The sequence below is a fragment of the Peromyscus eremicus genome, chromosome 7, assembly GCF_949786415.1.
Source record: "Peromyscus eremicus chromosome 7, PerEre_H2_v1, whole genome shotgun sequence".
Lineage (NCBI taxonomy): Eukaryota > Metazoa > Chordata > Mammalia > Rodentia > Cricetidae > Peromyscus > Peromyscus eremicus.
The window spans coordinates 117048871-117192081 of NC_081422.1; the positions used below are offsets into that span (position 1 = coordinate 117048871).

Sequence of the window (143211 nt, forward strand, 5' to 3'; positions counted from 1 at the left end):
CGCCACCACCGCCCGGCTTGGCTCTGGGTTTTCATTATAAGACCGTTTAGCAATTTGTATTACAAGTGTGTGTGTGTGTGTGTGTGTGTGTGTGTGTGTGTGTGAGAGAGAGAGAGAGAGAGAGAGAGAGAGAGAGAGAGAGAGAGAATCTGTAAGAAAATTAAATAAAAATGTCCTTCTTAAAGGCTCAATCAAAGCTAAAAATGTTTGAAATTGGTGCTAACTTTCTAAGAAATCCAACCCAAACCACCTTCTTCTGGTACAGAGCCATGTATACAGCACAGGTTTCACTGTACCTGACAGCAAGCATGCCCTTCTACCACAGATTGACAGACAGACAGACACAAAGGCACTGTATGAAGTGGATCCTGCAGCCCAGAGCTCCTAGGGCTTGACTGCTGGTTACTTCCTGAGATGTGCTGATCATCTGTTCATAGACAGGCAGCTCCAGGGCTGAAAACAGCTGTGTGAAGGCCAGGCTCACAGGCTCTGCCCACTGTGACCCACTATTCAGGCTTGGCTGGACTCACAGGCAGAGTCCAGCTATCATGGCTGTGGTTTATGATTATTTGCTGGACGAGGGCAAATCCCTATCAGTCTACTACTTGGCCTAAAAACCTAGTCACAGTCTATACTTTCGGGACAGGAGTCAATGGCATAAAACACACAAATTCTCAAAAGTATTAATAAAAATGTTATATTTAAATAACAAAAACAAAACAAAACAAAAAAACAACCATATGCTACTGTTTACATCCCAGCAAGTACCCCTTTCTACTTCATCTGCTCTCCTAAGGCACGATCCAGTCCTGAAGTCATGAAATGCTTCAGACAGGTCTAATACCAAATCCTTAGAATCCCTTTTAAAGCACTGTGTGAAGATTTTGTTTCTAAAACATTACACCCACCCTAGTTCTCCACCCACAAGTGCATTCCTTAACAGCATGAAAGTGGATTTGTGGAAAGTAACACTTGGTAGCAAGACAATGAGCCAAGCTGGTAAAGCTAACTCAAATCCTTTTTTTTTTTTTTTTTTTTTTGGTTTTTTTTTTGAGACAGGGTTTCTCTGTGTAGCTTTGCGCCTTTCCTGGATCTTGCTCTGTAGACAGGCTGGCCTCAAACTCACAAAGATCCCCTGCCTCTGCCTCCCAAGTGCTGGGATTAAAGGCGTGTGCCACCACTGCCCGGCACTGACTCAAATCTTTTGCAATTCTTTTCCCTAGTTTTAAAGACAAGGATCATCTACATATACATGCAATAACAACAAAACAAATATCATGATTAAACCATTTAGGTCTCTACAAGTAGAAACTATATAGATAAATCTTTTTCGTCCACTTCTGCACATCAGCAAGCAGCAGGAACTCCTAAATGGGAGGTCTAGGCTGGTTCCGATGCTGGATGCTGTGGGAGGACAGGGCCTGGCTGCTGTTCCCTTTAAACTCATCCTAAACATGTAATTTCTGTTTAAACTAGTTTCTTTCAGAGTTAAGTGACTATCTATCCTCACAGTCACTTAAAATGTCATCTCAAACACTGTGGCATCTTTTCATAACTCTCTTGAAATGTACCTAGAGAATTAACAACAACCTCCATTGCTTAATGAAACTGTTTCAAGAATATGGTATTGAACTCTTTTAGGCCACTTTAGAATCAATCATCAATTTCTACAAAAGCATTTATTCACAAGCTAGTCTAGCAGCTTCAAGGGTAGGAATGGCCTAGGTCCTAGATGCTTTAGAAATGAATGGGAGTTGGGGGTGGGGGAGCTGGAGAGGTGGCTCAGTGGTTAAGGGTACTTATTGCTTTTTCAGAGAAGCTAGGTTAGATTCCCAGCATCCATATCAGGTACAAATGCATACATATGCATAAATAAAAATGAATAAATAAAATCTTAAAAAGACAAAAAAAGAATTAACTGGGCAAGCAGAAATTTCATTTATCTGAGCTATACTTAACCTAAATTTGTATAAGGATCCCAAATGATTGTGAAATGTATGCCCATTTTCTGATGAGACTCCAAAAGTCCAGTAATGAACAATGAATTGCTATGTTTGAAACATTTCATTAACATAACAGAATGAATCACTAAACTTTCCACAAAGGTAAGGGTGTGGCCACAGCCTAACAGAGCAAAGGTACCTTATCTGCTGCCTCATGGCCTGCCAGGGAAGGTGTTCAGGCAGGCAGACCTAGCTATCTTACCTTATGGGAACTCCACACAATCAGTGTTGTTTTTACCCTGCCTGCCACACTCAACCCTCAATTAACAGTTTCCTGTCTGGCCCCACAACTGGCCATTTTCTTCTTGTTTGTTTGTTTTGAGACAAGGCCTGAACTGACTATGTAGAACACGCTAGCCTTGAACTCATAAGATCCATCTGCCTCTTCCTCCGAGTGCTAAAATTAAAGGTGTGCCACATCATACTCTGCCTTTATTCTTAGCCAAATGTTTCTTTCCAATGAATTGATCATTACATTTCCAAATTTTAGAAATGTCCAACAGATCACAGAAAGATATTTCTTTAGGCCCAGGCCAGCCTGGGTCTCAATATCTACCTCACCCAAGAATAAAAAGCAAAGCAACAAAACCAAACCAAACCAATAAAGGATTCCTTCTTCCAGAAGCCATTTTATAAGTCCTTTTGACAGCCTCCTGGAGACCCACTGAGACTAGCTAGCCTCTTCTAAACTTGAGCCAGCCTGTTCAGTGCTCAGAAACAAAGCTCAAGGAGTTGTTGGGGTGTCTATGAAATGACCAGAGAGAGGGGTAACTCATTCTCTGAGACTGGCCAACAGTACCTGTTGCAATCTGCTAGACTGGCTGCTAGGGCAACTGCCCTGAAGTAACCCCTTGTAGGCAGTCTGTAATGCAGAAAGAAATTCTTCCTATTGGGAACAATAAATAAATCACCAATCTAGTTACATAAGAATATATACCAATGAGTAAGATAACCTCACAGTCTGAAAAGCCCTTCATAAACAAGTGTATCATCTACTTGATAAGGAACTGTCTTCTGCCGCTCAGGGTAGCTTTCAAAAGGCTAAACGTTTGCTACATTTGGGGGGTGGGAGGTGTTTACTGACTGGCAGGCACCAGTGCTGTCTCATCCTCAAACGAATACCATCCTGTAGGCACTAAGCCCCACTTTCCTCTTTCCCTGACTGATGAGGAAACTGAAACATGGAGAATCTGGCTAAGCTCACATCTCCAGGAAGCAGTAGAGACAGGATCCACCTCCAAAGCTGGCTTTCAACTGCTCACCACAACCATTGAATAAAACAAAAAAGGGGAGGGACATCAATATTGGCACCAAGGCCCTGGGTTACTTACAGTTTTGCCATCTTGCCCTCACATGGTATGAAGAGCAGGTGCTATTGGGTGGGCTAGCCCCCTGCATAAGTTTTAAAAGCTGCAGGCCTGAACAAAAGCATTCTAGACTGATGCAGGGCCCTGGAGGTACACCAACCCAACATCTAGAAGACTGATCCTGCTCTAACCGAGGAGGTGGGAAGGCCATGACACTTAAGCCAGAACTCAGTCTAAGACTAAATACCAACAATCTGCTGGAAACTACTTCCTAATGGGCCAGTGTCTGTACACAGCTTTTTCTGAGAAAGCCCACCCATGTTACTAAGCAAAGGTTCCCACCTGAGAGTGCTGAGGATGGCCCCTGGCCTCACACTGTGCCATGTGCAGACACACGGCTACTGTGACATCACCCAAAGGTCTGACTTTTGTTAAGTACTAAAAGCAGAAGCTTGCAAGGATTAGAAATAATAGTTTTTCAACTGCACTAGCCTTCAAGAGGGGAGAGTTTAGCTTTCAAGTCTTTGCTGTTCCCTCTTTATACCAGGCATAAGGAAGAGCTTCATGGGGGAACCTGAAACATCTAGGCTGGCTTCAAACTCCTGCAGTCCTCTTGCTACAGTCTAACCAGTGCTAGGATTACAAAAGAAGGGGGCAAAGATGAAACTAACTGCAAAGGTCCCTGCTGGGATTCGATCCTGAAATCTTGTCAATGCCAAATTCAACATTTTCTTTGCTGATTTCTTAGATTTTTTTGGTGGGGGAGGGGGGACCAAAAGCTTAACTCCCCTTCCCTATCCTTTACTAATATTCAAAAGAAACCCACTAGTGATTGTCTCTGTTAGATTTTCCCAAGCATTTTTAGTTTTTACAAGTGTAAACAGCATTATCAAACTACATCAAATAGGGGTTGGGGTTTAGCTCAGTTGCTAGAGTATTTGTTCAGCACCCAGAAAGTCCTGGGTTCAATCCCCAGCACCTACACCCCATGTGTAGCGGCAAATGCCTATAATCCCAGCATTTGAGAGGTACAGGCAGGGAAATCATTAGGTCAAGATCATCCTAGGTTACTTAGTGAGTTAAAGGACAGCCTGGGCTGCACATGACTGTCTCAAACAGCTTAACAAACAAGAACAGCATAAAAACCACCAAATATTACAAAATGATAAATGTAAGAAGTCTTTAAAAGCCCAAAGTTAGGCTGGGTGTAGCAGTGCATACTTTTAATCTCAGCACCCAGGAGGCAGAAGCAGGCAGATCTCTATTAGTTCGAGGCCATTCTGGTCCACAGAAAGTTCTAGGACAGCCAGGGCTACACAGACAGACCCTATCTCAAACAGACAAACAAACAAACAAGTGCTGTGGGATGGTCTTCCTGTACGCTGTGAATATGTGTCGCTACTATTGGTTAATAAAGAAGCTGTTTTGGCCTATGGTAAGGCAGGATAAGAGCCAGGTGGGAAATCCAAGAGAGACACAGGGAGAAGAGGGTGGAATCAGAGCAGACGCCAGCCCCACTGCCCAAGGATCAACATGACAGCAGACTGGTAAGGCCATGGCAACGTGGCAAAACATAGATTAATAGAAATGGATTAATTTAAGATGAAAGAGCTAGCTAGCAAGTAGAAGACCAAACAATTTGCAATTAATATAAGCCTCTGTGTGTTTATTTGGGACTGAACAGCTGTGGGACCCGGCAAGACAGGAAAACTTCTAGCTACAAACAAGCACTCCAAGTTAAACACCATTCTGAGCCATTTTCAATATTTATTTATTTTTACATTTTTAGGATAGAGTCTTACTATATAGCTTGGCCTGATCTGTAACTCACTATGAACATCAGGCTGGCCTTGAACTCAAGAGTCCTGTCTTCTCAGTGTTTACTTTTTAATTCTTCATTTATTTACTTGTGTGTATGTGTGTACACAAATCATGCATGATGCATGTAAAGTCCGAGGATTTGTAGGAGTCATTTCTTTCCTTCTACCACGTGGATTCTGGAGGTCAAACTCAAGTTGTTAGAGTTGGTGGCTGGCACTTCTACCCACTGAGCTATCTAGACAATATTTAAATCTTTGTACATCCAGGATATAGTATGAATTTTACAACCTAGCAAGAAATTAGTTTGGGAGTAAAGTGAGGCTAGAAGGTTACAGACACAAAGCAAGTCAGCAGCAAAGCCCAATCTACAGCATGAGAAGCCTAGTAGTCTTTTCACTACAGATTTGTATCTTCCTAACCAACCTGTCTTTCTGGATTCTTTGCTACTGACTTGGTCTGGAAATAGACTTTATATGCCAAGGTCAAGACTTACTACAGCAGGACTGTGACAAGGTGGATACTAGCCTTACTTTGTTAAGGTAAGAAATGGAACTCAACCAATGTCCTCAGGCAGCAAAGAAAATCTAGACTTCAACCAAGTGTTTGTGCATCCTGAAGGCTCCAGTTTGGAGGAGACTATAAAAATATGATTTCCTGGCTTTTCTGAAGTGCTGAGATGATGAAAGCAAGAATATTTGCCTCTAGCTTTCTCACCTGACCTGGCCAAGTGTCTCAGGAAATTTCCCAAGAGGAAAGCAAACGATTTTCAAAGGTGTAACTACAGGCAGCATGGTGTCAACTTCCTTTCCCTTCTAGATCAATACTGAAGTATTACCCTCAGTTTAGACCTCAGACTCTGAGCACAGCTCTTAAGTGCGTATTCTGCACTTGGAAATTGGGATGTGTGACTCATTTTCTCACATATGATCTCATGAGACTCAGACAGGCCAGCCTCTTAAAATGACACACGGCAGACCCTTTCTCTAATGGGAAATACGCATGGCTCATGTATTGTTATCAAGTTTTCTATTACTACAATCCTAAATCACAAGATCTAAGACAAGACATACAGACCCATGGTTAGATTATGAAAGGCTGTTTATATCTAGTACTCATGCAAGGCCAGGTGGGACAAATGCAAAGCATGCAAAGGAAACAGATCTTTAGGAAAAACAGTAGCTCACTTCGTGTTCTTCTGTGAGGCTAAAGGAAAAGACCTAAAATCTGGCCGTGGTTGGCCTACAACTGGGCATAAAATACCCCCTTGCTGAGTTTCTAAGAGTTCACAGCAGTGCTCCAGGCTCTTTTATAGCTTTAATGAACCAGGGGTGGGTGGGACTTATTTACTTCTGCTTTATATAATGTTACTGCTGTTAGCAGCAGCTCTTTCTCTTTTGTACTTGGTGCTTGACCTGCGCAATTAGCACCTTATTACAGCCCTAATTACTAACTGGCTCAATTAAGCATTTCATTTTACTGTCTGGTTCATGCACTAGCTCAAGGGCCTGAACACCTCAGCTACAATAAATCCTAAACTTCTTTTAAGCAAGTGCCTGATTTTTCATGTCTTTAGGTCCATGAGAATGTCAGGCATTCATAGGCGTTAGAACACTTCCTGAATGTTTGGCTCTCCAAGCATGTGCATTATACAGTCGACCCTTTCCTTCATTCCAGATCTATCAGACTCTGCTCTGGAAGGCTTTCTTCTTAGCTACTTGGAGTTTAGTTTTACTGTTTAATGCAACATTTTCATTTATCTGATGAGGCGGGCTAAAACAGGCACAAGACTTATCAACATCACATTCCATGTGGCTCTAGAAAGAGGAGTTAAGAGAAGTGAGTTCATGCTAGAACAACCATCCTTGCTTTTGAAATTAAACCCGTTGGCCTGGGGATACAACTCAATGATCGACAACATAGGCTTTATGCATTAGGTCCCCTGATGGATGACAGAGATTGTGAGGTGCTATAGAAGGTGACATTTCAGAGTGCAGGTTTGGGAGCTACAAAGCCTCCACTCAAATCCTGTCTCTGCTACTTATTAGTTATGTCATCAGTGACTTTGCTCAGACACGTATGTTTTCTGTGCCTGTTTTCCAAACTGTAAAACTGTCCTCATTAGGCTATTTTGAGAACTGAATTTTTGTAAAGTTTCTGACACACTAAAACCATCACACAGTGTCATAGAAAATTAATAGAGCATAGAGTTTTATAAAAGACACAGCAATAAAACAGCATGAAACAAAACAGAAAACAAAAAACCTAACAGAAATGGAAAAGCAAACTGGTATAACACAATATAATGTGCCATCCTTGGTTCTTTTATTTTTTTCTGGTTCTAATATGTTTGAATTGCTTCAATAAAAAACAACTACAAGTTGATGAGCTCTAAAGACGTCTAATGAACTTAATAAATATGATGAAAATGATCTTGTGGCACATAGGAGGAATAGCTGAAGATGCTACCAACATTCTAGCAGAGAATATAAACTCCTCTGTTTATGTTTCCTTAGGCTTTCTGAACCTAATATCAGATATCACTCATAAAATTAGTCACCAAATAAATAATGCTGACCCTTCTCCACAAAGAATCTGATGTTGGTTGTCGGGGAAGGTGTATATGTGTGGTACTGTGGAGGGAATCTAAGGCCTCTGTACATGATAGTGTCCTACCACTATTATATATTTTTAAAGACATGTTGAAAGATTCCCCCCCACCCCCACCCCGCCAGGAAAATGACTCCATGGTAGTCAAACTCAACCTTTCTTCCAGTGTCTTTTCTGACTTTTCAACTGGCTGTCATCTTTCCAATCTTCAGCCTGCCCCCCACCATATACTATTAAAATGGTTTATTTTCCCAATAATTTCTAGCACAAGGTACCCTAACTAATAGGAGTCCTTATTGTTTCACCAGTTCCTCACACAGAATCTAACTGTCCAACCAAACACAGAGATGGAGTGTAGGTGCTGTATTTAGTTTGGCACCTGTTCCTCCACAAAAGGAAGAAAACCTTTCCAGTTTCGCCTTTCTTTCCCAGTTACCCTAGAGGGCAAAGTACAACCTTGCGAGAAGTCTTCTCTCAGGAGCACCTGTAGTACTATGTATGGACCCAGGAAATTCATGTCCAGTCTATCAATGAGAAAAGACCATCCATTTAAGGGCTCAACAGTTAACAGTTCAGGACCTAGGAATATAGTCAGGCATTTCCTGTTACTTTTCTGACTCACCTGGCAATCCCACTATAGCCATTAATCCACTATTACATCTCTAAGCACCATGTTCTGTGGCTATGCTTACAGGAGACTTCCCTTCTGCCCTGGAAGATTCTATGGTCAAAAGTTCTGTTTATTTAGTTAGCTGTGAAGCCATATCGAAGAAATGCCTCTTTTGTTGCTATTGTTCTTCAAGACAGGGTCTCACTATGCAGCTCTGGGGTCATCGTGGGAGCTCTTTAAGAAAGAGAGATAGTATATGAGCCGAGTCCTGGAACTCACTATGTAGAGCAGGCTGGCCTAGAACTCACAGAGATCCGCCCCCTAAACACTGGGATTAAAGGCGTTTGTATGGCTCCCACCTTTTATTTCTTGATGATTAAGATGTGAAGGGTTACTTTCCTCAAAAATAGAACATCATCAGATAAGTGCCTTTTCAACCAATTCCTCCCATTTTCCCACATAGTTCCTTTAAAACTCGGCTCATATACTATCTCTCTTTCTTAAACAGCTCCCACGATGACCCCAGCTTCACCTTGGAGGCATCCTTTCTAGATATACAAGTCCCATTTCCTCCCAGGGTCGGTTCTTTTCCAGGCAGTTGTCCAACCACCTCCCTCAGCGATCCCCTCCATCAAGGCATTCCGAAGTGCCAAGACACTCTCCCTACTCTCTCTGGGGCAATACTCCAGCAACCACACGAGGCAAGGGTAACTCACAAAGTCTTGGGTCACTATTTGATGATGGGCAGTAAGGGAGAAAGGGATAAGGGAAGAGACAACAGAAAGATCGATCTCTGGAGTAGAGGGAGGAGTGAGCAAACTGAGAAGCCAGAGCCCCACTCCTAGCTTAGACCCTTCCCGACCAGAGTGACTTAACGAGGGATCCATAGTCTTTTCAGCCACCCTAGGGACCAACTAAGGGGGTTTAGGAGATGTTCCCTCATGAGCAGCACGACTTCCGCCTTCCTGAGGCATCTCACGTGCACGAGCTCAGCGACTTCGACTCCGGCCCCAGCGCGCAAGGGTGCGCACTTCTCACCGAGTCCCGGCTGGGGCCCCGCACCTCCCTCCTCCCGGGGCTTCCTCTCCAAACTGACCGTCAACCTGAAGGCAGCTCGCAGTCCCGCGCCGCCAGCTGCTGCCCCTATCCCGGGGCCCACCCTCCAGCGTCCGCGATGGCTCGGGCACCGGGCGCCGCGGCTTGCCGGACTCGGCCTCACACCGGGCGGCGCGCAGAAGCCCATGGAGCTCCAGGCGGTGGCGGCAGCCGCGGCGGCGGGAGCGGCCACCGCGCGGACTGATGACGCTCAGACACCGTGGGGAGGGGCGCAAACTGATGACGCGCAAGCGCGCGCGGTGAGCTGAACAGCATGGCGTCGGTGGTACTAAGCGAGGCTGAGAAGGTTTACATCGTTCATGGAGTGCAGGTAGCGGTGGCGGCTCCGGGTGCAAGCCTTAGCGCTGAGGGAGGAGGTGCGGGACGGCTGCGTAGCCGAGACCGACTCTCCGAGGCCTAGTGCGGCCTAAGGCGAGCGTGCATCCAGCATGCCTACAGGATGGAGGCATGGAGATTCCTAGCCCATCAGGGAGCAGTGGGCGTCTCCTAAGGCTATTGCTTAATGGAGGAATGTTCTTATGGCCTCCTAGCACTGAGGGGCCTTTGCCTGAGATCCTGTAACCAGAATCTGGGTCCGTGGATGGACGTCTGCAGACTTTGCACCGAGAGATATAGAGGCTATGCATCAGAGGGAGAAAGGCTTTCAAAATATAAACTAACAGCACCCTCATCCCCCGCCCAAAAAGGGGGAGGAAAGAAGGGAACCTCAGTAGTAGCACCTCAGTAGTAGAATGCTTGCCTAGCATGCACAAGGCCTTGGTGGCTAGCTCCTGTAATCCCAGCACTTGGGAAGTGGAGACAAGAGAAACAGGAGTTTAAGACCAGCCTGAGCTATACAGACCCAGTCTCAAGAAAAATCACACTCACATGTGTATTGCTTACAAATAGGGAAGAGTGGAGAGTGATTTGTTTTTCGTTTGCCGGTACTGAAGATTGACCCTTACCACTGAACCGCATTCCCAGCCCTTTTCTCTTTTGGGGGAGTGGGAGGGTGGGTGGGGGTCTTTGTATCCCAGGCTGGTGTGGGACTCATTGTATTCCCATCACCACCTGGCTGAGATTTGTTTTCAAAGCAGACTGGTAGACAGTGGTATAGTTGTTGATTTTTCTGTTTTAGCTTAGATTCCTGGGTAGCTATAATGAATACCATAATATAGACTCAGTTCTACTTTTGCACATTCAAGAGAAAGCGGTGAAGAGTGTTAACCTGGCAACCTTGTGTCTGATATCTTGCAAGCCTTCTCTCTGCAGTTGATCTTTGATGTAAGCAACCTGTTACCATTTGAACTCCATAATGCAAGTGAAGGCCATGGTCTTTAAAATCATATAACATACTGTTATCGTCTGTGCTCCTTATAGAGAAGAAATGCCAATATTTAGTCAATAGGTTGCATATTAAACCTGATTAATAAAATCCAAACCCACAACTCATTAGCTTTTCAGTTCAAGATTAGCAATAGTGGGGTATTATGCAGAATGGTGTTGTGAGGGAATGTTAAAGTGGTCAGCCCTGGTGTGAGAATCAGCCCTGGGGGGAATGTTGCTTCCCTTTCAGTATTTTTGTTTGTTTTTGTTTTGTCAGAAATGTGGCTTTGTCCTAAACCAATCATTCCACATCACTAATCTTCATGGTGACTGCATTAAGAGCTGTTGAAATTTAAATTCTTCAAATTGAGGAAATATTAAATGACCTGAAGAAAAAGTGGGATCATTGTAAGAATTGGAAAGCTTCCATACAGCTTCAAAGTACCTTCTCTCATAATAACCATAATGATCAGTGACTGTCTCTGGTGATTCATCTGCTTTTCTTTGCCAAACTATATTCTTTCTCAGTGGCAACTTGCTTCCCTTCCATCTTGGTGAAATCTGCACAGCCGCCCCCAACCCCTGTACCTTTAATTTTGCATGGCTTCTCCATCCCCTCTATCACATTATGTCCTAAGGACTCTTTGCTTTTTTGAGACAAGGTGTCACTATGTACCCTTGGCTGTCCTGAAACTCATAGAGATCTACCTGCCTCTGCCTCCTGAGTGCTGGGTACAAAGATGTGTGCTACTAGTTGAGCTAGCCTAACAGCTCTTAATTAGATCAGAGATCCAGTTCCACTGAGAGACTTGGTCTGGGCTGCTAGTGGTTTGTTACAGAAAAAGCTGGTCACCCTCTATGTGGCACTTACCTCTGACCCTGTTGAGGGTGGATAGTAACTCAGGTGGCCACTCGAGCTATAAGCTCAGTGGGCTTTTCCTGGTCTATCCTATTGAGTGTTAAAACTGTAACCTCATAGCCAAACTGTTAGGCTTTCAAAGAGGCTTTCCTCTTGGGGCTCTGTCAAAGCTATTACATTGCTTTGTTCTTGGCTGTTGGAGGAAGACATAGCTCAGCTGATATTTTCTGTATTTCTGTTCCTTTTCTATGGCTTTACCTTTTAGCTTAATTTATATCTGAGTCTGGTCTTTAGTGATAAGATTGAGAAGTCAGCTATCAGTTGCTCAGTCTGACCATTCAGAACTGAAACTAGTCCCCAGCACATTCCCTGTTTAACCCTTTGCCTTTTCCAGTTACAAACCCAATGCACAGAAAGCCTGTGCCCCTGTCTGTGACCTTATTGAGCTACGTCTTTTCAAAGGGATGCAGAGCTGCTCAGGAGGATTGGAAAGTGAAATAACAATTGCTCTCTAGTTTTACTTGCCGTTTCTTGGGCCTGATCCTACAAAGCTGGGCCAGATGAGGTTATTTTCTAGTAAGAAGACACTTAAGTCTCAGTTCTCCTCTAAGAAATACTGAGGTGCTAGACATGTCAAAGCAAGGTAGATGAAGGGGTCACCTTTGAGAGCTACTTCTAGTCTGAAATCCTGGTGAGTATGTTGAAGTAGTAACACCGATTGCCTTGTACCACATCCAAGTAGCAGAGATGTTATAATGACATGAATAATAGCTATGCAAGTCACCTGGAGCTAGCCCAGCATCGAGCTCTTGGTCTAAGGTGCTTCAGTTGATCTGTGCCATCATGATGCCCAGATACTGTTTCTTTCCCTGTTGACTTTCAAACTGGAGCCTTCAGTCTTGGGTGAGTGTCAATATATAGATTGATCCCTTTGCTCCTCAGACTGCAAATAAATAAATAAATAAAAAGTATAGTAAGGCTTCAAGTGCTGAGCCAAGCCAGGCAGGCCCAGGCACTTTGCTCAGCGTTTTATAAGGAAAACTAGATTTTTTTTTTTAATTGTCCTCAGTTCAGTGATGCATGGACTAGTTGGTTTCTTTCATTCTTTTGAGTGTTTTCTGTTTGCTTTCCCTTTGAGGGACTGGAATGTATATTTAATATGAAAGGAAAAAGTACAGGTTTTCATTCATCTTACTCATCTGCTCAGCCTTTCCTAGAAGGCTGGGGGTTATTAAAGGCTGGAAAGGCATGGTCTTTTCTGATACGCATGCAGCCCCATGTGGAAACAAGTCACAAGGATGGCATTTTAAAAGCAGCACTTGAAACCCTGTGACTGATTGCATGGCCTACTGTATTCAGAGTCAGCCCCATCTTGATCAGGGCCACGTCATAGAGCTAGCCATTTCATTTTTGGAAGGTTGTCTGTAGTGACTGTAATGTGAAGAGACCCTTTTGAAGTCACAGGCTGTAAACTAGTGAGTAAGAGCTCTGGCTTTGAGTTCAAATGCTGCTTCTGACTGGGGGGATTTAAGACACTAAGTTAGGAGATGTGCCGTAAAGAGTAGCTTATTGAGTTATCTCCCGAGGGCTCATTTTCCTAGACATTAAATTCTGCTGTTTTCCAAATACATGTCTTCTGATGCAAGAGGATTTTTTCCAGTGAAAGAGTGAGTTGGGTGTAGGTGGCTGCACGTGGACTTCCACATGATTTAGGTGTTTAATTCCTCTCAGAAGTTGCTAAGAGGGTTAATGCACTGAAGCAAATATGACAGATGGTCAGTGATAGTATCGCAGTGGGAGCATGCAGCGATGTTTTGTTTTTTTCTGTTTAACTTCTCAAAGTAAAGTGAGATACATAGGCAGCCTGACAGTTTAAAGATAAGTTTACACATTTAAGAGCAGTAGTCTCTTTGTTTTCCCCCCTCTCCTTTGGAGAACATCAACCCCTTTGAGAGCCTCATGAAGTTCATTATTTTATGTGTGGTTATATACACAAGTGAGTGCAGGTGCCAGCAGAAGCCAGAAGCATTGGATCCCTTGGAGCTGGAGTTACAGGTGGTTGTGAGCCACCTGACACGGGTGCTGGGAACCCTACTCAGGTCTAGAAAAGCGATATGTGCTCTTGATCACTGGGCCATCTCTCCAGCCCCTTGTTACTATTTTTATTATAAAAAAAAAAAAAAAAAGTGGGCTAGAGAGATGTCTCAGTGACTAAGATCACCTGTTTCTCTTGCAGAGCTCTATTCCCAGCACCCACATGACATTCCATACACATAGAGAACTACCCACATGGTAGTTCACAACCATTCAGTACTCCAATTCCAGGAGATCTGATGCCTTCTTCTGACCTCCTCTGGCACCAAGCACATACCTGGTGCACAGACAGACAGACATACAGGCAAAAGACTCACACATAAAATAAAATAAATGAATCTAGTTTTAAAAAATCCAAAAAATAAAAAATACAGATTAAAAATGCTTTCAAGGGTATTTATGAAAAATTAGGAAGATTTACTGTGTGCAATGTGTGCTTCAAGAAAGAAGTGTATTCGAGGCTAGCCTGGGCTACAAAGTGAGTTCCAGGAAAGGCGCAAAACTACACAGAGAAACTCTGTCTCGAAAAAAAAAACAAAAACAAAAAAAAACAAACCAAAAAAAAAAAACAAAAAAAAGAAAGAAAGAAAGAAAATAAAAAAGAAAGAAGTGTAAAATGAATATATAAAGCACTTGCTACAGAACTCAGGTTAGGCCCTAGCACTCACAGCTGCTTACAACCATATGGAACTCCACTCCGAGGGATCCAGTGCTGCCTTCTGACATCATGGGCACTAGGCTTGCATATGGCACACATACTTACAAGCAGGCAAAACACTCATACACATAAAGTAACAATAAATCTCTTTTTAAAAATAACATATAAAATGATGCCACCCTTCATGTATGAAAAGGTGATTATTACTCAAAAGTAGATCATTATTACAAGAAAGCCAAGTTGTTTCAATAGAGGGGTCCAAATTCCAGAATTACACAAGTGTGCTTTTTGTAATAATGCTCAATTTTAAAGAAAAGGGTTAAAATTTTTATCTGCTCATTTGAACAGATGAAATACAAGATAAACATATCTCAATAAGAGACCTATCATTGGCCAAGGGTGGATGGGAAAGAGATGAGAAGAGAGGCATGGAAAGAACGTAGTACAGCTAAAGGGAAGAGGATGTTACTCAGAGCTTATTTGACTGGTAGAATCATGGTGACATTCCATACACATGGAAAAGTAAATAAGTAATTAAGAGTAACCAGGATTCAGTGAACTCAAACTGAAATATAAACAGTTGCAAATGAGTTTGGGTTACAAATTAAAACTGACCACAGGGAGGGAAGGACAAGAAGAAAACTGAGAACATTGTATCTAACTGTACTCTACTGGAAAGTTTATTTCTATGGGGAGAATGGATAGCAGCTCTGAAACAATGTATATATTGAGAGAGACTACATGAAAACTGGGGGAGGGGGGCAGATAATGACAGCCAGGTTTCTTCCTACCTCCACCTTTAGACATTTGCCTTTAGACATTTGGTAGTGGGACTCAGAAAAAAGTTACAAATAAGAAAAATAAGGTCTGGGGCTGGAGATATGGCTCAATGGTTAAGAGCACTGACTGCCTTTCCAGAGGACCCAGGTTCATTTTCCAGCACCCACATGACAGCTCACAACTGTCTGTAACTCAAGATCTGACACCCTCACACAGACATACATGCAACCAAAACATGAATGTACATTAAAAAAAAAAAAAAAGGGAAGGAAGGAAGGAGGGAAGAGAAAGTCTGGAATGAACTGTGGACATTAGATGGGAAGTGAGCTATTGATTTGAACTTCTGGCTTCTTGATAGGTAGAGAGGGAACTAATGAAGATGTGTTAACGTGTGTGTGTGTGTGTGTGTGTGTGTGTGTGTGTGTGTAAGTGTGTGTAAAAATTTCCTCCAGTTCTGTTTGCTATGAAGGTTTAGGAACAGTGAACTTAGATCCTGGTTTTTGAATACTGTATGTCAGTAAGAGGAACCAGGGCTCTTTGGGGAAAGGGCAGGGAAAACTAACCAATGGCCAGAACATTTTGTGTTGTCAGAAATATGGAAGGGTTGAAAGAGCACAGAGCTCTATGCTCTTTCACCCCTTCTATAGATTAGATTAGATTCCAACATAAAATGAGTATCTTTGAGTTGTGTGGTTGTAAGTAAACAACAGGAAACACAAATAGGTGGGCAGAAGGGACAGGCAGCATATAGCCACTCTGGAAGCCATCTTATGCAGCAGGGATTAACGAACTGCTGCTATAAGGGACCAGGTAGGAGTTTGTAGGTTTCCTCTCGGCTGATATTGGAAAAGCATTCAGAGTGCCTAAGGGAATGAGCATGGCTGTGTTGTGACCTAATCACAGAAACACACTTGCATTAACTTGTTGACCCTATTTTAGAAGATTGAGTATTCAGGTTGTGCATAACTGGTCTTGTAAACTGAATTTGGGGTGAAAAGGGCTCCAGTTGAGAGAGGTAGTTCAGCGGTTAAGAACACTGATGTTCCGGAGGAACCAGGTTCAATTCCCGGGTTGTCCAGAGTCCATCATGCCCAGATAAAAAGACCGTGTGACCCTTTTCCTTCCCTTTAAGAGGGCATGTACAACATCAAGAAGCACCGCCTCCTTCCGGCCCTATAGCCCAAGGTCATGGGTGGAGCAAATACTACTACACAGTTGTAACTGAGCTCTAGCAAAGCATAGCCTTGCAGACTTGGAGACGAGTGGTTTTGTTGTTGTTGTTTTGTCCATTCTGCTTGTTTTTGTGCATGTATTCTGTGCATCCAGATATAGCAGGCCTTTGTAGTCAGACACAGCTGACATGAAACCATAGCTTTGTTAACATTAACGGTAGGGTAAGTCACTTGAATCTCTTCCTTATATTAATCTGGTAGTATTGTTAGTAGTAGTGAGGGCAGAATTTGGGGCGACCCTCTGAGAAAAATGGAGATTAACTGTATTTCTCTAGGGGAGGAAGGGAGTCTATGAGTTTGGGATCACAACCTGAAAGCTGTTGTTCCCTTAGGAAGACCTTCGGGTAGATGGCCGTGGCTGTGAGGACTACCGATGTGTTGAAGTAGAGACTGATGTAGTGTCTAACACCAGTGGGTCTGCCAGAGTCAAGCTGGTAAGTTCTATGGTCACAGTTCATACCCAGATAGAGAGGTAGGTGAGCTCTAAGGGTTGGTTACAGGCTCTGCTGGCTTTGGGAGGGTACACATTGGTCCTGGTGAGACTCCAGTCCCTAAGCTATACTGGGAGAATACATCTCTCCAGATTCAAAGTACCCGTCCATCGTCTTAGAATACCGTATCCAAGCTACAATGCCATACCTGTCTGGAAGAGGAGTGTGGTCATTCCTGAGCAAGGACTTTTGTATGTGTTTACAGGGTCATACAGACATCTTGGTGGGAGTGAAAGCAGAAATGGGGACACCGAAGCTGGAGAAACCAAATGAAGGCTACCTGGAGTTCTTTGTTGATTGGTCAGTACTGTGCAGGTTGTTTTAAAGGAAGGGGAGTCCTGGGGATGTCACTCAGTGGTAGAGCACTTGCATAGCATGTGGGAGGCACTGGGTTCAGTCTCTGCCTCCCACTGGAAGAAAAAGGATTGAAAGATGAAAATTCAGAACATGAACCATGTCATGTTTGTTTAGCCATTCATTTATCTAGGAGGTATTTACTCACTTGTAAAGTGCTGGACAGTAGGAGTACCTGACCTTGTTTTAATCACCTGGCTCTTGCTAAGCTTTTCTTTCTCTATGAAAAAGGCCATCAGCTTAGGAGCCCAGTGTATGGTCATTGTGAGGGTCAAGTGAAATTGTGGATGGTAAGATACTTTTAAAAAATACCAAGCAAGGGTAATGTGGATCATTTGTTCCACAATACCCTGTTTCTCTTCCTGCTCTTGCTCTGCAGACACATGTTTTGATTGGCAAGTGGGTCTAGAATCAGCCAAACAATGTGGCAAGCCGGGAAAATGGCCATAATACAGACAGCAAGCGTGCTGGGAAGAACCAGGGCTCTGTGTTATATGTGTCCAGGCGTAAGTGAGATTGTGTGATCTCAGTGTATACCTGAATCTCTTCATCTGAAAGGATCGGGGCTAACGTGGTGATGAGGAATAGTTAAAACAGAGCAGCTCCTAGACAGCAACTGACTCTCATGAGATTCAGAAACTTTCTTTTCCCCTTCTAGAATTGGGACTTTTTAATTTTTTATTTTATTTTGTGTGTATGGGTGTTTTGCCTACATGTGTATATCTGAGCACCAGATGCATGCCTGGTGTCTTTAGAGAACAGAAGAGAGCGTTAGATCCCCTGGAACTGAAGTTACAAACAGTTGTAGGTGTTGGGAATTGAACTTGGGTCCTCTGCAATAGCAGCAAGCTCTTAACCACTGAGCCAAATCTCTCCCTTAGGATTGAGACTATTTATTGTATGGCCTCATCTCAACTTCTGTCCCTGCCTTGCTTCTAGAAGCTAGTGTTGACAACAGCAGGCCTTCTTTGTCAGAACACAGTCCGACAAAGTCCTGTTAGAATTGGAGTCCTGTTAGAATTCTTGTTAGAGTGCTTGTGAGAAAACTTCAAGAAAACAAGACAAGAGTCTTGTGACCTCAGTTTCTTCAAAAACACAGAATTGTTCTTGGAATATGCTTTCATGCCTTCCAGGTGTAGCCAATAAAAGTGAGTGTAGATGAATGTCTAAATGGTCTTATAAAACAAAAAACATGGAGCCAGATATAGGGGTGAAAGCCTGGAGAGGTCAGGGAAATAGGGAAAGCCATAGCTAACCTCACCTCACCAGCTCTGCTGCTTCCAAATGCGAGTTACTTCCTGTCTACCCACGCCTTATTGCCTTGCTGTTCTGCCATCTGATTTGCTCTCTCTGTCCAGCTACATCACTTCCTCTTCCTGCCCACCTCTGTCTTCCACTTCCTGTCTGTCTGTACAGACCTCCATGGTTAACTAGTGTTGGAATTTAAGGCGTGTGCCACCACACCTGGTTCTGTTTCCAGTGTGGTCTTGAACACACAGAGATCCTGCCTGTCGAGTGATAGGATTAAAGGCATATGCTAACATTGCATGACTTCTGTATTGTGGCTGGTTTTTTACTCTGATCTCCAGGCTTTATTTGTTAAAGCACAAATAAAATATCACCACATTTCAGCACAAATAAAATATCACCACAAGTGTGTTTACTTCAGATTATTCATTACAACTGGCTGCTGCTGTTTGTGTGACTCTATGGAAAAACATGTTTTTGCCACATGCAGCTTATCCTTGTGATTATATACAACTTCAGTTCATGAGAACTTTACTGAAGTGACCTTTCTTAATCCTCAGGATATAAATTTTCTTATGCTCTGAATAAGTTTCTCCCAGTTTCTACCACCTCTAGAGCAGTACACATTATCAAGACCCCCTTCTGGCTTCTGCTAGGTCTAGGTGTGTGTGTATCCTGTAGCCCTAAGACTTCCTCCACATTTGGAGGCTTGTTAGAGGGACCTTAGGACTTAGCATATAGTACATGTGGCTGAAATTTGTCATAACTTTGTAGGTGCAGCAACTAATAGGACATTTCCCACTCAGAGATTCTTCATTCAGGATTTTTTTTTTTTTTTTTTTTTTTGGTTTTTCGAGACAGGGTTTCTCTGTGTAGCTTTTGCGCCTTTCCTGGAACTCACTTGGTAGTCCAGGCTGGCCTCGAACTCACAGAGATCCGCCTGGCTCTGCCTCCCGAGTGCTGGGATTAAAGGCGTGCGCCCGACTCATTCAGGATTTTTAGTAGGTGTAGTCACCTGGCACCTTCTGCTGAAGTCTAGGCACAGTGGTCACTGTGTCAGCCCTTTCCATACAGGTGGGCCCATGTTTGTATGGTAGTTAATTTTCCTGTCTTCATTTCCAAACCCAAAAGTTGGTCCTCACTGGACCCCTGTTAGAAAAAGGCAAATGAAGTGTATAGAGAGGAGGTACTTGCCCAGGGTCAAGTGGCCAGAAATGCAGCTCAGGTCTGTATGACTCTATATCTTGCTCTTTTTGCTCTTACAGCAGAGGCCAGTTTAAGAAGCATGTTGAGGGGGCTGGAGAGATAGCTCAGGGGTTAAGAGCACTAATTACTCCTCCAGAGTCCTGAGTTCAGTTCCCAGCAACCACATGGTGGCTCACAACTATCTCTAGTGGGATCTCATGCCCTCTTCTGACATAAAGGCGTACATGCAGACAGAGCACTCATACATAAAATGAATAAATAAATAAAAAGAATTTTTAAAAGAAGGATGTTGAGCTTGCTAGGGATAATGTTCGTCCCTCTTTCTGGTCAGTTTTCTTTCCAGCTCTTCCTCCCACTGGTTGTCTTGACTCATCGTGCAGGTTAGGTGTGAGCAGTGCTGCCTCTCCCTTCGCTGTGAAGGAAGCAGAATGTCTCCTGGCCTCGTCCGCAATTGCTCTCTTTTTCCTTTTCCTCCCTTGTGTTTTCTGCCTCACTCACTCATCCTGGGCAGACCCATTGTAAGAGGTGCTGTACTCAGATGCTGGGGTTCAGGGAAGGAAGGGTTTCTGGACTCTGCCTTGTGACTTTTTCCAGGAGATATAAAATTATCTGTTCCTCCTCACCTCCTGGGAGTCACAGCAGCAGCCTAGAGAATGGCTTGTTTCATGCTCATCCTAGTGAGTGTAGTGAATTTAAATAGGGCTTGCTTAGGGAGTGGAAGATGACTGTGGCTGGCTGCATTTTCCCCAAGTAACTAACCCTGTTCTTGTCAGGGTCCTTTTTTATCTTTATGTAAGTCTTTGGCAACACTGATACAAGCCTAGGTCCAGAGAGATGCTTAATGTAGAGGTGACCAAGGGTTTGCACAGCCTAGGTACAGAATGAAACTCAACTTTGGCACAGTTTTTGTGTGTGCACCATCCTTGCCCTTATCAGAGATTCTGCTGGTTTCAGGAAACACTGTCTAGCATGGAAAGTACAATGTTTTTCCCGAACTATGACATGCAAAAATACCATGGCTTGCTGCAAAGTGGAGTTCCTCTGGCCAGAATTCAGAGAACTAGTCTCACTGTGAGCTGTGTGTCTGGATATGAGGATGGGACTCCGGTTAGCCTGCTGTGCTTGCCCCTTCTTTATCCTAGGTGCCACAGCAGGAGGACTCCCATGTGAGAAGATTCTTTGAGCTACTCCCTTTCAAGATTTAGTTTATGAAGCAGCCTTAGTGGCCTGGCTGAGAACGGCTGCCCACTGGTCTATTTTCCTCCTTTTTCAGTCTCAGAGGACCTCACTAGGAGCTCCGGTTTCCAGGGGGTTCTGAAGCCTGTCAGGATGAATAGTCTCAAGGCAGTGAATCCTAGCTTCTTTACAGCTTAGCTAGTGTGGTTGGCCCTGGAGGCAGTCACAACCATACTCTTGGTTGTGCCTTATTTTCTTCTTTGTCAACCTTTTTCTCCTAATTCCTGTGATTAAGCCTATATTGAAATATCTTTAATAAAACTTCCAACTCTGCTTTACTATAAATAAAAGTAAAATAAAAAGAGAGCTGGGGATGTAGCTCAGTGATACAGTGCTTGCCTACAATCCACAGTGAGGAGCTGAGGTATGTGGGTCATAAGTAGTAGAACTCTTCCCTAGTTATGTGGGAGGTACTAGGTTTTTTCCCTAGTCACTCAAAAATAAATAAATACATAAATACATAAATAAAATCCTCAGAGGAGACAGAAGCAGAGAAGGGTCCACAACACAAGTAAATTTATCCCTTGTACCTCCTTTATCAGTGCTTCAGGGGCTCCATAAGAGTCACAAAACGCCAGTCCCTGCTGGCTGCCATCTGTTCTAGAACCTCATGTGAGACTTCAGGAAGCAATCCCTTTCTTGCTGCCTAGAAAACTGAAATGGCTCTTGGGTGCCTCTGGACGTGCCCAGCAGTATGTATACCACACACTGAAGAGCTCCCCTGGAGATCTGCAGGCTGTACCAGTTGCTCCCCAGTGGGAGGAAAGAATTGTTGGTGTTGGCATGGAGTCCCTCCTGCCACTCTGAGCCCAGCTTGATTTAGTTCCTTATCAGCAATTTCCAGGTTTTATTATTTTAGTTCCCAGTTGTACTGGTCTCTCAATGCTAATTGCATTTCTGCTAACTCATTCTCTTCAGGTTTGTCTTCTTAGAATGATAGATAATGCTCCTCACTGACTCAATTTGGCCTGCTTGGGAAGGTGAAACACCTTGACACCTTGATATGTCTCAGCCCGTTAGAAGGGAACCAGCTACCCTGACCCAACCCGACTCCAGCAATGCCAGGCTGCACTTACACTAATCTGCAAGCAAAATGGACCTCAAACCTTCTCATGGGTCTTTGCCTTGTTTGTAGTAACTGAGGAAAGTCCATTTTAAAAGACTATTTAAACTTTAAGAAAAGTTGGTTTCCATCCAAAGCCAGGACCAAAGAATTCAGTAGGCTGCGAGTTACTCTGAGCTGCCATTAGGGGGCAGCTCACTGAATCACTGCTCAGCTTCTGACTTTCATCAGCTTTTACTTGGGAAATCCAGGAGAATGTTTGTTATGTCTGAGTTTCAATATGCCAAGTATCTGTTAGTTCCCTGAGTTTTATTTTCAAATAAAAATAAACTTAACTGAGTGTATTTTTCCCTAGCACACAACTAGTCTTTGAAACCTGGTGGGTAGAAATGTGTATCTGTTCTTTGCCTGTCAGGAGAACACCATTCTTGACTGAAGGGCTGGGGATGGTGACAAAGCAGAGGGGTGGCTTAGAATGCCATCTGAGGTTGGCTGCACTTAGTCTCTGGGGCTGATGGCATAATTGGCAGAAACATTAGCGATTACAAAGCGAGGTTGAGAACGCTGCTGTTCTTGCCACCCAGTATGTACGGAAGGTTCTGCAGTCGCAGAAATGAGTGCATGCGCACACAGGAGTCCGCCAAGATCAGCCATTCTCTCCAGTAGCCTGTCCTATGCCCAGGCTGCATATATTTTCAGGCTATATTAGTTACAAGGGGAGCAACGGTGGGCTCAGAGTCTGGAGTCCCACTGCAGGTAGACATGGCTTTGATCTCACCCTACTCCAGTTAAGCAATAGATAATGCCAGGCAGCAGGAGCATGGTAGAGGGGATGAATCAGGAGAGTGGAGAGCTGGGAGGACCCATGTTCTTCCAGCTGGTGAGCTGTTTTTCTTGCTCTGGGAAGGGACTGGAACATGCTTTATGGAGGGTCTGAGTTGGTTTGGTAACTAATAGCATTTGGTTTTATGATCTACTTTGATGATACATGTAAGCAGAGGCCTGGAATTACCAGCCGTTTGTATGTGTGCTCGCGCTCTCGATCTCTCTCTCTCTCTCTCTCTCTCTCTCTCTCTCTCTCTCACACACACACACACACACACACACACACACACACTCAATTTAATAGAGGTTTTCATTAGATCTGCTTTCTTTGATCATATCTACGGTCTAATAATAGGTCCCATGACTAGAACACTCATTCGTTATCAGAAGCAAAATTTAAGTCCAAGGGAAAGCTAATCTGAGATCATACTGCAAGCTGAGCTCCATTGACACATCAGGGAAGCTGCTGGTAAGGCCTAAAGTGCCAGCCTGAGTTAGACCCTTAGCTCTTTAGGCACTGTTCACTTGACCTCCAGCAAGTTATACAACCTGCCTGACTCCTCTCATTGTCTAAATTGTGTCAGAGGTTAAGGGTGTAGCTCAGTGGTAAAGAGCTTTCCTGGCATTTGTGAAGCTCCAGTTTTGTTTCCCAGTACCACAATAAAATAAAAAGATCGTTGGTACTGCCTAGAATTGTCATGAGAATAAAAAGGCCTGGTACATCTGAAGTGCCAAGAGTGGTACATAGCACACAGCAAGCATTTGTAAAATTGTGTTTGCTACCCTGTAAAATGAGGATTGCTTCTTCTGGGTCTTACAGCATCATCCTGTAGGTCACTTGTTTTAGTTTCTTTTATGTGGTGCATGCTTTATTTTTCCAGAGGTTTTTTGTTTTTTTGTTTTTTTTAAGACAAGGTCTTGCCAGGCAGTGGTGGTGCACACCTTTGATCTCACATTTGGGAGTCAGAGGCAGGCAGATCTCTGAGTTCAAGGCCAGCCTGGTCCATAGAGTGAGTTCCAGGACAGCCAGGACTACACAGAGAAACCCTGTCTCCAAAAACCAGAATAAAAGAAAAAGAAAAGACAAGGTCTTACTGTGTAGCCCTGATTGGTCTGGAACTCACTATGTCGACGAAGCTGACCATAAATTCTCAGAGATTCACCTGCCTCTGCCTTCTTAAGTGTTGGTATTAAAGGTGTGTACTACCACACTCTACTACCAAAAGAATTAAAATGTCTTTAGTCAGATCTGGGAAATGGCCAGTGTCTTCCCTTGTTGAATGTGTTGCTCACTATTGTGTGGGCCATTTGTTTGGGTGCATGCCGTTACCTGGCTAGTATCTTTGAGGCATTTGGTTTTCCTGGAGATGATCTGTGGCCTTTTCCTCTCTGCTCAGCTGTTGCAAAGGGTCCCTCCTGTGTTGGGAACTCCAGTGATGGACAGAACCTTCATCTCTCTGCTCTGTCTGTTCCTTCTTTGCTGGAATATAGGTATTTTGGCTCCCCCACCCCTGTCTTTTTATTTTATGTGTATGGATGTTCCGTGGAGGCCAGAAGAGGTTGTCAGATCCCCTGGACTGGAGTTACAAATCGTTGTAAGCAGCCATGTGTGTGCCAGGAAAAGAACCTTCTGTTGGTTTGTTGTTGTTCGTTTTCTGAGACAGGGTTTCTCTGTATAGTCTTGGCTGTCCTGAAATTCTCACTCTGTAGACTAGACTAGCCTTGAACTCAGAGATTTGTCTGCCTCTGCCTCCCAAGTGCCCGGCTAAACCTGGATCTTTTGAAGAGCAGCCAATGTTCTTAACCATTGAGTCATCTCTCCAGCCCCTCTCTGGCTTTTATATGCTGCCCAAAGCATGTGCTCTGTTTCTCACACTGAACGCGTAGCTCCTTTCTCCCTGGCCTCCACTGTATCGCCCACAACCGGGGACCATGCAGATGGTACTGGGCCATGGTTGCAGAAGCCTCTCATCTTCCTCTATGCGTGACTATGAGCTATGCTAAAAGAATGATGTGTTCAAAAATGAAAGGGTGTTTTAAATGGGTAAATTTTACCTTAAATTACCTTAGTCCCAAAGAAACAATGGGGCAGATGAGTGTAGACAGTTGAACTGGGGAAGCTGTGAACAGCTCCTAGGGCTTCAGGGCTGTAGACGATTAATGCTTTACCCTGGGACTGGGAAGTTGAAGATGTGACTCCTGCATTCAGTGAACATAAGAGTGGAGGACAAGCATCTCTGAGTGTGCATATAGAGACCTGTGTGATGTGTCCTGGGGGACTTCCCACATAGGACTTAATATTGGCTGCTTGGTGTTGAGTTAGAAACAGGCTGTATGGGGGCTGCTGTATGTATGAACACTGGCTGCTCTTCCAGAGGTCCTGAGTTCAATTCCCAGCAACCACACATAGTGGCTCACAACCATCTGTAATGAGATCTGGTGCCCTCTTCTGGCGTGCAGACATACATGCAGGCAGAACACTAAATTCATAATAAATAAATAGATCTTTAAAAAAAAAAAAGAAAGAAAGAAAGAAACAGGCTGTATGCTGCTGGCTGTGTAAAGGTTTGACAGTTGGTCTTGGCTGTTTCTCCCTAGCAGAGCTACTTTTCACTGCTGTAGCTGAGGCTGGTGGGGAGTTTTGGAAATCACCATATTGCTATGGTGGCAGTGAAATTTCTTCATGTTTTTAAATTTGGGTTCTGCTTGCTGATAGTATAAGGGAAGAGCCGGTAATTAGAGAATCAAAGTTATGCAATAAATGCTGTCCTGTGATGCACTCTTAGACTATATCACTAAGAAAGATTCCTTTCACCATTAAATAGATACGTGGGCCCAGCTGTGGGCGACCATGCTGGTGTTGCTTTCCCAGAGCCCCTCTCTCCTCTTGCTGATCTGATAGCTACTTTCCTGGGTTCTGCAGCTTCTTGACCCTCCAGGACTAAGAGAAGTATATCCACATATATTCCCACCACCACCCCCATCTAACTTTCCTAGTCTCCAGCTTTCCGTGCTGGCATGTACTAATACCTTCCAGCTTTTCCGGAGTCAGGATGCTTCTGTAGATGACATTGTAAAGTCTGAGCTGAAGCAGCTGGCCCCTTGCCTTTCCTACCACATAGATGAGTAATGTTTATTTACCTCACAGACTTAATAGGCTGGTTTGTGTCTGTGCAGAACTCTCAAAAAGTCCTGTAAAGCCTTTGAGTCATGTCAGAGTGGCACATGTGAACATTTGTTAATTCTTTGTTGAGGTAATTGGGCATAAGTATGGAGAGTCCAAAAAGGAATTTTTTTTTTTCTCTCCTGAAAAATACCAAATGACATCAAATACAAATAACAGGTCAACAGTTTTTTCATGCTGTCATTCATTTTCCTTCTCAGTACAGTGATAACCTAGTTTCTGATCTCTGTCCTACTATCATATATATCCCTAAGTCATTCCAGAAGGGTTTACCCTGCACTGAAAGCCAGGGCTGGTGTGGAGGGTGAGAGGCATACTTCACAGTCGTGAGGCTTCCTAGCTTTACAGGCCAGCCAGAGAAGAGTTTATTTTACTCTGAAGATAAGAGTTCATTATACCAGCTGAGGTTCACATTACCACCAATCTCTTCCTCCTTGGCTGAAGAAGGCCTCTGCTTAAAGGCCTGCTACACCCACTGACAGGGGCAGGGCACAGTACTGGGCTCGGTCATTGCACATACCCATAGGCCCCCGAGGCAGCTGACACCATCCTTTTCACATTTTAGTGACTTCACTTTTTTCCCTTTTGCCTTATGCAAGCTAGGACAGCTCTCTGCTTTTTGGCCCTTGGTGACATTCTTTATGCTGGCACTCCAGCATTCCACAGAGAACAAGTTCTTTGTGTTTGTAGAGACTCACACAGCTTTTCTGTTGCTGTCTTATGTAGTTCAGCCAATGCTACTCCAGAATTTGAAGGGCGAGGAGGTGATGACCTTGGCACAGAGATCGCTAACACCCTCTACCGGATATTTAACAACAAGAGCAGCATAGACCTGAGGTCCCTCTGCATCAGTCCTCGGGAGCACTGCTGGGTTCTCTGTGTGGATGTGCTGGTGAGTCATCTTGCATCGTTCCCATCTTACACCACCTTTGTTGAAGACCTGTTGGTTTCTTTCCTCCCTCTACTGTTCCTTTTCATGGGAAAGTGTTTTCTGCCTCCACCGTCAGATTTTTTGGGAAGAGATGGTCTCCTGTAATAATCTTGTATTTACAAGATGAATACAAAACATTAATAAGTGGTACATATAACACCATTCTATAACAAAATTGTGGTCATAGCACATAGCATAGCATAGTGAGTTGTACCTAAAATCACCCATAGGAGTTATCAGGGAATTAAAAACAAGGACCCTCTGGATGGTACCAGACAGATTATTAGAGTTTAGCAAGTTGGCAATTGGTGTGGGATGATAAGCTCTTTTCATGCCTTTTCAGGTAAGCCTTCCAAACCTTCTGTGAGTAGACACTAGAGACCTAAAGAAGAAAAGGAACTAGACTGTCATTTCTGATCAGTGGGAAAAAGAGCTCTACAGAAGTAAAGAACTCGACCAGTGTGAGGCAGGGCCTTCACTTGGCCACTCTAGGAGGAACAAGCCAGGCTCTGAGCCTCACCTGCAAAGGATGTTCTTCCAAGGGAGGCTGGCACATACAAGAGAATTTGAGTACTCCGTTCCTATGTTCTGATTAGGACATAGATGATCACCTTAAATAACTGCTACTGAGTATTTTTAGATTCCATATAAATATACTTAGATGAGTATGGGGCAGGAAATAATAACAACAAGGCTTCTTGGGAATTAGAAGCTGCTATGCTGTGTTGTCAGGAAGAACTGTGGGTTTACCTTCAGTGTAGCCTCTTAGAACTCACCCAGGGCTTAAGTATAAGAGCTGGCCCTTGAGAATGTGTTGTGGTAGAATATTAGTTAAAGATGTGTGTAGCTAGAGTTTTCCTGCCTGGCCCACCACAGTCAGGACAAATCTCTGTCACTCACCAGTCCCCCAGCCTCTCAGACCCAACCAAGTAAACACAGAGACTTATATTGCTTACAAACTGTATGGCCGTGGCAGGCTTCTTGCTAACTGTTCTTATATCTTAAATTAATCCATTTCTATAAATCTGTACCTTGCCATGTGGCTTATGGCTTACCGGCATCTTCAAATGCTGCTTGTCAGGGCAGTAGCTGGCAGTGTCTTCCTCCTCCTTCCTGTTCTCTCAATTCTCCTCTCTGTTAGTCCCGCCTATACTTCCTGCCTGGCCACTGGCCAATCAGTGTTTTATTTATTGACCAATCAGAGCACATACAGATCATCCCACAGCAGATGTGTTACAACGCCAGGCGGTGGTGGCGCACACCTTTAATCCCAGCACTCAGGAGGCAGAGCCAGGCGGATCTCTCTGAGTTCGAGGCTAGCCTGGATTACAGAGTGAGTTCCAGGTCAGGCACCAAAATTACACAGAGAAACCCTATATCGAAAAACAACAACAACTACAAAAAAGTGTGTTACAATTGTTTATCATGTGGAACATTTGTTTAATGATGCAGTGATGTGCTGCATTCTTTTGTGTTGCATTTGTTTAACTCTGTGAAGCTGTGTTACTGTGCTTGTCTAAAACACCTGATGATCTAATAAACAGCTGAACAGCCAATAGCGAGGCAGGAGAAAGGATAGGTGGGGCTGGCAAGCAGAGAGAATAAATAAATAGAAGAAGGAGCAAGAGAACAAGGAGAGGAGGACACTGGGGGACAGCCACACAGCCAGCCACAGAATAAGAGTGAAAGGAAGATACACAGAACCAAAAAAAAAAGGAAAAGCCCAGAGGCAAAAGGTAGATGAGAAAAATAGAAGAAAAGCTGGCAAAAAAAAACAAGCCAAGCTAAGGCCGGGCATTTATAAGTAATAATAAGACTCTGTGTGATTTATTTGGGAGCTGCGTGGAGGACCCTCAAAAGACCAAAGAGTAAAGCATAAAATATGTATGCTGAGTGTTTTGCTCAAAAACCTGAGAAAAGGATCCAATTTTTAATTCTAGAATTATTTTTCATTTGGGTCTTAAGTATGTGGCCAGCAATAGGCATTTCTGTATAGCTGGATGTTGTTAAGGGTCTTTCTCAGGAGGGATGATGAAGGTACAAATACATAAAATGTCATGTCCATCAAAACTAAAAAGAGAGATTCATGACTTCTTTTTTTAAAAATATTTATTTATGCCGGGCGGTGGTGGCGCACGCCTTTAATCCCAGCACTCGGGAGGCAGAGCCAGGCGGATCTCTGTGAGTTCGAGGCCAGCCTGGGCTACCAAGTGAGTTCCAGGAAAAGGCACAAAGCTACAGAGAGAAACCCTGTCTCGAAAAACCAAAAAAAAAAAAAAAAAAAATTTATTTATTATGTACACAGTGTTCTGTCTGCAACGTGTCCCTGCAGACCAGAAGAAGACACCAGATCTCATGACAGGTGGCTGTGAGCCACCATGTGGTTGCTGGGAATTGAACTCAGGACTTCGAGAAGAACAGTCAGTGCTCTTAACCGCTGAGCCATCTCTCCAGCCTTGATTCATGACTTCTCAACACATGACTTCTCCATCTTCTTGAGGAGTCTGGTTGTAGGCTTTTTTCCAGAACCTCAGACAGAGGCTTCTTGGGAGGGTAGATTTGCCACTTCCATGTGAGGTGTGCTCTGATCTCACCTGCAAGAGTCTACCAGAGGTAGACCTGGGATTTTATAATTAATATACAGTGTGTAGTGGTACAGGTCTGAGCACTGGGTGCGTGTCCTGTTAATCACATAGTAGAGGTTTCCCCAACTCCATGCATGCATGTCCTCTGTCAGTCATCCGACAGCAGAGGTAGAGTGAGGCTTGCAGTGCAGTTGGCAGCCATCTGAATTAGTCAGTCCGTGTCACCTCAGCGGGGCAGCAGCCACCTTGCATGTGTGCCTGCATAACTGCAACTATGGAATAGCAGTGGCATGTCACTCTCCTTATGGTTCGGCTAGCCAAGGAGGGCAGCCCACCTTCTTATCTTTATTTTAGCTAATTTATTTATTTATGGTTTTTGTAGTCCTTTTTTTTTTTTTTTTTTTTTTTTTTGAGACACAGTCTCACTATGTAGCTCTGGCTGCCCTGGAACTCACTATATAAACCAGACAGGCCTCAAACTCACAGAGATTCACCTGCCTCTGCTTCGTGGGTCCTGGGATTATAGATATGAACTACCACACCTGGTTTCATGTCTTTTTTGTTTTAAATGTACATTCAGCATGGCTTAGGAATCTGTTTCTTAGCTGGGTTAATGCTTAATGATAAGTAATGCTGACTTTTTGTTTCTCAGCTGCTGGAATGTGGTGGGAATTTGTTTGATGCTATTTCCATTGCTGTGAAGGCTGCTCTCTTCAATACGAGGTGAGTCTCCCTAGAGACCAGTCCTATGGGCCTGTGTAGGACTTACCATGGAACACCGACAAGGAAATTGTATGTCTAAAATGGTTCAGTGTTGACAGGGATGCTATCTAATGCTAAGCTCCAGGAAAAAGATTTTGTGAACTAAAACTAAGTAAGATATGTGTATTTTTGTGTTTATTTTTTTTTATTGTTTTTATTGGTAAACGTGTGTCATGTAAACAATATTAGGAAACCAGAGATACAAAAAAATTACACTTTAGCTTCAGGTTGTCTACCTATTACAGGATGGACTCTGAAAAATGCCTTTCACTTTCTCATGTTCCATTTCTACACATAGCACCTAGCACACAGTAGGTATTCACACGTTCCTTGATTGTGATTATGAATGTTCTAGGAAGGGAGCAACTTGGTTTTGGTTAAGAACAGTGGTTCCCCCACTGTGTTTCCTTTCATAGACAGGCTGTGAACACACACACAGGGAGCTAAAATTTGTGTTTCTTTGATTATATCTATGAAGAGAGTCTAGCAGCTGAGTAATTGTGTGGGTCAATATGTGTTCCTTTCCTGAGGTACCTTGGGGTAAAGTGGGGTTTAAAAACTTGTGATTGAGGCTGTTAGGGTAGCTGAGTTGGTAAAGAGCTTGAGAACCTTAGTTCAGTTTCCAGAACTCAGTTTAAAAAGCCAGGAGTGGTGGCACACACCTGTAATCCTAGTGCTAGGGAGGAAGAAATGGGAAGATCCGTGGTACTCCTGGCCAGCCTGTCTAGTGAGTCAACAAGCTTAAGGTTCCAGTGAGATACCCTGTCAGAAAGATAAGGTAGAGATCAAGGAAGATGCATGAGGTCTTCTGATCTCTACATGTGTGTAAACTTGTGCACACCACACACACAAGCCACTAGGTAAAGAAAATTTGAATAAGTGAGCAAATATGTTTATTCTGGAATATCCCTCATGTTTTTTTTAATGGTGAAAGTTGAGCAACCTGAGTCTCAAAACATTGGAGATTAAAATACACACAGCAGTATCTTCAGAGGCTTGTTAACAAGGAAATCTACTCACTAAGTGCAGCTTTCACATCCTGTTTAGATGGTTGTTTTACTTTGATTTTGACTATTGTGTTTGGTATGTCTGGAAGTAACTCAAATGCTCACTGTTTTTAGTTTATGGACAGTGTAACACATAGAGATTTTAGACTCTTTCTGTTGTGTCGACTACAGAACAAATACAAACATAGTTAAACTTACATAAGAGCTTGCAAGATGGAGTATTCATAAGCTTAGGAGCTATAGTGTCCTCCATCCAACCATGCCACTGGATTCTGTTAGACCTTCTAAGAGGGGTCCAGGCACTCCCGTGATGAATTTGCATGCTAGATCCCATCACACCAGCAGCCAGCACCCGGGCTTTGTCGAAATGAGAAAGGAAGTTGTCATCAGAAGTGGCTTAAGATGAGTCTCCTTGGCTAGCTGGTTCCCATGGGTGCCAGGGAGCTGGGGAGGCTGTTTTGCTGTGAGGGAGTCCTAGTCTTCACTCCCAAGCAGCAAGGAGCAGTGACCCCATGATGTCCTTGGATAGAGGATAGAAAGACCTTTGTGCATTGGAGTCCTCTAGAAGAGTTGATGCCACTCGGTTGTCTTTCTCAACCCTCTGCCCAGCTATGCTAGGGCCAAAACATTAAGAAGTTTCTCTCTCTCTCTCTCTCTCTCTCTCTCTCTCTCTCTCTCTCTCTCTCCCTCCCTCCCTCCCTCCCTCCCTCACCCTCCCTCCCTCCCTCCCTCCCTCCCCGCCACCCCGCAGCGTGTGTGTGTGTGTGTGTGTGTGTGTGTGTGTGTGTGTGTGTGTGTGTGTACGTATACACATGTACATGTACAGGCTCCTTTTTTGACATACCAATCCCATTTCAAACTGTTTACTGCCTAGTTCAAATAGGATATTACTTAGTACTCTGGGCTCCTGACATGGAAGCTCTAGCCTCAGTTTTTGACAGGTGATGAGGATGAGGATGAGGATGAAAACAAGATGGAATTAATGAAATTCCTGCTTATGAGAGAAGAATTTCAACTCCTGTTCTCAAAAAAACGCTATGTTTCCTCCTTCCAGTAGATGACAGTTTTAATTCTGCCTCTGTTTCCAGGATACCAAGGGTTCGTGTTCTGGAGGATGAAGAGGGGGCAAAGGACATTGAACTGTCTGATGATCCTTATGACTGCATCCGACTAAGTGTGGAGAATGTCCCCTGCATTGTCACCCTGTGCAAGGTGTGAGCTTGTTTCTTAGCATTTTTGCCATCTGTGGGGAGGTGGGTGTAGCAGGAATCTTAAAAGGTCTTATTAATAAAAACAAAACCTAGGGCTAAGTATTGGGGTGAATGCTGGAAGATCAAAGAAGCAGAACAAGCCACAGCCACCTCACCTCACCAATTCCTCAGCTGATCCTGTTTCCTCAGGCTGGAAGTCTCTCAGTCCTCATCCAGAATGAATCTCAGCTGAATTGTTGCTCAAAAGCCTGAAAGCTTAACCAGGCTCTAGTTCCTGGTCTTCATGCCTTGTATACCTTTCTGCTTTCACTTCCTGGGATTAAAGGCATGAGTCACCATGCCTGGCTGTTTCCAGTGTGGCTTTAAACTCACAGAGATCCAGATGGATCTCTGCCTCCCAAGTAATAGGATTAAAGGCGTGTATGCCACCATTTTCTGGCCTCTGTATCTACTGGCTGTTCTGTTCTCTGACCCCAGATAAGTTTATTAGGGTGCACAATATTTTGGGGAACACAGTATCACCACAAGTGGGTCTCCTCCAACCCTAACCTGTTGAGATTACTTCATAAGTTGGGAGGTTGTGGTTGTACAAACCATGTAGATGTAGCTTTAACCCAATTCTAATAATTCAGTTACATTAGAAACCATCATCTGAGCCTTCTGCTTCCTTAGCATTAGGGCTGTCCTCTCCCTTGACAGGCCCTGCACTTTATTGTACTGCTCATGTCCATTAACTCCTACCCCAGAGTCCAAGGTAACTGAACACTGGTAGATTCTCAAACAGTATTCCTCTGTGGACCCTGATGTCCACATATAGGAACTGAGGACGTGGGACCAGTCCTAGGTGTCACATGCCAGGTACGGTTTTCACAGAGCCCAGAGGTTTTCTGAGCCTGATGTCTAGCATAGCCTCTGGCCTGTGTTGGCTGGGATTGTGACTAATTCCACAAGAGACTCGTTATATAAAAATGAAACTGAGCTAGGTGTGGTGGCTCATGTCTCTAATTCCAGAACTCAGGAAGTGGGGGCAGGAGGACTACTGCACGCTTGAGACTAGCCTAGCCTATTTATCAAGTACCTGGTCAGCATGGCTGCACACAAGACCTTGTTTCAAAACAAAACAAAACAAAAACAAATTTCAGTCATTTAATTCCACTGAAAGAAAGTCCTTTGAGAACTGGGATTGTAAAGAAATATTCACAGGGTGTTGTGATTGAACAGAGCTCTGGAGAGTGGCTTCATTTTGCTTGTCCCTTAGCTTGGTTCTCTGGATTCACTGTTGGAGTGAACAAGATGTAATGTGGCCTCACGTACGCATTTCTGGCCTGTGTCCCCTGTTGGAAAGCCTAGTGGCCTCTGTCCTGATGAACTGTCTGCCCCCACACCCCTTGTTTCCATTTTTTTTGTCTTTCATTATCTTATTCACACAATGAACTATATTAACAATGTTGAACATTCCTTCCAGCATTTTCCAAATGAGCAGAACTTAAAATAAGATCTGGAATGAGCCATGCATATGCAGTCTTTGTAGGCTTTGTATGAGGGGAATCTGGGATCTCTGAAGTATTGCACACGTGTGTGTTAAGCAGCCCTGATCTTGCAGATTGGCTGCCGGCATGTGGTGGATGCCACACTTCAAGAGGAAGCCTGCTCCTTGGCCAGTCTGCTAGTGTCAGTGACCAGCAAGGGAGTTGTGACATGCATGAGGAAGGTGGGGAAGGGAAGCCTGGATCCTGAGAGCATCTTTGAGATGATGGAGGTAAGTCCATAGTGCTGGGGCAAGCCTGGCTACTAGAGCTTGCTGCTTTCCACCTCTTCATTATCCATGTGTCTTCTCCATTCACACTCAGGACCCCACCTTGGGGCTGGGAGAACAGTGGGTAGAGCTTTGGGCTGGGGGTCAGGCCCTGCTGGTGACTGTGTTTATCTCCTCTAATCCCCAGTGGCTGCATTTGGTCTGAGTATTGACTTCAACCATGTAAAGAGTCACATAACTCCCTCACAGGATGAGGAATTGAATTCCTGTCCCTTCTAAAAGGAGTGTAGATGAGAGCAGCACTAAAGAGTGACCCATCACAGGTTCTTCACAACCTGGAAGTGTTTCGGGGAAAGCTAGCAAGGGTCAGATGAGAAGCTCTGGGGATGGGTGAGAAGATAACTCAATGAGTACTGATTGTTTCATAAGATGAGGACCTGAGTTCAGATCCCCAGCGCCGACATAACTGGGCTGAGTGGTGCATGCCTGTAATCCTAATGCTGGGAGGCAGAGACAAGTAGATCCTAGGGGCTCACTGGCCAGCTATTCTAATTAGTAGGTGAGCTTCACCTTCAGTGAGAGACCCTGTCGCAGAAATTGAGGTGAAGAGTGATAAAGGAAGATACCTAATGTTGACCTGTGGCCTCCACAAACACATAAAAGGACATAATGGACAGTGTGTCTGGTCCCAGGTGTCAACCCGTCCCTTGGCCCACAAGGCTAAGTCTCTGAGGAGCAAAGCACTTCTCAGTTTTGTTATTAAAGCAAGCAAAACATGATGTGATGCTTACAGTTAGCTTAAGCAAATACAAGTACAAGGAGGGAATACACCTGACGTTATGTCTTACCATCTTTGGTCATGTGAAAGAGCCAAGAATATTCCTCCCAGGCCTTTGTCTTTCCCACAGAGATAGTGTGGACGTGCCAGGGCATTCCCTTTATACCCTTGCTTTCAAGTGCATTAACTTACATAGTTTATGCAGTTCTTTATATAAAGGCCACCTGTGGGGAAAACATTCTGTACTCTTCTCCATCCATAGTTCATAGCTTTCTTACACAGGCTTCCATATCCAGGTGTAGGCTGTGCGTTCCAGCTCAAGGCTGCAGGTGACTCCTGCAGAGTAGGAAGGATATGAAGGGCCGGGTGGGGGAGCTGGTGTGTCATCGCCTGATGTGTTGTCAGTGACCATCAGCTCTTGTTCTCTGCTCTTTTAAGCAGCTTGGGTTTGGGTTTCTCTACATGCTGTTAGAATGTAGTAGGAGGCCGGGCGGTGGTGGCGCACGCCTTTAATCCCAGCACTCGGGAGGCAGAGCCAGGCGGATCTCTGTGAGTTCGAGGCCAGCCTGGACTACCAAGTGAGCCCCAGGAAAGGCACAAAGCTACACAGAGAAACCCTGTCTCGAAAAACCAAAAAAAAAAAAAAAAAAAGAAAAAAAAAGAATGTAGTAGGAGACCCAAAAAGACCCCTTTAGACAAAAGGAGCTCATATCTTCCCTTAGAGAGGGCTCACCCCAGAGAACTTAATGGTAAATCTGGGTGTTTTAAACAATAGCAAAGATTTATTGTATACTATGTGCCAGGAACTGTTCTTAGTATTCTTCTCCATCTGTTAGCCTTCACAGTTCAGTCTTTGAGATGAAGAACCCGAGGCACATAAAGAATAACCAGATCTCTCTGGAGTGCTGTAGCCATGCCTCCAGGGCTTCAGTGACAGGGAGTGAGGTCTGCAAGCTTGGCTCAAGGAGCCACAGGGCTGTGGCTGTCCATTTCATAAATGGACACAGTGGTTCTGAACGCCCAGTGGTTAAGTGAGAACCTCTGAGTACTTCTGCAGACTGTGGCATCTGCTCTCCACCCCTGTTGTCCTTGCTCCCACCTTTCTCCCACCATGAATAATCAGACCACCTATTTCATAGAATTGGACATTTTCTAGTGTAGGGCGTGTGTGTGTGTGTGTGTGTGTGTGTGTGTGTATTGTGTGGGTGCATATGTGGAGAGGTGCTTGTTCATATAAGTGTGCATGCAGGTGGAGACTAGAGATTGACAGAGTGTCTCCCTCAATCATTCACCACCTTATGTATTGGGGCAGAATCTCTCACTTGAACCCAGCGCTCATCAATCCTAGCAGTATAGTCAGCCAGCTTGTTCTAGGGGTCCCTTGTCTCTGGCACCCTGTGAGCTGAGATCACAGGTGGGCTACCACATTTGCCCAACATTTACTGGGTGCTGGGAATCTGAACTCCAATCCACAATAATCTTTTCATGAGTAGTCGTACCTGGAGGCTCACCTCACATGACAGTCAGGGCCAGGATAAACACAAAGGTTGTGACTGGCGTGGGACTGTGGTACAGGCCTGGTGTCTTTCTCGACGACACTGAGATCCAGTACAGAGAAGCAAAGTCACAGCCACAAGCTATGGGAGCATTCAGAGCTTGCAGTGGAGATTTGGGGTTGGTATGTTGTGTTCTATTTATTTGTTTTTTGAGACAGGGTTTCTCTGTGTAGCCTTGGCTATCCTGGAACTTACTCTGTAGACCAGGCTGGCTTTGAACTCACAAAGATCCCTCTGTCTCTGCCTCCTGAGTGCTGGGATTAAAGGTATGTGCTACCACCACCCGGCTGCACTGTAGTCTTAAAATGATTCATGAGCCTGGAGACAAGATAACAAAGATTTTGTCTTGGGGGGCTTTGGAACATTTTGTACATGTACATTTAGTCTTTTTTTTTTTTTTTTTTTTCTTAAATGCCTGCCATGTGGCTGATAATTACTAGTGGGTAGTCTGACTTCCTCACATGTCATTCTTCTAATGTGCCCCTGTGGGTAACCAAAGACCCCATCCAGGGGCTGATTTTCGCACCTGAGCATTTGTGCCTGGAGGTCTGGTGCCAGGTGAGTGGCTTATTAAGATGGCCTGGGTAGTCTGCTCCTTCCTCAGCAGGAGAGTACTTTGTGGTCTCTCTATGCCTCATAAGACAGTATTCCGCAAGCCAGCTTTGGTTGGCAGTGTGACTGTTTGTTGTGGCAGCAGGAACATTGATTGTTGGGCAGCCTTTTCTGGTCCTCAGTGATTTACTTGTGTGTGTAGAGGATCTCCAAGTGTAACCATGATGCTGTTGGTGTTTATAGTTCATTTTGTATTAATTGGAAGTCCTTTGGTGAGCTAGGGTGTTGGAATGTGTGCCTAACTTCTAGGGAAAATGAAAAGCTGTAAAAATTTCAGTGATGCAGACAGATATGTGGGTGTTGGGCAGGCTGGCAAGCAGGTAGGGGCTTCTGATGAGTTTTTGCCTCACCAGCAGGTGCCCTCTGTTGTAGGTTGGTTGGTTGGTTGGTTGGTTGGTTGGTTTTTTAACTCTTTACTCTTTGGTCTTTGGGGGCCCACCACCCAGCTCCCAAATAAATACATGGAGTCTTCTTATTACCTATAAATGCCCAGCCTTAGCTTGGCTTGTTTCTAGCAATTTTTCTTAATTTATCCCATCTACCTTTTGCCTCTGGGCTTTTATCTTTCTCTAGTTTATATACTTTCCTTTACTTCTTATCTGTGGTTGGCTGGCCCCTGATGTCCTCTCTCTTTTTTCTTGCTCCCTGATCTTCTCTCTCATATGTTCTCTCTGCCTGCCAGCCTTGCCTATTTCTCTCTCCTGCCTGACTATTGGCCGTTCAGCTCTTTAGTAGACCAATCAGGTGCTTTAGACAGACAATACAACGTAGCTTTACAGAGTTAAACAAATGCAACATAAAAGAATACAACACATCTTTGTATCATTAAAAAAGTATTCCACAGCATAAACAAATGTATACATCTTCAACTAATATTCCACAACACTCTGTCCTGTCCCTGTCATCCTGCAGAGCAGCAAGCGAGTGGGCAAGGTGCTACACATGTCTTTGCAGAGCATTCTACACAAGGAAGAAAGCCTGGGGCCCAAGAGGCCAAAAGTCGGGTTCCTGGGATGATTTGTCATCACTGCTGTGGTGGACATTGGTTATTTCACTTCTCCATTGAGACTGGTTTGTATATATTTTTCTTAATTGTTAAAATGTTAAGTCAACATTTGTATGTGTGAAAATAAAGTCTTTTTTTCTGGTTTGGTTTGGTATTACTAGCATCTCCAGCTTTATACTGTTACTCCATCTAGTTTAGCATTCTGCTGCCGAGAATGCAGTTGAAAAGGGTCACCATCCTCCAGGGAGCTGCCTGCTTCTAAGGTACACGAGGATGACAGCAATCCATAAAATAAAGACCCTGTAGAAGCTAATATATGGTGCCATATACTTGTAATGCTGGTATTGGGGAGGATTTCAAGCTTGGCTATTTAACAAGACCCTGTTGTTTGAATCTTAGATGGTCTTTTAATAAAAAACCCATAGGTATAATCCCTTGAACAAGATTAGAAATATATGTACAGTATTTTCTAACAAAATCAATCTCAAATTTATATCAATATATAATTTGTATATAATATACAAAAATCCAATCCAATATAAAATATTTTAAATTAGTAGTTGCTTTTTAAAAGTAGATTCAATAATCTACCATTTTATCTTATCATATCCATATCTTTTTTTTTTCAGAGTAGATTCAATAATCTGCCTCTTATCTATATCCTCTTTTTTCTTTTTTTCTTTTTTTTCAAACAAGAACCCTGAATCTAATCTTGTTTAGCTTTTTTTCCTGACCATTATCAATTAACAGCTTGTAACCAACCATCCTAAACAATGACAATTATCTATAACCCATTGACAGGCCAAAAACCACCCACCCTACCTCTTGGGAATGTGGGTGTCTGTTCTTAAAATTACTTCCTGCTGTCTGGGGGCAAAGGCATGTTTAGGGGATCCTGAAAAGAAAATTTTGGGGTTAATTGTCAAGTCCTGGGAGAGGAAGCTGTATAGTTGTTATCCAGTGTCTGCATAATGGGAAAGTGCAGGGCTTGTCTCAAGTCCTTGCTCTAGTAGTGTGTGAGGCTGGGTCATCTCAGCTAGCCATCTTGAAATCGTCCTGAGCAGTTTGTAGTCCAAACTGTTTCCACGTTGGGCAACAGATGTTGTTCGAATCTTAGATGGTCTTTTAATAAAAAACCCAGAGCCAGATATCAGGGTGAAAAGGTGAAAGATCAGAGAAGCAGAACAGCCAGCCACTAGTTCTTACTTGTACGAAATCCTCAGCCTAAAGAGAGTGAGTTCCTGTTTCCCGAGTGCTAGGATTAAGGGTGTGTGCCACCACTGCCTGGCCTCTGTGTCTAATCTAGTGGCTGACTCTGTCCTCTGATCCTTAGGCAGATTTATTAGGGTACACATTATATCACCACAAACCCAGTCTCCAAAACAGATTCCATGCAGAAAATGATTTAAGGAAATGGCTTGTGGTAAGTATTTTGTGAATAATTTTTTTCTTCATAAAGCTTTCACAGTAAGAATCACAAGGCTAGGTATGGTGGCACACACTTTTAATTCCAACACCTGGGAGGCAGAGGTAGATAGATTTCTATGAGTTTGAGGCCGCCTAGTCTGCATAGTGAGTTCCAACCCCAGCCAAGGATACATGGTGAGACCCTGTCACAAAAAAAAAAAGCAAAGAAAGAAAAGAAAAGAAAAAGAAATCACAAAATAATTCATTTTCCCTGCAGGTCAGGAATAAGGAAGCCATGGTCACAGAGAAGGTCCAAGCCTCCTGCCTGTATGCCTGCCAGGTCCTACCAGCCAAGAAATCCAGGAGACCTTCCCCTTGGGTCAGGGGCTTAGTGGCCATTTGGGTTCTTAGCCAGCCTTTCTTACCATTCTTAGATTTTTCTTGTTTTTGTTTTGAGTCAGTCTTATGTAGCCCAGTGATGCCTTTGAATTTCCAATCTTCCTGCTTGGGATTGGGTTACAGGCATGTTCTAGCGTATCTGACTCCACTCATGTTTTGAAATTCCTTTGTGTTTTATAACCCCTCCCTGATGTTTCATAAGATGGCCATGTTTTATCAGCACTATAATGGCTGTTTAAGGAATGTTGTCATTTGACTTACAGGCCAGCTTTTATTCTCTGGGGATAGTAAGGAAGATATTCTACTCACAGTGCAGCATGATAGAATTAAGGCTTCATGGATAAAGGAGGGTTTTTTTTGTTTGTTTTTTTTTTTTTCCAAGAGAACCAAAGCTCCTAAATCAGTCTCATAGGGCCCTTGGGAGGTAGCTGATTCATGGAGAACATTTCAGCCAGTGGTATTTGCATTCTTTGTTGAGTCAGTCGAATGGTGTGAGGTGTTAGGAATTTATTACCTAATGGAAAGGACATAGTATGAGCTGCAGCCTCATGCGTTTGTAGGTGTAATTCTAAATGGTCTTATTAAGTAAGAAACACAGAGCCAAATAAAGAGTTAAAAGCCCAGAGATCGAGCAGTAGCCAAGAACTAAGACCACCTCTGTTAGTTATTTTGCGGTGCTCTTACCCTGCAAGGAAATGTCATGAAACACGACAGAATCCGCTAACAAAGAGTTTTATTAAGATGAAAGGGACAGACGGGTGCCCAGGCCTGTGGAAGAGACACATGTGTAGAGAAGAGGAAGAAGAGGAGAGAGAGAAAGCCGGGAATATGTCGCCGGCTTATAAAGGCTGGGCATGCACAGGGCGATGTAACTACTCCACGCATGTGCGCAGATCACATGGCTGTGTTGCGTGCTTACACAACCATGCAAAGTTACGGATCCTGGTCACTCGAGACGCCTTGACCTGGAAATGGCTATCTTGACCTGGAAATGGCTAGGCGGAAGTGTCCAGGTCCGCTAGGCACGTGCAAACACGCCCAACCGTGGGGGCATGTTGGGAACCCATCATCCCTGACTCTTCCTTTTAAAAAAAAAAATTGTGGTTGAGTGGGTATGGGGCGACGTTTCTCTCAAAGACTGCTTCCGGCTGAATAGTGGGCGGCGGTTGGCTCTTGGAAATGGGGAGGGTAGCTTGTGAAGTCCTGGGATGATGGTGGGGAGGTCCTGGAATGATGTTCTGCCATCCCCTTGTTCTGCAGCTGTCCATCTGTACTGTGGCTGGGAACCTTCTGTTTGACAAGATACTGTTGACATAGCAAAAGCTTAGAGAAAAAGAATTATTTTATTTTTGGTGTTGGCATTTATCTGAGGTAGATCTGGCCTGCCCAGATGGAGACATGTGACATTTATCTGAAGTAGATCTGGCCTTAGTACTCTGCTTAATTTTTATCTGAGACATGCCTTTTTAGAGGTAGTTTATTTAAGGCACCTATTTCCCTTATTGGGCTAGCATTTAGGAAACGCAGGTGATCAGTTGTTGAGTATTGAACAATGATAGATTGTTGTATTATATTTTTCCTTACCGCCTGGATATTTTTGATGGTCTTTTTTGCCTCTGGCTCTGTGTGGCCCCTTTTGGGAAAGGAAGGGGTGATACCTTATTCCTCTGGAATTGGTGACAAGGCAGTGAATCCTGATGTCCTCTGGAGCTTGAGAGTGAGAGGCCCTATTTGTTTCACTGTATATGAAGAGAGATTTTTCTGGGATGGAGGTGAGATAAAAGGTTTTAGATGAGACAGGTGGACCCAGTGAGGAAAGCCCTCGAGTTTAGCAGCTGTAGGAGTCACAAGAATTACCTTGAAGGGTCCCTGCCACTTAGGGGAAAGGGGTGAAGGGCGCTGGCCTGGTGGGTAGAGAAGAACCTGATCCCCAATGTGTATTGGAGGTGGACAGTTATTGTCACGCGGCTGAGGTAATGAACAGTCTGCATAGCTCCATAGAATAGACCTTAGTTGACATAAAAGGGGAGTTAACAGGCTATCTGGAACAGTTGGAGGGTTTGATAAAAGAGCTGGTGTTAGAACCGGCCTTCCATACATTAGTTCAAATGGAGAAATTGAAAGAGGCTTTTTAGGAAGAGCCCTGAGCCTGAGAAGAGCTAGAGGCAATAATCTTACCCAGTCAAGGTGAAGTTCCTGTGACATCTTAGTAAGAATAGTTTTTAAAGACTGGTTGGTACGCTCCACCTTTCCTGAGGATTGAGGACGGTATGGGATATGAAAATGTTAAGGAATGTTAAGAGCCTTAGCTAGTGTCTGAGAAATCTGAGAGTTGAACTCTGGGCCATTGTCAGACTGAAGAGAAGCAGGAACCCCAAACCGAGGAATAATTTCTCAGAGAAGGAAGTCTGCAACTGTCTGAGCCCGCTTATTAGAAACCGGGTATACCTCCATGAGAGGAGAGGCTGGCAAGGGAAAAGAACTGTTAGAGTCAGGAGAGTGAGTGGCTGGGAGGAGGAGAGGAGCTGCTGGCGTGTCTGGGATGAGGCCAATGTGTGGAGTGAAAGAAATGGACGCTCCTACCTTAGCTAGAAGATCCCTCCCCATTAAAGGTACAGGGCAGCTTGGCACCACTAAGAATGTGTGTGTGAGAGGGATGCCTCTAAAAATGCAATTGATTGGTGATGTCTGATGAGGTAGGTAAGACTGTCCCCCAGCCCCGACAATAGAGAGACGAGCAGGAGAGGTGGGCCCCCAAAACTCTCTCAGGACAGAGTAGGTAGCTCCGGTGTCCAAAAGGAACGAGATGGGGCACCCATTTACTTTTATTATTACCCTTGGTTCCCTGTGTGAGATGGGAGTGGCTGGGGCGGACACCGGGGAGCGTCAGTCCTCGCTGTAGGCCAAGCCTAGAAGTCAGCTGGAGGGTGGTCTTCGTCTGGCATTCCTATGTCGCTTGGGACATTAGGACAGTCAGCTGACCAGTGACCCTTTTGGCAACACTTTGGACAAGGCCTTGTCAGTGCCCTTCTTGGGGAGGTGGTACAAGCCCAGGCCCTATGGCCTTCTTTCCCGCACTTGAAGCAGGGACCAGACGGCTTTCGGGGAGCTGGTCGGATGGTGCTTGCCAGCATCTGGCAGTTCGTTTTCTGGGCTTTTTTTATCTCTCTCATGGTACACCTTAAATGCTATCGCCAGCACATCTGCCTGTGGGGTCAGAGGGCCTAATGTCGGGGAAGCTCTGTGAGACAAAGTGGGTCATTAGCAGCTGCCTGCCCTCAGGGCTCTCCAGGTCTAAGCTAGTGAACTGAAGTAGAGCCTTGGTGAGCCGCTCTAAAAAGTGAGATGGATTTTCGTCCTTATCCTGAATTATCATTTTTAGTTTTTCATAGTTTACTGGTTTTAGGGCAGCCTTACGGAGACCTGTCAGGAGACAGGTAATAAACCTATCTCTGGCTAGACAGCCACCCTGGGTGTTATAGTCCCAGTGTGGTTCTTGGTCAGGAACCGCCTCAGCTCCTGGGGGGTGTGAAAGGTTAGTCTGATGAGTTTCATCTGCATGAGTCCTAGCCTGTTCCCATACCCGCCTGCACTCCTCAGGAAATAAATTATTAGAAAGTATCATGTATATATCATGAAAGGTGAGACTATAAGATTGTTATATATTGAAACTGTTTAATAAAGGAAGCAGAATTAGGAGTATAAGAACCCAGCTTACTTTCTATCTGAGAGAGTTCTGCGAGAGCGAATAGAACATGAACCTTAATCAGAGGTTCGTTAGCAAGATCTAGAGTCAGAGATTCCGGAGTCAGAGAATCCTCCGGTTTAGGCATAGCTAGAAGCATATGAGCAGGAGAGAAGGAATCTAGAAGAGACGGTTTAGCATTGAGAAAAAAGAAAGCAACTCTTTCCATTTGCCTGCACGCTGACAGAAATTAGAACTCCCGTAAAATATCGGGATCTAAGGAGCTGCTCAGAGGCCATTTTTTGTTGTTTTTTAAAGCATATTTGGGCCATTTCTTAGTACAGAGATGGGTCAGCTTAGGAATCTTTATGTAAGGCATTAAGCTGAGAGGTTTTAAAGCTTCAAGAAGACAGCCTAATGGAGAGGAAGGACTAATAGAGTTGGAAGCCTTGTTTCCCATGTCTACAGCAGAGAAGCAGAAAAATAAAAAAATAAAAAAACAAACGTGATCCGGAGCCAAGGCCCCAGACATCCCCAAGGCCAAGGACAGATGCTGGGCACAGGCCGCTAATTGGCTCAGCCACAGAAGCGGGAGGCCCCGCCACGTGAGGCAAAGATTCCCCGGGAATCCAGACAGCAAACCAGATGAACGTGTCGCCCACACGTGGCCCCCAGGACGCACCCAATGGTGGTGGTCCCACTGCGAGAAATATCTCAGGCTGCAGATGTGGGAGATGGCTAGAAATTTAGGCCTGTGATAGGGGCCGACCGTAGCCAATAAAGACCGTGGCCGGGGGTTCCCTCCGTCTCAAGAATACTTGTGAGGCGCCGGATGCTCAACGGTCGTTCTCACAGATTCAGGAAACCGTTTACGCTGGCTGAAAAGTGGGGGGACTCACTAATCGGAGAAGCGGTGTTGGTTTTAGTGTGGCCAGGCAAAATGGAAAGCGGTCTGTCGCGTACGGAGGAGAGTCCCCGGTTTGTGTGTAGCAGTCCCCGGTTTACAGGTTTCCAGGTGCAGGGTGCCCAGAAGTGCCCGCTCGGTTCACAGCACCATATGTTAGTTATTTTGCTGCGCTCTTACCCTGCGAGGAAATGTCACGAAACACGACAGAATCCGCTAATAAGAGTTTTATTAAGATAAAAGGGACAGAGTGCCCAGGCCTGTGGAAGACATGTGTAGAGAAGAAGAGGAGAGAGAAAGCCGGGAATATGTCGCCGGCTTATAAAGGCTGGGCGTGCACAGGGCGATGTAACTACTCCACGCATGTTATAGACCACATGGCTGCGTTGCACACTTACACAACCATGCAAAGTCACGGATCCTGGTCACTCGAGATGCCTTGACCCGGAAATGGCTATCTTGACCTGGAACTGGCTAGGCAACACGCCCAACCGTGGGCGCGTGTTGTGAACCCATCAACCTCATCTTACCACTCACTGCCGTCCTTCCCCTGAGAGAGACCTTCTTCCTGTGTCCTGTCTCTTTATTGCCTTTCTGTTCTGCCTTCTCATTGGTTCTAAACCTAATGACATGACTTCCTCATCACTGCCTGTCTGTATGGACCTCCAGGTCTCTATTGTTCATACTGAGATTAAAAGTTCAGGTCACCGCTTGGCTGTGTCCTTGAATACACAGAGATTCTGCCTGCCATGTGATCAGATTAAGGGTGTGTGCCATCACTGCCGGACTTCTGCTAAATGGCTTGCTCTTAGCTCTGATCCCCAGGCAACTTTATTTATTAACATACAAATAAAATCACATTTCAGCACAAATAAAATATCACCATGCATTACCTTCAGATGCTCAGGCATGGGTACCTCCCCTCATGTGCTCTTGTTCATCCATGCAAAGAAGTAGCTGGGCTTGTGTATCCCAGGGAAGCTGCTTACCTGCTGGCAGCATAGTTGTCACATTTATAATGTGACCTATCATAGTTATGTGCTGGGCTGTTACCTTATATTTTCCCAATGCATGCTGCTACAGATGCCATGACATGGTGTTCCCAACAGGGCAGGAGGCAGGCTTCATCCTCTGCCCTATTCCTAGTGTGTACCTACAGGAAATGATTGACAGTGGTGATACAGACATGTGCTTCAAGTGTGAATAAGGTACACAAGCTTTTAGTTACAAGGATTGCTTTCATTAGATCACTTTGGGATATGTAAATGACAATTAGTGCTTTGTATTTGCCCGTGGTTAATAAAAGTGAACATTCAGGTTGGCACTTGTCATAGGTCACCCAGATTTCTATGCCACCTTGTTTACACACACCTCTCATCTACCTCTGGCTCCATAGGAAAGAAGCTGAAAGAGGAAAACCCAGGTCCGGTTTATAGATAAATCGGTTCTGCATATTGAGACAGCAGTGAGGGAGCCAGAGCCATAGAACACTTGGTGGTTTGTTTTGCATGAAGGGAGAAGGATATTTAGCTAGTAGAAACTTGTTTGGGTCACTAGACAACATTCTTAAAGAGAAGAATGATCAGAGAGAAGGAATGTGCTCTGGAAGCAAAGAGGGTGGCATGGCCTAAGATCCTGGAGAAGAGAGGCCTTCTGCAGGACGCAGTCTGTTACCAGCTGGGCTTTTCCTGAGGGCATTTGTAGACTCAGGATGTGCGATATGGATCAGGCCCCAGCATAATAGTTTTCAGTATGCAGGATCCCAAACACTGCTGGGTTCACACCTGCCAAAATCCAAGACAATGTGTGGGGAAGACTCTGAGTTTAGCTCAGGGAGCATCTGGAACATAATCAGGTGAGCGCAGGACTGAGCTCGGCATGCCTGTTTGATTTTCTGGAAATCACAATAAAGGAGAGCAGAGAAGACATCTGCTCCTCAGCACTGCCCTCATTCCCTTAACCTTGCAGGTTATCAGCTGTCCCTCACAGGTGCCTCCTGTGCTGCTGCCGGCCGCAGGAATATATCATAAGAACTCAGCTGGTTATGGCAAAGTCACTACCTGGAGGGATCAGGGAATTCCTCCAGAGGAAGCCAAATCCCAAAGAGCTTTTGGTGTTACTTGGCTTGTTATATATCAGCTCTATTCTGTTATAAAAATCATGTGTGCCTTCATTGTTTTCCCAATTGATTTTTCCGTAAGAAGGGCTAACAGTGTGGACTGATCACTCTCTGGACATACACATTCCAGGTATTTGGAGAACAGCCTCAGGAAAGGCTTTCTCTGGAATCAGATATCTCCCCTAGCCACTTTCAAGGACTACAGGAAACACCGCTCAGGTGGCCGCCCAACTTCCGAGGATAACAGTGATAACAGCCCACATGCAAGTCTCCTGACTTAAATTCCACAAGGGGACACCGCCTAGGTCAGGTGGACATTAAGTAATAGCTTTACACAATTTGGCTCGGACCCTCCCTTTTATATACCGGGACTTCCAGGGCACAGGACGGAGAAAGAAAAGAGAATGGAAGAACTAGATGGATAAGAACTTGAGAGGAACAAACTGAGATGGGGAAGAACTAGATTGAAGGGCTAGAAGAGAGTACTAGAGGAACGAGATGGAAGATGAGGAAGAACGAGATGAGAGAGAAGGAGACGGGAGAGGAGCTGATATGGGAAAGAACTAGATGGATGAGAACCTATAAGGGGCAGAACTAGATGAGGGAATTAAGATAGAACCTAGAGGGGACTGCAGATAGGTGTAGAGAGAAATCAGGCAAGAAAGGAGCTAGACATGAGAGCAGAATAGAAGCTGTGCAGAGAGAACTATCACAGAATAATAAAGTGTATGAACTAAGGAGTTTTGTGTACATAGATTCATTTCTTTTCATCAAAGATTAATTATCAGCTGGTTGTATATTCTTCCCGGACCCTGGGAGGGGACTATCAAGGGGCTGTACTCCCATAGTCCCCGATACTGTGTGTCACTTGTCACATGGACAGATGATGATTTTATGGAAGAGGAGTATGTGTCCAGAGGACACAGCTGTCAAGTGTCTCTCCAGAATTGGAACATGGGACTCCTGCTTCCCTTTCCATCAAGTATTATGAGCCCCAGGAAACCTGAGACCAGGCTGAGTAGCCTGTTGCTGTCCTCCCCAACACAGGCCGTGAGACACAGAGTAGAGCCTGTACTTAAACAGATGGCCAGGGTCAAAGGCTGTTTGTGTTTGGTTTCGACTAAGGGTGGGACCACCCTTGTTCTCATCTTGGAAGTCTAGTCTGAATGCTCTGGCCTCTGAAGTGGGGGATGGCAAGTCAGCCTCTGGCTAGGCCACACTGCTGCTGGCATAGGGCCAACAGGGCTGGGCTGAGGGAAACATCTGGGAGGGTTGGGTAAGGACCAGTTCCTTGCTGGGCCAGAGTTTTCATGTTTGGGCACATATGGGTGGGGTACCCAGACCTTATTTTGTCTAATTCTGACTTTAAAAAATTTTCAAAGGGAGGGGGGTCGGGGGCAAACAACATGAAAACAAAACCTAACCCTGTAAAGCTGTGGTACACCTTTACCCTCTTCATAGATTTCTGCCTCTAAGCTTGGTAAGATTATTCTCTGTGCAGAACATTTAGCACACATTTCCTTGGAGAAATATTAGTATGTCTATTCAGGCTGAAGCCAGCCCTGCCTGCTCTCCTGTGGCACGTGGTGGGGACTGAAGGTGATGGGGCTTCCTGTGGCCTCTCGGAACCCACTGCAGCTGGCTGGACTGGTGCTCCACACCTGGGTGGGGAGACGTGGAGTGAACAGGAGGATATGAATGCTCTACAGACCCAAGGTCAGCATGGGTAACAGATGAACCAGGGTTACGGTTATAACTAGTGCACTCAGGCTTTCTACCAAAGTCCAGGCTGTGCATAAGAGGCCCCATGTATAGGCTGTGCTCTGACAGCTGCACTACTAAAGGTTAAAAAAAAAAAAATCCAGGAAATGGGGCTCGGGTGGAGAGTGCTTGCCTAGTATGTACAAGGCCCTGGGTTTATGGTGATATGGTGGGTTGGACGGGGGGCAGGAAACTTAGGGGAATAATAGGAAGAAAAGAAAAGAAGGAACTCGGGGAAGGGACAGAGGTGATGATGTCTAGTTGCTAGCCTCTTGAATGACTGTTCCAGGGGCTAGTGCCAGGGCCCATTGAGTAATATTTTGGAGGCCAACCTCAAGCCTACAGGAGCATCATACACTGAGAGCAGGCCAGGTTACCTTTTCCAATGTGTGTGTTTCTTCTCTCCTTTCCTCCCCTTCCTCCTCTCCCCTCCCCTCCCCCTCCCCTCCTCTTCCTCCTTCTCTCCTTCCCTCCCCCCACCAAACTCAGAAATCCACCTGCCTCTTGAGTGCTGGGGTTAAAGGCATATACCACCACTGCCTGGCTCCGAACCTGTTCTTGAAGGAAGATTTGAGACACAGTGGTCCATTTCATTTGTGAAATCCACTGAAGCAATTAAAAAATGACAAAATGCTAAATAGGGCTATCTGTAGTGATATATTGTGTACCTAATAAAATTTGCCTGAAGATCAGAGAACAGAACAAGCCACTAGATTAAACATGGAAACCAGGCAGTGGTAGCATATACCTTTAATCCTAGCAGTCGCGAGGCAGAGATCCATCTGGATCTCTGTGAGTTCAAAGTCACCCTGGACTACATGAGATTGACTCAGTCTAGGAGAGAAACAGCCAGGCAATGGTGACACACACCTTTAATCCCAGTATTTGGGAATCATAACCTTTAATCCCAGCACTTGATATCTCATGCCTTTGTTTGGGAAGCACACACACCTCTGATCCCAGCACTAAGAAGGAAGTGATGGCTGAGTGGAGAAAGGCATGAGGAGACAGGAACTGAAGCTTTTTCAGGCTGAGGAGTCCTAAAGGTAAGACGTGACAATGACTTATCCCTTTGTTTCTCTGATGTTTAGCATTTTCTCCAATATCTGGCTCTGGGTTTTTTTATTATAAGACCTTTAGAAATTTGAGCAACAGCTATCTTAGGGTTTCTATTGTTGTGAAGAGATACCATGACCATGGCAACTTTTTTTTTTCTGTTTTGTTTTTCCAGACAGGGTTTCTCTGTATAACAGCCCTAGCTGTCATGGAATTCACTGTAGACCAGGCTGACCTCCAACTCACAGAGATCCACCTCTACCTCCCAAGTGCTGGGATTAAAGGCGTGTGCCACCACTGCTCAGCCCAAGGCAACTCTTATAAAGGAAAACATTTAATTGGGGCTGGCTTATAGTTCAGAGATTCAGTCCATTATCATCTTGGTGGGAAGCATGGTGGCATGCAGGCAGACATGCTGGAGAGGTAGCTGAGAGTTCTATATCTGGATCCAAAGGCAGCAGGAAGAGAGAGTGACACTGGGCCTGGCGTGAGCATCTGAAACCTCAAAGCCCACCCCCAGTGACACACTTCCTCCAGCAAGGCCACACCTAATAGTGCCACTCCCTATGAGCCTATGGGGGCCATTTTCATTCAAACCACCACAGGGGCTACATAAATAGTGATATATGTTTACATTTAAATGCCATTTTTGACACAAGTACACAGGACAGTGTGCTATTCACAACATGGATTTGGGGGATTTTTGTTGTTTGTAAATTTTTTTTGAGCTCTTCCCACTCTTCCAGAGAACCTGAGTTCAGTTCCCAGCACCTGTTCCCAGGCAGCTCACAACCACCTGTAACTCCAGCTCTAAGAGATCCAATGCCCTCTCCTGGCCTCCATGGGCACATATACAAACCCCCATACACATAATATATAATTTAAAATAAAAATGACATTTGTGTGTGTGTGTGTGTAAGTCAGAGGACAACCTAAGGGAGTTGGTCCTTACTGTGGGATAATGATTTTGTATACTGGTTTAATAAAACGCTGATTGGCCAGTAGTCATGCAGGAAGTATAGGTAGGATAAGCGGACAAGGAGAATTCTGGGAAGAGGAAAGCTGAGTGATGAGCCGCAAACCCGCCGTCCAGGGTGCAGCATGTAATGGCACACAGGTAAAAGCCATGGAACATGTGGCGACATACAGATTAACAGAAATGGGCTGAGTTTAAGTACTAAGCCTGAGCTAATGGCCGAGCAGTTTTAATTAATATAAGCCTCTGTGTGATTATTTTATAAATCACCTGTGGGACTGCGGGTGAGAGATGTGTCCCGACCACGGGCCAGGGGGGACACAAAATGCCTGACTACAAGTCCTCTCCTTCCACCTTTTGGGTTCTGGGAGTCATACTCAGGTCCTCAGGCTTAGAGGCAACTGCCTTTACCTGCTGAGTCTTGCTGTCCCCCAAAGATTGTAATTTTAAAACATTCTTTTGTTGAGACAGGGTCTCTGTAGTCTAGGCTGGCCTTAAACTGGTGGCAGTCTTCCTGTCTCAGCCTTCAGAGCATTGGGATTACAGGCATGAGTCACTATCCCTGGCTTTGAAACGTTCCACGGTTGCCACACTTGCCACTGGTAGGCACAGGTTTAAAGCTGGGTGATAAATTGTCTTCCCTCAAAACAGCTGGAGTGTCTCCAGCTGTTCAGATCTTTGTGTGGAGACACAGCAGGTCTAAGCCTGGGGAAGCCACTAGCCAAGACACCCTTCCCACTATCCTAGTTCTAGAGAAGGCATTTTAACAGCACAAGTGGAGTACCTTGTGCTTACATGGAGCTCTATGTAGTGTGTGCACACACACAACCCTTTTAAAGTCCTGCAGGCGAAATGACCAAGGATGTTGCCTGCTGCTTACTCTAACCCCCACAAGCTGACCATAAAGGTCACTTGCTAGGTCAAGTAGGAGAGTTACTCCTTAGGGCAGGTGAAGCCCATGCTTGGAACTAATGTTAGTCCCTGAGAGGTGTGTAGAGTGCTTGCCTGGTATGTACTCTCACTCTTGTGTTCTGATCCCAGCCTCCCCATGTGGCTTATCCATGGCCGCCAGTCTTTTCATATGACTTGCTATTTCCATCTGCGTTGTTAGCTTCTGTCAGGCCCCTCTCTGTCCCCACAGGTGCTCAGGATCCAGGATGTGCCTCTGTCACTAAGCTACAAGTCTTTTCTCCTTTGTCCCTGATCTCCACATGGACCACCGCCCCTATTCCACCTCTGGCCTGGCCAAGCCCCCTGTTGTCTTCCTCTTTACCTACTCTGGCTGTAAGTGCCCAGTGGTGCCCCACTGCAAACCCCAGGGCACAGCGTGAGTCTTTGCTGTGCATTCCCAGGACCTATTATGGCTATGAGGCACCATGGGCTCCCAATATGCACTGGCCCACTAAGGCTTTCCCATGGTTTGCATGCCTGGCACAACCTCCCCAGCAAACCTAAGGCAGGGTCTTAACAGTCAGGCCCATTTTAGGAAACAGGTCTTGGACTAACACATACTTAGGTACTCCCCCATGTCCTATGTTGGCTGTATGGAATCAGGCCAAGGTGAGGAGTTGGGAAATCAAAGGAGTTTTTGTTTGTTTGTTTTTTAAAAGAACTATTAACTTCCCCCTTCCTTTTTTTACCCACCCAGTTTTCCTGGAAGCAAGACTCCTTGTTAGGTTATGCAATCGCCAGTCCCCAGATTACCTCACTGAGGTTCCAGCTGTGAGTATGAACCCTCTCCCACTTAATAAAGTGAGGGGTGGTGCTCTTTCCATCAGTTAAGGGGCCCTGCATATGTTGTGCTTCCAGCTGGGTGCCTCACCCTTGACACCTCCACAAGTCATTGGCTGACCATCTACGTTCCTTCTCCTGGGCCTGGACAACATGCCCCTCCCCAGCCAGATGATCAAGGCTGGTTCAGAAAGCAGGGAAAAGCTGATGACATGGTACTGCATTTTTTTGTCCCCCCCTTTTTTTTTTCTTTTGAGACAGGAACTTGTGGCCTTTAGCTCCTGAACCTTCTGCCTCAGACTCTCAAGTGCTGTGATTACAGGTGTACACAATACCTGTTTATTCCATGCAAAGAATCAAACCCAGGGCATCCTGCATGATAGGCAAGCACTCTACCAACTGAACTACACCCCCAGCCCTGCATTTTATTTTTTTAAAAGGTCAGATTCACAGAAAATTTCAACTACTCTACAAAAGACTTTGTCCCCAGAAGCCATTTTTGAATAAGTGTTCCGCCTGGCCTGCCATGCTGTGGAAAAGTGAAAACACGCTCATACATTGTTGGAGCTGGGACAGGAACAGGAACATGGCTCTACCATGGGTGCCTTACATCCCATCAGTTGTCAACTGTGTCCTTCAGCTTCCAAGGGTCCAGTCAAGAATTATTTGTAGCACTGAATTGTGTATTCATCCCCTCCAGCCTGATGCTGACGTTAGTGTGATGGCTTTCCAGCTACAGAATCCCCAAACACTGCTGGGTTCACACCGTAGGCGGCTCCTTCAGGCTGGCTGTACCCCACTGATGGGTCCCCAGAATTCTTTAAGTATTCTTGCTTTCTGGCAGTATGACACATTTGGGTTCATTTCCTGTCCCTTGGGTGGAATGTTACAGTCTATACTTCCATGCCAAGAGGGCTCAGGCTTTGGAGGACTTGCAGCTCCAAGGCCTGTCCAGAACAGCTGGGAGGCAGATGTTCTGTTAACTACACATACAGATTTCTCTGAATGTGCTCATGTTCACAGGGGCTCACTGGTAACTCTGCAGGGTTGATTCCAACCTCCTCTTTCTTCATAAATCCCTTCTTGGCTCTAAGACTTCCTGGTTCCCTTCTCTGCTCTGGTCCCCTCTTTTGCTCTATCTCTCTTATGGCTCCAGGACAGATTTTTGAGGGGGAAAAATGTGAGGAAAGGAAGGTTTATCTTGCTTTTTTTTTATGAAAAGAGCAAAATCACAAAATAATCACAAGCATTCTGGACCATTAAGGCTCTTAGCCTGGTCACTGTCCCTTAGAGTAGCTTGTAGACACTTTACCCCACCAAGCCTCAGTTTCTCAACAAAATGGGAAAAGACAATTCTCTGGGCAGAGACTCAGTGAGCCAATGCCAGGCCCAACCTGGCTCCTGCCTGAAATAATCACTGGATGGATTGAGCAATGACAGCTATTGGCTGTCTATTAGTCCCTTGAAACGCTGACTTTCTGGGAGGCTAGCCAGGCTGCTGGGTGGTTGTCCACAGCAATGTAGCTATGACTCCCAAGCCTTTCGCCTTTGGCAGCTAGCTTCATTTTTTTTTTTTTTTTTTTTTTCTGTTTTGCATGTTCTCAGCCAAGTTTTCGGAGGGTTTTCAAGACAGAGGTCCTTGTGTCCACAGCCTTAAGCCGCGCAGCCCAGGCTGCAGTGACACTGCTTTCTGACCCAGGCATTGCAGCCAGAAGCAGCAGTATGGGGTTTGGGGGCACCTACCTGCTTTTCTGCCTCTTCTCCATCTTGTCCCAGGTCTCTACAGAGTCACCCACCCCAAAGACCAAGAAGGCTACAAATGTCAAGAAAGGTAAGCAGGGGCAGCTCCCTCGTTGTGTTACCTTGTGCTCCTTCCCTTCATGTCTACTTTGATGAGAGTCCTCCTGGGACCTTTGGTGAAAGACTCTGGTGGCTGCAGAGTCCTCACAGCAGGGATGGTTGTCAGAACTGCAACAGTCCCTGACTCTTAGAATGGAGAAGAACCTTATAGATTTTCTAAACGGCATCTGCTGCTCCCCCTCTGGCACCCATATGTTAAAGAAATTGAACCTCCATCTTGGAGAGGGTCAGTTTCCACCAGGTAGTACCAGCGTGCATTTCCTCAACTCTGATCCCAGGAGGAGTAGAATGTACTCAAAGACTTGCAGTCAGCATTTAATAATGTAAAATATATAAAGCCCCCCCTAGACAAACGCTTGGCACACAGAGGGGAAATGGGTGACAAGTGGACTCGTACTTCAATGGGGCATCAGCCTTATCACCTCATATTGAGCTCAAAGCATCTCTGCTCTCCTCTGAAATGCTGAGGGCGAGGTCATCCTGGGATGGGTGGAGATGAAACAGCTGAATGTTATGATAATGACTGAGGTTGTCATCCCTACAGGACAGGGAGGATGGTAGGAAGAGTCAGATGTGGAGACTCGGGGAGATGGTAGAGCCAAGCCAAAGGAAAGGGTGTGGAGAATCTACAGAACCTCTGTACCTAGATAGTGAAATACAAAAATCAGCCCTGGAGCATAAGGCTACAGCAAAGAACAGGCAGAACTCAGTTGGTAGGGTGCTTGCCTAGCATCTGCTAGGGACTGGGTTGATCCCTAGCATCACACAGGAACCAGAGCTGTGGTACATACTAACCCCAGCACTGGGAAGTGGAGGCAGGAGGGCTATAAATTCAAGGTTATCTTCAATTATTTAGCAAATTTGAGGCCCTGTCTCCAAAAAAAAAAAAAAAAACAAACAAAAAACAAAAAACAAACAAACAAACAAAAAAAAAACAAAAAAAAAACAAAAAAACTCCAGGGGTTAGAATTAACAGCTTCCTGTGTACTCTGTTGTGAGTGCTTGCCTAGAACGTGTGACATCCTGATTCCATCTTCAGCACTTCAAACAACAACAGCAAAGCTAAGCGTAGTGGCACAAGCCTTTAGTCTCAGCACTCTGGAGGTAGAGGCAGGTGGATCTCTGTGAGTTCTAGGCCAGACAGGGATACACAGGGAGACCCTGTCTCAAAAACGACAAACAAAACCAAAATTCCAAAGACTAAGTTTACAATGGGAACAAAATTCAAAACAGAACGGGTATTATATTGACATCACTTTGACAAAGGAATTTATCATGAGGCATATGTATATGGAGATGAGTTCTACTAACCTGAGCAATTAACATGTGTCGATAATTTAGAAAATTGGAATGGGCTGACTAAAAGTAAATAAATATCTGTTGAATGTGTATAGAACTATTCCAGAAAGAGCTACATATGTAACAGAGACTACTTCCGGAAAGAAAAACAGGGAGCAGTCTGGACTGGGAAGGAGAATTTTTGGATAGTTTTGATTTCTTTAATCAGATAAATATATAATGATTGTCTACAAATTGCTCATTTTAAAATAGGAGGACTGAATATCCTGCATGGTTCTGTCCATGATCATTACCAACATTGCCACCAAGGCATGTTGTATGCGGGATTTAGATCCAAAGGCAAACAGGATTTCTGAATATGGAAAATGATTGCCAGTTTCTCAAGTTTTCCTCAGTCTTATAAATCATGTCAGTTGTGGGAAAGGAGAGGATCAGAGCAGGGCGGCCTCAGTAATGGCCTCACTCAAGCTCTGGTCCTAGGTGGCTCCCACGGGAGCTTGAGCTAACACCCTGGTTCAGTTTCTGACTCACTTTATCTACATGGTGCCCTGTGCTGGTGATCCATATGATTGTGCACAGCTTCTGGGAATCCAGAGGTTGAGGCAGAGGTGCAGAGTGACCCTGCTTGCTGGCTCCAACCCTGTCTGCTTTGCTCTTGTTCCTCTGGGTGTTATTTTCTCTACACTTGATAAGTTACATCACTGGTTTTTGTACATGCAAGTCCATGTCTTCTTTTGTTTGTTAATTGGTTTGTTTGCTTTTGAGACAGGGTTTCTCTGTATAGTCCTAGCTGTCCTGGAACTCATTCTGTAGAGCAGGCTGGCCTTGACCAGGCTGGCCTCAAGATCTCTCTGCCTCTGGCCTCCTGAGTGCTGGAATTAAAGGCGTGCACCATCACCGCCTGCAAGTCTGTCTTGGCCACAATTCCTTGGCAAAGCTTCTAGTAGGTGGACAAAGGCTCTGAACTGATGAACCCAAGACTTCACATGAAATGGCCTGTGGAGGGAGGGACTCCCTACTCTTTGCCTCAAGTCAAGCAGAGCTTTCCAAGGAACCCCTGAGACTTCAGAAAGACAGAGGTCCACCCACAGCTCTCAGCGCTCTCTCTCTCTCTCTCTCTCTCTCTCTCTCTCTCTCTCTCTCTCTCTCTCTCTCACACACACACACACACACACACACACACACACACACACACACACACACACAATCTCTCACTTACACCTGCTGATGCACATGTCATTCACCCATACAAGCAGTCCCTATCAAGAGATGCCATGTACCATGGAGCAGATGGGAAGAGTGTGATTCTGTGGCTACTTGGATCAGGGCTTTGGGCTAGCTGCTCTACCATCCTAGGCAGGTCATTTAAATCTGACCTCAGTTTCCTTGTTTGTGAAATGGTGAATATCCAGGATGGCACTTGCCCATGGGATAGGCTGGTTATGAGCATGGCTGAGGTGGTGCACAGCAAGCCCCTACCTTCTGCAGTGGTTGCTCTGTGGGAAGTGGCTCCCCTGCTCTCCCTCAGCTGCAGTTAGGTGGGCCCACACCCTGTGTTATGTCATTTCTCCTGAGTTTCCTCATTTCAGAATGCTGTTGTCCTCTCACTGTATACATGAGAAGGTGGAGCTGTGTTGGTGAACATGTGTCTCTGTCACCCTCAACTCAGACTGGGGCTTGCTGTCTCTGCTTGGTCTCCGTTCTGGGGGAGTTGATCTCTGTGATTTTATGGCCCATAAATAGAGCTGATGAGGTGGCTGTTTCCCCAACTCCTGCTGATCCTGACCCCACCATGACAAATGCAGAATAGAGAAGCCTGGAGAGGAGCCAGGAATAGGCCAAAAGGGTCCACTGGAGGGTCAGTTCCTTAGGGAGGGAGCAGAGCTGGTAGAGACAGCAAGAGATCTAGGCTGGGAGAAGTAATTCCCTTTGCCTCCTCAGGGGAGTGGGGGGGTGGGGTGGGGGTGGCAGACAGGGAAGGGAGCATCTCCTGCCTCGGGTTTTCATTGCCCATGCCTCTCTGTCCTAGATGCGGTGAGCCCAAAGATGTTTGAGGAGCTCAAGAGCAGGCTGGACAGCCTGGCCCAGGAGGTGGCCCTGCTGAAGGAGCAGCAGGCCTTACAGACTGGTGAGTACAGTACGGCTGTGTGGAGGAACACATCCAAGAAGGGCCAGGCTGGCAATAGGCAGCAGTGAAGAAGAAGTCTCAGTTTCCAGCCAGTGCCAAGTTCTGTTTTCACATGCTTCCTGGGGGAAGCTACCTAACTCACATCTGTAGGACCCATCCTGTCAGGCACAGCTGGGTCTGGTCACAGCTAGAGGATGTGGAGGTGGAGTGCTTCCAAGGCCAAAGGTACTCCCAACAGGAACTACCACTGCTTAGTGGAAGTGAGAGCTTTGAATCAGGGCCAGGAATTGCAGTACAGTCTAGGCCAGCCACAGGGTAACTGTACTTAATAGTCTCACAGCCCTGGGGCACATCACCCTCCCTTCCCTGCCCACTCCCCCATGTCTCCCTCCTCCCCTGTGTTCGCCCCCCTGTGGCTTTATAGATTGTCTCTGAATCACAGTAACCAGGCCAGCATCTGTTAGTGCCGATGTGAAGATATGCCAGCTGATGGGAACTGGAGAGATGGCATGGCAATTGAGAATTTGATTCCCAGCAACGTTTGTAACTCCAGTCCCAAAGGATCGAACACTTGGTGTCCTCCATGGGCACTTCACTCATGTGCATTAACTCTCTCTCTCTGTCTCTCTGTCTCTGTCTCTGTCTCTCTCTGTCTCTCTCTGTCTCTCTCTCTCTCTCTCTCTCTCTCTCTCACACACACACACACACACACACACATACACACACACACACACACACTTTAAAAATATAAATAAGGCCAGGCATGGTGGCACACACCTTTAATCCCAGCACTTGGGAGTCAGAGGCAGACAGATCTCTGATTTCAAGGCCAGCCTGGTGTACAGAGTGAGTTCCAGGCCAGTCAGGATCATACAGTGAGACTCTATTTCAAAGACAAAACAAATAATATGATAAATTAAAAAAAAACCAAAATCTTGGAGCTGGAGAGATGGCTCAGTCATTAAGAGACCTAGCTGCTCTTCCAGAGAACCTGGGTTCAGTCCCCAGCACCTACAAGGTGACTCACAATCATCTATAATTCTAGCTCCAGGGGATCCAATGCCTTCTTCTGCCCTGAGGGCAACCCCACACAGACATGGCATACACTCACACAAACATACACATATACACATAAAAATCTTTTAAAAAAATACTTTTAAAAAAATAAAAGATGGGCTAACTGAGGCAGAGTAACACAGTTACCCTGCTGGGGGGCGGCAGAGGTGGACCAAGGCCTTCCAGTTCAGGCACTCTAAAGGCCAGGGGAGCCAGCCTTTGTTACTTGCTTGAGGTAGCCCAGTCTGGCTAAGCACAGAGCTTTGGGGCCAGGCCAGTTCTCCTTCAAGTTAGTTGTCCCTCTCCATCATGGTCTTCGTGCATGTCTCTCTTCCCACTCTCCCTGTGACCTTGCCTCACTCCATGGTATGGAGTGAGCATACCATGTGTGTGCTTGGCCCTGATCTAGGTATATGATGTACCTGAGCATGTGATGGCTGTGCTACAGAGTCTGTGGATAAACACTTCTGTGAGGACTAGTTGTCAAATCCCTCAGAGACATGGGGATGTTTCTCTTGAATATTCGCTGAGTGGAATGACTAAGTGCATGGGTAGGGGCCAATATGTACCTCTGACATGTGTGGCCCCAGACATACCCCATCTGCCTGATAGTTAAGTTAGGAATCAAGCTAAACACAAACTGCTACACCAAGCTACCACAAGCACCTTCCTCCTAACCTGGGAGGCCAGTGTTCCCCTGAGCACTCTAGTTCAGATGCCGTTTGGATAGCCTGTACAGTCTTTTCTGCTGCAAATGTTCCCGTAGTCTTAGCTCATTCTCCCAGCTCCACCCAACCAGCCAGGGACCTGACTGGGCAGAGGTCCCCTGTGTTAATCCCCTGTGGTGAAACTTGCTGGCCCTCAGGCAGGGGTGGTAGGTCCTAAGTACCTGGACTGTGGTCTCTATTTTAAGTAGGCAGATGCCTGGCACTGTGAGTTAGTGGCTTGATCCTAGGGAGGGGCCTGGTGGTTGAGCTCGGTTTAGGGGGCTCTAGCTAGTTGGGGAAGCTGCCTTTGAGATGTAGTGGGCTGAGGCTGCATGCCTGGGGACATGAGAAAGGAAGCAGACCCTCGAGAGGATAAGCTCAGAATAAGCCTGGTGCCAACCTCTGTGGCTCAGGGAACTATCCTGCCCTGGGCAGAGGCCAGGTGACTTTTGCATTCCCTTCATCTCTGGAGTCAGTGACCCTGGCTAAGGAACCCTTTGCAGCAGAGGGGTGGCCATTCCCGGAGCAGGGCACCAAGTCCTCTTGAACAGTAACCTGGGTTCTTCAGTGTCTGCCACAGCAGGATCCTGAAGTGGGCGGGAGCAAGCAGGTTTCAAGCGATGGATGGGATAGGATGGAGGCTGGGGGCTGTCTGGAAGAGGTCTATCTGTCCTGGGGCTCTGAAACTTAATGTGACAGGTATCTCTCCCTTCAGTGTGCCTGAAGGGCACCAAGGTCAACTTGAAGTGCTTCCTGGCCTTCACCCAGCCGAAGACCTTCCACGAGGCCAGCGAGGACTGCATCTCGCGTGGTGGCACGCTGGGCACGCCGCAGTCAGGACTAGAGAACGAGGCACTGTTCGAGTATGCGCGCCAGAGCGCAGGTAGCGAGGTGGAGATCTGGATGGGCCTCAACGACATGGCGGCGGAAGGCGCCTGGGTGGATATGACCGGCGGCCGCCTGGCCTACAAGAATTGGGAGACGGAGATCACCGCGCAGCCTGACGGCGGCAAAGCCGAGAACTGCGCTGCCCTGGCCGTAGCGGCCAACGGCAAGTGGTTCGACAAGCGATGCCGCGACCAGCTGCCCTACATCTGCCAGTTTGCCATCGTGTAGTCTGGCCCTGAGCGAAGGGGCGAGGCCCATAAAGAGGCGGGGCTGTTGGTGGGTGGGGCTTATGGGCTTCTAAGGGGCGGGTCATCGGTGGGCGGAGTCGAACTTCAGTGAGCCGGGAGTGTGTAGTGGTTCCAGCGGAGAAAAAAGCTGATGTGGGCCCTGAGAGGGGCGTGGAGACCTTTCTGTCTCGGGTTCCTCCTTGCCTGGTTTATGCAAATAAAGCTGGTTCAGAATCCCTGAAGTTGGATGGTCGCCAGGTCAGGGTGGGGAGAAGATTCCAGGAGTCTGGCTCCAAACCCAAGAAAGCCTTGGTCACATTTCCAAACTACTTTTTGCAGAGGCCACTTCCCTCTGTTAGAATACAATACACACTCCAATTCTGGCTGGTGTGTTTGGGGGTACTATCCTTTTTCTTGTTGGGATCCACCTGGGGATGCCCGAACATGCAGAGGCCTGCTGTGGGGTAAAGCATGAGTGGGTTGCCAAGGCTTCCCAGGTAGATTCCTATTTGCCTCAATCCTCATCCCAGGGGGTCCGGGAGCCAAATATGACAGTGGCCTGGCTAGTGTGTTCCTTTCCCTTCCTCTCCTTACAGCCAGTCAGCCAGCTGGGATTCCACATTGTTCCATGTCAGCACAGAGCATCTCTGAGCCCACCATATTGCAGGAACTTTAAATATACAGTCTGGTTTAGCTTTATCCACCCAGGACAATATGTGTTACTATGTCTTACAATAAGAAAGTGCCAACACAGAATCTCAGTGGCTCCGGCTGATGGAGATCTAGTGATTGCAAAACCAGGGCTCAACCCTGGACTGATTGATCCCCCAGGCCTGGACCTTCCTGCCACTATTACTTACTGGTCTCACATGCCTAGAACTCTCCAAAGATGAAACATAAGTAGCCTGGTGCCTCCCTTTCCCCAAATGGCTATTGACTAGCTTCTAGTGTGATATGGCCTATGGACCCCTGTGGACCCAGCTCTCACACGTTCTCCTAACCCCCTTAGCACAGCCATTAATTTCCCAGAGGGACTTTCCCAGCACTTCTGCTTCTGGATAGTCCCACAGTTCCTTGCCATCAGTTCCAACCTGATGACAGAGCGATTTGATTGACGGGGATGGGAGGTAGCTTGTAGTGTGCTCCACTACCAGGCTTCCTGTCACTGGCACACCATTGTGTGGAATGAGAGCCATAGCTGTTAGTGTGGGAACACTCAAGAGTGAGGCCTGTGCTCAGGATGGTCAGCCAGCAGGGCAACTGACACCAAGAGCTCTGATTCCTAAGTCCTGGTCAGATTTCCTTAATAGTATGCTGTTCCCGAGAAGCTGTGGGTCCTGGTAAAAAGGCAACCTGGGCAGGCAATAAACATTGCCTTCTTCCATCAGAAGATGGCAGTGTGGGAAAAAGAATGACTTCCTGTTCTTCATCTGCCTGGAATGTTCTTAAGTTTAGAGCGCCCACACACTGCAAACTGGGTCTACCTGTCCTCCTGGCCCTGTTTTTTGTTTTTTTTTTTTTTTTTTTTTTAGAAAAAAATCTCATTGTGTTGTCCCGATGGACTTTGGCTTTGAGCTTCAGAGTTCATTCACGAAATCCTCCTGCCTCAAAAGGCCAACTCTTCACCACATCCTGATTTTCCCATGCATAGTATGTTGCTCTAGGGTATGAAAAACTCTAGGATGGAAATCTGAGGGACACTTTGAGTTCATGAAAGACTCACTAAGATTCATTTTGCTAATTTAGGTTTTTATTATTATTATTATTATTATTATTATTATTATTATTATTTTAGTTTTTCAAGATGGGCTTCTCTGTCCTGGAACTCACTCTGTAGACCAGGCTGTCCTGGAACTAACAGAGCTCTGCCTGCCTCTGCTGTGGGATGGTCTGTTTGTCAAGTGTGTTGCTAATTAGTCAATAAATAAAACACTGATTGGCCATTGGCTAGGCAGGAAGTGTAGGCGGGACAAGGAGGAGAATAAAGCTGGGAAGTGGAAGGCTGAGTCAGAGAGACACTGCCAGCCGCCATGATGAGAAACGGCGTGTGAAGATGCCGGTAAGCCACGAGCCATGTGGCAAGGTATAGATTTATAGAGATGGATTAATTTAAGCTGTAAGAAAAGTTAGCAAGAAGCCTGCCACGGCCATACAGCTTGTAACCAATATAAGTCTCTGTGTTTACTTGGTTGGGTCTGAGAGGCTGTAGGACTGGCAGGTGAGAGAGATTTGTCCTGACTGTGGCCTGGGCAGGAAAACTTTAGCTACATGCCTCTGCCTCCTGGGTGCTATGTAAAGGCATGTGCCACCACTGCCCAGCTAATTTAGTACTTTTCAATCCTTTGCCTTCAGTATCCTTTGCAAAGAGGCTAAGTTTTCAGCTGATCACTATGCAAGATACTTTCCAATGATTAAAAAACACTTTTAACCTGTACCTTAGAAGTCCAAGCATGATCTCTCAACACTTTTGTTATGAATTATTGTGCAGTGGGGAGAGACCCCCAAGGTATCTCCAGCGTGCAGGGAAACATGCTGGGCAGATGCACGCCATATGGGCATGGTGGCGGCGGCCAATAATTCACAGCCCAGATGCTGCATCCATGTGGAGAGTTTATTATAATAGAGAAATGAAGAGAAAGATAGGAAAGAGAGAGACAGAGAAAGAGAGAAAAGAGAGAGAGAGAAGGTTCACACCTCATGGGGGAAGAAGCGGAAGAGAGAGAGGAAGGGGAGGAGTTTTTCCTTAGAATGAGGCTTGTACATCAGGACACAGGGAGGCACTAAGGAGTGGGATTTCAAGGGGCAGATCAGAATATTAACAACTATAACAAAACTCCTTCCAGTTCACCAGCTTACCCATCTGAACAGTTTCATTTTACAAGTCTATTTTTATTTTATTTTTAAAGTTGTGTCTGTACATGCAAATGAATGCCATGGAGATTAGAGGTACCAGATCTCTGTGGAGCAGAATTTACAGGTAATGCTGAGCCATGTGATATGGGTGCTGGGATTTGAACTACAAGAGCAATATGTGCTTTTAACTACTGAGCCATCTCTCCAACTCCCCATTTTACAACTCTAAAAGTAGACAATAGAAATAATGTTGGCACCAAGTTCTGCTCCATTCTAGCCATTAAAACAATAATACTCGTCTGAACCAGGAAGATGGCGTAACAAATAAAAGTGGTTTCCATATAAACTTGAGGATCTGAGTTTGATCCCTGTGTCCCATGGTGGAAGGAGAGAGCCAACTCCCCAGAGCTGTCCTCTGGCCTCCACACATATTATTTATGCCTGTAATCCCAGTCATTTGAGGCTGAGGCGGGAGGAATGCTGAGCATTCAAAGTCAGCCTAGGCTGAGATGTAGACCCTATCTCAAAAAAAAAACAAAACGAACAAAAACTGCTGGGCATGGTGGCACACGCCTTCAATCCCAGCACTTTCGAAGCAGAGGCAGGCAGATCTCTCTGAGTTCCAGGACAGCCAGGGCTACATAGAAAGACAAACAAATACAACAACAATAACAACAAGCCTCAAAAACCCTACCAAGGATCCCCTACCCCTTTATCTGATTGAGAATATCGTATTTGCTGGGGCTCAGTGATATAACGATTGCTTAGCATGCATAAGACTTGGGTTTAAGTTCCAGCAAAACACCTACACACACAAAATAAGTAAATGAAAAATTTCAAAAGGGGGGTGACAGCACTTGGTGTCGGTATGTGTTTGTGTGTTTGTGATTAGCAGTGCATAACTGTGTAAAAATACAATTCCATTCACTGTTTTTAGGGTTATTTCTGAGGCTTGATGTCAGATTATTCCTCACGGGCTTTTCATGAGGCAGTGGCTCACATAAGAACATGGTTTATCAATTAAGTTGGAAGTCCTGGCCCAACGCTCAGAACACCTCCCTCCTCCAGTAAAAAGCACTCTTGTTTTATGTTCTGTGAACACACAGCTGAGATAATACAATCTTAAAATGAAATTGCCACAGGGGAGGTTAAGCTAAGGTCTCACAGCTAGCTGAAGATGAACTCTGAGAGTTTCTGTCCCCTGTAGCAAGCAGCTGGTGCAAAGTACTTTTGCAAGCAGCCCACTAGCCTAGACCTGGGTCCTTCTATAGGACTGCTGGGATTAAAGGCATGTGCCACCACTGCCTGGACAACTATACTTTTAAAAAATATCTGCAGGTCATACTTTCTAGGTAGAACAATTTGGGGGTATTAGTACTCTAGAATGTTCTCTCAGTGTTTCTAGCCAGTATTTATGAGGAACATTTCTATTGACAGTTGACAAAACTCAGATTCTAAGTAAAGAAAGTTCAAATAACATTCCAAACTTGGCTGACAGGATGGCAGGACAGGTGTGGGCATGTCTCCCTTGGATGTCAATGTGTGCAAAGTATTTTGCTTGGCATCAGGCTCAAAGTACAGTCCTTTTGACAATTGTTTCTGAAAGGGTGGGAAGGTTTGTCATTTAAATAGGAAAGAGGTTGTGATTCTGCAGGCACCAAGACTTCTGGGTTTTCGATAAAACTGAATAGAAGTTGTCATTCTTTAGGCAGCCTGACTCCAACTGCTCTGTGTTAGGTCAGGGCTGTCTCTATGTGCGAGTTCATATTGCAGATGTCTACCCAGCAGATCTGTCCAGAATGTTCCTCACTTTTCCCACTGAGCACTCGAGACACCTGTACCACTGGCTTTCTTGCATGAGGTTTAGAAAATGCAGAGATGAAAGCCCAAAAGGTCAGAGCTAAGAGCTAAAAACCTTACCCTTCATTGCTGCTGCTGTCCTCTTCAGCAAAGAGAGCTACTTCCTGTCTGTTTGTCTTTTTTATAGACTTTCTATTCTGCCTTCTCATTGGTTGTAAACCCAACCACATGACCTCCTCATCACTGCCTGTCTGTACAGACCTCCAGGTCTTCTATGGTTGGTATTGAGATTAAAGGCGTATGTCTCCATGCTGGCTGTATCCTTGAACACACAGAGATCTGCCTCCCAAGAGCTGGGATTAAAGGCGTGCACCACCACCGCCCAGCTTCTGCTATGGCTTGCTATTAGCTCTGACCCCAGGCAACTTTATTTATTAACATGCAAATAAAATCACATTTCAGCACAAATAAAATTTCACCATAGGGAAGAGCTTCCTACCTGAGCACTGTTGCTGAGTGGACACTTAAGTGCGGGCCATCATGTGTGTGAAGGCTGTCACCAGTGTCCCTGATTCTGCCCACCCAAGCCATCAGCACTTGCTCCAGTTGGGACAACTTAGGGTGTTCAATGAAAGCTCTTAAGAATCTCTCTTATCAAGTCAGACATGGTGGTACACACCTTTAATCTCAGAAACTGGGAGGCAAAGGCAGATCTCTGGGGTGGAGGTCAGTCTACAAGAGTTCCATGACAGCCAGAGCTACACAGAGAAAACCTGTCTTGTAAGACCTCTTATCCAGGAGCAGTAACCCTGTAATCCCATCAGTTGGAACAGACATAGGAGGACTAAGTTAACATTTACCCTGGGTGACATAAAGATGCTTGTCTCAAAAAATAAAAAAATAAACAGTCCCCTCCCATGAATTTATCATTGCTCATGATGCAGGCTTTCTCCCTTCTTCTTCACAGCTGCTTCCCCCTTCAGAAATCTCCCTCACATCTGACCTCAGCTCAGCATCTGCCTCTGGCAGGTCCTGAACAGATTCAGTAATTAAGAACCTTGTACAGTGGGGGAGGGGGGGCTGGAGAGATGGCTCAACCGTTAAGAGCATTGGCTGTTCTTACAGAGGCCCTGGTTTCAATTCCCAGCACCTACATGGCAGCTCACAACTGTCTGTAACTCCAAGGTCTGACAGCATCACACAGACATACATGCAGGCAAAACACCAACGCAAATAATAAATAATCATTATTAGAAAGAAAGAAAGAAAGAAAGAGAGAGAGAGAGAGAGAGAGAGAGAGAGAGAGAGAGAGAGAGAGAGAGAGAAAGAAAGAAACTTGTACCAGGACCAGCAAAATCTGCAGCTTAAGATGTCTGCTGCAGAGCCTGGGATCTGAGTTCGATCCCTGGAACACACATAGTGGACAAAGAGAACTGACTCCCAAAGTGTGTCTTCTAACCTTCACATAGGTGCTGTGGCACACGCTTACTTAGCCTTACACCTTCACACAGATTAATAATAAATTAAAAAATTTAAATTGATAAAAAAACAAAAACTTGTACCACTGACTCAAGAAACATAAGTCCTTTTAGATTTTGATAGCACTTAACACCTGTGGCTGCCACCTCCAGGGCAGTGGCATGCCTTTGGGAAGTGATCGAGTACAGCAGGAACATCACTGTGGCCCTTCCTGCCAGTGACACAACAAGGGTCGCCTGGTCAGAGCAGTTATCTGAGCCCACCTCAGTCTCCTCGCCACTCCGCACTTCTGTAATCCTAGCACATGTGAAGTGGAGAAAGTGGAGGCAGGAGCAGAAGTTCAAGACCGTTCTTGACTACTATTAAATTCCAGGCCAGCCTCAGCTATGTGAGACCCTGTCTCAGAAAAAAAAAAAATCAGCTAAGAACCCTCATAACATTTTACAACTGTCCCTCCAACCCTAACCCTATTCAGTTCATTGCTCTGGGATCAAGGTTGTCTCAGTGTCGCTGATAGCAGGACATAGAGCTCAACGTGAATGGCTGGCTCTGCTGCCCAATTGTTTTCAGAGATCTCTAGCCAGGTGAAGCTGTGATCTTTACTGACAAAGAAGAAAAGAGTTTCAGGAGGAATTGGTATGAAGCAAAGCTGGGACTTATTAGGCCAAGCATGAGTTTGTTGAGTAAAAACATTGTGGGGTTTGTAAAGAAAATGCACATACAGATTTCAGCACAGAAGTTGCTGAAAAGCTGCCTAAGGAAAGAACAGCAACATACACCCAAGATAAGGGGCGGGAGTGGGCTTCTCCAGAGAGATGCAGTCTTGAGTTTTCGGATAGCAAGACTGTCAAAATGGAGCGGGTATTATTATTTATGTTTTAAAGTGGGGAAGAGGTGAGGAATTCTGGGAGTGGGATTTTCCCAGAGTAGGGTTTCCTCAACTTTTCTTTATTACATCGTTTTCTGGATGTATCCTGGCATCGGATACATGATGGGAGCAGGTGGTTCTGCCAGACTAATGCTGTGTAGATCATTATGAAGCAAAGAACAGTGGTTGTTGTGGTTTGAATAAGAATGGCTCCCATAGGCTCATATTTTGAATGTTTAGTCATCAGGGAATAGCACTACTTAGAAGGGTTAGGAGGTGTGGCCTTGTTGGGGTAGGTGTGACCCTGTTGGAGGAAATGTGTCACCGGGAGTGCTTTGTGATTTCAAGACCCCGAGCGAGCCAGGGGCAGTAGCTCTCCTCTTCCTGTTGCCTGTGGATCCAGATGTAGAACTTTCAGCTATCTCTCCAGCATCATGTCTGCCTGCATGATGGCAATGAACTAAACCTCTGAAACTATAAACAAGCCCCTATAAACTATAAACGCTTTCTTTTATCAGAGTTGCCATGGTCATAGTGTCTCTTCATAGCAATAGAACACTGACTAAGGCTCTGGTCTTCTGAGTTAGCTGCGTTGGTCCCAGCTGGTTTGGGATGGTCTTTCTGTAACGTGACTCTGACATTGCATTAGCCTGTTGAACTAGGGATATAGCTCAGCTGGTAGAGTGTTTGCCTGACATTTTTGAGGCTCTGGGTTCTGCCCCCAGCACTGCAAAAACAAAACAAACTATATGTCAGACTATATGAAGATTGCTTCTTGTTCCTTACCAGCCTTATTAACAGCTCAAGGAAAGTAGCTAGTGGAATGGAATCAGCCTTACCTTTGGGTCATTCTTGGCAAATGAATGAGCAACTGCCACTTCCTGTGCTCTGTTCCCCTCCTACCCACCCTGTGTCTGTATGCTTCCTCACAGCATGTTATGTCACAACTTCGCTGTCACAAGCATGTAGCTTGGGGGGTTGCACACCATGGGTATTCAATAAGAGTGACTGTAAAAAACTAGATTGAATCAGATGCCCAGAAGAAAAATGCCCCTTGCTTTAGTGCAATAAACACTAAATAATAATAATAATAATAATAATAATAATAATAATAATAATAATAAACAATAAAACTCTTCATGCAAGCCAAAGCAGATGTGATGCCATGTTCAGTTATTGCTCAGGCCTTGGCAAGTATCTGAAGGTAAAGTCCGTTCAAGAAATCTATGCTGGTAGCAATTGTAGCAAAAGTGCAATTTTTCATCTTAAAAATCAATGTCCTTGGCTTGGAGGATGTAAATGAAACTTTTTTCTTTAAACACACACACAAAAAAGGCTATATTATCTCAGAGGGACTTTGTTATCAATCCATATCTAGGCTATTTAAAGTAACCTAGTTGAACACTAGAAGTGATTGGACATTGGAGGCATATGACAATTTTATCTTCATTATTGGGAAGTTCTGTTTGGCCATGTTTGTCAAAGAGGCTGTAATTGCGAAGTATCACTGAGTTTACCTTTGGAGCAGATTCGAGGAGATGAGGAAGAATCCCCTCTACAGCGCACACTTCCCAGCTCTCCTCCTTCAGCAGGGCCTGAGAAACCGTCAGTAAAATGGACAGTTTGGTTGTGAAGTAAATATTTAACATGCCTTTTGATTTGAGATGTTTCCCTTTTTTTTTTTTTTTAAAGACAGGGTTACTCTGTGTAGTTTTGGTGCCTGTCCTGGATCTCCCTCTGTAGACCAGGCTGGCTTCGAACTCACAGAGATCTGCCTGCCTCTGCCTCCCGAGTCCTGGGACTAAAGGCGTGCACCACCACCGCCTGGCCGAGATGTTTCCTTTTTTTTAATCTACATAAAATTAAGGGCAATGTAGCTAATAGCAAAAGTTGTGTATTGTTTTCTTCTTTTCTTTCTTTTTAAACTTTATTTTAAATTATGTGCATCTGCCGGGCGGTGGTGGCGCACGCCTTTAATCCCAGCACTTGGGAGGCAGAGCCAGGCGGATCTCTGTGAGTTCGAGGCCAGCCTGGGCTACCAAGTGAGTGCCAGGAGAGGCGCAAAGCTACACAGAGAAACCCTGTCTCGAAAAACCAAAAAAAAAAAAAAAATTATGTATATCTGTGTCTGTCTTTGTATGGGTATGTACATGTGGGTGCAGATGCTTGTGGAGGCCAAGAGAGGGCGACAGATTCCCTGGAACCCCTGGCAGTCGTGAGCCGCCTGACCAGGTGCTCCCAAAACAAGCTCTGGTCTTGGCCAGAGCAGCAAGTGCTTTTAACCACCCTTTGTGTTTTAAAAGGGGATTGAATGTAGAAGTTGGTGTGTGCAAGGCAAGTGCTTTACTGCTGAGCTATGAGCCATGCTTTTCTTTGAATTTGTGAGCCTCCTGACTCAGTTTACACACAAGTAGCTGGGGTTACAGGCCTGTACCAATAGGCCTGGCTACTGTTGGTATGTTTGTTGTTGCTTGTTTGTTTGATTTTCTTTGTATGTTCTAGATTGGCCTATGTTCTATATAGCTTAATTGGTCTTGAACTTATCATGATTCTTTTGCCTCAGCCTCTCAAGTGCTGGGCTTACAGGTATGAACCACCAGACCTGGCATTTGGTGTTTTTAATTTTTCTGTCACCTATATATTCTCAGAGTGAAATGTCTCTTCTTCTTCTTCTTCTTCTTCTTCTTCTTCTTCTTCTTCTTCTTCTTCTTCTTCTTCTTCTCCTTCTTCTCCTTCTCCTCCTCCTCCTCCTTCTTTTTCTTCTTCTTCTTGCCAACTTTTGACTTGGATTATAGCATTCATTTATTTATTTCAAGGAACAGGGACTTCCTGTGTAACCCAAGCTTGTCTGATACTCTCTGTGTAGCCTATGCTGGAACTCACAATCCTCTTGAGTCAGCCTCAAGAAAGAGGGCTTTTCTACTGAGCTGAGGCTAGCCCCCCTGTCTTTCTCTCTCACTGTATTTTCTCCATCTAGGGCTCACTGTGATTCTTGGCTCTCAGTAATCTAGGCTTGTTCCCTAGGTAACTGGACGTCATGCAGGTTTATTTGATTATTATTCCTCAGAGAGATTTCCCCAACTTTTCTGTCATCTCAGCTTTTGCTTTACAGCACTTACATAATACAATGCATTACCCATCAATTTGTTTTTTGTTACTGCTTCTTCCAATTTTCAACTCTACCAGAAGCCTGAAGCAAGCTTACTGCTTTATCTCCAGGGCCTAGTTAGCATTCAGTAAATAATTCATTGCCTGACAGGATGAAGGGATGAATAACTGTAAACCTAAATGACAAATTTACTTCTTGACCAGGTGCTTATTATGACTTTGAGCGCCCCTCTTTGGGAAGCCAAGTTTGCTCAGGAACAAAGGTCTTGAATCAAAACCTTAGGATGGGAAATAAGACGGCGGCCATGAAGAGGCCGATGAAACCAGTGCAGGTGGTTAAATCCTGGAATGCTTCTCCCTAGAACAAGAGCTTCCTGTGATTTCTATGGGTTAGGGGAGAGAAATAATTTGCTCCTCATTCCTTGTGAGTTCGTTCTCTCTCTCTCTCTCTCTCTCTCTCTCTCTCTCTCTCTCTCTCTCTCTCTCTCTCTCTCTCTCTCTCTCAAATGGGGTCTTGGGCTGGAGAGGTGGCTCAGAGGTTAAGAGCACTGCTTGCTCTTCCAAAGGTCCTGAGTTCAATTCCCAGCAAACACATGGTGGCTCACAACCATCTGTAATGAGATCTGGTGCCCTCTTCTGGCCTGCAGAGATACGTGCAGACAGAACACTATACATAATAAATAAATAAGTCTTTAAAAAAATAAAATAAAATAAAATGGGGTCTTATATAACCTAGGCTGAACTTGAACTCCTGCCCTAACTTCCCAAATCCTGGCATTATTGGCATGTACAACCTCACCTGGCTTCCTCATGAGTTCTTAAATATCCACACAGCCACAACATTTACCCCCAGTAAGATCTGGTAGTTAAGACAAAATTAACCATCTTAACAACTTACCAATTGTTTTCAAATGAACATCTATTCAGGGCCCAAGCTGTCCTGGAACTCACTCTGGCCTCGAACTCACAGTGATCTGCCTGACTCTGTCTCTCGAGTGCTGGGATCAAAGGAATATGTTACCATACTGGCCACGAATTTATATTTCTTTGACAACTTTAAATTTTGCTTTAAACCCAGTAGTAACTTTATTTATAGTAAGTCATGTGAACAAAAGAAGGGGAACAGGTCAGTTCTCAGCTTCATGACCCTTGTTTCTCAGGCATCTGTTTTGCTTTAAAGCTTTAAGAGGCCTCCAGGAGCTCTGAGTTACTGGGCTGAGAGATGAAAAGCACTGCAATGTTTTCTAACTATACCTTGTAGTGATGTGTGGTGTAGAGGAAGCCCTCACCAGGGTTGATCCAGCAGATTGGTAACTCCTATCAGCCTCCTACTTTCTGGTTGTAAGGATTTGTCCTGTGACCACCCTTCCCTTTCTCCAGCATTCTAAATTCCTGAGAAAAGTCAAACCTAAATGATTAAGATGTTAACTGATAATTTTTTTAAATAACCAATGAAATCCAGTATCTCTGGTGATGTCCTGCTAACATCAAAATGTGTCTAGCTCTGAATCAGCAAACACAAATCAAGCAAATTGCTAAGAGGTTGAATGTGTAGAAAAGTATCCTAGGGAGTCAAGGTTAATTGGAATGTTCCATCCCTGACTTCCCTAAGATAACCTTTATGTGATGATATTCCTCCACTCCCAAGTTCTTCTTGTTTGTTTACTTTTGTTTTTTGTTTTTTTTTTTTTGAGACAAGATTTCTCTGTGTAGCCCTGGCTGTCCTGGAACTCACTCTGTAGTCCAGGCTGGCCTCAAACTCAAGAGATCCACTTGCCTCTGCCTCCTGAGTGCTGGGATTAAAGACGTGCGCTACCACCGCCTGGCTCACCCCCCCCAACCCCCCAACCCCCGAGTTCTTACAGTGTTGACTCTCGAATATAATGGATTTCTTGCCCATTAACATTTGTCTCAGGGATATTGACTTTCAAGTGGTAAGCAGATGGAATTGTTGTCCAACAATTTTGGACAACATTCTTTAGAATTTCTAATACTGTATGGAAAGAAAGAAATGGGAAGGTAAGAGAGGGAGAGGATAAATCTAGATGTTTTTACTTCCCTGAGCTGGCAGGTGGTTCTAAGAACTTATTCAATTCAGTGTATATTGAATTTTTATGTGCTCAGGGCTGAATGTAAGGTAAAGTGAGTGTTTTTGAATGTTCTTTGCAAACTAAAAGAAAAAGTATCAAACTCATCATACAATCATACAGTTGGTCTGGTTGAGAGCAGGAACCAAGTCATTCTCAACCCATTATTTTCCCGAAACACCAACTGCATGGCTGCCTGCATCCTGCATCCTGCAATGATTTGTAGGCTACATACCAGCAGGGTCTTCTGATGTTTCTGGGCTAATTCCCTTTGCCCTCTTCCACCTCAAGGACTGTCCTGCTCCATATTTCAATCAAGGCTGTTACTCCTCACACACCCCTCCTGTTCCCAACCATAGAGAGACTAGCCTGCAGGCTCAGTTTCATGGGAGCTTGCATTCATTGTACACACACACACACACACACACACACACACACACACACACACACACAATTGTAGGGTACACTCCTGGGACTTCTCAATTGCCTCTCATCAATACTTAGGTCCTGTAATCTAAATACAAGGCTGGGTTGGGATAACTAAACATACTCAGCTTAGTCTATCTTGTTGCTTTTAACAGAATGCCTGAGAATGGTTATTTTGTAAAGAAGGGTTTATTTGGCTTGTGGTTCTGAAGGCTGGGGAGCCCCAGGCCATGGCATTGGCATCTGCTCAGCTTCTGGGGTATATATACGTGTGTAAGTGCATATGCTCATGTATATATGTGTGGAGGCCAGAAGATAGTTCAGGTGGCTTTCCTCAGGTGTCCCCTACCTTTTGAGACAGGGTTCTTCACTGGCCTGGAACTTGTCAAGTAGGCTAGGCTGGCTTGCCAGTGAGCTACAGGGATCCACCTGTCTCCACCTTCCCAGTGCTTGGATTATAGACATATGCCACCATGCCCAGCTTAAAAATCTCTTCTGGGTAAGTGCTAACTCTTGGGGCTCAGTTGGCAAAATTCTTGCTGTGCATTAAGGATCGGAGTTTGGCTCCCTGGTACCTGAACAGGAGCTGGACACAGGGGCTGGAGAGATGGCTCAGTGGGTTAAAATGCTGCTGTTCTTGAAGAGAACCCCGGTTCATTTTCCAGCACCTGTAACAGCTGACAACCACCTGTAACTTCAGTTACAGGGGAGCTGACGCCTTCTTCTAACCTCCATGGACACCAGACATGCACATGGTGCACATACATACATTTAGACAAAACACTCATACACTTAACATAAAAATCTGAAGAAAAAGAAAAGAAAAAGCTAGGTAAGTGATATGTGGCTATAATCCCAGCACTGGGGAGACCAGAGCATCCCTGAGACTCACTGCCCGACTAGTTTAGCCAAATCAGGAGTTCCATGAAAGACCTTGCCTTAAAAAATAAACTGCAGCCGGGTGGTGGTGGCTCATGCCTTTAATCCCAGCACTCGGGAGGCAGAGCCAGGTGGATCTCTGTGAGTTCGAGGCCAGCCTGGTCTACAGAGCAAGATCCAAGACAGGCACCAAAACTACATGGAGAAACCCTGTCTCCAAAAATCAAAAACCAAAAACCAAAACCAAAAACCAAAAACCAAAAAAAAAAAAAAAAAAAAAAAAAAAAAAAAAAAAAAAAAAAACAACATCCCAAAAACAAAACTGCATTTCTGGCCTGACTCACTCACTGCCACAGACCTCAAAATGGATGGCAGAATATAAGACTTTTTCCTGCTGTGCAGCCCAGGCTAGCCTTAACTCACAATTCTCCCTTAATCTCCTAGTGTGGGATTACACGTGTGTACTACCACACCTGGCTAGGACTGATTATTTCAAACAACATATTTGCTTCCCACAGGGCATGGCGTCAGATGAGAGGGAGGAGGCTGCAGCAGAAAGCCTGATTTCCTGTGCAGTGAATCCTTGGTGAACAATGGAAAGAGAAACCACTTAGCCCATGTGGAGTTTGTCAAAAGAAATAGCTGTGAATAGGGAGCTCCATGGAAACAGCACAAACAGCAACAGCATTAAATAACCAGATATGCATTTACTTTGTATATTTTTATTTAAAAAAGTATAGGAAATGAGTAAGATGTTATTTAAAATGTCTCTACATTAAATAAATTATTTTCATGTATGCATTGCAGATCCACAGAGACTGGTCCTCCAACCCGTACTGAGGTTACAGCTGATGGACTTCGGCTTTTCCCCATGGAAGAGTAAACCCGTTTCTTTCATATGCAGCCACAGCCCAGCCAATGGGTGCAAAGGCTTCCTGGGCATCAGCAGAGCCAAGGTAGAAAGACACTGGGCTGACACACAGTAAGAACCAACACATGAGATTGATTGTCTCCCCAAGGGGCATTTGAAAGTCAGTGGAGAGGAAGCACACAGGGCCCCTGCTCAGCATAGTGATTCCAAGTGAGGGAAGGAACCACAGCTGTCCCTGGCCCTTCATGGAGGGTGGTCAGCACCTTGGGTAGCTGGGTAGGAGTTAGCTTTCAGAAAGGAAAGTGCAGGAGCAGCACCCTCCTTTCTGGAAAGAACTCAAGAGGTCTTGGAGTTCAAACCTTCCAGGAGATGCTGGTAGAGCTGTCTCAAAGGCTACGTGGGCAAGATGACAAGATGCTTTCCAAGGTCAACTCCCTGAACATTATGGAGCACATTCATTTCTTGAAGAAGGTTTACCAGAGATCCTGAACTACACTACCACGGCTTTCTCTCTAGATCATGGCAGGAGGGATTTTCCACTACCTCCTCCCTCTGTAAATTATGGGAGCTCCACTTTTTTCTTTTCATACAATTCAATGTCAGTTTACAGCCACAAGCACATAGCATCTAGCATCAAAGTAGAGGCAACAGGGAAATAGATAAATGGTTTTTTACCAGGCTGTCCTGGAACTCACTCTGCAGACCAGGCTGTCCTGGAACTCAGAGATCCATCTGCCTCTGCCTCCTGAGTGTTGGGATTAAAAGCTTGCACCACCACTGCTTGGCTTATTTATATATTTTTAAAGGATAAAATTATTCTCAAAATTTGTTTAAAAGTCAAAGTATTGCTGCAGCTGGGAGAGCCACACACCACAGAGGAAATTTCTCTTATTTCTAAGAGTAGGGGATGAGAGGATCTATGGTAAATTCTGCAGGGGGATAGCTGTATGCAGCAAAGGAGAACTGGGAAGTCTCTTACCAAGTAAGAGATACACACATGGACTCTTGTGGCTAGGTAGATCATCAATCATCCCCATAGGTGCACATTTATCTAGTGGTCTGCAGAAACTAAAACACAGCTGTCCAAACCAGTTAGCAAGAGATCAAACCACTACACTTGATCAAAGGAGCTTAATTTATGGTTTGTTTTTTTTTTTTTGGTTTTCAAGACAGGGTTTCTCCGTGTAGTTTTGGTGCCTGTCCTGGATCTCGCTCTGTAGACCAGGCTGCCCTTGAACTCACAGAGATCCGCCAGGCTGTGCCTCCCAAGTGCTGGGATTAAAGGCATGTGCCACCGCTGCCCGGCTGTTGGGATTCTGCTGTGATCCAGCTGCATGACCTCGGCTCAGGAGTTGGGCAGGGGGTCTTGTGTCTTGCATCACGCCGGTCAGTGCATGCGTGGTGTAGCTCCATAGGCCCACCTTTGCATGTTCATCGGGAACCCTTGAAGGCTGCACACAGACCCCATTCTCTCTGTGTTCTCCCCCCCTCTCCCACCATCTTTCTCTCTGGCCTCCACACATGCTCTTTCCCAGGCCTGGTTCTTCTCCCCCTCCCCGCTTTCCTCTAATAAATCATGGCCGTGGCTCGTGACCTTTTTGAGTGGTAAGTGCTGTTTATCATTCATTTCACCGGCCATTTATGTTTTTAAAAGAGGGTCTTATATAGACCAGAAGGGCCTCCAACTCACTACACACTTGATGATGACCTTGAAATTCTGGTCCTCCTGCCTCTACCTCCCTAGTGCTAGGATTACAGGTATGCACCATCATGCCTGGTTTTATGCTGTGCTGAGGATGGAACCCAGAGCTTTGTGCAAGTTAGGCCAGTACTCTACCAACTGAGCTATACCCCCAGCTCCACATTCAACTTTTTAAAACATAAAGGACCACCAAATAAATACTACTACTACTATTACTACTACTAATAAAAAAGCATATTGTCATTTTCATCCAGAGGACTCCAGTGAGAGAAGAGACCTCAAGCAGAGCTCCTGGGAATCCGCTAAGTCTCTGCTTATTATTGAGAATCCAGGGCTCGTTGTGGTACTGTCTGGGTGGACCATGTCTCTCTTCTGGCACCGTGGCCAGCCCCAACACAACCTGAGTTCAGGAAGACCTGAGCTGTTAGGATGACATCCCCATCAGAAGCCACGATTTGCTCATCACTGGAAGGAGTCCACCAGGAAATCAGGATTTGGGGCACTTTGCAAAACCTACTGTTCCTTCTAGTTGATTGCTCTCCCATCTGACTCCTGTTTAGGACAGTTTTTCATGTCTCAATGCCTGGTGTCAGGCATCTCAGCAAAGTCTTTGGAATGGGGCCAAATTATTCTTCCATCTCCACTGGTCCCTGGGTGTTGAGCAAGGGGATGTCTGTCTCCCTGACACCTACCTCCCCCTTGTTGGGGTGTGAAAAAGTGTAGGGTTCACTCTCAGATTCAGGAGGGCTACTAGGAGCTGGCTCATCTGCAGTGAACTTTGCAGTTGGGGTCCTGGAGAATATAGGGGGTGGGGAGGGGGGGCAGTCCCCCATAGGGCCCTGGAAGGGCCGGTAGGTGTCCACCTCCGGCTGGATGAAGGATCCACTGGAGTCCTGCAGCAAGTGCCCATATACCATGGTATCGTCGATGACTGCATACACATGAGAGTCATTGTCCTTTCGTCTTTTCTGGAACTTTTGAGTCTGGGGCACTTGGGTATTGACATTGCCGTTGTAGATACCCACAGCAGGGCCCTTGTTGACCTTCTTCCTGTTTGCAGAGAGTGACAACAACAGAATGAGAAAACTGTCAGATGAGTGACACATAGGACTCCTTGGGGTTCTAACCTTATCTCACCTGAGTCCTTGAAGCCTACTAGCATTTGAAACTGGAACTGTCCCAGGGACTACTCAGAAGCAGCCTTTGCCTCAGGTTTTCAAGGTGGAAATTGAAGGATCATAAATGGAAGAGGTGGTTTAAGTGAGTTTGTTTTGACTCTGATAGACTTCAGGGGAACCAACAATGGAGATACCTTGTAATTCCTTCCCTTCTTCTTCCCAGTAATAGGGATGCACAAGCCTTTCTTTTTTTTTTTTTTTTTTTTTTGGTTTTTTGGAGACAGGGTTTCTCTGTGTAGCTTTGCGCCTCTCCAGGAACTCACTTGGTAGCCCAGGCTGGCCTCGAACTCACAGAGATCCGCCTGTCTCTGCCTCCCGAGTGCTGGGATTAAAGGCGTGCGCCGCCACCACCGCCCGGCTGCACAAGCCTTTCTAAACCACATCAGCTCAGCACGCCCAGGCCAACCTTCTAGAACATACAGTACTACCCTGTACTAATGCTGCTGCTTCTCTTGCACAGAGCAAAGCTAATTAGCTAATTCCAGTTAATATCCGAGACTCGGGGGGAGGGAAAGGCACAAACTAGCTAATTTTCTGCTAGAGTTGAGGTCGGAACAGCTCATCATTAGCTGAGTGGCTCTGTCCCTGTCCTATCAACAGCAACCACCAGGGAAAAAGCTAAAATGCAGACAAAATCCAGGATTCGGTGAACCATTAACTCGGGTGTGTGGTGCTCTCTGGTATTCAGATGTGGACAGTTGTTGGCATGTCTGCCCTGGGCACACAGCTTTGCCTTCAGTGAACAAAGCATCAGGGATTTAGACAATAGCTGACTCCAGGAGGCGTCAGTCCAGTTAGCAAAATGGGCTGCAGAATGCAAAGGCTGCCAGCTCACTAATCCTAGACTGCACTTCTGTGAGGTAAAGGGCCATCTGGTGTTGACCAGCGGCTCCCCAGGCTCTTGCATGAGGCCTTCAACAGATGTCCCTCCCTCATGTTCTCACAGTGCCTGGCTTTTCCCTCTACCCATGGGTAGTAGAAAAGACTGTCTTGCTCCTGGTTTATCCCCAGAACGTTACCTGGGTCCTAGTGCCAAGGAAACCCTCTGAAAACACCTATACCAGGAACAAGTTCAGTGCCACTCACTCCCCTTGTCCTTGCAGACCCTGCCCTCCCTCCTCCACCACACATACAATTTAGGGGCTTCACACAAGTGCATCAGACAGCAGCCTCATGCAGTTGAAGCCCATAGGAAGACTTCCTGTGCTGGTAAGCATCAGGTCAATCTGGAACAGTTTGTAGAAGGAAGCATGATGGCTGGACTTTTGTTCTTAGCCAAATCCCTCTGCTGTGGGATGTCTTTCTGTATGCTGTGAATATGTGTTGCTCTGATTGGTTAATAAATAAGCTGCTTTGGCCTGTGGCAAGGCAGCTTAGTGGCAGGCGGGAAATCCAAAGAGAGAGACAGAAAAGAGAAAGGTGGAGTGAGGGAGACACCAGACTGCCATCCTAGAAACAACATGTAATGGGATGCAGGTAAAGCCACAGAACATGTGGCAATACATAGATTAATAGTTATGGGTTGAGTTAAACTATAAGAGCTAGCTAGCAAGAGGCCTGCCATAGGCGATACAGTTGACAATATTAAGCATCTGAATGATTGTTTTATAAGCGACTGAGGGACCTTGGGCTGGGCGGGACTGGAGGAACATGGGACTGCAGGGCAGGCAAGACCTGAGAAAATTTACGGCTACATCCCTCCTTTCCACAAGGCATCCGGGGAGTCAGTGTTAAACGAATGTGTCCCAACTGAGTGGGACATGCTGTGTACCCCAGACAAGAAAGCATCCTCCTTTCCTATGTAGTAATGTGTATTTCACAGGAAAAGGCTTCATGGACCAGGAAGGAGCCCATCATTCCTCAACAGTTGGACATTTTTAAGACAGTCAGTCCCACTGCACATCAGGAATTTGCTCAGAGCCATAGTGAACTTGAAAGAAAAGTTTGGGGACCGAGGAGATAGTTGATAAAGTGTCTGCAGTACAAGCACGAGGACCTACGTCAGATCTCCAGCAACCATGTAAAAAGCTGGGTTTGGTGGCATGCATCTGTAATCCCAGGGGTGGGGAGGAGGAGACAGGCAGGCTCAGTGCTGAGCAAGCCTGGTGAGTGATGAGTTTGATCCCCAGGACTCACATGGTGGAAAGAGAGAACCAATTCTCACACACTGTCCTCTGGCCACCAAACATGGGTTGTGTCATGTGCCCATGAGCATACACACACACACACACACACACACACACACACACACACACACACACAAATAATAAAATGTAGTAAAAATTAAGAAAAAATTTTGTAAAATTGATTTTGAGGAATGACATCTGATGTTCTCCTCTGGCCTCCACAATATGGCCAGAACATGCGTGTGTACTACACACACCTGCACACTTACACTCACTCACAAAAGTTTTTTTTTTTTTTTTTTTTTTTGGTTTTTCGAGACAGGGTTTCTCTGTGTAGCTTTGCGCCTTTTCCTGGAACTCACTTGGTAGCCCAGGCTGGCCTCGAACTCACAGAGATCCGCCTGTCTCTGCCTCCCGAGTGCTGGGATTAAAGGCGTGCGCCACCACCGCCCGGCACAAAAGTTTTTTTTTTCTAGAAGGTTCAAATCATGATAAAGTAAATGGAGCTCTCTGATCTTCATCAGACGGAGGAGAATTGATGAAGTCTGATGTCAAACTGGACTTATTTAAAAAGTCATTTACCTTTCAAGCAATGGAAGCTGCTGAAAGGGGGAAAGAGATGAGGCAGTTAACCAAGCCCTGCTTCCTCTTAACTCTAGGGCTACCTTTTGGCACTGGCCTTCAGCCCCCAGATAAGCACAAAACAGATAGCTTATTTAAGAAACTACAGGAGAACAAACTAGGGCAAAAGGTTTGTTTTTTCTCTAGGTAGCAGAGGGTAGTGGGTCCTGCTAAGATCACTCCTGCTACCATCAGCTCAATGAGCAGACACAGGGACTTAGTTCTAGGACCAGGACATCACAGTGTGTGTGTGTGTGTGTGTGTGTGTGTGTGTGTGTGTGTGTGTGTGTGTGTGTCTGTGTGTGTATTTTATTCCCCCAGATATGCCTCCCCACCCTCTGAAACCGTAATTCACCCTTGGTAAGAATATTTAACGTTTATCTTTTTGGGGAACTGGGAAGCAAAAAACCCCAACATCATTGACATGAATAAGCTGGGTGTGGTGACACATGCCTATAATCTTAGTGTTCAAGGAGATAGAAGAGGACCAAGAATTCAAGGCCAGGGATATATAAGACCCTGTATCCATCCACCCACCCACCCATCCATCCATCTTCCACCCATTATCCATCCACCATCTATCCATCCATCATCCATCAATCATCCATCTATCCATCATCATCTATGCATCCATCCATCTTCTATCCATTATCCATCCATCCATCCATCCATCCATCCATCCATCCATCCATCCATCCAGTCAGTGTGTGTGATCCAAGGAGGCATCAAATCAGCCAAAGACAGCTAGAGAGATTCCACCTACTTCTTTTTCACAAAGCAGATGATGAGTCCCAGGGCAAACAGCAACAGGGCTCCACCTCCTACTGCACCAATGATGACAGCCAAATCTGTGAGCAGAGACAGGAACACAGAGGAAGAGATAAGAGGGTTAGCATAAGGAAGAGCTTGGAAAGTCTCCAGCCCCAGCTTCTTCCCTTCTGAGCAGAGAGGCTGGAAACTGAAGATGATTGGGTCCTTTCTGAGCCTGATCTTTTTTGGGGGGGGTGGTGGTGGTGGTGGTGGTGGTTTTGAGATAAGGTTTCTCTGTGTAGCCCTGGCTGTCCTGGAACCTCCACTGTAGATGGCGCTGGCCTCAAACTCACAGAGATCTGCTTGCCTCTGCCTGCTGAGTGCTGGGATTAAAGTCATGCGCCACCACTGCCAGGCCAGAATCATTTTTTTTTTTTCTCTCTTTGAGACAGGATTTCTCTGTGAACTCACTCTGTACACCAGGCTGGCTTCAAACTCACATAGATCAGCCTGCCTCTGCTTCCTGAGTTCTGGGATTAAAGGTGCTGAGATTGATCTTTAAGGGAACTGTCAGCTAGTATGTTCTCTATGAGAGGAAACCAGCCAGTGTATAAAACATCTATGTGGAGGCCACCCATGTTACTCATGCAGAGTCTCCATGGGTATAAAACTCAACTGAGCCAAGAGGGAAAACTAAAGCTCTAGATACATGTCTCCAGTTGAACTATTCCATTTGAGCTGTTTGGTGCATGCATATGAACCACTGTGTTGTCTGAATTTCTGACTCAACTGTTTGTTATGAGTAAACAAAATAGTTACTGTCTAAGCCAGTGGTTCTCAACCCTCTTAATGCTGCAACCCTTTACAATTCCTCATGTTGGGGTGACCCCCAACCATAAAATTATTTTCTTTTTTTTTTTTTTTTTTTTTTTTTTTTTTTTTTTTTGGTTTTTCGAGACAGGGTTTCTCTGTGTAGCTTTGGAACCTCTCCTGGAACTCACTTGCATAAAATTATTTTCATTGCTATTTTTTTTTTTTTTTTTTTTTTTGGTTTTTCGAGACAGGGTTTCTCTGTGTAGCTTTGTGCCTTTCCTGGAACTGTAATTTTGCTACTATATGAATCATAATGTAAATATCTGATATGCAGGATATCTAATACATGACTCCTGTGGGGATTGCAACCCACAGATTGAGAACCACTGGCCTAAGCCAGAGTAGTTTGTATGTAGCACTTAGATACATGAAACAGATGTGTTTGTAGGGGATCACCTACTATCCACCTATTGGCTACTCCTGGCTTCCACCAGGTGTGTTCCTGGTAACCAGGCTGTCTTAGAGAAGGAGGAGCAGAGGGGAGAGCAGGGACTCAAACGTCAGGAGTGAAGGACAAGGTCATTTCATCCAAGTTGTCCTTTCCCATACTGCACAATGGAAAAAGAGCACTGATCTGAAAAGGAACTCTGCACCAGACAGGGATTTAGGATTCCTTGCTTGCTCACCAAGAAACAAAGGGTAAGATTCAGAGGACACAGAAAAAGTGACAGAAAAGGAAAGTAGAAAAGGAAGAAAGCCCAAGTGGTAACCTCAGACCTGGCATTCTTAGTAGTGGCTTTTGGTGAGTTTTCTCTCTCTCTCTCTCTCTCTCTCTCTCTCTCTCTCTCCCTCTTTCCCTCTCTTCCTCCTTCCCTCCCTCCTTTTCAGGTCCTCATGTTTTAATCTTCATTGAATCCCTATGATTCTTCTTTTTCCTTCACTCTACAGATGAAAATCATAGGAGTAAAGCAAATTCTATATATCATGGAGTCAAGAAAGAAGAATGGTAGCAAATTGACAAAAAGGATTCAGGTGAGTCAAAGGAATGTGGCAGAAGGGGTGATGTGCATGTTCCTTCTATGCTTCCCTTGGTGTCTTGGGCATTTCTCAACAGGGTCAGCTACGCAGTGGATAGTCAAGAAAGCTCAGTTGTCTCAGATGATTTTGGTGGGGACTTTTGTGAATAACAGTATATAGCCAAGATCAGCAAAGTCTCGTAACCAACCTCCACTGCCTGAAGATCAATGAGTGAGCCTGATAAGCCCAGCTCAGAACACACTTGCTCAGTCAATGTGTGAACAACAATAATAAATGCTATACCATAGCTGACTGATATACCAGTAGCCAGGACTCAATCTGTTTTTTTACTTGCCTCCAAAACTTGCTCCCTGCCCCTCAAATGCCAGTTTTCTTTCCTTCACCATCTCTGGGAGACTCTGAAAAGTCCTTACCTATAGTCTTTGGGGTGAGAGTTACCCAGAAGAGCAGATCTAGCTGCCTGCCATTCATGGGGCTGCAGTTGGAGATGTTAACCCAGAAGCTGTGATGATGGAAACTTGGCTTAGGCAGCACTTCCTCTTCTAGGCTGAAGATCTCCTCTGCCCGGGTCTGCTGCTCCTGGATGATCATGTATGCACGCCCTGACTGGCAGACCACACCAGAACGCTCTTTGAAGAAGGTCAGACAAGCTACTTGGTTGCTAGGCACACTGATGTTCCAAGACACTGAGGAGAGGGCAGGCAGGCCATGGTCCCAGTTGGGGGTCCTCAGGTAGACCTTGTTTTTTGTGTCCGGGGTCACTGTGAAAATGCCTTCCTCTGTAGGACAGGGTAGAGATTCAGACAAATGTTGTTTGACTCAACAAAATGGAAAGAAAAGGGGACAATGTGGGGGATGCTTAACAGCCTATTCCAGCGCCATCCAACAGCACTTTCTGCGATAAATGGACACGTTTTACGTTATGACTATTCAGTACGCAGCTATTATTCATGTGCCTCTCTTGAGCACTTACTATGTGTCCAGTGTGACCAAGTGACATAGTCAGCATCTGAACTTTCCCCCATGGTAGTGTACTACAGGCTCAGTCACCAGTCCACAACATTACTGGGAGGTGATAGAACCTTTAAGGGGCTTCCCAAGTGCTGGGATTAAAGGCGCCCACACCCAGGTTGGTGGTGAGACCTTTAAGGGGAGATGTCAAGTAGAAGGAAGTTAGGTCATGGTAGTGGACCTTTAAGGTTGAGGTCAAGTAGAAGGAAGTTAGGTCATTGGCGGTGGGACTTTTGTTTGTTGTTTTTCCAGATAGGGTTTCTCTGTGTAGCCCTGGCTCTCCTGGAACTCTCTCTGGAGACCACGCTGGCCTTGAACTCACAGAGATCCTCCTGTCTCTACCTCCCAAGTCCTGGGATTAAAGGCATGCGCTACCACACCTGGCTTGGTGGTAGGACTTTCAAGGGGAGACATCAAGTAGAAGGAAGTTAGGTCATAGTGGTGGAACCTTTAAGAGGGGAGGTCAAGTAGAAGGAAATTAGGTCACTGGGGACACACCCTTAAAGGGGCTGTTGGGAATCTGTCCTCCACTCTCTTTTTACTTTCTGATGGCCATGAGGTGAGGAGCCTCTCCCATTACACATTCCTACTGTGATGTACTGCTCTAACACAGATCCCAAAGCACCTGGTCCTACCAAGGATGGCCTTCAGTCTGAAACTCTGAGCCAAAACAAACCCTTCCTGCATATAAGATCATCATCTCACAGCAATGGAGAGCCAGTACAACAGAGACTCATATTTTTCATTTATTTATTATTGATTTTGGTTTATGTAATCACATGTGGTTATTGCACTAGTCAGTGAAAGACATACTTGTTAGACTAGGTGCCCAGGTTCTTTTCAAACAAACAAACATCAGAACAGTTTGCCAAATGAGCGTTCTCAGTTTTCTTTCAGAAATGTTCCCAGTTCCCAACAAGGCAATCCCCCTACCCCGCTCTGCTGTGGGAGTGGCATATATCTGTTTCTGCCTCAGAGAACAAAAAAGCTTCAGGTTTGGGAAGAAATCTAGAATTGCAAGGTTGAAAGGGCTTCCAACATGCCCACTGTCTGCTGTGTGCTCCAGGGGAGATAAGAACCTATACTCTGCCCTGATGAAAACAACTCTGATTTTCAGACTTCCCAAAGGGGATTCCCTGGTAACCTTGGAAATGGCAGGCAGCCTGGGTTGACCTTACTGTATCGCCAAAGATCCATTTCTTCCCCACTATGCCACTGAAAGTCAACCTCAAATAAAAGTCTCAGCCAATTTTAAATGACCTCTAATTTAACATAACCATTCTTGGAGCAACACACAATGGTGACTGTGACTTTTGCAATCAACTGCATACAGGTCACCCCAGAGAGCCACTTAGACCTCATTCTCTACCTCAGAACACGGTAGACCTTGACCTCGCCTTGGCTATGCAGAAGAACAGGACCCTTATACTGCCACTTCTTCCCAGTAATTCCTCTCTGTGCTCTCCATGGTACGCTCTTAACTGTAAAAGCGGAATCATAACAACCCAGGGCTGGGGAATTTCTCATTTCCCCCTGTCAGCTTCCAAAAAAAGACTAGAATCTGATTCTTTGCCTTGTTGCCTACCAGCCATTGCATCCCACTGTCAGAAACTTTTTTTTTTTTTTTTTTTTTTTTTTCCAATTTCTAAGCCCTGGAAATTTCCATGGGAGATTGATAAAAAGTCATTAGGACCCAATGTTCTGCAGCCTTCTGGTGTGAGGAACCTCTGCAATAATCCCTTCTCTCTAAATTGGCAACTTTGTATGGTTTTAATGTGAAAAGTCCCTCGTAGGGCATGTGTTTGAAAGCTTGTTGTCTCCTGAGTGATGCTGTTCAGAAAGTCATAGAACTACAGGAAATGGAGACTTGCTGGAGGAACTGGGTCATTTGGGTCCTTAGGTTTTATAGCCCCACTTGCTGTCCACTTTCTGCTTCTTAAGTGCAGACACGAGGCTCGCACTGCTATGATTTCCTCACTGTGATGGACTGTACCGGTAAGCTGTGAGCCAAAATAAGCCTTCCTTAAGCTTCTCTTCTTATGTATTTGGTCATGCAACAGAAAGTAACTAATATAGCATAAAACAAGATGCATTGAATATCTAACAAGAACAGCTAAGAGGGTCTAGCAGTGGGTGAGCAAGGGACCACATACCTTTGAAATACGGTATGAAGGACACTGTCAGGCCTTGCCTAGAGACCTCTTGTTGGAAGCTGGGGGCATATGTTCGAAGCGTCACAGAGCTGTTTTGCTTCACCTGGATCTTCTCAATAGAGCCTCCTGGACAGAAGGAGCCAAAGTACAGGCCCTGGCCAGGCGTGGTGCTGGCCATGAGGTAGCCGAAGCTGGTGTTGCAGGCCCTCTCACGTGTATGCTGCTGTAGCTTCTGGCCTGGTACTAGCATAAGGCTGAGCCTGTCCTTGGGCACCAGCAGCTTCCAGGAGAAGTCGTGCAGCTGCACAGGCAGCTGGAGGATGTCTCTGGGCACCTGCAGGTGGAAGGACTTCCCGTAGCAGTAGCGGTGGTCCAGGCAGCCTGGAAGAGAGAGCTAGTAGTAATCATATGCAGGGTGGGGAGTGGGGAGCATGGCGTGTACCCTCTTTGGCACACAGGCTGGCCTGAGGCCAGAATCTGAAGCTGCCTGCTTTCCTTTCTACTTGTGACTCTTCACTAGCTTTCCTGTCCACTCTCCTCCTCTTCTTGTCTATTAACCTTGCAGCCAAGCTCTGTGAGTACTCAGGACAGAAACACTCTCTCCTTGCTTGTATCTTCCTTTGGGATGCTACGACACAAATCTCTACCCCAACATGTTCCCACACTTCATTGTCACATTAGAGCTGTGAGTGACATCATGGCCATCTCGGCTTGCATTGTGCCCCATCACTTCTAATTGGGTGGCTTCATGCTAATCTAGCTCCTGTGACCCTCAGGGACCCTCAGCTTTGTGTCAGAGATGACTAAGTTTTCTTTTCTTTTTTCTTTGAGATAGGGTCTCTTTGTGTAGCCCTGGCTGTCCTGAAACTCTATGTAGACCAGGCTGGGCTTGAACTCACATCTTTGCCTCCTGAGGGTTGTTATTAAAGGGGTGCAATACTAAATCTGGTTCAGGTTCTTTTTTTTTTTTTTTTTTAAAGACAGGGTCTCATATAGATAGGCTGACCTGGAACTCTACGTAGCCAAAAAAGACCTTGAACTTCTGATCCTCCTACCTTCATTTGTCAGGTATTGAGAATATGAGGGTGTGGGCATGGTTCATGCATTGCTGGGGATAACTGAGGGCTTTGCGATTGCTAGGATGTGACTGTACCAGCTGAACTTCATATCCAATCTTGAGTATGAGTTCTGCTGCATTTGTTAAAAGACTCACAAGTCACAGAAGGAGACAGGCTAAGTCCATTCTGTTTGTTTTGTAATATAGGCTCTCATTTTTCCAAAGCTGGGTTTGAATCTGCACAGTCAAAGAGTAGTTAGTTTATGTTGTGTTAGAAATTAAAGCCAGGACCTAATGCACACTATGCAGTCATTCTACCAACTAAATTACATCTTCATGTTCCAGGAGGCTAAATTCTTGACTGAAAAAGAGGCAGGAAGTAGGTAAGTGGAGACATAGGGATGGGGCAGCTGAGCAAAGGAGGAGAGGACTTCCCCAGGAAGAGGCTGGCAGGTTGGGCAGAGCCAAGCAGGGACACTAGCCTGCTGTGACCTTCTGAGGGATGATTGGTCAGCAGACATTGGTCCTAACAAGGCCTGTCAACATTTGCTGCTTCTCTCTCTTGTTCCTGCTCACCTGGCCTCAGTGGTCATTTCAGACTATACCCTTTACAACCCTAAAATAGGAAAGATGAGGCCGGGTGAGGCGACACACACCTTTAATTCCAGCACTCAGGAGGCAGAGGCAGGCAGATCTCTGTGAATACAGGTCAGCTTGGTCTACAAAGTGAGTTCCAGAACAGCCAGGGCTGTTACACAGAAAAAGCCTGTCTCTAATCCCCATCCCAACCCCCACCAAAAACCAAAAAGGACAGGAAAGATGGCTCAGTGGGTAAGGCACATGCCACCAAACCAGACAATCTAAGTTTGATCCCTGGAATCTACATGGAGATTCCATGTAGGAAAAGGAGAAAACTGACTCCCATAAGTTGTCCTCTGACTCCTGCACATGCACACACACACACACACACACACACACACACACACACACACACGAACATTGAACACTGAATTTTTTTCTTTTTAAAGAATCTGAGGCAGGGGATGAGAGAGCCTATATGCAGTCTGGGCTTCTGGGTAAAAATATAGTCAGGGTTTTTGGTAAGGACATACTTAGGGTTTTCTCCACATTCACCCACAGGCGTGTCAAGTCATCGCACAGGAAGGAAATCTTGTGTTTGGAGCCAGCTGTCAGGGTGACATTGGTACTACAGGTCCGAGACTCTAGACACACAAAGCACCCAGGAACAAACCTGCGGCCATGTTTGACTGGCCGTGGTTCTATGGTGAGGGACATGGTTCGCTCTTGACTCAGGTCCACCATGTAGGTTTTATCTGAAATCACAAAGAGACAAGGTATGAGGCATGGATAGGCAGCTACCAAGTGAGGTGGCCAAAGCGACAAGTCACCTGTTGGGATGAGCTTACTCAGATGAACACACACACACACACACACACACACACACACACACACACACACACTTTCTCAGCACTTCCTATGCTATTCTCTTCCTCTGACAGGTTCTAGGTTCTGAGCTTGCTCTACTTCTGTTAAACTGCAAGACTCAAGGCTAGTTCCACATTCCTCTTAATCTTTTGGTTTGATTAGAATTAACTAAAACTACGTAATGTTTGATATGTTTAGCACAGGGTTAAAAATGTAGTGAGTCCAAGGTAAGAGGATATTCAGCCAAGAATCATGAGAGTTACTACCCCACTGTTATTGCTGATGATGCTAACTGACATTCTGGCTCCCACTGCAGGGTCAAGACAAGAGGTCTCACAAGGCAACTTTTCAATGTCCTCATAGACTAGCTGGGGCTAGAGAGATGGCTCAGTAGTAAGAGCACTTGCTGTTCTTGCAGAGGTTCTGAGTTCAGTTCCCAGCACCCACATCAGGTGGTTCAGAACTGCTATAAGGGCACCTGGACATACACGGCACGCACACACGCACGAGCACCCACATCAGGTGGTTCAGAACTGCTATAAGGGCACCTGGACATACACGGCACGCACACACGCACGAGCACCCACATCAGGTGGTTCAGAACTGCTATAAGGGCACCTGGACATACACGGCACGCGCACGCGCACACACACACACACACACACACACACACACACACACACACACATCTTTAAAAAAAAGAAACAAAAACAAACCAGCCTAGGACCCTGTGCTTGCTTTTTACTGTGCTAACGCTAAAGTGTCTACCAGTGAGCCTGTCTCCATGTCTAGCAACCCACTTCCTGAAACTCCTGCATTGTTCAGAGTCCATGTGTCCTAGTTGCTATACATGCAGAACAGGCAACCACCTCACCGAGGCAGCACAGGAGGAGGGAGGGTATGGATTACTCACTGCTTTCATTCTGTGGACGTTGGACCAGGACTTGAAACTGGAGCCGAAGGATCCCTGGGCTCTGGGCATCCTGGTCACAGCCTTGCAGGGAGAGGTTGAAATTCCCAGCCATGTTCCCTGGCTGCTTATCCTCTAGTCTGAACACCTCCGGGTTGGTGGTGGATCCTGGGATGTAGTATTCAACACGCTCCTCCTTCCTCTCACAGTTGGAGACATTGAAGTTGAGGAAGGAGACACTGGCCCTTAGGTGTGCAGGGACAACAAACTGCCAGGTCATAAGCTCATCCTCAGGGAAGCCTCCTGGGTAGTTGGCGGACATCAGGGTGGCTGAGCCTTCACCCTCAAATACTGACTCGATGATGCACAGGCCTGTTGAGACAGATCCAAAACAGAAAGAAAGGAGATGTCTACACCTGTCCTCGTTGTCCATGGCTAAGGGCAGCGTTACTGGGGAAAATGCAGTTCTCAGGAGTGGGGCTGCACATGATGTTTACACTGAGGGTGGGGATTAGGAGTGAAGACCTATTAGCAGTGTATGAGCAAACGTTCAATACTGACTGAGTTGGAGAAAAGCCAGTTTGTTCAGTGTACCCATCTCCTCGAGGTTAATATAGTCCTTATGGCTTAATACAGCTCCCAACAGATCTGAGTGTGGAGCTGGACTGTGTTCTGACATAACACACACACATATCATCGAGAGCATTAGGCCTTAGCAGAATCACAAGGAAGTGATTAGCTTTGGGTATTTATTACCTTTGCTTTTAAGATTATTTACTTAGCTAAAGTTTCTATAATCCTATTTTTTGTAATGTTGAGCTGTTGAACTCTCGCTCCTTCAAGATTTACTTGACTCTAGGGCAGCATGAGTGAGCAAATGGGCACAACAGTGACACACTGTCATGCCTGGAGAAAACAGAAGTCAGGGTGACAAACAGATGTGCTCCATGACAGTGCATCTATAAGATGAAGCCCACATGATTTTGTGAAACAAACATTGTGTTGCAAAACGGACAAAGAAGTTGGGCATGGTAGTGGACACTTGTAATATCAGCACTGGAGAAATGGAGGCAAGAAGACTGGGAGTTCGAGGCCAGCCTGGGCTACATGAGACTTTGTCTTAAAAAATAAATAGTTGCCAGGCAATGGTGGTATATACTTTTAATCCCAGCACTCAGGAGGCAGAGGTAGGCAGATCTCTCTGAGTTCAAGGTCAGCCTGGTCTATAGATCGAGTTCCAGGACAGCCAAAGATACACAGAGAAACCATGTCCCAGATAAATAAATAAATAGTTGACATTGCATCTGGAGTACCCTGGAACATCCTGCATATGTCCATCTGATCAATAGGGATAGGAGGTGCATGCTCACGTTTTATAGATGACCGGTTTGCGATACTGAAGCCTGAGATGTTCCTGGGTATGTTCCATGGCAGGTTTAAGGCCATTTTCACACCCTCTTGCATCTTGATCCGGGACACAGTGCCGTTACTGCAGAAAGTCCCAATCCTGACCTCAGTGGCATCAATACGACCACTGATGGAGTGAGTCACCCCATCTGCACAGCGCTCGCCTGGGCCAATCTGTCTCAGGCGAGGGGTTGAGAACTGCAGCTCCAGGCCAATGCTCTTATGAGCTCTGACGTCCCAGATGTAAGTTCTGTTGAGGGTGGGCAGCTCTGATGTGGATGGCTGAAGACGAACCTCCCCAAAAGGACATGGGCCTGACATGCAGTCTGTAACAGACAAAAAAAACAATTTTGAACAAAGGTACAAGACCACATGCTGCCCTTCGCAGCCTCTAAAGTAGGCGCTCTACAATTGTGCCCAGGTAGTTTTTACCACCCCTAATTGCTCACTGGTGGCCTTTTGCTGGTCAGTGCCTCAGTTGGGGAGTTATTTTGGCTCAGAGAAGACTAAGAGGAGGCTTGGCTATATTCTCATTCTGATTTGGGCTACAGGACTGAGAAGGCCTGGCCCCACTGCTTCAGATGGCATAACCTGGGGCTGACACTGCATCACTTCAGTCCTGGAACATTGTGTATGTTTTACCCAGGAGAGGCTGGACTTTAGCAGAAACAGTCACTCCATGCTGTGCTCCTGGTGCCTCTTTTGCTGCTCTCTGGCTGGACTGCTTCTGGGAGCATTCCCTTGTGGTGGGTAATTTAGACTGCCCATTTGACAGGATTTGGAATCACCATGGAAACAAACCTCTGGGCATGTCTGTGAAAGATTTTCTAGATTACATAGATTAAGGTGGGAAGACCCAACTTGAATGTGGGCAGCACCATCACCTGGGTCCTGAACTGAATGGAAAGGAGAAAGTGAGCTGAGTACCAGCATTCATTTTTCTCTGCTTCTTGACTAGGGGGACAATGTGACCAGCCACCTCCTGCTCCTGCTGTCAAGTCTTCTCCACGATGACAGACAGGATCCCTTGGAACTCATCCAAAATAAACCCTCCTTCCTAAGTCACTTTTGCAGAGTATTTTATCACAACAATGAGATGAGTAATAATATGGACACACACACACACACACACACACACACACACACACACACACATCTTTGGACTTAAGACACCCGACACTGTTTCCCAGGCACAGTGCCTGTTATCTGGTTAGTTGTCCCCAACTGGCCTTCTAAAGAGCTACAAGGAGCCTGCACCTTGGGACAACTTCCTTCCTCTATTTAGAAATTAATTTCATGGTTTTGAGGGCACACTGTCAGGCTCCACCTTTGAAACTTCCTTTTCCTTCTACATCTCATTAATATACTGGGCACATTCAGCACACAGTTCCCCTGACTGGCTGATCCCAAGGCACAGTGAGCTTCCTGCACTGAGGCTCTCTTGACTCTATTAACACTGCAGAGGAATCATCTTAAAGCTAATAACTAATTACAACCTTTGATACATTTTGTTTCCTAAGCCTTTTAAAACAACATAATTACTATCAAGGAGGATTTATGTAAGACTGAAATAACAGAAAGCAGGCAAAGCCACTTCAGGATTTTTGTGCTGTACATAGAGGATAGAGGATGTAAAGGTACGATGGCCTTTGGTCTAGTGCTAAGAATCTGTGAGTCCTTACTTGTACTCCACTTGGGTGTTTGAAAGTGCTGTTGATGGGGTTGGGAAAGTACTTGTAATGTGAGAATGAGGACCTGAGTTCAAATTCCTAGGACCCCATAAAAAGCTGGGCATGGCAGTACATTCCTGTAACCTCAGCATTTAAGGGCAGAGAGACAAGTGGACCAGAGCTTTCTTTTTTTTCTTTTCTTTTCTTTTCTTTTCTTTTTTTTTTTTAGTTTTTTGAGACAGGGTTTCTCTGTGCAACATCCCTAGCTGTCTTGGAACTAGCTCTGTAAACCAGGCTGGCCTCGAACTCCCAGAGATCCTCCTGCCTCTGCCTCCCAAACGCTGGGATTAAAGGCGAGCACCACCACCACCCAGCAGACCCAAGCTTTTAAAAGCTCAGTGAGAGATCCTGTTTCAAGGCAATAAGAGCAATGGAGGAAGACACCCAGTGTTCTGTTCTGGCCTCTGCATGTGCATGCATGGGTCTGTGTACTTGCACATTCATGTGCATATACCTCTTACCCACACACAAAAGCTGGGTGGGGCAATGCATGCCTGTAGTCATAGAGCTGAGAGGCAGAGACAGGAAGATCCTGGGGTGGCCAGCTAACCTAGCTAATTGGTGAGTTCCAGGTTCAGTGAGAGATCCTGTCTCAAAAAATACAGTGGAGGGCAGTAAAGAAAGACACTGGACATTGCTCTCTGGCTTTCACATGCATGGACATGGATGTGCCTGTACACACACACACACACACACACACACACACACACTGTCAACTCCAAATAGAATTAAGAAAACTCAAGAGCAGTCTAAGACCTCTGAGATCATCCACATCAAACCTCTCATTATTGCAAAGCAGCCTTCAGATGACTTGTATTTGGCCACTTGCAGATACAGCTGACCCAGCACCGAAGCTGGGCTGTCTGTGGTTAACCTGCATTCATGTCGGGGCACTGCACAGCCAAACCAATAAAACAGGATCAGATAAAGTGGTGACTAATTTGGCTAAAATTAGACTGTGTGTTGATAAAGATCGTAGCTATTTTAGGGGTTCATAGAAACGTCACTGTGTGTATGGAGCAGCTCTTAGCTTCCCACTTAGGTTTATGTGTGTGCATGTGTGTGTTTGTTGCTGGGCATATGGAAATCAGAGGACAACTTATAGGAATCGATTCTCTCCTTCACCATGTGGGTTCCAGAAATCAAACTCAGGTCATCAGGCTTGGCAGCAAGCATCTTTACCCACTGAGCTATCTTGCTGGCTCCCCGGTCATTTCCCACAGTGCCAGGGCAGCAGCTAGTTCTTTCCACTGTGGGATCTTAGTCTCTACCCAGGCATGGCTCCTGAGACCTGATGCCCTAGACCTACTCATAGCCTGGACTACTCGACAGTTCCTGGTTTGATTCTATATCAAGAACTCAGTCAAGAAGCCCAATCTCTAGTCTCAGCTCTGTTGCTAGACACAACACTGAGAGAGTCACCCATGTTTGCAACTGTCCTTTGTCGCCAAAGCCTCAGCCACAAAGATGGAAGTGGTTCAGTGACAGGCCTGGCTAGAAATCTCCTGCATTCTGCCCAGTGCAAAAACTCAAGTAAGTCAAACACTTCCTCTCCAGAGAGGGACATGTCACTCAGAAGTGATTCATAGCTCATTTTTCCCAGCAGAACTCTACCTTCATAAAATTTCATGGAACTGCTGTAGAATAAGAACTAAGATGTCAAACTCCACTAAAGCTTCCAGATGTTTGTTGGGAAAGGAGAAGAGGAGCAGGCACACCACTGGACCCAATCCCAGGCCTGTATCTATTAGTTTTAGAATTGACACTTTATCACCTTGACAAGTTGGAAGCATGCATTTTCACTGCCCACCAGATGACTCGCATCCTAGTACTGAAGGACTAAATGTACTCAAATACTTTACTCCTGAGATGGCTTCTTAGACCATTTTCAAAATTAAGGTCACTTTATTGGCTTATTTGGTTATAAAGTAACACATGCTTTTAAAATGACAACAATGGGGCTGGAGAGATGGCTCAGCGGTTAAGAGCACTGGCTGTTCTTCCAGAGGTCCTGAGTTCAATTCCCAGCAACCACATGGTGGCTCACAACCATCTGTAATGAGATCTGGCGCCCTCTTCTGATCTGCAGGAATACATGCAGGCAGAACATTGTATACATAATAAATAAATAAATCTTTAAAAAAAATAAATAAAATGACAACAATAAAAAGGTCAGTAGAGATGAACAGAAAGGAAGGCCCAGGGCGTCACACTTACCTGTGACCTTCCAAGTCTTTGTCTTCCATTCTGCTGTGGTTTGGATGTTTGTGTACTCTCTAAGATCCACAGGTAAAAACCCAGTTCCCAGCATGGCAACATTAAGAGATGGTGCCAATGGGAGATAATTAAGTCACGAGGTGGATGACATTAGCATCTTAACAAAAAGGCTCAAGTGGAAGGGATACTAGCTTTTGTGCCTGTACCTTGGGCTTGCCAGTCTCTAAAACTGTGAGAAAAACACACATCTGGTCTTTATAAATACCCAGCTTCACATATTGTGTTATAGCAGCAAAAATGTCCTATAGTGAGCCCCTTGTTTTTTAGATCTTTCGAGTACATGAATCAAGAGCCTCACAGACCTATAGTTTGTGGGTCTCTCTTGTGTTCTGTGAAGAGACGGTGTAGCCAAGAACAAAAGACTAAAGTTGGGTATGCACCTTTACTCCCAGCATTTGGGAGGCAAAGGCAGGTGGATCTCTGTAAGTTTCAGGCCAGCCTGGTCTATAGAGCGAACTCCAGAACAGCTAAAGGGTATGTAGAAAGATCTACAAGCAAGCAAGCAAGGACTACAGGCCGAGTCTCTTGCTCCTGTCCTACTCTGCTCCTCATGAGCTATGCTAGCCTAGACCAGTTCTTCTCTGGTCTGCCTGGGTTCTCTTGAAGATTAACTATGAGCCCACGGGAAGCATATGGGCCTATGAATGGCCATGTAAGAGTCAGGTTGGAGAGCTGAGATTTTAGAGTGGACCTCTGTCCAGCATCAGAGCCTGGCACAATCTGTGAAAGAGCAGTAGGGGCAGGGACCTAGACAGCAGCTCATGAGGGCTAACTCACCGATATTCTTCTCAATCCCCAAGACAAAGTGCTTCTCCGGATTGATGCAGCTGAAGGTAAAAGACTTTCTTTCTCCAGGTTTGACAAGCAACTCGGTTGTATGCTGTCTAGAAATGATGATGTAGCAGGGTTTCACAGGTAGGGCTGGGCTCGCCAACCTGATGTGCACTGTAATGCCACTTCCGTGGGCCAGAGTAATCTCAGATGCTTCTAAAGGAAGAAGCAAGAATGACATGAGCAAGCGATAAAGTCTGTAAACTTATCATGGTCCCCCTGGCCTGGGAAGGGGGACAGTATGAAGTGACAGAGTTGACTTTCCCAATGGCAAAGATCCTGGACCTGCTGTCTGGGTAGGAATACCACCACCTCTTGTTAAGTTAAAAAAAGAAAGTTAACTTAAAAAAATTATCTTTATTTTCTGTGCATTGGTGTTTTGCCTGCATGTACGTCTGTGTGAGGCTGTTGGATTCCCTGGAACTGGAGTTAGTCACAGACAGTTGTTAGCTGCCATGTGGGTGCTGAGAATTGAACCTGGGTCCACTGTAAGGACAGCCAATGCTCTTAACCACTGAGCTATATCTCTCCAGCCCTTGGGATATTAACTTTAATAAAAAATAAAAGCCACGCTGCTGATCTCCTGGGTAGTGTGTTTTCAGATCCCTATACATGCAGCATTAATGACAAGCAGAGACATTGTCCTGCCTCTTTTCTTTATGACTTTGACTGCTGTGGGGCGGCGGCGGCAGTGGTGGTGGTGGTGGTGGTGGTGGTGGTGGCAGTGGGGGTGGGGTGGGAGGGTGGGGGTGGGGGAGTACTACACAGTCGCCATCTCTCTGCAGAGACACTTGTTTGCAAAGAGCTGCTGCAGCTGCTTCTTGCCACAAATGCTTTACAGGCCAAGAGTATACATTTGTACCACAGGGGACAGGACATTTGCTAAAATTAGAGGTAAAACATACTGGCCCAGCCTAGTGGTGCAGGCTCATCATCTCAGCTTCTTAGTAAGCTGAGGCAGGAGGATCAATATAACCAGATACTTTATGCTCTTGCCTTTCCTACCACGGTGGGCTATATATCTCTTCTTCAACTGTAATCTCAGAAAAACTCTCCTTTCTCAAGACACTTCATGTCAGGTATTTGGTCATGGCAACAAGAAAAGTAACTAACAGTCTCATCCACACAGCCGCTCTCTCTGACCAACTTTCTGCAGTGCTCCTCCTCCCTCACCCAGCTGTCCTGGGCTCCCTCTGTTCCTCTGGCTCTAGTCTCCAGCCTGAGGGCAGTCTGCCATCTGCCCAAGTTGCCCCCTCTCACTACCAGCAGGCAAGCTCCCATAGGAGGACAGCAGAACTCACCATCTTGCTCAGCAGTAGCCTCAGGACACAGAAAACTTCAAGCCCCCAAATAATTCTATACATAGGTACAGTCTGGCCTTGTCTTTTCTTGCATTTGATTGCTCACAAATATATGACCACTCCCTTACTTCGGTGAGGGCCAATTAATCTTCCCTGGGGTAACCAGGAACACACACACACACACACACACACACACACACACACACACACACACACACACAGAGAGAGAGAGAGAGAGAGAGAGAGAGAGAGAGAGAGAGAGAGAGAGAGAGAGAGAGAATGTTTCTGTTTTCTGAGGCAGCAATGTGTTTTCTCAGAATGCTTCGTCCTGAGATAGTGTGACATTTGAACCTTCCAAGATTCAAAATCCAAGGAATTCTTTAAGACAGCAGATGGCGCTGAGACCCACATTCAGAATTGTGGTGGTCGGTTTTATATCTGAGCTGTCTTATCACAGCCTCTGTGTTGTTTCTGCAATTGTAAAAATGTCTTCCATACTGACTATAAAAGGCTTGCAGTACATCCTGTCTCTAGGTTTCGTTTCCACCCTTCACAACAGCCTCCAATCCTTGGTAGCCAAGTCCTGCTAATTCAACATCAACGGCAGTCGGGTTGTGATGCTACCAATTTCCTTCATTCTTACTCCTCTTCTTTTCACCTTTTAGCCAAACCATAAATGAACATAATTACTATTGTTAATTAGTATCTTTTGTTTCTTCTCCTCCTTCTCCTTTTGTTTTGTTTTGTTTTGTTTTTTCAAGACAGGGTTTCTCTGTGTATCCCTGGCTGTCCTGGAACTCACTCTGTAGACCAGGCTGGCCAGAACTCAGAGATTTGCTTGCCTTTGCCTCTGGAGTGCTGGGATTAAAGGTGGGCACCACCAGAGTCTGGCAATTAGTATCATTTTAATTGTTAGATACAAGGCAGCTAGATCAGCAGTTGTGGAGCTGGAGTAGGGAGAGGGAAGGTACCAGGAGGCCCAGGAGACTCTGAAGGATGCAGAAGTTGCTGCAGGTCTTAACTATGGTGGTGATGGCCTGTGTTACACAGATGCCAATATCCATCAGTCCGTACCCCAGATGTGATGGCATTTTATGTTATAGCTTAATACATTAAAAAACAAGGTCAAATGTTATACCTTAATACATAAAAAAAAGAGTTCAAATGTCATACTTTAATATACAAAAATGAGTCTTCATAAAAAGTCACAAATACATCTAGAATACAGTTTAATGTTTTTGTGGGGGCTATCTTTTCTCAAAGAGTACGTAAACATTTCAAATCTCTTGAATTTATAACTAGATTCAGAAGACCAAAGCAGAGTTTACCAAAATCTCCCTCTCAGGTAGCTCCTGCTTGCAAGCAGGCTAGGACCCAAAGTAATTTTGATAATTGCCATTCATTCTGTTATTAACAACAGCCAAAGAAAAACACGTGATGTCTTTTAGAAATTCAGGATTTTTAGAAGCTTTGAAATCAGATATTTATTCAACAAACACTTTCTGGGTTTGTAATATATTCCAAAGGCCACACTTGGTACAAATAATTTACTGACAGGCCAGGCATGGTAGCACAGTCTATAATCCCAGTACTTGGGAGGCACAGGCATGCTGATCTCTGTGAGTTCAAGACCAGCCTGGTCTACATAAACAAGTTCAGGCCAGCCAAGGCTATACAGTGAGACCTTGCTCTAAAAATTAGTTAATTAACAGGAATATCCAGATTCCCTGCTCCCAGGGAGCTAATAGTCTAATTTGTCAATTTAAAAAATAACAAAATTCCCAGACCTGGTGGGTCTGACATAAAATCTGTTCATCTGTACTGGAAGCACTTTTAAAATATTATTTCTTTTTATGAGTAGGGGTGTTTTGTCTGTATGTCTGTGCACTATGTGTGTGCCAGCAGAATCCAGAAGATGGCATCAGATCAACTCTGGACCTGGAGTTAGAGACAGTTGAGAGCTGCCCTGTGGGTGCTGGGAATTAAATCTGGGTCCTCTAAAGAACAACCAGTGCTTTTAACTACTAAACCATTGCTCTTGCCCCTGGAAGTTTGTTTTTTGGTTTTTGTTTTTGTTTTTTTCTAGCACTTAGACATTCACTTTTAGCTTTTTATTTTTCCACCGTGAAGAGCCAACTATTCCCATGTAACTAGTGAGCACAGCAGTGGTTCCTCCACAGAGCAGAGTATGTCACTGTTGTGGACATATTCTCTATTTGGGGTCTAAACAACCCAGATTTTCATATGAATTCATTATGCTCTGACTCCAAACAGACAACCACCCGAGTTTCACCATCCGTGCATCGTACTGTCCAGCCACTGTGTCTTTGTTACAATTTGAATATGAAACATTCCCAAAGGTCCATGTGGCTTGGTCCCTGATGGACACTATTTTGGACGGTTTTGGAGACTAGGAAGTAGGACCTAGCTGGAGGAAGTGGGGGTATCTTGTTCCTGGCCCCTTCCTGTCTCCATGTGCTTCCTGTCCACCATGAAGTGAGGAAGCCCTCACCACATCCTCCTGCTGCTGTGATGGTCTGCCCAAATACACACAGCCAAGTAGCCATGGCCTGACCCTCTGGGATTGAGTCAGAATAAATCTTTCTTCCCTTAAACCATTTTTTCAGTGTTTTAGCAGTGGGAAAGGTAACCAATATGTTATCCTCAGTGAACCATATCATTAGCTTCTAGTAAGCTTAAAGGCTAGGTGACCCAGATTGTTAGCCTCTAGTGAGCCCACTCAGCTAGGTAATCAATACATTATCCTCAGTGACCCAGATAATTAGACCCTAGTGAGCCTACTAAGCTTCCAAAGGAAATACTGAGTTAAAGAGTTGTGCTCAGCATGAACATTTCCCGCTCACATTTGCAGCAGAAGGAGGGAGTTTAATTCACAGGCTGTTTTCCTGAGTCACAACCAAGGACTCTTCACTCACATGGCTGCCATATGTATCTGCCCCCCTCATTCTGAATGATATGTAAGACAACAGGAAGGGCAGAGGGAATGAGGAGGTAAGGATTCCACCTGGAGCTCCCTAGACCCACTTCAATGCTCTATTGCTTCACCATAGTGAGGGGTCATGGGGACAGTACTGCTGGCATAAAATAAATCAGAAGCTCATTTGATCACAGGTACATGGAATTTGAGAACATTTTGTTTACATGGTTTTTCCTCGTACCCACTCAACCATTTATCATACCTTGAAATTGGAAAAACCAACACTTGTTAGTGAAACCTCAGCCTTCCCCCCACTCCTCTGTTGGGCCTGGCACACCAGAGCCCTGGATGAAGTTTGAAGGAGAGGAAAGCATTTCTTTCATCTCTGCAAGAATTTCATACTTCATTGGTGGAAAGTTCAAAAGGTTTGTGACCCCAGTCCAGAGAAATACAGAAAACACTTCCAATACTGGTATGATTTTGAGGTCTTCTGGGCTGGAAGAAATCCAAGTCAACCTTCTTGGGAAAAGGTGTGGGGCCCTGGGGAAAGGTTCTGAGGCCCCAGTTCAGCTCCTGAGTCACACATAGCTCTCTTCAGCTCCCCGCTGTCTTAATTCTCCTTATTAGGGCATCTTCACTCATCCCACCTTGCCTGTGCCTCTCAGTGGGAATTCCAATGTGTCTAATCATTGTTCATTATTCATATCACAGGATACTCCACAGTTGTCTCTTGTTATTCCTTCCCCCCACTGTCCTGTTTCTTACTTCAATTCTCTATGACAGGGATTTGAAATGCTAAGGAGCCATTTCCTCCCATATTTGTCAAACAGTTTCTAAGACTGCCACACACACATACACACACATACAATTTAAACACTTTTAGATGCCTCAGAACTAGTTGCCTTCATGCTTGGTACGGTTTCTTCTGGGACTCAGTTCATATTCACTTTCTCCGTCCAATCACAACACACTAGGCAGCATCCCGCCAGGGACAAGGCTAAGCCTGGACACCCTCAGGCCCGTTGCCCTGGATGTCAAGGGAGACAGACACGGAGTGTTAAATGTGAATCAGCATGGGTGATCAGTCCCAGCTTGTGTGGGAGTCAGAGTCCAAAGCGGTACATGAGAGGATGATGCTGATGAACGCTGCCCTCTCTTAGAAGATGTCACATTGTGTAGTGACCTCTTCACTCGATGGGCTCACCAGCTCATGTTTCCTGCTTCCATGCTTCAGATCCAAGTTTCTTGGTTGAATATCAGGTAAATGAGTGATTTACTTCTAGGACTGGGTTTGCAAAACACACCTCGTTAACTGATAGCTTGCTCAGAGGATAGGGTGCTCACACTAGGAGGGCCCAGGGGAGTGGCACCACAAAGGAACACTCACACCCTATCAGTGACTTCTCCCACCTCCATCCCCTGTATCAAGGAATGATTCAGTGAACTATCAGACCTCATCAGAGTCAGTAAGCTAAGGCCACCAAGCAAGTTCAAAATACTCTTAAGACACTGGGGTTTGGCCATCAGTTATTGTCTGGGGGTGTGTGGTGCTGGCCGTGGAGTCTGGGCTTCCTTCACTTGTTGGGACCAGAACGTTTTCACAGCTGTGTGTTGGGGTGAATAAAGTAGATTTAGAATTGGGTTGCTGTGCTGCTTGCCTGCTTGGACAAACTACTTAGGGATAAAAATATAACTATTTTGAAGTCTGAATGAGTTAAAGTATTCATAAAGTACTTAGGAGGGGTTGAGAGTCAATCAATATTCACCATGTTTACAATGGAACCTTTCACTGCTAGTGGTAGTGATGGGGACTAGGGAATAGTGTCCAGTATAGTCCAGTATAGTCCAGCATCACCAGCTTGCCTGAGCCCAGAGCCCAGAATCCTGGCTAGTGGGGTAGAGCCTGGTTGAGGCCAGGATAGCTCCTTCAGGACAAACTCCTAGCATACTCTCACTCTGAGGCTGTGTAGTGCAAGCGAAACCTCACATTCTGTCAGCCTTCCTGCTCTGTTCACTGACTGTAAGGGCTTTCCCGTACCTGTTGACTCATGCGACTCCAGTACTCCTGGAGACTGAGACATGACGTCACTTCCCTACTGGTATTGCACTCTGGAGTCAGTTGAAATAGCCTATCTACCCTGCTCAGGGACCACAAATGAGCTGTCCTCTGCATGCTGCCAAGCTTCCTAGCAAAGGGGTACTGCTGCCATTCTTAGAAAGTAAATCGAGTTGAGTTATTGGCTGCTGCCAAGGGGTGGGGTTACCACCACCACCACCCACTCTGGGAGGGAGTGACTGTCCTGCCAGTCTCCAGCCTGAGGACTGAGGCTCAGACAAGTCAAGGAAGCCACCCAGGCTTCTCCTCTATGACTAAGAAGAGGCAAGGCCAGGCCAACACCAGAGAGGTCTGATACCGGAGCTCAGGGCATGCTGGGAGTACTCACAGATCTAATTCTGCTCTAGGAATTCCACCACAGCCAGGATGTGCTGGTTTGTTCTCACTAACATGGTAAATCAAGGCAGAATGAAGCATTTCTGAGAATAGGAAAATTCTGCTAGTCCCCAGTCAACAGCTTCTCTCTCTCTTCTTGTTTTTTAGGATGGGATGATAAACATTCAATCAGGCCTCTGGTGTGATCTGGCAGGAAATGCTTCTTCAGAGACCCCCATCTATCCTGGGCATCTGGACCATGAAACCACTTGTTCACTGGGTGAAGGTCCAGCAGGACCCGGCAAGCCATATAACCACCCTGCCCTGATCCTTCCCACCTTATTCCCAGGAGCCGCTTGGGAAAAGCAGGGCAAACTTCTCATTCCCCTTAAAATTCCAGATGGAATCAAACCACATCAGGTGGAGAAGAGAGATCAAAGCAGATAGCTGAAGTTAAAAAAAAAAAAAAGGTTGGATAATAGGACCAGGAACATGGGGATGGCAGGTTAAAAAACTACTTAAGTCATCTCAGCATTCCAAGAATCACATTCAAAGACCTTGGGGCTTAAGGGACATGAAGTGCCTAAAGAGACCCACAGTCCTATCCTATCTTCTCAGAACACAGACCCACAGTTGTCTCTAAAATAACCTACTATTTCCATAACCCTTAGAGCAATGACAGAGGAGAACAAGATAAAGTTTCATAAGTGGTGTTAAGATCCCATGTGTAAGCCTACTCACCCAATCCAGTGAGACAGCTGATCAAGACTGTCAGGGGCATCTATTTATTCCTCTCTTCATTCCTGAGCTCTTAACAAAGGAAATGATATTCAATGATGCAAATTATGTACCTTACAAAGTTACAAAACCATCTTCCAAAAGCAGTACTAGTGGCCAGCTGTGACAGGGCTTGCGATTTAATCCATCTCTCAAAGTAATGACAGGTTTATGTGGAGTCATCCAGACCCTTCTGTAGTATTTATGCTCAAAGACACAGGGCACATAGTACATGATGATACACGTACTATGATGAAGGCTGAAGAAGCCTGCAACAAATGGACACACAGCCCAGCCAAGACATCACCATGACTCCAGATGGAATCAAACCATATCAGGTGGAGAAGAGAGATCAAAGAGGATAATGAAGTTAAAAAGCTATGTGATAAAAGGACGAGAACATGGGGGCTACAGGTTAAACAACAGCTTCTGACCACTGTACGTAATTCGTGATGACGAGGCATGCTACAGGACTACTTCAAGTCATGGCAACATTCCATGAAATGTTAGAAAGTTTGGTTCTGTCACACCTCAAAGTGTGGGTCATGAAAGTCACTGAAAATCACAACGTTAAGCAGGAAGAATCACAATATGGTTCAAACAACTCATCAGTTGTTTGACACACATGGATGGTGTGTTGAACACACCTGAAATGTCCCTTCCCCACCTGCTTGGATGTTTAGAGGCTTCTGGGTTTCCTGTTCCCCTACTTTTCTTCTCTTCTTGTTTTCCTGAAACAGGGTCTTGTGATCAACTCAAGCTGACCCTGAACTTGGTCTACTGGACTTTGGGCCACCAGACCTGGCAAAAGGTAGCCTTTTAAACATCAAACACTTTAGGACTACTGGTGATTAATAACAGAGCTATCCTATAGTTAATCTCAGGGTCTTATTAATGGTTTCCTTTAGGCCTCAGACATTAGAATACCTTGTCTTCCCTTTTTTTTCAAGATCACATTTTAAAAAAATTATGCGTGTATATATGTGCATGTGTGTTTGTATATGTGTGTATGTGCGAGTGTGTCTGTATAGATATGTGCACATGAGTGCAAGTGCTTGAGGAGTCCAGAGAAGATATCTGTCCCCTGGAGATAATTATGGGCAGTTGTAAGCTACCTGATGTGGGTGCTAGGAATTGAACTCAGGTAATCTAAAAGAGTAGTGCATGCTCTTAACAGTTGAGCCATCTCTCCATCTGATAACTGGTACTCTTAAACACTGGACAGAGTCACAACCCCAAATATAAAAGGCATAGTAGGGAAGAAGAATACTTGTTGAATAGACAGTGCATACTCTATCAGGTAATTTGCAATCCTGATTTTTTTTTTCTAAAACACATCAATAGTCTCTAACCTCTCCCCTCCCCCAATTTATAGCCACTGGTTATCTATTTAGAGCTATCTGGATGGTGAATTATGGAAGGCAAGAGGCCAGAGCACACAGAGAACCTCTAGTCTGTAAGTTGAAGGGACCTTGTTACCAAAATGACCTGGGGCTGGGCTGGATCTTTTCAAGACTTTCCAAACAAGATCAAACTCATTGAGTTGGCTCAGTGCTAGGCCTTATAAAAGCTGATAAAAGCTAAAACCAAAACCAAATGATATTCATCAAGTTGTTCTTTAGAGAAAATTGCTCCGAGGAGTAAGGCATGCCTGGCCATCCTTTCTCAAATCCTAGTAACACTATCCTTTCTACACAACCAAATTCTTTTTTTTTTTTTTTTTTGAGCTGAGGATCAAACCCAGGGCCTTGAGCTTGCTAGGCAAGTGCTCTACCACTGAGCTAAATCCCCAACCCCACAACCAAAATCTTTTTTGCTTGTTAGTTTATTTTTTGAGACAGGGTCTATGTTGCCCAGGCTGTCCTTGGCTCTGGATCTTCCTTTCTGCCTCAAGAGGGTTGGAATTATAGGCATTGCCCCATCACAATACTGGGCTCCACAACCAAACATACATACATACATTTATTTATTTATTCATTCATTCATCTATCTATCTATCTATCTACAACCAAACATACATACATACATACATACATACATTTATTTATTTATTTATTTATTCATCCATCTATCTATCTATCTATCTATCTATCTATCTATCTATCTATCTGGGTTTTTGGAGGCAGGGTTTCGCTGTGTAGCTAAATATTTATTTATTTATTTATTTATTTATTTATTTATTTATTTATTTATTTATTTATGTTTTTGGAGACAGGGTTTCTCTGTGTAGCCCTGGCTGACTTGTAACTCACCCTGTAGCCCAGGCTAGCCTCAGACTCACAGAGATCTGCCTGCCTCTGCCTCCTGAGTGCTGGGATTAAAAACCACTGCCTGGCTTGTTTTGTTTTTTTGAGACAAGGTCTCTCTATGTAGCCCTGGCTGACCTGGAACTCGATGCAATGGGTAGACCAAGCTGACTTTGAACTCACAGAGATATACCTGCCTTTGCCTCTACACCTGCACTCTACAAATAAAATCTCAGACTCTTTTGAAGATAAGGCTATACTTCAGAAATTCATTTTAATGTAACAAAGCTACTGACTGCTACTGACTCTCAGCTTTTAATTTTTTTTTTTAATTTAAAAATATTTTAGCTGTAGTCTCCGCACTTGGAAGGTGGAGGCAGGAATTCAAGGCCAGACTTGGCTACAGCAAGTTTGATACCAGCCTTGGCTACTTGGCTACATGAGACCCCATCTCAATATTGTTGTTGCATTAAAGGCGAAAGTCTGGTAATAGAAGACAAATCAGTGGTTGCCCAACAGGAACTGATTGTAAAGGGGTCAGGAAGAACTTTCTGGGGGAGTTTTTCAATGTTATACACACTCAGCAGGACCTGGACAAACAAGCCATTGAGATTGGTGAATTTTATGGCCTTATGCCTCAGTAGAGTTAAAAACAACAAAAAGCATCTTTTACATTTAGATAAATAAAGCATAAAGTAAAAGGCTTGACCATTAAACATCCCTTTCTTATTCTTGAATCTGCTTCTTTTCCCAGAGGCAACCACCACAGCCAGCTATGGTTTGCCTGAGCTAATCTACAGCTATGTGTGTACACCTATACCACCTCCATTTACTTTCTGTTGCCAGAGGCTGCATGTCATAGCTGCTTTTTGGACCTTTGTTTCCTGCCCGGGCATCGCTCCACAGCAGTTTACACAAGTGTCACCTTATTCTTTCAAAGGCTGCCTGGCACTGCACTGGATATAGCAGAACAGAATCCAGCTACTTCCCTTCTAATAATGGACCTGGAGGCTGTTTCTAATCTCCAGGCACTGGGCAAGGATAAGGTGCCTACTTGGAGTTGAAAGATTCCAATGGGACACACTTCTGCCAGCTTCCCTGGCTCATTGCTGAAAGGAGCTGCAACAGAGCAGAAGCCTGAGTCTAGACAATGTTAATTCAAGGGGGTAGGGATGTAGATCAGTTGGGAGAGTACTGACCCAACACACAAGAAGCCAAGAGTTCATTCTCCAGCACTGCACAAAACAGGGGTGGTGGCACATGTCTTTCATCTTAGCATTTCGGAGGTAGAGGCAGGAGGATCCAACGTTCAAGGTCATTTTCAGCTATAAAGAGAATTTGAGACCAACTTCAGCTACAAGAGACCCTACCCCAAGTAAACAACAACTTCCACCCCTCAACAGCATCCTACATGCACGCAACCACAAAAATCAAAGGATGGAACCCAGGTCTTCATGCATGCTAGGCAAGGGGCTCTGCCACTGAGCTACATTCCTAGCCCTTGTGCAGGCTTCTGCAAGATGACCCTAGTACTGTTTACTATATAAATCATGTCTTCTTGTTCTGACAAGATAAGAGCTTGCTCCTGAAATTTAATCCAAGAGCTAAAATGTCTGATAAGACTGTCAGCATTCTAGGCCGGTTCTGGACTAATACCCCATCTCTCAGCAGGGAGGGATTAAAGGCCAGGGCTCCAAGGGACAGCCAGCTCTGGTTTCACATGCAGCTTGCTCAGCTCGGCTTGAGTGTGTAGTACTTGGTCATAAGGAAAGCTGCAGTCCTGAGAGACTGGTGTGGCATTTCAACTGAGTGTGCTGACTGAGCTATACAGAACCTGCCTGGTCAGTTCCTTGGCTAACAGGAAATTCATGTGTGAGTAGACACTAACAGTGTTTAAGAACGTGTTCTGAGTGTCATGGAAACAACTTAGAGCTTCTAATTTAGCAAGTTCACTTCCAGTGTGAGTCCTCACACATGCTCAAAGTGAGCTCTAGTGGGCTGAAGCACGTGTTGCCACACTGAGTCTCACAAGGTGAACTGGCTCTGATGAACTAAACTGTCACAGTTCTGAGCAATGGAGGCATCTGCTCTGGGTCAGCAGGGTTGAGTGACTTACACACACCCTCCCAATGGGACCTTGGCCAGCTTCCAGGTACTGCTATTTCTATGTTGTACCTAGGTCAGTCTTAGGTTAGGTAACCTGTCCAGATGACCTAGTTAATAAGCAGTGGTGTCATGATTTGAACCCAATGTTACCCAGTTACTGTGTAGATGAGACCTTCTGTCCTGGAGTGAAGATCCAGAAATCTTACTAGTCTCCAGAAACTAGGAAGTTACAACTTTCATGAGCCCTCACCCTAAGGTTGTAAGGCACTAAATACTGCGTAGAGAAAACTCTTCAGTGTCCCTACAATTGTAGAGAGAGCTCCATGGATACAGCTTTCATGAGCCATTTCCCATGCTGGAGTGGGCTTTCCAGTGATACGACTGCCTGAGTATTACGTTCCCGTAAGTAACCCCAATAAACTCACTGGCTCACTAGACTAGACTTGGGTGGAATCAATTCTTTGGTCTATTACCGATATACTATCTGGGGTGAAGAGACTTTTGTTCATATCTTCAACTCCAAAGCTGAGCTGCTGAGCAAAATGGTTTCCAGGAAGAGAGTCAGGCCCTTGCCACCATGTTGGGACATTGTCCAGGAATATGGGGACTACAGCAGTGAGCAAGACCCAGAAGCAAATACCATAGTGACTGAGAAAGGCTGGTCATATGTATCCTTTGTGATGCTGAGCTACGCTTGTCAACTGGACCATGGAGAGCAGATGGCCTATTGCCTCAGACTGAACCCTCCCAAGACCGTCTCTGTGGCCTGAGTCTCCAGCAGGACAGACAGACTTCCAGCATGCACAGAGGTTGTGAGGCTCTGGAAGAGCAGCTCTCTACTCTGACTGTTAGGCCAATTTGCCAGGAGTCCAGGACTTTGCCTACTCCATAGGCTCACAGTCCTTCCAATGCAAGGGTTCCATCTCCTGGCAGGTGCATACCATGGTGGCTTGGGGACAAGAATGTATAAGCTATTCTGGAGCTACATGTTTTCAGAGTTGCAATAGGTTGATATTTGCACCTCGAGATGAGTAAATCATCCTGTTTAGATGAATGCAGCTCATGCCTAGACCTATCCTACCCTGTTAACAGCCCCCAATAAGAGCACATGGTTCCGCCGGGCGGTGGTGGCGCACGCCTTTAATCCCAGCACTCGGGAGGCAGAGCCAGGCGGATCTCTGAGTTCGAGGCCAGCCTGGGCTACCAAGTGAGTTCCAGGAAAAGGTGCAAAGCTACACAGAGAAACCCTGTCTCGGGAAAAAAAAAAAAAAAAAAAAGAGCACATGGTTCCAAGAACCAGAGGCACTCTCACAGTCCCAGGGTTTTATGATGTGGCAGATGGTTAGGCAGTGGACAGATCCTTCCTGATGCTTGAAGCAGATGAACACAGAAACCATATGCCGAAGATGGGTGAGCCAGAAAGTGGAAGAGGCCTGGGTCCCCTTATCCCTGCCTAGAGGACAGCCTCTGTTTTGTATTTTCTGTGAGCAAAAAATAAATATCCATGTCTGCTGAAACAGCTCAGAAAGTAAAATGCTTGCCTTGCATGCATGAGGACCCGAGTTTGATTCCCCAGTACTCACATAAAGAAAAGAAAGAAGGAGAAAAAGAAAAAAGCCACATGCTTGTAATCCCAGCACTGGGGAGGCAGAGACGGGTATCCATCCCTGGGACTGGCTGGCCAGCCAGCCTTGCCTACTTGGTGAGTTCCAGGTCAATAAGAGACTCTGTCTCAAAAACATGGCAGATGACTCCTAAGGAATGACACCTAAGGTTGACCTCTGGTCTCCACACACATGTGCACAAAAGCAAACTATGCCTGCAGAAACATGCATACCCCCATTCACAAAGAAAGAAATGTGTGAGCTAGGATGCGTATTTGGTATTGTGAGTTTCAGCAGTTCAGGATGTGCTTTACCTGAACCATCAGACTTAACTCAAAACTAACTGTGCATGGATAGAAATTCTAAGCTGCTAAAGCCCCAGGCCTGAGCACAGCCTCCTGATACACAGTGATATTCTGAAATGGTCCAGAGAGATGAAGAACACACAAAGTGTGTCCATGAAGGACAACAAAGCACACAGAAGAAGCTAGGGAATTGAGGGAATGAAGACCAAACTCAAACACTCTTTTTAGACACTTGTTAGGAGAACGAGAAGAGGTTAACACACAGGGACACCAGTCCACTGGTGTTAGTGTAACAAGAGAAGCATATCAGAAAGCAAACAGCCAGGGGATGGGGTGAATGTGATGTTATGGTCCACAGTTAAAGGTGCTGTTTGGGAAGTTTATGGAACCTTTAGGAAGTGGAGCCTTGCTGGAGGAAATGCATCACTTGGGGGCGGGCTTTGAGGATTTATATCCTGGACACACTCCCTGTTCTCTGTCTCTCTGCTTCCTATGTGTGGATGAAAATGTGACCAGCCAGCTTCCTGCTCCTGCCACTGAACTTTCCCTGGCCTTTGCCATGCTTTCCCTGCTACAATGAGACTGAACTCTTCTACCCTCTACTTTGCAGTGTGGTCACATGTCACTTAGTAGGATACATTCTAGAAAATGTGACATTGGCCATTTCACAATGTGGTGCAAATGTCATTGAAATTATCAACACAAACCTAGAAGGTACAGAGCCACTGCTAGACCTGGATCTTGATGAAGTCAAGCGGCATGATAACAGGTGTAACTGATGGCATAACATGGAATACTGCTGTACAGGAAAATGAACACTCTAAAGTAACAACAGATGTATAATAAACACACAAGTTCTTGCCTCATTGTTTACCACTACATTCATCTTCTAGGCTACCCACACTATATATTTATACAATGGCACGTAAGTTAACGTTACCAAGTTAGCACATATGAGTGACATACCTTGCACTCCATATGGGGACAGCTATGACATCACTATGCAACAGAAATTTTTGCTTTGATTTGTTTGAGACAGGGTCTTGCACTTAGACTCTCCTGCCTCTACCTTTTGAGTGACAGTAGCAACTTCATCTGCACTGTGATCTCAGGAGCTGGCTACTGTCCACATGGCTTGTCATTGAACCAACCCTGTTTCTAAATCCTTGAATACGAACAACAACAAAAGAACACTCCCCCACACACACCCAGACACAACTAGGTATAGTGTCACACATTTGTAATCCTAGTACTCGGAGGCAGAATTAGAAAGGTCACTGCATGTTTGGTGCCAGCTTGGGCTACATAGGAGTTCCAGGCCAGCCAAGAATACATAGTGAGATCCAGTCACCCAGTGGCAGGTGGCTAGAAGCCTGTGTACTAGGAGAGGTGGGGAAGTTGCATATTTCCATCACGGTGGCTTCCGTTTCGGCTTAGCCCTTCAATCTGGTGTTTCTGGAGTACTAACAGCAACACAGATCACCATGGTTCTTAAAGCAATGGAATAAATTGTGTTTCAAGAAAATCACCTGGAAATATTCCTGCTTCCAGGGCTTTTCTGACATGCTTAGGAGACTCAGTGGGATTTAGAGAAGTTCTGCTGGGAAAGGTAAGACAAGGGTGACTCACAAATCAGTCACCTCAGCTAAGCATGGCAGTGCACACCTGTAATCCTATAATTAGGAGATAACAGCATACACCTTTAATCCCAGCATTCAGGAGGCAGAAGCAGATGGATCTCTGTGAGTTTGAGGCCAGCCTGGTCTAATAGTGAGTTCTAGGACAGCAAGGACTATGTACAGAGACCCTGTCTCAAAACTAAAAAAGATAAAATTAAATTAAAATAAAAATAAAAGAATTCTTAATGAGAGAGAGAGAAAGAGGGAGAGAGAGAGAAAGAGAGAGGGAGGGAGGGAACATACATTCCTAGAATAAATGCAAACACAGCACTAAGTCCTATGTGAGTCTTTTTTTGTTGTTTTTAAATCAAGGGCAGTTTCTAGGATGAAGACAATACCTCAAAGCTGACCAAAAGTCCTGAGTATCACCTCAGTGTCCCTGTAACCCAGCTGGGTTATCTCAGGCAAGTTACTTCAGCTCTCTGTGCCTACCTCTTTGCTTGGGAATATGAAGGCCCATCCATGCCTCCCCTGTCTATATTTTCTCAGGACAAAAAGAGCCTAATTTTTAATTGTTCAAACATTATGACTTCTATTTCCTCCATCAAAGTTACTCTGACCAATGTCTATTTTGGAAACATATGTTTATAGCTCCAAACAACACTTAAAAAGATGTACTGAGAGTCTCTGCTTGTGTTCCATGTACCAGGAACTGAAGAGATCAGGTGCCGGGAGAGACCCTGGAGTGTCCACAGAGGGAGGTAAAGTGGGTTACTGTGCCAAGAGACCACCTGTATATATGGCCTGACAGTCTCCAGTCAATGCTATATGGACTTCACATTTAATAACACTGGTTGATAATTACATATGTGTATCTATCCGTGTTTCACTACACATTCTGAACCTGTTGGGGGTTCTGCATGGCCAAGCAACAGGTTAATAATTGTCCCCACTATGAAATAATGAGACTTAGGACATCACGGTGATGGCTTTCAGGAAGGGATTATTGATGTTAAGTAGGATACCAAACACAAAATAGTAGCTTTCACAGAAAATGTTTCATATGCTTTGGCTGCTTGAAGGAGTAGCAGTAGCCAGAAATTGTAGAAACTACAAACAAGGGATCCGCCTAACGAAGGCAGGACCTCAGAGCAATGCTGATAATTCAACCTTATTTAAAAACAAAAACAAAAAACTATTCAACCAAATACAAGCAAAAGGTTGTGAAGGGATGAGGTGGGGCTGGGTTCTTCTTGTCAGGTTGTCTAGAGTGTTTTCAGTCTCTCAGAAGAAGGTGATGGGCTAATCACAAGGTTGTGGTGAGTGGCTTGAAATAACTTGATTGGGAGATAATTTTTATAGTTTGGAGTTACAATTAAAGGGTGTGAACTTTTCTTAATTAACAAAGCTGAAGGCCTTAGCCACGAGTTCCCCCATCAGGGGTCTAGGTGCTCTCCACTACCTCACACAGTGACCTCACCCTTCTTTCCCATCCCCATTAGCATTGCTGGGTAGAAATGAGTTGAGGTTTGTGCCATAAGCGAAGGTATGTGTGTGTTCATGTGAGTGTGTGTTTGTGTGTGAGTGAGTGTGTGTGTGTGTGTGTGTGTGTGTGTAAGTCAGAGGGCAACTTGACAACTGGGGGAGTAGCTTCTTTACTACTATGTGGGTCCTGGGGACTGAACTCAAGCTGTTAGGTTTGGTGACAAATGCCTTATTAGCCCGCCGAGCCATTTTTCTCGCCCTGTGCTATTTAATTCTTAACGCCTGTCCACGAAATAGAACTATCCGAATGAAATTGTGGTGTGCACATTCATTCATGCAGCACAGCATAACCTGGGACTTGTCATGTAGGATGACCTCGAAACTCTGATGCTCCTGCCTCCATCTCCCAAGTGCTGGGATTATATTTGTGCAACACCATGCCTGTTTATGCAGTGCTGAGGATTAAACTCAGGGCTTTGATGAGCAGGATGGTGGTGGCACATAACACACTTTTAATTCCAGCACTCAGGAGACAGAGGCAGACAGATCTCTGTGAGCTAATTCTAGGACAGCCAAAGCTACACAAAGAAACCCTGTCTCAAAAAACCAAAACCAAATCAAAAACAAAAACAAAACTGGGCTTTGTACACGCCAGGCAAGAGCTCTGCCAACTGAGCTACATTCCCCAGCTCTAAAAAATGTTTTAAGTATTATAATTATTCTAGAAAAATTTGCAATATATATCCAATTGGAACAAAACATTATCTGTGAGCAAAGGTGAACTCTGAGCAGAGCCTGTGGATGGCACGAAATCCTGAATGTCTCCTGTGACTCACCCCAGGGCAATTTGTGGAGTGTGGGGGAGGGCCGTGAAACTCCACCTCCTACTAGTAACACCTCCAGACAACAGCCAGAGACCTCATTTGAATTTGTGTCATTTCCAGTTTTGGAAGAACAATGGCAGCAAGACAATGGGGTCACTGACATGGACCCTGGTATCTGGTAGCTCTTGGAAGCCAGCAGCATGATGTTTTCAAAGGTTTTCATTCTAATCCAACCAGTGCTTCCCTCTGGCCAGGAAGGAGCTGGTGGAATACCAAGTATGCCTCCTCCAGTCTCAAGCTTTCCTTTACTCTCCATCTCTACAGTGACACCGAGTTTACTCCCACTCTTTGTTGAGGTGTGCCAGGTCCTCAGAGGCCTCCACCAGTTGAGACAGAGCCTGACTTCAGGAAAACCGGGCACTGCTGAGTCAACCTGTTACCTGACCTCATAGGGCCCTGCTCCTGAGGTCACAGAAGACTAAAGTGAATTGGTAAAATTCCTGGTATTTATACAACTCAGCTAGCCCAGACCTTCCTGGAAGGAAGGACTTGAGCAGAGTTTCTGGAACTAAATGACAGCCTCCTGGGTGAGTGAGACAAGTGACATGTGAAGCGAGGCGTTTGAAGACCTACATCTGTGCTGAAGATCCTGCTATGGAGAGTTGGAATGTTGCAGATTGAGAGTTAAAATTATTTTGGCAATCTATAGTCCCCTAAATAGGCATTTACCACCCACCTCTGTATATGATCTAACGTTTTTCTTACTGTAAGGTAAAAACTCTTTGATTATATTAACTTAGGAAATCCTTAGCTTCTGTGACCCCCACAGCCAAGAATGTCATCAGACAGCATCTGAGACTAGCCCAGGGACTTTACCACTTGAAGTAACCCACCTACTGATGTCCCCACCAATGTGTTTAGAAAATGCCTTGATTTATAAGTTTCTTTTGTTCTGTGACTATAAAAGTTCACGTAACCACTTCAAAAATCCGTGTTCCCAGGCTATGGGTCTAAGAATAAACTCGTGGTGTAGACAGACAGCAACCAGTTCAAAGCAAACTGCAGATCTTGTATTCAGTGATGACTGGACTTATACCACATTCTTACTATTATCATAGAAAGTCAGAAACATCTCAAAACAATCCGTAGAGTGTCACCTGCCTCCAACAGTGCTGGCATACACCACACCACCCCTCTCTCTCATGCACATGAATCTTCCCTCCCTATTTTTTTTTAATTCTTAAAATGTATTTTTAAGACAATATTTCATACAGCCCAGGCCTGCCAAGAACTCACTATGTAGCTGAGAATGACCTCGAATTCCTGATTCTCCTGCCTCCACTTCCAGAATGCTTGGATCACAAGTATGAGCCACCATGCTCAGTTTATGAAGCACTGGGGATTGAACCCAAGGCTCTGTACATGGTAGGCAGGCACTCTACACACTGGACTACATACTCTGCCCTTTAAACTGATTGAAAATATAGTCTTAAGAAAGTACAGTGGCTGCCCACATCTGTAAAATGAATTGTAGCAGTCTGGAGGTGGAGGCATGAAACTCAGTGTGTTCAAGGCCAGCTTGGGCTACACGGGGACCCTGCCTCAGAAAAACACAAACCAAACTTTAGCAATAACAAAATATATACCACTGTGTGTGTGTGTGTGTGTGTGTGTGTGTGTAATTTTAAATGAAGTCTTACATTTTTCTATCTACCATGCAGTAATACATTACCTAATGTTGGAAAAAGAAACCAGGAAGTCTTCCTGAGGTTTACGCCCAAGTTCACCCCACCATGTCATTTTTATTATTTAATTTATGCTAATTTATATACCTGTCAAACACAAACACCTCCTGGGCATTGCAAAAGATATCACAGACCTCAATCACGATTTGGACAGCACTTTTTTTTTTAAACAAAAAAACTTGTATGAGTCTGAGAAAGAGCCTCACGTCAAGTTCCTAGAGTAGATCTCTGGGTCAGGGCAGCCTCTGCTCCCAACCCAAACTACTTGAAATCCACAGGCTCAATGGAACAACTGTCCAGCCTTCCACCAAGGAAGGGGCGGGGCACCCGTGGGGTTCCACACCTAGACGCCCGCTGCTGTCCACTCCGCTCGTGATTGTCCACTTAGAGCTTTCCTTTAGAGTTAATGCTCCTGGTCCTCAGGGAAATGGAGCGCGGACAGGTAAAGAGGTACCCCAGTGGGACATCAACCCATGGTCTTTTAGCACTTCTCTAGCCCAGGTGGAGGGTGGGTCTGGAGAGGAAAGCTCTCCCATGCCTTAATCGGGAGTCTCTAAGAGTCTCAGTAAACTCCCCAGGACACAACGCGCCGCCACCTTGAGTGCATCCTCCTAAGGCTTGTTCCGCGAGTATTAGCTCCTGGGCCCCGCACGGAGCTCACCCAGGTTCAGTACTCTCCCACGTGCGGCAGCCTGCGCGCAAAGCGAGTCGTCCCAGGACCCTCGCGCCGCCAAAGCTCTCCGACCGTGCTACGGGGACTGGATCTCACGCGCCACGTCCAGGCACCTCCCCGGCCATAGCTTGCTCTTACCTGTCCCGTGCAGCAGGCGCGCTGTACCCAGCAGCAGGGCGCCCAGCAGTGCGACTGAGAACCCGCAGGCCGAGCGGGCCATGACTCTGGGGGCACCTCGGCCTCTGTAGGGCACGACTGTGGCCTGTGTCTGTTAAAGGCCTCAGCGGCGCCTGGGCACCGAAACGCAGCTGCGCCCCGCCCTGCCCCGCCGCTCACCTGCACGCAGGACCGCGCCCCGCCCGCTCAGCAGGAGCGAGGGTGACCCAGGCTTCCTCTCTGGCCTCCTCCTCTTCCTGCTTCTGCTCAGGTACTACCCTCCCATGCCCCGTAGCCTTGAGGCGAATTTGTCCCCGCCTCCTCGGCTTCAGTTCCTTTCTCAAAGTCCAAAGGACCTTGGTGACAACCTTCGCTTTCAGCTTTCTCTGCAGCTCGACTTAGGACTCAGGGTGGGTTCTGCCGAGTTGGTGTGTTGTTCTTTATTGAAGCTAGGGTCTCACAGATGCTGGGCAAGGTTGCTTGTACTGAGATACTCCAGAGACCCTACATTGAATGGGTGGGTGAAGACTAATTTGGGTGAGTGCACGAGGCTGCAAAGACCCAAGAGAAGAAACCCAAGCAGATCCACAAGGCCCCTTTAATTGAGCAGTGTGCACAGTGCCGTTGAGCTGTGAGTGAGTGTGAAGAATTCAAATCAGAGCCAGGCGGTGGTGGCACATGCCTTTAATCCCAGCACTCGGGAGGCAGAGCCAGGTAGATCTCTGTGAGTTCGAGGCCAGCCTGGGCTACCAAGTGAGTTCCAGGAAAGGCGCAAAACTAAACAGAGAAACCCTGTCTCGAAAAACAAAAAACAAAAAACAAAAAACAAAAAAAAAGAATTCAAATCAGAAGTTGGTCTTTCCTACAGTGTTGCTGGCATCCAGTCCCTTCTCAGATGCAGCTGGCCACCTACCTCTGGTTTCAGAGATCCTGTGGGGTCTCCTTCTGTCCTCTAAGCCAGTGGTTTTCAACCGTCCTAATGCTGTGACCCTTTAATACAGTTCTTCATGTTGTAGTGACCCAACCATAAAATTATTTTTACTGCTACTTCATAACTAATTTTGATACTGTTATGAATCGGAATGTAAATATCTATACTTTTCAATAGTCTTAGACGACCCCTATGAAAAGGTCGTTAGACCCCTCCCCAAAGGGGTTGAATCTAGGCCATCCTATGACCTGGATCACAGAGAGTGATAGTAGATGGTTTAGGAGATCTTGGCTGGCAGGCCAGGATTCAGCCCAAAGTACTCCATGGCCCTAGGGGTCCACTGTGCCCATGGGCCAAAGTCACTCAGACCTCTCAAGGAACCTAGGACAGGAAAAGAAGCCCATGCCTCAGCATCAGTCAAAGTGTTACCCCAACTTCTCTTTAGCTCCTGGAGAAGCTAAGCCTGTCATACCTCCCCCACCTCGGCTGGTCATCGGCAGCGATGAGAAGTCCCTGGAGCTTCATCTACCTTCCTCCCTTCTCAGTTTCCACTGAGCAAATGCTCTCCACCTCCAAGCAAGAGCAGCTGAGGCAGGACTTCATCACAGCTCCGCCTACAGAAGGGCCTGTAAACTATGGGAAAGAACTATCAAAAACGCTACTTGACAAGTTGAGCCTAAGGAACAAATTATTTTATTTACAACTCAATTCTCCAACATTTGGTTTAACTGACTTCATGGTTGGAACAGTCGATACTGACCTTCTGAAAATGAGTCATTCCCAGATGGGAAGAGTAACGATGGTCCAGACACCAGCAGCAGAGATGAGATGAGGAAAGCAAGGAGACCTTGGGTGACCAGACTCTACCACTGGTCACGACGTTCCAGGATGACATTTTGGTTCTGGTGGGGAGAAAAGTACTAACCAGGTAAGAGCTCTGTCTTCTTCACGTGGCTGAATGGGAGGAGTCAGGGAAATTCAGGCAGCTAAATCTGCTTGTGCATGAGAGAAATGGCAGACTGAGAGGTGAGTTTTAAAATAAATCCTGTGGGGCCGGCAAGACAGTTTAGCAGGTCAAGGCACTTGGCACCAGGTCTGATGGTAAGAGTTTGATCCCCAGCCCCACATGATGGAGAGAGAGAACTGATCCCTGCAAGTTGTCCTCTGACCTCCTTATGTGTACTGTGACATGTGTGCCATACAAAATAAATAATGTATAATTTAAAAAAATTTAAAATAGACCCTGTGTCTGGCTGACTCATGCTGAGACTGATACATGAGGATCACAGGTTGGAGGCTAGTCTGGACTATATATAGAGAGATTCTGTCTCAAATAACAACAAAAGAAACAAAGTGATAAAACAGACTATTACGTTTCAAACCTGGACTAACTAAATGAACTAACTAACTAACTTAGGCTGAGGTGCCTATTTAACATACCAAAGCAGACCTGGCTGCTAGGTTCTCTTAGTATCCCTCAGTTTCTACCTGTTACGGGGTATGGATCTCAGTATACCCCACACTCTACCCAGAACTCTCCAGCCCAAGGGCTGGGCATCCCTTTCCCCAGAGGCTCTTCCCTATATAATCTAGACATTATGGTTACCCGCCCTTTTTGGACCTTTGACCTCCTGGCTGCTGTACCTGGTTCCCCTCTCTTCTCCCTTCCCCTCCTCCTCTTTCACACGACCCAGCTCAGCCTGGTCATGTCCACTCTGGACTTGCCTGGATATCCCTGCTTCTACCTAAGCTCCCCATTTTATCTACAATAAACTTTCTCCTCCACAGTACCTAGGAACAGTCATGTCCTTTTTTATTTTATTTTTTTATTTCTTTTTCATTCAATTATCGCACCTCATTTTGACTTCTCTTGAAACTCTTTTACAAAGGCTAAAAGAACAGAGATTTTAAAAGCACAGAAGTTTACACAGATGTGGAGAAGAAAAGACAGCAGCTAAACTGATCCTGTGGCTGGAAAGAGAACAGGCTATAAATGCCTGCGGAGCCAAGAGAAAGTAGAACCATGGTCTAGCAAGGCGGAGGTTGTTAACAGGATTTACACTGTGAAATCCTCAAAAGAAAAGAAAAGAATCCATAGCACTCAGGAAATGGCAGCTCCAATTCCAAAACTGGGGGTGAGGGGGTGTTTTTAGCTGGAGCTGCTAAAACAAGGAAGGCTGGGAGAGAGAGGGTTGCAGAGAAGTCCTATAGTCAGCTCTGGGAGCCGCTTCCTGCCTTCCTGTCTGAGCAACTGCTTTTGGAAACACAGAATCCTAGTGATCTGTGCTCAGGGCTGCTGGCATAGCTGAGGGCCTGGGAAGCATTCTAAAGATAGATTCAGAAAATGTATGTATCCAGAATACTGGGAGTCCATGGCCTGCCAACTGCTCATCCTCCCTGCTAGATGTGAAAGGGTCTTCCAGGAATGCGAGCAGTCCAAAGATGCCTACTGACCCCTCAATGGACTGGCCAGCTCCTCCCATGAGGTTCCTAGCCTGTAAGTCTAGTTAGAAGTAATAGCCCACAATGCAGCACTCACTTCTAAGGGAAACTTTGAAAACTGACTTACCAAACAAGAAAAAGTAACATGGTGGGAAAAGGCTGTCCAGGAGAAGATGAAAGCAGAGCCAGACAAAAATAATTGTTAAGTTCCTTAGAGAGATATAGGCACCGGAGGGGCAGATACAGGTAGATCTCTGAGTTAGAGGCCAGCCTAGTTTACAGAGTGAGTTCCAGGACAGCCAGAGCTACACAGAAAAACCCTATCTTGAAAAACAAAAACAAAATTTGGGGAAAAAAAAATCAACAGTAGTAGATACTTTTAAAAACAAGCAGAGAAGCTGGTAAAGGGCCTGCTGAGCCCACACAAGACCCCAAGGGAAGAATATCGAGCTGCAAGTCATGAACTTCAGTAGGTTCTCTGGAAAAGAGCAGATAAAACAAGAGGTCACCGACATCATTCAATCCCGCCCAGGTAAGAGTGACCTGAGTCTCCATATTTGACATCCTATGGGGTGTCCTGAACAACAAATGTCATGGACTCTCATCATGACACATTGTGGTGAGATTTCAGAAACCTCTGACAAACAGATTCTATAACTTCCAGAGGCAAGAAATGGGCCTTAACAAAAAGAACAGTCATGAAGATGGCTTGTATTTATTTTTCAAGAGCAACTCTGGAAGCTGGAAGACAGTACTTTATTTATTTATTTTTTTTTTTAAAGATTTATTTATTTATTATGTATACAATATTTTGTCTGCATATACACCTGCAGGCCAGAAGAGGGCACCAGATCTCATTACGGATGGTTGTGAGCCACCATGTGGTTGCTGGGAATTGAACTCAGGACCTCTGGAAGAACAGCCAGTGCTCTTAACTGCTGAGCCATCTCTCCAGCCCCCGGCAGTACTTTAAAAACCCTGAAGGAAGTTACCTTCTTAAAATTATAGGCCCAGCAAAACTACCCGAAGTGGCAAGACAGAAAAAGGACAGGGAGGGAGTGTCTCTCTTGTACACCTCTTCATAGGAACATACTGGGGGATACATTCCATTAAAATTAGAAATACATAAGGGCTGGCAAGACGGCTCAGTGAATAAAGGTGCTTGTTGCCAAGTCAGACAGTCTGAATTGGCTCTCTAGGACCCACATGGTAGAGGGAGAGAATCAACTCCCCAAAGATGTCCTCTTACCTCCCCATGCGCACCATGGTCTACTTGCACACACACACACACACACACACACACACACACATACACACTCAAATAAAGAAGTGGAATAAATTTCCTTTAAAAGAAAGAGATGGAACCAGGCAGTGGTGGCACACGCCTTTAATCCCAGCACTCAGGAGGCAGAGGAAGGTGAATTTCTGAGTTCAAGACCAGCCTGGTCTACGGAGCTAGTTCTAGGACACCCAAGGCTATACAAACAAACACTGTTTTGAAAAACCAAGAGAAGAAAAAAATACACGAAACATAGGCAGGATGGACATAAGTTTCTAGAAGTTAAAACTGACATGAAAAACCAGAAAACGACAACAAACAAAAGAACCTGACCAGCTTAAGAAAAAGAATATAAAGTTACAAATTTTAAAATCAGGTATAAAAAGTAATTATTTAGAATAAGGAAAGAAATTGCCACAAATTACAAACTTGAAAAAAAATTTAAAAGATCACAAATGTCTCCAAATCCAGAAAAGTAATATAATATCTTCACCATACCTGCTTGTTATGTCAATTTTTAGGTCATTTTGCAAGGTACATCTTATAAGAGGCCATTGATTTGTTGAGGTACACAAAATATGACTTTACCCATAGATGTACTTGTGATTTATATAGCCATTATATTCACGGGCCTTACAAATTTAAGAATTCTGACAAATTCCGTTTCTGTGATTCCTGTTAAATATAAATATCAAAGCTTGATGGTGCATACCCATAACCCCAGTGCTTGGGCAGTGAACACAGTAGGATCGTGAATTTAAGGTCAGACTCAGCTATACAGTGAGTTTGAAGACAGCCTGTATTACATGAGACCCCATCTCAACACCCAACCCACTGTGTGTGTGTGTGTGTGTGTGTGTGTGTGTGTGTGTGAAGACTAAAGTAGTGTGGTATATTTATAATTATCTATGTTGTAATGATCTGGAAATTATTGGTTTATTTCTGATAGAAAAACTCTTTGATAAGGCATAGTGAGAACTGAGTCTAGGTTTATTTAGGTTTTTACTGTTTATTTTTAAACAGTTATTTAATTTGTATGTGGACATGCCTATGACAAAGTTTGCATGTGGAAGTCAGAGGATAATTGGTTTCTCGTACTACCATATGGGTCCTAGGGATTAAACTCAGGCTGTCAGATTTGGTGGTAGCAGCCTTTCCCACTGAGCCACTTTACTGGCTATTTTTCTAGAAGGGTCTCACTATGCAGTCTTGGTTGTCCTGGAACTTCCTATGTAGACCAGACTGGCCTCAAACTCACGGAGATCTGCCTGCCTCTACCTCGTGAGTACTTCCAATTAACCATGTTTTAATTGAAAAAAAAAAAAACCAGAACACATCATGGACTGGCTGTTTCTGGCTCTGCCCACTTTGAGTTGTGTTCATTTTCTGGAACTACCCACATACTTCTAATATTGGCCAGGGTTGGGCAGGTTCATAAGGGGATGCTGCTCTGGGCTGGTCCCTGTGACTCAACCCAGAGGTTGGATGGAGGACTCATTGAGGCCATTACTACAATAGTAGGCCAAATGACAGTAACTATTACGTGGCTATGGATTAGGTAAATATGTCTTGCTGAACCTCAGTGAAATTATCTTCAGGAATTCAACATTCCCTCAGTCAGGTTCTGAAGTTCTTGAAGTCACTCAATGATACTATATTCCATGTGGAACTGTGTGATGGTGCAGAGGAGGAGGAGGGAGGGAGGGAGGGGGAGGAGGAGGGGGAGGGGGAGAGATTGATTAAAATATGTTCTTTTCAAGTGTTACAGAGGCATATAGCCAGGGGCACCCAGCCTATGGAAGGTACTGCCCAGTAACGCTTTTCTAGTTTCAAGGTAGATGTACTTCTAGAAAGGGAGCAGAAGCCCCACCCAAGGGAGAGGGAAGGGGTACCCAGGATGACGTGCACCACAACAAGGGGAAGAATGGAATAAAATTGTACTGAGTCATTGTTCTAGTGATAAACTCCTTAAATGATAATGGTGCTTGGATGAAACAAGCATGCTCATACCCAAGATCCTGGTGCTCTCCAGACACAGTTGAGCTTCCCAGAGAAGGAGCCAGCATTGAGTGTACCAGGCTTTTTCTTTTGGGCCACTAACTAGGTCCCAAATCATGACACATAGACAATATTAGTTATGAATACTTTAGCCTTATCTTATGCTCGTTTCTTGCTAGTTCTTATAACTTAACCTGTTTCTCTTTATCTACATTTTGCCTCGGGCCTTTTTACGTTTTCTTTCTATATATCTTACTTTCCTGCTGTCTCTGTGTCTGGCTTCTGGCCCCAGCATCTCCCTCATTCTCTCCTCTCTTCTCTCCTTTCCTAATCCTAGATTTTTCCTCCTATTTATTCTCTGCCGAGCAGCCCCACCTATGCCTCACCTGCCTAGCTATTGGCCGTTCAGCTTTTTATTAGACCAATCAGGTGCCTTAGACAGGCAAGGTGAAACAAATGAAACATATCTTTACATAATTAAACACACATCCTTACATTGTTAAACAAATGCAGCATAAACAAATGTAACACATCTTTACATAGTTAAAGTAATATTCCACAGCAGAAACAAGTGTAACACATCTTTACATAGTTAAATATTTCACAACAATTGAGGCTGCTCAGCGTACCAACCTGAATATTATGTGAGAAAGCAATACCTGCCCCCATGTGTAGGTGTGTGTGTGTGTGTGTGTGTATGTATGCATGTTTGCATGCGTGTATAGAATCCTGAAGACAACCCTGGGTGTGATTCCTTAGGTGTTTTCCTTGCCTTGTCTTAATCTTTTTTCCCTCCCCCCTTCTCTTCCCTTTCCTTCCCTTCCTTTCCCTTCCCTTCCCTTCCTCCTCCATTCGACAGGGTCTCTCACTGGCTTGAAACCCTTCAAGTAGGTTAGGTGGGTTGGCAGTGAGCCCCAGGGATCTGCTTGTCTTTGCCTCTCCAGCACTGGGATTTCACACAGGCACCACCATGCCTGGTTTTTATTTAGTTTTGCCTGGGTTCTGGGGATGGAACTCAAGTCTTTGTGCTTGCAAGGTAAGTGCTTTATTGAGCTATATCCTTTAAAGCCTTGGGTCTCTTTTTAAAAAATATATTTATTTTATTTAACTTTATGTGTGCCTGAGTGTATGTCTGTACACCATATATATACAGAAGCCTGCTATCAGAAGAGATGTCATCCCCTGAAACTGGAGGTACAGATGCTTGTGAGTTACCATGTGGATGCTGGAAACTGAACCCTGGTCCTCTGCAAGAGTGGTAAGTGGTTTTAAGTACTGACCTATCTCTCCAGCTCACCTACCTCCTTGCATCTCCTTAAAAACTTACAGTCATTTGGAATTAAGCCTCATCCTAAGACAAGCATATTGCTGGTGTTCGGAGAACAGACCCTATCATCATATTGGGAAAGCATTTGAGAGACATGAGATGGATGACTCAGCAGCTGGAAGTTCCAGGTGGGTTCTTGCATTTAGAGGCTGGAACTGCAACTTCTTGGTTGTGTGAACTCCTTCATCCCTATGTCTCAGTTTTCTTCATTTATGAGCTCAGACTATGAGAGGATGCCCTTTGTAGGGTGCTAGAAAGATGAATTCAGTTAGTGCATGTCCCTTATTTGATGCAGTACTTGGTTAGAAGGCACACAGTGCAGCTGGCTGAGGTTACTGTTGCCATGGAAGCTGTCACATATGTGGACATGGAAGCTAGGGGTGTGGGACTTGGAAAAAGAGCTCTGTTCCCCTCACCCCTTTGGGTTTTTTGAGACACTGTTCTCCTACCTCAGCCTCCTCCTAAGTACTGGGTTTACACATGTGTGTTCCTACAGCTAGGGTGGGAAGAGAACCCTGGAGACAGACTTCTTTAAGGTTTCATTCACACCTGGAAGTGTTAGCTATCAGACAGGAAGCTGTCTTCCTCTTATTCATCTTTATGTTCCTGGGCTTAAAACTGTGCTTGGTAATAATAGTGCTTAACAAACAGAACCAACCTGGCCAAGAATGTGTGGATTGCCCTGCTATCCCAATACTGCCCTCAGGAGCTGTTTGAACTTTACAACCCTGAAAGAGTGAACTCAGCTTTCATTTTTAAAGAGGGTCAGGGCTGGGGCTGGAGAGATGGCTCTGTGTTAAGAGCACTTGCTGTTCCTCTAGAAGACTGAAGTTCAGTTCCCAGCATTCATATTGGACAGCTCACAACTGCCTGAAACTCCAGCTTCACGGGATCTGATACCCTGGCTTATTTAAGCTCCTGCGCGTGTACACACACACACACACACACACACACACACACACACACACACTATCTGGAATTTAGTCAGTAGAGACACTGGATTTGCTCTCTGTATCTCCTCTCCCCAAGGGAAGAAAAGGAGGGTAATAGAGCCCCCGGCTTCCACAACAAGGCCATGGTGGTCCACTTTGGATCCTGACCTGTTGGATTGGTTGGAGGCAGCTAGGCTGGGACTTAATCCAGTTAGAAGAAAGAGGAGAGGGTCCATCAGTCTGAGTCAGGAAGCTTCTCTGAGTGAAGTGGTTCAATCTGGTTAGCTGAGGGAGATTCTGTCAGGGCACAAATAGTTCTTCTTAATGTTGCAAATGCACAGTGCATTTTGAGAGGGATGGATCAGTTTGAATGGTGGCTCCTTTGTGAACCTGATGCAGAGGAATTTGTTGCATCTCAGGATGAGATAGGAGGTTCATGGCATTAACTTTGCAAGTAATTTGCCTCAGAGGAACCACCTGGTGCAATTTTAGTCTTAGGATGAGTAAGCCAGGTTAAGGAAAATCTTTCCTGAGCTTTAAATGCACTGTCACAGGCTAGGGGCTGAGTGAACTCATCATGTGACTAAAGAACTCAGCAGCAGGCAGGGAGTGCCTTCTGTGGTCACCTCAGAGTGGCCCAAAGACCAGAGGTTCACACTACTCCCTGAATTGCACCATCCAAGAGGTCAGTGTTCCAAGCTAGAATCAGAACAGGGAGCACAGAGCTGGAGACAGCTCCTTCCTAAGCTTGTACGACCGGCTCTCTCAGTCACCTGCCCTTGGGGGAGAGGGAATCAGGCCTGTTAGTTCTGGAGACCACAACGCCCTCGGATATGATCTATAGCCTTGTCAAGCCCCAGCCTGCCAAACTCACTAGGTCTTTGCTGATGTTCCCATGAGTTTGGAAGGAAGATAACTTCTGAGTGAGTGTGTCGGACTTTCAGGGATTTTCCTCCTGGTAGAGAACAAGTTAAGTACTGTAACTACAGGGCTCGGGTCTCATCTGGTTGTCACCTTCCTGATGGACATGGCTCTGGAGAAGGTATGTGGCAGAGTAGAGCCCAGGTGTTCCTCCATAGAACCCAGATGTTCCTCCCGTAGCCCACAAGCTTTCTTTCCTAAAACAGCCTGGTCCCAACTCAGCTGGCACATCTGGCTGCCACACCCTGTGCCCACTCCATTCTCTTATCATCTCCTGTTTCCGCTGACAGCACTGCACACCTTGGCTTCTAAACACAGCTCTGCTTCAACTTTTCTCCCCAGACTGGCCAGAGACCCTCGTTGCCTTAGTTACCGTGGTGTGGAGGCTGGTGACAAGGTGACATCAGAGTTGAGGAGGGCGATGGGAGAAGATGGTAGGGTGAGGTGGGGAGACTTCCTTCTGGGAACTGGAAAGGGTGGGGTTGAGGGCAGAGGGGATGGACACAGACGAGGCTGCCTTTGCCTGGAATGGCCTCCTACCCCACAGCCACTTACTGAGTCTTTGGATGGTTTGGATGGTTTGGATGTGTTCTTCTGGGAAGCCTCTGCTCTGTCTTATGCACACCTCTGTCCTGCCATGGGGCTAACAGCATGGTGACTACCACCCTTATCTTTACAGCCCTAACAACAGAGGGCAATACAATCTTATACACCATCTAGGTCTTATCTTTCCCCTGTCACTTTTTTTTTTCCTCAACAAAAACCATGCATAGGTTTGTCTCTATGTTTTATACCCTGTTTGTTTTAAATCTTGTTATATGTGTGACTTGCAGGCAAACTTGGCTGTGAGTAATTAATTGTCTACTCTAAACTTCTAGTTTGGGTGGAGGGATAGCTTAGCTGAATTTGGGGGGCGGGTGAGAACTAGACTATCAAACCCTAACAGGGGTTCAGTATTTTTGTTTATTTGTACTGGGCCTAATCTGACTCAAAGCATTTTTATTTTGAAAATGAACCCTCAGATCTTTCCTTATTTTTTTTCTTTTTCAGACAAGCTCTCACTATGTAGCCTTGGCTAGTCTGGAACTCAATATGTTGATCAAGCTGGCTGTAAACTCACGGAGATCTGCCTGCCTCTGCCTCCTGAGTGCTCCCGACACCACACACACACACACACACACACACATTTTTTTTTTTTGAGACAGGATCTCACCTTGTAGTCTCATGCAGTCTTGGCTCTCTGGGTGCTCGACATGTAGACCAGGCTGGCCTTGAACTCATGGAGAACTTCTGTCTCTCTTCCTTGCTGATATTAAAAGCCTCCCCACAAATCTTATTCCTAATTCAATATCCTAGCTAATCTAGAGAAATTTAGTATAGAAAAGGAAGCACACAGGACAAATGTGGACACTGTGCCACTTAACAGGAGGGACTTTGGCACCAACTGATTTTGGATCCATAAAACCCCTGTAACCAGTGTCCCTCGGATGCTGAGGGATGTCTACTGTTGTGGGAAGGAAGCCAGCAGGCAGTCATGGGTATCTGTGAACATTTACCAGGGGCGGAGTCTGACAGGTAAGTATTTAAAAACTCAAAGCGCTCCCCTTCTCGTCAGATGTTAATTTTCCTTCCTCAACCACAGCTCTATAATTCTGAGGAGACCTGCTCCTCTGTCAATGGTTTCTGTCGCTGTTTTATTTCTCCACTTGAACAGTGAAAACCTCCAACTGTCTGTCCTAGGTTTTCTATAAGAGTCTTCATTTGTGATGCTTTTGTTCTGGGGGGGCACCTGTATAATTTTGGGGTCACATAGTGATTGCCTTCAATCCATTGTTCTCTGTGGACTTCTGATGGCTCAGAGGTTTTACCTGAACCACAGAGTCCTATATCAGGAGGGGGGCTTCCCAGGCATATTCAGATTGTACTGCCATTTCTTCCTCCCCTATAAGGTAAATGATCTTCTCTTTAGATTTTTTCTTTTGCTTCTTTTTAATAGTAGACTTTGTTTTCAGAACAGTTTTATATTCACAGAAAAATTGAGTAGATAGTTAGAAATTTCTCATCCCCCCCCTCCCAGTTTTCTTAGCATCAACATCTCATTTTAATACATTGGTACACTGGTTGCAATTAATGATTCAACATTTATTATTATTATTATTATTATTATTATTATTATTATTAAGGAAAGACTACATTCATTCCAAGTTTTGACCTAATGTCCAGTCTCTGTTTGGTATCATCTCCAAGATATCAAATTACCTTCAACTGCTGTCTCTTTCTGAAGCTTCCCAGCCTGGGGCAGTATCTCAGACTTACTTTGGATTTTTGAGACAGGTTTTATCTGTGTAACAGCCCTGGCTGTTCTGGAAATCGCTTTGTAGACCAAGCTGGGCTTGATATCTCAGAGATCCACCTGCCTCTGCCTCCTGAGTACTGGGATTAAAGGAATATGCCACCATCACCTGGGGAGCACTGGGTGGGTGTGTTTTTGGATGCTCTCTATGACTACATAGACCTACCTACCTCAGCCTCCTCGAAGCTGGCTAGCTGGTGTTTTCCTCTTGGCTAGGGCCACTGACTTTGGGCCAGGAAGACTGTAGAGATCAAATGACATTTTCAGCTCATTTTACTAGTGCACAAGCTATTAACATGGCATTACCACCCAGCCAAGATGGTGTTTACCAGGAATCTCTTGCCTTTCCCATGGCAGTTTTGGGGAGGAATTTGCCACGCCTCTCTCCTTCTGGATTCCTTTTCTTTTTATAACTGGAAGAAAGAGTGTAGGGGAGAACATAGAAGATGTAGGAAATTACCTTATCTTCATTTTCATGTTTCTTTTCTAAAACTAATTTTGTTAGCATAAAATAATGGGTTTCCTTATGACATTCTCTCTCTTTTTCCTTGAAAAACTAAAAAAAAAGACATTTTGTTTATTTTCTCTGTGCATGGGCATGTATATGCCATGGAGCACGTGTGGCGGTCGGAGGACAGCCTGTGGGAGTCAGTCTGTCCTTCCACGGTGTGGTCTGGGTTTGAACTCAGGCTGTTGGACTTGGCAGCAGGCCCTTTTGCCCACCAAGCCATCACACCTTCATCATTGTATCTTGCTCACATTCTTTTTTTTTTTTTTTTTTTTTTGGTTTTTCGAGACAGGGTTTCTCTGTGTAGCTTTGCACCTCTCCTGGAACTCACTTGGTAGCCCAGGCTGGCCTCGAACTCACAGAGATCCGCCTGGCTCTGCCTCTCAAGTGCTGGGATTAAAGGCGTGCGCCACCACCGCCCGGCCGCTCACATTCTTCTCGTCCTTCTCCTCAGTTTCTTCCTGGTTCCTTTACCCCAAATAGTCTCCCTTCTGCTTCCGTGTCATACACATACTGCTCTGAGAAAAGCTGAATTATCTTTTGTTCTCCCTTCCCCTCAGACCTCCCCATCACCTATTCCCCTATGTACTTCCATGTTCTGCATATGTACATATGTATTTATAGTTAAATTTAGATTTCACAAGTGAGAAAAAAGCTTTAAATGAAGATGGGAGGCGGGGTAGCTCCTCATTAATTCAGCAAGAAGCCAGTGTGGTTGGTGGAACTAGAAGCTGTGTTGTGACTGGTGCAAATTCAAGCCTTTATTTGCATGCCATTCTCACACCTTCCCAGGTGTTCAACTCACTTTCTGAAACAGCTGTGCTGCTGATGGACCAGCCCGCCTCCATTTTAGGCTTAAAGCCATCTTATAGTAAAGACAGACTAAATTCATTCCTGTTTATGATTAAACCTGTTTCTCAAGGGTTGGTTACCACCTGTAACCTTAACTACGACTGGTTCTGTACTGCCTGTTCCAGGAAACGGCAACCATGCCTTTGTTTCAGAAAGTTATTATAACCATCTCGAAATCCTACCTTTGTTTCAAAAGGTTGTCATGACTACCATGTTATGTTCTGCTCCTGTAACCCTGCCTATTTTGCCCACCCAATCTCCTATTTGGAAACCCCCTACCCCTGAGCTATAAACCCTTATCTTCCTCAAGTCCAATGCGGACCTCTTGAACCCTGCATTAGGAGGAGGCAGTCCATGTACACAAAAAAGCTAGCTTTAATTGCCTGCTTTGATTAATCTGGCCATGATGATTTGGGTTGGTGGTCTTTCTCCTTGAATCTTTGGGATTAACACTACCCTTGCCTCTGAATCACTGGACCCAATAAGGCATCTCCTGAATGGTCTTTTCTTGCCTACTTGAGGTCTTCATCACAAGTAGAGTTGGCTGAGCTGGTAATGTGAAGAGGAGACAACGGTGGCAGAGACAATCGTTGAAACTGCAGTAAAGGCTCTGAAGAATTCCAGAGAGTGACTGGAGCCAGAAACGGGGAGGCTGCCGAGATAAGGAGGAAGAGCAGGAGAAGGCAAGAGGAGGTGGGGAGCTATGACTGAGGAATGTGGAAGGTTGTGAGGAGCCAAAGACTGGTGTGGGGAGCTGAGGAAGCCCTGGATGAATGTGTTTTACTGACATAGGCACAGCCATGTCCTGAGAAGGCTTCGTCATTTTCCAGTCAGTCTGAGGCTAGGGTCCCTGAGATGTTGATAGTGTAAGCAAAAACTGTCTGCCATGGTTTTCTCCTCCCAGATATTTATGGTCTAAAGATGGCTCCCCTACAGGGACTGCTCCTACTGAGATTAGCTAAACCTGTCTTCTTGATCCAGCTGTGTGCCCTGACCCCTGCTACCTTGTTTATCTGTATTTAATAACCCCACTTTCTTGTTCAGCTGTATGCAATTACCCTGCCTCTCTCTTCAACTGTATATAATAAGCATGCTGAGCTTCCTGGATCCCTCTTGACCCTAGCTGTTTCTGTGTGCATGTGCCTGTCTTGTCTTTGTTCCCTTGCTACCCGCTAGGAGCTGAGAGTCCTGATACCTAAGGACCAAGTGCCGTTAACACTGGCTGCTGTTAGAGTCCCCACACCCAGTCTATGAGAACCATGATGCTGGCCACTGCCTGATATTACCAAGGCCAGTGCTTGTCACAAGTCCTGGATAGTTGGTTGCTTTGTGTGGGGACACCAGCAGCTGTGGCCCAGAGCAGAAACCCTCTGAGCCTGTTAGTCTAGCCTGTGGGCCCTCAGAACTAAAACTTCTGGAACTGTCAATCAAGGAAGCTATTTCCACCCAGATGGAGCAAAAGAATCACAACCTATGGCTTGGAAAAAGAATTCAGGCCCCGGAGACTGACTGGCCTTTGAGGCTGTGTTTCTCCTATCATGTATGTGGCCACTGAGCAGGATTTTCTGTCCACTGATGGTCTCCCCACAGCTCTCTCTCCTTGTTATTCAGAACATCTGCTTCATCTTTTTTTCTTCTGAGTGTTCTGGTTAGTATAAAAGTTCTGTCACCGAAAGTGAATCCTGACAGAAAAAGTGACACCTAGAAACTATGAACCTGCCATGTCTTATCTTCCCTCAGACACTGAGAGTCTCTGCTCCAAGGCCTGGCCAGGAGCCGAGCCCCACACCCCAGGAGGTGAATCAGGGAGGCTCTTATGCAGAGTTCAGCTCAAGCCTTGGGGTCTCAGGACCTGTCCTCAAGCAAGCCCAGCAAGAGGTTGCCAGGCTGCAGTGGGAAGCCAGGGCACAGCAGTCACAGTCAGAAGAAGGTTCTGAAAATCAGGCTGCCTTAGCAAGAAGAGCCCATCTTAAGTGAGACATCAAAATGACACCCCAAGATCTTTCTGGGTGTTCCAGAGATGGCTGGCTTCCCTCTCCCTTCTGCTCCTATCCTGTCCCCTTCTACTCTTCTCTAGCCTTCTTTCAAGTGTCAGTTTCTGAGTAAGTTCAGCAGCCCTTGGTGGGTCTAGACCAGATGGAATTAGAAGTTAATGTCAAAGCCACAGGCTACTCTGGGGGCTTGGAAGGCGATGGGGGGCAGCTGGCTTTCCTCCTCCTGAAACTTCTACCCTTGTCACTCCAAAACCCATCAAGGTCTAATAATTCCTTTGTTCCTGAGATTTTATTCTTGGATTTTCTCTGAAGAGGCTCCTCTGGCTTAACCCACATACCTCTCAAGATAATCCTCCTTTCTTCATCGCTGTCTTATTCTCACTCCTAGTGAAGCTCCTCTCTAGATTTTAAAGTAAGTCTCTCCTTCCCTGTAAGTCAGGTGTGACTTGTGTGTTATCATTTTTCATCCGATGTTCTCCCCTCCCACCTTGAGGCCTGATTATGGTTTTGAAATCCTTACTCCTAATAAACCTCATTTCTAAAGAGAAAGTGTCAGCTTTGCTGCTCTTCTGTGTTACTGTAACACCACCCAGCCTGCATCATTTACCTGCTGACCACAGTGAGCAAAACTGAAGCATGTGATTGCCCACAGTGACCTGACCCCTTTGCTGCCTTTCCCAAACCTGAGTTTTCTTTATCCATCCCTCATCCACTCACCCTTCCTTTTTCTTTTGATGTTTGTGGTTTGGGCTTTCTATTCTATCACACAAATGACAACACAGGACTTCCTTTTGCCCTTGGGGTATTTTGTTTGTTTGTTTGGTGGTGGTTTTGTTTTTCAGTATAGGAAGCCTGCATTTATCTTTCCGTGACTGTGCGTAGGAAGCAGCACCACCTGTTTTGATCGGCTCCTTAGGGGAAGCACCCTGTCAGCTGCTCTGCACACCCCAGATGCCTCAGGAAGAACTTGTGAGTCCAGGTGGGGCAACTAGCAGGTGGCAATTTAAGAGAGATTTGTGAGAAGTGTATTGAGAAAACTGTTCACAGGGTGTGGGCAGGTGTAAGGAAATAGCCAGGAGGCCTGTTGTGCCAGGGCTACACCATCTAGTTTGAAACTTTTGTCAATTGAGACCTCCTTTTCACCAGGGTCCTATTAAACATTAAATCATTACATAGTAAAGAGGTGGATGTGTTTGTTTATCTCACAAAATACAACCTCTAAGATTATATTAATTGATACTCACATGCTGAGTGTTATGCCTAGATTGTGACCCCAAAGAGACCACTGAAGACCGTGGATGTCCAGAATGCAACAGCAAGGTTTATTCTATAGATACAAGTCTAGACAGGGAACTCATTCCTACACCCAATACAGTGAGGCAGGGAGGAGTTGCTGTTTCTTTGTGAGGCTAGCTTTTTTTTTTTTTTTAATTTGTATTTTGCAATACAATTCAGTTCTACATATCAGCCATGGATTCCCTTGTTCTCCCCCCTCCTGCTCCCCTCACCTTCCCCCCTCCAGCCCACCCCCCATTCCCATCTCCTCCAGGGCAAAGCCTTCCCCGCAGACTGAGATCAACCTGGTAGACTCAGTCCAGGTAGGTCCAGTCCCCTCCTCCCAGGCCGAGCCAAGCGACCCTGCATAGGCCCCAGGTTTCAAACAGCCAATTCATGCAATGAGCACAGGACCCGGTCCCACTGCCTGGATGCCTCCCAAACAGATCAGGCCAATCAACTGTCTCACCCACTCAGAGGGCCTGATCCAGTTGGTGACCCCTCAGCCATTGGTTCATAGTTCATGTGTTTCTGTTCCTTTGGCTGTTTGTCCCTGTGCTTTATCCAACCTTAGTCTCAACAATTCTCGCTCATATAAACCCTCCTCATTCTCGCTAATTGGACTCCCAGAGATCCACCTGGGGCCTAGTCATGGATCTCTGCATCCAGATCCCTCAGTAGTTGGATGAGGTTTCTAGCACGACAATTAGGGTGTTTGGCCATCCCATCACCAGAGTAGGTCAGTTCGGGCTGTCTCTCGACCATTGCCAGCAGTCTGTTGTGGGGGTATCTTTGTGGATTTCTGTGGGCCTCTCTAGCACTTTGCTTCTTCCTATTCTCATGTGGTCTTCATTTACCATGGTCTCCTATTCCTTGTTCTCCCTCTCTGTTGTTGATCCAGCTGGGATCTCCCGCTCCCCCAAGCTCTCTTTCCCTCGACCCTCGCCCTTCACTACCCCCACTCATGTCCAGGCTGTTCATGTAGATCTCATTCCATTTCTCTGTCATTGGGCAATCCCCGTGTCTTTCTTGGGGTCCTGTTTTCCAGGTAGCCTCCCTGGTGATGTGAGTAGCAGTCCAGTCATCCTTGTTCCACATCTAGTATCCTGCTATGAGTGAGTACATACCCAAGATCCAGCTATACCACTCTTGGGCATATACCCAAGGAATGCTCAACCACACCACAAGAGCACTTGTTCAGCTATGTTCATATCAGCATTGTTTGTAATAGCCAGAACATGGAAACAACCTAGATGCCCTTCAACTGAAGAATGGATAAACAAAATGTGGTACATATACACAATGGAATACTACTCAGCAGAGAAAAACAATGACATCATGAGGTTTGCAGACAAATGGATGGATCTAGAAAAAAATCATCCTGAGTGAGGTAACCCAGACTCAGAAAGAGGCTAGCTTTTTAAAGGCAAAACCTGCAAGCCCTTCAGGGTGGTTTGGGGCGGGCGGGGGGGGGGGGGGGTGGGGGTGGTTGGGGGTTTTGCATGGGTGCAACTCAGATTGGTTTATTTTTATCTCTGTTCTCTTTTATTTTATTTTTATTTTTTTATTTTTTTTATTTTTTATTTTTTTTTTGGTTTTTCGAGACAGGGTTTCTCTGTGTAGCTTTGCGCCTTTTCCTGGAACTCACTTGTAGCCCAGGCTGGCCTTGAACTCACAGAGATCCGCCTGGCTCTGCCTCCCGAGTGCTGGGATTAAAGGCGTGCGCCACCACCGCCTAGCTCTGTTCTCTTTTAATTGGGTGAGGGTATGTAACCTTTGAATTTACTGGCTGGGGGTTATAATTATCATTTTGGGGGCAGTCCAGCACAAGTCCCAGGCTTTGTCCTTGAGTTGCCATGGGGGCTGACTGGCCTAGCATGTACTGACTGTGGGGGCTGGCTCAGTGGTCCAGGCTCTGTCCTTGACTCATGCACATAACTCTTAAGTTGATGAGGGGTCCCAGACAGTAAACATCTGGCTGAACTTTGAGCAGTCAGAGTACGTGCAGAAAGGGAGCTACTGCAAAGACTATGTCTTTTGTTCACGGCCGTCCCAGACTGCTTGCTCAGTCTCAGGAAACTGAAATTGAGGCCTGATCTCTGAGAGAAGACTGAGCAGCCTGTTATGGCATCTGCTTGGTCCTTTCACTGAGGAGTAAAAGCAGGAAAATATTAAGTCTTTGTTTTCCATAATTAAATCAGATGGCCTGCTTACTGTGAGTGTGTGCTTCGTGTGTCCAGAACCAAGGCTGCAATAAAGTTTTGAAAGTCAATATTGGTGGGTGCCACCAGAATCCCTTAGTTTCATGAACTGTATGTTTTTTAATTAATTTTTGTCCATTTTATGTTCAGAAATGTTTTGGTGTTGCCAAACCTCCCCCCCCCCCACTCACCAACACACACACTGTTCCTTTACCCTATGTTTGGGTCACAATCTGCAGTTTAAAAAGCTTTGATCTAGGCTGTGTGACTTGCCTGAGGCCACACAGTAAAGGTCAAAGTTCTCTCAAGCAGTGAGCCAGGTGCCAGAGCTCCTGGCTAGGATTCTCTCTGGGTTTCTTCTAGTTATCAAAAAATTCAAGGAAGCAAAACCCACACCCAGTTATTGCCATTCTACTCATGAATCTAGGAAAGACTTGAAATTAGTCTTTTGCACAAGCAACTCGTCCATTAAGAGTTTTCATTTCTGAGTTGAGTGTGAGTGGTACATGACTTTAATTCCACCACTAGGAAGACAGAGGCAGGGTGGATCTCTGAGTTCAAGGCCAGCTTGGTCTATTACAGATCAAGTTCCAGGACAGCCAGAGCCACACAGAGAAACCCTATCTTTAAAAAAAAAAAAAAATTCATTTTTGTTTACTCAAAGCACAAATTGCTTTTTAAGCCCTGACTTCCAAATACGTTCATGGCAGGCCTTTTAAAAAGCAAAAGTTTGGAATCTGTTTAAGTCTCTTCAGATAGGATAATGGGAAACTAAGTGATAAATCATTTACTCAAAGGAAATTGTGATCTTCTTGATCCAATATTTATGAAATGGAAACTGCTTAGCTGCTACATGCAGACAAAAGGTGATCTCTAATTTACTTAGAATATCATCATAATTGCTTTAATTCACATATGTACTAAAACTAACATACAAAATCTCCTAATACTCAAAGAAAAGCTGAATGGAAAGGAAATAACATGTGTGTGTTACTGACCACCTCTGAGTGGGTGAGATCTGTGTGATTTTTACTTCTTTCTTACAACATTCCTAAAATCTGATGCTTCCCTAACAATAACAGCATATTCTCCAATAAACAATGACAATTCACAGTTTAAGAAAAAAATCACTGTGAGGGCTGGAAAGATGACTCAGTGGTTAAGAACACTGGCTGCTTTTCCAGAGGACCTAGGTTCAATTCCCAGAACCCACATGGCAACTCACAGCTGTCTGTAACTCCAGTCCCCGAGGATTGGACACCCTCACATGCAGGCAAAACTCCAATACACCTAAGATAAAGAACAACTAGAACATTTTTTTTTTAAGTCACTGTGAGCTCTTTCTAAACACGTTGCTTCAGACTCATTATTTCTCTTAGGGATCTATCCCAAGGAAGTAATTCTATTCTCAGATAAAAACCTGCAGGCAGGAAGATGTTTCCTGTAAGGAAAAAATGAAACTACTTCAGTAGCTAACAGTTAAGTGACTCAACATTCAAAAGATGTAGCCCAGTTCGTCCAGTGCTTGCCTAGATTCCAGAAGTCCTGGGTTTCCTCTCTAATGTCACTTAAACTGGGCATGGTGAATACACCTGTAATCACAGCCCTTAAGAGGCAGAGACAGGAGGTTCAGGGTCACCCTTTGCTACATAGTGAGTTTGTAGACCAACCTGAGTCACATGAGACCCTGTCTCAATAAAAAGATGAAAGAAAAGTGTTTCAGTGAGTCAGTGCTACCATGTAGTCACTCGGAAAGAAAACTGGGACAAAGTATACTAAATGGAAAACTCATTATCCACAACTAACTATAAAGAACTACTAAAACTGGGTTTCAAACCCTGTGATGGGTTTTGGTGGGGGGAAATGATGAACAAAAAGATTATTATGGGAAAGGTGGGATTGTAAGTTTTTTCTTGATTTTTAAAAAAGCAGACAATTTAATTCTTACATTTTTGGTTCTGTTTTGCTTCATTTTGTTATTGAGATCCCTCACGGGGATGCCCAAAGACCAACCTAATCTAGATCATTTCTCATAGGTATATCCAAAGCCTTATCTCCTAGGTGATTTTAGATCCTGTCAAATTGATAGCATTAACTATCACACTGACAATTGTTATTTTTCATTTATTCACCCAACAACCTTTACTTTGTGCCAGACTCCGGGGTAGCTATGATTGCTATGGGGTGAAACTACCATAGACTGAGACCTGGTTGTTTCAGTATGGATGGATAAATAGGTAGTTAGGTAGATAGAGAAACAATAAGAAGATAGATAGGTAGTAATTGATAATAGATAGATAGATGATAGATGGATGGATAGATTAGTAGGTATGTAAATAAAAAATACAGATATATAGATGGATGGACAGGTAGAAAAGTAGATAGATGATGATAGATGATGTATTATGTATATATAGGCTGGTAGGTGGGTGGATAGGTAGATGATAGATCACTGCCCACTATTCTCAGGTCCTTTGCTAAGTACGTGACACATTATTTATTTAATTTGATCCTTACCATAACCTTCTGAGGGGTCTATGGCTCCATTTTACCTATAAGAGCACCAAGGAAAGTTGATTAACTTGACCATGTTCACAAACTTATTCAATAGCAGAGTTGGGGCTGGAGCCCAGGACCCAGGACTTGAGATCCTGGCCCCCAAGCTGTTAGCACCTTGTTGCATTGCTCTTCATGTAAACAATGATTTAGGGACTATTACACAAGGAAGGAAGAGCAGGGCATGGAAAGTCATTGGAACAGCCCCAGCAAAGGCTCTGAGTGGTGCAGCTACTGTGTCCAGGGTGGTTGGAGGATATTCTGAAGGAGGCCACAGATATGAGGACAGGAGTCTGTCTGTGGGATTGCAGGTAAGACGAGAAGGTTAGGGCAGTGCTTTCTGGAGGTGTATGAGTTGGAACCTGTGTGGTTTTCTTTGTATGTGGCTGCTCCTCTAGGGCTTGAGGCAGTTCCAGTCTCCTCTACCACCACTGTCAGTCACTTCTGAGCAGGTGTGACCCACTGCTCTGTTTAGGGCTGCCTCTTCTTTGGAATGTATGGGGTCACAGTTGTAATGGGACAAGTGTGTCTGTGTTTCTGAGTTACAAAATGAAGAAGACACTCTTAGCCAGCAGGCAAAAAGGGCCTGTTCCATCCAACTTGTGGCTTGGAAGCAGACTCCAGCTCCAGCTCCAGTTCCCTTTTTTTCTGTAGCACTTGGCTGTTTTCTCAACTTTTATAGCCTGTCCATGTTTCCCAAGTCTAGACCAAGACTAGACACTTCTGTTGATAGCTTGAAAGCTCTGCCCACCATTGTCCTCTGCTTCTCTGGGCATCTTAGTTCCTATTTCTCAGGGATGCTTCAACACCTGTGGTACCAGTCTCTCAGGATTTTACATGTGGGGGAAGGGAGTTTGGCAGGCCTGCATCTGTCAAGGACTATCAGAGCGTGTCTGTGTGGGTTTAAGGCATATTGCCCCTTACAGCCCTCTAGGGGCTTCAGCTAGACTAGGCCCACATCACCTTTGCTGAGAGTCTCCTTGCACTCAGCTCAGCAGGTCTCCAGATTTTCACAGTGTCTGTGAGGTTAAGTGATCAGAGAAGTTTCTTCTGATGCCAGAACACAGGTGTCCAGTGGCAGCTACTGTGGGGCATCTGCCACTTCTGGAGTGGCCTCGACAGCGGAGTAGTGAGGTGGTGTGAGTGGGCTCCTCACAGGCCTCCACCTGCAGGCAGCTCACCCAGCAGGATTCAAACCCTGCTCTTAATTCCCTCTTCAGTGGGTTAAGAGGCCATGCTTCTTAGGGTTCCTAATGCCTGAAAACAGACCTTGGGGGAGGCAGAGGCTCCTTTGGCTCTAGGACTCACCCTGTTATTGGAGTGTTTAGGGTCAATGCCTGGAGTCTTGTAGTCCCAATAAGCCAGGCTGAGCCATTTGTCACCAATATGCCAATTAAAGAGACAAGTAATAGTGAGAAGCAGAGAGAGATTTATTTAGTGTGGCCCCATGAGGAAGAGGAGCAAATAGAGGCTAGTGACCACACTCCCTTGAACCAAGTCCATATTCAGAATCCTAACATTAAGTAGATGTAAATAGAGGGTGCAAGACTGTATAGCTAAACAGATCCGGTTAAGGTGTGGTCCTGTTCTTCATTGTCTGACCAGTTGTCAAAACTATATGAAATCTCTTCCTGAGAGGCAAGTTCCTCCTTCCTCTAGCATGAGGCTCCTAGGGGGAATTTTAATTCCTGGGGTACATTATCTCATTAGCCTGACAGTGTAAGTGTCTCTTTAGCATATCTTTTGTGCCTTTCTTTACAATCTGGTGGCTCTCCTCAGCTCCCTGGTTGGCCCTGTCTACTCTTGAAGTCAGAGCTGCCACACAGCAGACAGGAGAACCCACAAACAATCCTTTCAGTAATTATGTTCCAAACTGTGTGTGTACTACACATTACAAACAATTGTTTACCTGAGGCTTATTTTTATTTGGGTATGTGGGCTGCACATTTGTTAAATCTAGTGACCCTGGATGGATCAGAGTCACACTGTAGGGCCTTGTTACCTCTCAGCTTGGTTTGCTGACACCCATGCATTTTTCCTGATCTTGTCTGATTTTTCTGTGGCATGATAGTCTTGGGGGAGTTGGACTAACATGCAGAGGAGTCAGAAGCAGGGTGTGGGCATGCTTGACTTGCAAACATTGAGTGTCCTGGAGCTGGCATGGTCCTAGAAGTGGCCTCTTCGGCTGCTTGGACTCACATCAGGAAGGGAAGGAAAAACTGCTTTCTGTGAGCTCTGACTTGGAATGCAGTTCCCAAATGTGGGGACAATCTAAACCAATTCTCTCATTCCATGGCATGCAGAGGTCCATGGGGTCACAAGGGAAAATGTTGCTTTCTCCTTCCAGAGACTCAGGTTCTAAGGATGGTGGGTAGAGACACGGCTCCAAGTCCTTCACATGGCCTGCGAGCTCTTTAGTTTCTGCTCTTCTGTGGGATCAGGAGAGCTGTGGGCTTGGCAGCAGCGGGGCTAAGCTGCCCTTGAAGGAGTGAGCCCAGTGGATGGGGCAGAGGGAAACAGATGTGAGGGACAGACAGACACCTGCCCAGAGTACTGGGATGGGTTCCAACTGAACACAGGCAGGTAGGCTAGTCAGCTGGAGGGAATGTGCAGACTCACCCATGTCTCAGTTTCTCTTAAGGTGCAGGGCTGCCACAGGGGGCTGAGGGGACTGGAAAGAAAGAGACAATGGAGCTTAGTGGGAAGCCTGTGAGAACAGGCAGGAGGGACAGGCCTGGATGCTGGCTCTGGCCAGCCTCCCAGGTGCACAGAGAAGATTCTGTCTGTGGTGTTGTCCAGAGAATCTGGGATGAGCTGGACATGAGTGTTCCAGACCCTGTGGCTCTCATTGTTGTCAGCTTCCATTTGCCTCCAGGAAATGAAGATCAGGAACTAGAGACTCTATTGTGCATCAGAGGGTGGGGGTTGGGCCCGTCTAGGTGCACCTTGGAAACTAAGTCACAGTTGAAAGAGTACTCTTTAAAAGCTAGTGTTTCAGAGCATGCTAGAATTAAAGAACCCCTGACCCCACAGTGTGGACATGTTTCTAGACACAGCCCCATCCCTGAAAGGCAGACATAATTTTCTGTCTTTTTTTTTTTCAAGTACAGTGACTAGTGGTGGGTGGGTCTCTGCAGAGGTAACACTGAGATCTGTAATTACTGTCAAGCCCTATAGTTCTGATTAGCTCAGCTCACAAATTGGCCCATGTCCACAGGAGCACCTAAGTATTGTTTTTGTTTATAAGGAAGAAATAAATGGGAGCACAAAGAGATTTGGCATTTAGAGCAGGAGAGGGGACCCTCAGGCAAGCTCTCACCTGGACTGAGGCCCATCAGGTTTTTTTCTTTTTTTGGTTTTTCGAGACAGGGTTTCTCTGTGTGGCTTTGCGTCTTTCCTGGAACTCACTTGGTAGCCCAGGCTGGCCTCGAACTCACAGAGATCCGCCTGGCTCTGCCTCCCGAGTGCTGGGATTAAAGGCATGCGCCACCACCGCCCGGCAGCCCATCAGGTTTTGTTAAGAATGGCAGCAGAAAAAAATGACCTGAATTGCAAGTCTGTGCTGGGGAACATAATGGGCCGGTGAAAGAATTCAGTTTAGATCAGAGCTGGGTAAAGGACAAGTAATTTAGTACACTGAAAAGATCAGTAGTGGCAATAATAGAAGAATACAACAATGTGGGCTCTCTGTTGTGGAGTGATCCTCGTTGGGTTAGGGTAAGATGTTGCTCATGCATTTCCAGTACAATTCTCTCCATGCAAATGAGGGCAGGCTGTCCCTGTATCTGCTCACTGTGGCTAACTTTGACTGGTCAAGACATTCTTGTTGTTGGGGGTTTTTACTCTTTTGGGGGGGGCACCACCCAGCTCCCAAATAAATCACATGGAGATTTATTCTTATTTATGAGTGCCCAGCCTTAGCTTGGCTTGTTTCTAGCCAGCTTTTCTTAAGTTTAAGTTAGCCCATCTACATTTTGCCTCTGGACTTTTCCCATTCTCTTTCTTTTGTAGATGTTACTCTTACTCCGTGGCTTGCCCCTGATGCCCTCCTCCTTCTCTGGCTACTTCTTCTTTCTGATCCTCCATCTCTTTTCTTCTCCTCCCAGATTTCTCCTTCTATTTATTCTCTCTGCCTGCCAGCCACACCTGTCCTTTCTCCTGCCTTGCTATTGGCCATTTAGTTCTTTATTAGACCATCAAGTGTTTTAGACAGGCACAGTAACACAGCTTCACAGAGTTAAACAAATGCAACATAAACAAAAGTAACACAGCTTAAAATAATATTACCCAATACATTCTGCTGTTTGCTATTCCACTGTTTGGGTGGAAGAGAGTCAATTGTTGTTGTTGTTGCTGTTTGGGGGACATGCTTCCTTGTAGCATGAATCTTAAAAGGTCTTATTAATAAAAACAAACCTGGAGCTGGGTATTGGGGTGAATGCTGGAAGATCAGAGAAACAGAACAAGCCACAGCCACCTCACTTTGCCAGTTCCTCAGCTGATCCTGTTTCCTCAGACTGGAAGCTTCTGAGTCCTCATCTAAATGGATCTCAGCTGAACTGTGCTGCTCAAAGCCTAAAAGCTTAACCAGCCAAAAGCTTCTAGTTTCTGGTTTTCACACCTTATATACCTTTCTGCTTCCTGCCATCACTTCCTGGGATTAAAGGCATGAGTCACCATGCCTGGCAGTTTCCTATGTGGCCTTGAACTCACAGAGATCCATCGATGGATCTCTGCCTTTGTAATGCTAGGATTAAAGGTGTGAGTGCCAGTATTTTCTGGCCTCTATATCTAGTCGCTGTTCTGTTCTCTGACCCCAGATATTAGGGTGCACAATATTTTGGGAACACAATATCACCACACTTCCTGGATCTGACTTGTCCTGGGGATACATTCCCTTTCTGATGGCTCAATCGTAGTGTTCTCAAATGAGCCCAACAACCTTTTGTCTTAATAATGTAGATACGTTCTTAAAACACAAGTAGAAAATGCATCCCTGTGACTGTGGGGAAATGTGATGTCAGCCAGTATAGGAAAGAGTTTGGGCTTGTGGCTGCTCCCACTGGAAATAGTGTATGTGCAAGGGAGCAGGGCATGCAGTAGTCACTAAATGTGTTACTGTGACAAGGTATCTGACAAAAGCAATGTGAGGTCTTTGGAGTGGGTCATCAGGTAAGATGCTTGCTACAAGCCTGACAGCATCTCAGTTTGATTCCAGGATCCGTACGGGAGAAAGAACTGATTTCAGCAGATTGTCCTCTGATCTCACAGGCATGCACTCACGCACCTTCCCCAAATAAAATTAATAAACATAATTAAAATAAAAGCAACATAAGGAAGGAAGGGCTTTTTCTGGCTCACAGTTTGAGGGTACCATGTCAGGGAAGGCATGGCAGCAAGAGTAGGAGGCAGCTGGTCACATTGCATCCCAGTCCAGAAGGATGAATAAAAAGGAGAGCGTGAGCTGAGCTCTGGAAGTCATCTGTCTCCCTCCTGACATCAAACTTCTGCTTATTCTTGTTCATCTTGGTCTTTCTTGGTCACATCCATGGTGGTTTTATTATGGGAGTCTTGTCTGGAGGCCTAGTTTTGGAGGTCTACCTAA

The 143211-nt window shown here is 45.3% G+C and overlaps 4 protein-coding genes and 1 non-coding gene across 7 annotated transcripts in view; 2 read left to right on the forward strand and 3 right to left on the reverse strand.

Annotated features, from left to right (window-relative positions):
• Zdhhc3 (zinc finger DHHC-type palmitoyltransferase 3) overlaps positions 1–9644 on the reverse strand; it is a 47754-nt gene extending 38110 nt beyond the window's left edge. For 2 of the 3 annotated variants that reach the window (XM_059269000.1, XM_059269002.1), the window contains exon 1: positions 9445–9644. The gene's annotated coding sequence lies outside the window, so the exon portion shown is untranslated. Of the gene's footprint in view, positions 1–3334; positions 3650–9444 lie in introns of those variants that run through there. The other variant, XM_059269001.1, reaches the window with a different exon arrangement.
• LOC131915751 (small nucleolar RNA SNORA2/SNORA34 family) lies at positions 2448–2540 on the reverse strand. The gene has a single exon (XR_009380406.1). It is a non-coding gene; the product is annotated as a small nucleolar RNA SNORA2/SNORA34 family (small nucleolar RNA).
• A 1-nt stretch (position 9645) lies between the features above and the next one.
• Exosc7 (exosome component 7) lies at positions 9646–38357 on the forward strand. The gene is made up of 8 exons (XM_059269003.1): positions 9646–9774; positions 16725–16826; positions 17089–17183; positions 26726–26891; positions 30168–30238; positions 32373–32496; positions 34099–34254; positions 38110–38357. The coding sequence occupies exons 1-8, from the start codon at positions 9718–9720 to the stop codon at positions 38212–38214; spliced, it is 876 nt and encodes a 291-aa protein (XP_059124986.1). The 5' UTR covers positions 9646–9717; the 3' UTR covers positions 38215–38357.
• Positions 38358–53847: 15490 nt separating this feature from the next.
• Clec3b (C-type lectin domain family 3 member B) lies at positions 53848–60640 on the forward strand. Its single transcript, XM_059267191.1, has 3 exons — positions 53848–54072; positions 57430–57528; positions 60007–60640. The coding sequence occupies exons 1-3, from the start codon at positions 53964–53966 to the stop codon at positions 60405–60407; spliced, it is 609 nt and encodes a 202-aa protein (XP_059123174.1). The 5' UTR covers positions 53848–53963; the 3' UTR covers positions 60408–60640.
• A 15642-nt stretch (positions 60641–76282) lies between these two features.
• Cdcp1 (CUB domain containing protein 1) lies at positions 76283–116210 on the reverse strand. The gene is made up of 9 exons (XM_059269004.1): positions 116020–116210; positions 95774–95983; positions 90953–91315; positions 89586–89954; positions 88339–88560; positions 86170–86550; positions 83419–83784; positions 81168–81252; positions 76283–77529 (listed from the first exon to the last, which is right to left on the reverse strand). Exons 1-9 carry the CDS (start codon positions 116099–116101, stop codon positions 77106–77108), a joined length of 2502 nt encoding a protein of 833 aa, XP_059124987.1. The 5' UTR covers positions 116102–116210; the 3' UTR covers positions 76283–77105.
• Between the last annotated feature and the right edge of the window lie 27001 nt (positions 116211–143211).

Bases quoted from the DNA above. Each gene is read 5' to 3' on its own strand.
- Exosc7 (XM_059269003.1), top strand. From the start codon at position 9,718: ATGGCGTCGGTGGTACTAAGCGAGGCTGAGAAGGTTTACATCGTTCAT. The intron at 30,239-32,372 runs GTGAGTCTCCCT...CTCTGTTTCCAG, and splicing joins GCTGCTCTCTTCAATACGAG to GATACCAAGGGTTCGTGTTC. The intron at 32,497-34,098 runs GTGTGAGCTTGT...CTGATCTTGCAG, and splicing joins GCATTGTCACCCTGTGCAAG to ATTGGCTGCCGGCATGTGGT.
- Clec3b (XM_059267191.1), top strand. From the start codon at position 53,964: ATGGGGTTTGGGGGCACCTACCTGCTTTTCTGCCTCTTCTCCATCTTG. The intron at 54,073-57,429 runs GTAAGCAGGGGC...TCTCTGTCCTAG, and splicing joins GGCTACAAATGTCAAGAAAG to ATGCGGTGAGCCCAAAGATG. The intron at 57,529-60,006 runs GTGAGTACAGTA...CTCTCCCTTCAG, and splicing joins GCAGCAGGCCTTACAGACTG to TGTGCCTGAAGGGCACCAAG.
- Cdcp1 (XM_059269004.1), bottom strand. From the start codon at position 116,101: ATGGCCCGCTCGGCCTGCGGGTTCTCAGTCGCACTGCTGGGCGCCCTG. The intron at 95,984-116,019 runs GTAAGAGCAAGC...TTCTTCCTTTAG, and splicing joins GCGCCTGCTGCACGGGACAG to AAGCATCTGAGATTACTCTG. The intron at 88,561-89,585 runs GTGAGTAATCCA...TTGTGATTTCAG, and splicing joins ACGTCCACAGAATGAAAGCA to ATAAAACCTACATGGTGGAC.